Here is a 124585-nt window from a genome sequence, read left to right as displayed (position 1 = left end):
AAGTTAAAAAGTAAATAGTATAATGCTACTGTTGCTTAATAAGTGATGAGACCTGAGTGGTAGCAGGGAATTCGGTAGTCTCACAGCCTGGGAGAAGCTGTGTTGCATCTTGACAGTTCTTGTATTAATGCTATGGTACCTCGTGCCTCATGGTAGGGGATCAAAGTGATTGTAGAGTGGATGGGAGGGTTTATTCCTCTCTATTGATGCTGCCTGACCTGCTAAATTCTTCTCAATTCTTTGTGTTATTCTGTATTTCCAGCATCTCGTCATGTACAAGTCCCTTCACCGCAGTGAAGCGTTTAATAGGGTGGATCATTGCCATCTTCTCAAGGCATAAGTACGAAATGTGCAATAAATGCTGGTCTTGCTAGTGATACCTATTTGTTGTAAATGAATAAAAATAATTTCAGCACAAACCTGCAGCAGGATTTCCAATCTACACCAAGGCCCACGCTCTCTTAGTGAACTTGGTCCATTGAAAGTAAATCCATGATCAAACCTGGAGCGGATTTGCAATCTACACTGAAGCCTGTATTCGCATAGTGAACTTTGTCCTTTCAAAGTTCAAAGTAAATTTATTATCAAAGTACATATATCTCACCGTGTACAACCGAGATTAATTTTCTTGCAGACATACTCAATAAAGGCATAATAGAATAGTAACCATAATAGAATCAATGAAAGACCGCACCAACTTGCATGTATATACAGGTCCTAAAAAGTCAGCTGAATGGAAAGAACAAGATCAAAGCCATCAACACATCACATTCACCCTACCTGTCATCAGATACGCGGCCACAATAGTGTGCTGGCCAAGGAACGAACTAGAAGCTGTTGACATCAAGATCCGGACACTACTAATAATACATAGAGGATTCCATTCGAAGTCCAACGTATACCCGCTGGAATAAAGGAGGATGGGGACTTGGAAGTGTCAAAGCCACGGTTCTGGAGAAATGCAAAACATCCTTGGAGATGGCCCCCAAGGATGACCTGCTAGGAGAGTACTTCAGACAGCAGGCAGGGGACATGGAAATGGAAGTGGGTGAAGCAGAGCCAGAGGACCAGAGGCCATGGCAGGACAAGCCACTGCACGGGACGTACCATCGCCGGATATCAGAGAAAGCAGACATAAGGAAGTCCTACCGATGGCTGGAAATGGCAGGGCTGAGGGACAGCACAGAAGCACTACTCTTGGCTGCACAAGAACAGGTACTAAGTACATGAACAATAGAAGCAGAGGTCTGTCATGCCAGACAAAACCCAGGATGCAGACTGTGCAAGGAATCGCTGAAACCAATCAGCACGTAGTAGCAAGGTGCAAGATGCAGGCAGGGACAGCATACACCATCTACACCGAGTATGGATTGGACACTCCCAAGTCCAAATGGGAAACACCCAAGAAGGTAGTGGAGAATGTCAGAGCTAAGATCCTGCAGGACTTCCAAATACAGACTGATAAGCAGGTACTGGCCAACCAACCAGACATAGCAATACTGGACAAGGAACAGAAGAAAGCAATAGTAATAGATGTGGCAATCCCAAATGACAGTAACATCAGGAAGAAAGAATATGAGAAGCTGAAGAAATACCAGGGCTTGAAAGAGCAGATAGAAAGGATGTGGAAGGTTAAAGCCAGAGTAATCCTGGTGGTGATAGGAGCACTTGGAGCTGTGACACCTGGACTGGGAGAGTGGCTCCAACAAGCTGGGATCTCAGTCCAGAAGAGCGTACTACCAGGAACAGTAAGGAGACTGCAGTGAACTCTCAAGGCCTCTGGTAGAGGACTGAGATTGAAGGAAAAAGGCAGATACACACCACCCATAAGGGAAAAAATATATAAATAAGTTAAATTTAATAAGTAGTGCAAAAAAGTAGTGAGATAGTGTTCACGGGTTCAATGTTCATTCAGAAATCTGATGACAGAAAGAAAGAAGCTGTCCTTTGAGCATGCAAGAGACGATAAACTGCAAATACAAAAGTAAATAATACTAAATAGGCAATAAACATTCAGAACATTAGATGAAGAGTTCTTGAAAGTGAGTCCCTAGGTTGTGAGAACATTTAAATAATGGGGCACGTGAAGTTTGGTTCAAGAGCCTGATGGTTGAGGGGTAATAACTGTTCCTGAACCTGATGGTGTGGATCCTGAGGCTCCTATACCTTCTTTTTGATGGCATCAGCGAGAAGAGAACAAATTGACTTAGCAGAACGAATCAATGATTAATCAAAACAGAGAATTAGGTCAGATATTCAGGCTAATACAGCTGATGCATCTGAATGTGTATAAACCAGCTAACCATTGAACAAACTGTAAATACAACTCATGTTACAGGAATCAATGAGAGTAAGTGTATTGTAGACACTAAAATACATTTATAAAGATCAATGAGTCCTTGGTGAGCTGATACTAAGCTAGCTTGGGTTACTGGTAGATGTGTGAGGAGATAGTACCATAGATGAGTCTACCACTAGAGAACTAGAGGTCATTGGTTAAGGGTGAAAGGTGAAAAGTTTAATGGGAACATGAGGGGGAACTTCTTCACTCAGAGGATGGTGGAAGTGTGGAACGAGCTGCCAGCAGATGTGGTGGATGTGGGTTTGATTTCACCATTTTAGAGAAATTTAGATAGGTACATGGATGGGAGGAGTATGGAGGGCTGTGGTTAGGGTGCAGGTTGATGGGACTAGGCAGATTAATAGTTCAGCACAGATTAGGTGGGCCAAAGGGCCTGTTTTTGTGCTGTAGTGTTCTATGACTTTAAGTGATTGGAATAAGGATGTTGAGGATGGGCAAAATAATTCTAAATAAACCTATTTGGTGAATGCTTAAAAATCAGCTGGAAATAGTCATTTGCCTAACTGGGTGGAACAGTGGTGCAATTATTAAAATTAAAAGCAGGTGCCTCTCAGCAGCAGGGACTTGGGTCCAATCCTCATGTTAGATGCTATCTCTGTGGAGTTTGCATGTCCTATGACTGTGTGCATTTTCTCTGGTGGCTGTTGCTTCCTCCCACATCCCAAAGGCATGTAGGTTGGTTGGTTAATTGGTCAGCCTAGTGTGTAGGTAGGTGAATGGTAGAATGAGGGGGTGGGTGGGGTAGCGGATAGGATGTAGGGAGCAACGGGATTAATGTCTGATTGGTGGTCAGCATGCACTCAGTGAGGTGAAGGGGCTGTTTCCATGTTGTATCTCTCTCTGATCCAGTAACTGAAAACATAATACAAAATGTGATTATTCAATGGAGACATTGAAGCTAGGAGCAGTAGTCAGCCATTTGGTTGTTTGAATCTGCCCTACCATTCAATATGATCACGGCTGATGATGCAAATTCCCTACCCTGTTCTTGCTTTCTCCTCATCTCTCTTTTGATACTACTGTATTTGCCTGATGAATAATACCCAACTCATAAAATATATTTAATGATTTTTATCCCACCGGGTTCACCACCCACCAGCTGAATAAACTTTTGCTCATCTGCCCTATGTTGCTTACCTCTCAAACTGAAACTCTTCCACCAGGAGCCTGCATTTAATCAGTCCAGTCCTGTTTGCATCTCGTAGATTCTATGATGTAGCTCTCAGTATTTTAAAGGCTAATGAATGTAAGCCTAATTGATCCAATGTCTCTTCGTACGTCCATCCTGTCATCTCAGAAATCTCTCTTGTGACCTTTCCCTGTACTCCCTCTGTAGGAAATGTTCTTATTCTTTTGTTCTTATGAAATACATCTTTTTTGATAAGAGTATCAAAGTTTTAAGAACAGATTTCTGAATGGTCCGTGAATGGCCCCTGACTGGTATGGAGTGGGGTGGGAGGGTTGTTATTGCACAGGATCGATGTAAGTCGCAGAGAGTTGTAAAATTAGTCAGCTCCATCATAGCCACTAGCCTCCGTAGTATCCAGGTCATCTTCAAGGAGCAGTGCCTCAGAAAGGTGGCGTCCATCATTAAAGAACCTAAACGCCCAGGAGATGCCCTCTTCTCATAGTTACCATCAGGAAGGAGGTACAGGATCCTGAAGTCACACACTCTATAATTCAGGAACAGCTTCTTCCCCTCTGCCATCCAATTTCTGAATGGGCATTGAACCCATGAACACTGCCTCACGACTCTTTATTTTCTATTGTTCGCACCACTTATTTAATTTAACTATATATACTTTAATTTAGTTTTCTTTTTACGTGCTATTATCATGTATCGCATTATACTGCTGCCGCAAAGTTCACAAATTGCACGACATACATGATAATAAACCTGATTTTGATTCTGAAAACTACACTCAGACATCAACGTGGTCTCACCAAGGCCTTGTATAATCTATGTTTCTATGTTTGTTCAGCAAGCTATCCCTCAGCTCCGCTGCTCAAATCTGCAGAACATTCCAAAGATATACAGTATTGTGTAGCAGTCCTAGGCACATGTATAGCTAGGGTGCCTAAGACTTTTGCACAATATTGTAATAATTTTTATGTATTGCACTGTACTGCAGCAAAAAAATTCATGATCTATGTGAGTGATGATAAAGCTGATTCTGATGTTGGTATTTATTGTGGACTGAGTCAGAAGGGAGTAGGAAGCACCAGACACATTCAGTAATGATCAAAAAACCAATTGCTTACCTTGCATGGTGTCTCAGGGCTGGGTGCTTCTGCACCCGCACTATCCCTCCCCTCTGCCCCTGGCACTCCTTTACTGCCACCTGTCCCACACTTTTCCCACGGTGCTCCATCCTACCATTCTTAACATCCTTTGCTCCCACTAAATTAGAAACTCTCTCTCTGCTCCACGTTGACAAATACAGTATTGTGCAAAAGTCTTAGGCACCCTGGCTATATGTGCCTAAAGGTGGGGGTCCCTGATGATGGATGTTGCTTTTCTGCCAAAATGTTTCGTATAGATGTTCTCAGTGGTGGGGTGGACTTTACCTGTGATGGACTGGGCCATATCCACGACTTATTGTAGGGTTTTTCAAAGCCAATGCCACTCCAGTCCACAGCTGGAACAGAATCTGTGGAGATAGAGGTCTGGCTGACACTTCAGGTTGAGATGCTGTACCAGGGCTCCAACCTTTGCTCGTTATTTTACTAATTCATGAACTCGATTTTTTGAGACCTCTCAACCCAAAGGCTGATAACAGAAAAATCTGGGCTTTTGTTTAATATTAGCAAATGAACTTGGATGTTTCTCTGTCTTTCTGTCCATCCAGAGACCACTGAAGATAAAAGTTTACCATTTGGGAGTGTGATCTGTCATTAAATGTACTGTTAACACCATAAGAAATTAGAAACTGGATTCAGTCTGCCAAAACATGGTTACTTTTGACATCCAACAAGAATGGGAAATCATATCCCCAAAATGATCACTACCCACCATGATGCACCATCAATAACTCCAAAAGACTGGAAATAGAGTAAATACTGAAAGGCTTTTATTAGCAGTAAAATGTGATCTCCACCATGCTGAGTATTTGCCCCTGGACTGAGAGGAGGAGCCACAGGAGCCGTCAGCAGAGGGGCGTGTCCAGACAGGTAACCCAGTTACAACACATATGGTTTACCACATTCACCCCTCCTTTTTTTAAAAAGGGTCCCGCGGGGTGAAGTGACTAACAATATTTACAACAAGTATATTTACAGGTCAAGTCTACCAGGTTGTCGAGTCCGTCGCTGTGATCTACGTAGGCGGCGGGAGGTGGCGCCGACCAAGATGGCGACCCCCATGCCTTGCACGTGGTGGCGGCGTGCGGCCAAGATGGCGACCCCCATGCCTCGCACATGGCGCAGCTCGATCCCGCTTGCGGTTTAGACTCACAGGCCTTGGCGAAGTGGTCCTTCTTTCCACAGCTGGAGCAGGTAGCTTCTTGGGCTGGGCAGCGTTTCCGGGGGTGCTTCTCCAGTCCGCAGAAGTAGCACTTCGCGGACTCGCGACTGGCAGCGGCCATGGTTGATTCGCCGGCGGGTTGTGGGGTCTGCGGCGCCTATGAGGCCGTCGAGGGATCGCATGCCTGGGGAGCGTCAGAGTAGTGCAGAGCGGCCTCCAGTGTATCGGCCAGCTCGATCGCCAAACTTAAGGTAAGGTCAGCGTGTTTCAGCAGCTGCTGGCGCACATACACTGACCTGGTCCCCCTGACGAAGGTGTCTCTCACTAGGAGCTCTGCATGCTGTTCTGCCGTTAGCTCCTGGCAATCACAGGTCCGCACGAGTGTCTGTAGGGCCCGGACAAACTCAGAACTCGACTCCCCGGGCCGTTGCTTCTGTGTCGCTAATCGGTGCTGCGCGTAGACGGTATTTACCGGCCGCAGGTACTGTCTTTTGAGGGCGGTCATTGTGCCGTCATAGCTTGGCTGGTCTCTGATCAGCGAGTAGACCCGTGGACTGACTCTGGAGAGGAGAACTCTGCGCTTCGCTGCGGGGTCGGTCACTTTAATCTCCTCCAGGTACGATTCGAAGCAAGCCAGCCAGAGTTCGAAAGCGTTTTCGGCTTCAGCTGTTTGCGGGTCAATATCTAACTTGTCAGGTCTCAGAACGTGATCCATGCTTGAAAATTACTGCTAATAAAGTTGATGCGCCATCAATAACTCCAACGGACTGGAAGTAGCGTAAATACTGAAAGGCTTTTATTCGCAATAAAATTTAACCTCCACTATACTGAGTATCTGCCCCTGGACTGAGAGGAGGAGCCACAGGGGCAGTCAGCAGAGGGGCGTGTCCAGACAGGTAACCCAGTTACAACATATATGTATGGTTTACCACACACCAGTAACATCTGCACCTTAGCTTGAGTACTGTTGAAGGTTTTAAAGCTGAGATCTATAGATATTTGTTTGGGTAGACATTTATGACATAACTGAACTAAATCGTGTTAGCACAGAAACACCCTATCTCATCGCTACCTACTGCAATGCCTTTTGTTGTGCATTTACTATTTTAATAATGTCTGCGTAATCTTGCACATATATTGTTTGATTAGGCATTCTTGTTCGTTTAAATAATTCATTAGGGTTATAAATATAAATACGTGATTGTATACGTCATCGCACTACCACGTGATACGTGCGCACCTCGCTTAAGTTAAACTTTAGATTAGGTCCCCCTTTCGGGAGGCTGACACCTGGGGAGAGTCGACCGGGGAGGATTACGGACTGGAGTTGGCTTGATGGGAAGCTGGCTCTGTTTTGCTTGATGCGTGAATGTGGTTTGGAACCTGTTGAGGGAAGGAGAGTGGGGAAGGAACGGAAATTGCTGGGAGAGGGTCGTGTGGGTCCGGTAATGGCGGACAAGATAAGGGGGGGGGGGTTGAGGGAAAGAAAGTGGAGAAGGACAGGGATAGGGACTTGGGTTCAGAGGTAGGCAGCTGGGGAGAGGTGGATTATTGTGAAGGGAGAAATAAAGGGAATGAGGAGGTAGTGAGGGGTCAGATGAATAAAAACCAAGACAAAGGGAATAAAAGAATAAGAAATGATAGTGGAGAAAGCTCTGAAAGTGAGGAAGATGAACAAGCTCAGAGAGGAGGTGTTGTCATAATTAGGTTTAATGAGAAGGCTCAGGGACATATGAAGAAAATTAACCCGTTTGTGCTAACAACAACTCTGGCAAATAAGATGGGGGAAATAGTATTTGCAAAAGTCCTTAATGATGGCAACTTATTGGTAAGATGTGCGAATGAGGAACAACTTGAGAAAGCACTCAAGCTAAAAGAGATAGGAAAATGCAAGGTGGAATACACTGGGAGGGTGGGAGCACAAAATAGTGGTTGTAAAGGAGTGATCACGGGGGTACCAGTTAGTATAAATATAGAGGATTTAAAGAGGAATATCAAAGGAGGGAAAGTAATGAATGTTCAAAGACTGAAAACAACAAAGGAGGGAGTGAAAAAGGAAAGTGAATCAGTATTGATTGAATTTGAAGAAGAAAGAGGGCCAAGGAAGGTGTTCCTGGGTTTCATGAGTTACCCAGTAAGGGTGTATGTGCCAAAACCACTGAGGTGCTATAATTGTCAAAGGTTTGGACACGTGGCTAAAAACTGTAAAAGGCAGAGGAGATGTGCTAGATGTGGGGGTGATCATGAATATGGAAAGTGCGGAACAGGAGTTCAACCAAAATGCTGCAATTGTGGAGGAGCTCATAATGTTGCATATAGTGGGTGTGCGGTTGTGAGACGGGAGACTAAAATTCAAGAAATAAGAGTGAAAAGAAAGATCACTTATGCAGAAGCTGTAAGAATGTCAAGAGAACAGAATAATGCTCCTAATGAACAGGGAGCAATAGGGATACGAAAGATGCAACAAAGAAAAAATGACAGGATTTATGTAGACAAAAAGGCTCTAGTAACATTCATTGCAGGAGTGATTAATAGTACGGCTGAGGTAAAGTCAAAATGTGACAAAATTCAGCTGGTGGTAAAAGCAGCAGTAAACCATTTAGGGTTAGTAGGACTGAGATGGGAGGAAGTGAGGGAGAACCTCACTAATCAGTCAAGCCAGGAAGTGTCATGTGTTGGTTAATACTAATTATGGTGATTCTTTTACAATGGAATGCAAGGAGCTTACTGGCCAATAGCCAGGAATTCAAGCACTTTATTAAAGAAATGGTTGTAAAACCGGATGTAGTGTGTATTCAGGAATCTTGGTTGAAACCAACTTTAGACTTTGTGGTATATGGGTAAACAATGATAAGGAAAGATAGAAATCTAGGGGGAGGAGGGGGTTGTGCTATGTTAATCAAGCAGGGTATACCATATAGGGTACTGGAAAAAGGAGATGATCAGGAATACATAGTGATGGAAGTGTGGGAGAGAGGGGAGGGAGTGGTTATAACTAACTACTACAATCCATGTAAAAGGTTGGAATTGGACAGCCTATTAAAGATACAAGGACAAAACAGACAAAGTAGTGTGGTGTGCAGATTTCAATGCTCATAGCACAATATGGGGGGATCAGATTACAGATCCAAATGGAAAGGTAATTGAAGATTTGATGGAAGAAAGGGATTTGGTGTGTATGAATGATGGTAGAGGCACAAGGATAGACATAACAACAGGAACTGAGTCAGTGTTAGATATTACATTAGTATCTAATACCTTGGCTGGCGTTAGTAACTGGGGAGTTTGGACTGCTTCAACAGTAGGCAGTGATCACTACCCAGTTTTATGTCAGTGGGTGAAAGAGTTGAAGTAAGACCAGGTGGCGGAGCCCCAAAGTGGGTGTTTGAAAAAGCAGATTGGGGTAAGTTCCAGAAGTTGAGTGAAGAAGGGTTGACAAAGATTGATATTTCTGGAAATGTAGATGAATTAAACAGTCAGGTGACTTCAGCAATTATCATGGCAGCAGAAGAATCTATTCCCAGGAGTAAAAATAGGATGAATAGGAAACTGGTACCATGGTGGACAGAGGAATGTGGTCAGGCTGTAAAAAACAGAAATAGAGCATTCAGGCTAGTTAAAAGAACCCATAATATGCAGCATTTGGTTCAATATAAGAAAACTCAGGCAGTGGTGAGAAGAAATGTACGTTAAGTTAAAAGGGCAAGTTGGAGGAGTTTTTGCGACAAGATAGGAAGAACAGCACCTGTGGGAGAGATATGGGGAATGATTAAGAGGATGGGAGGAGATAGAAGGGAATGGGAATATCCAGTAATGATATCTGAGGAGGAAACTGCAGTCTCCAGTAGGGATAAGGCTGAGATCATGGCCAAGTCATTTGTACTGATACACAGTTCAGAAAATTTGTCTGAAGAAGGGAGAAGGAAAGGGAAAGAATAATGAGCCAACACCCAGGTGTGTTAAACAGGAGGGAAGAAACAGATGATATAATTGATGATCCATTTACATTAGCAGAAATGGTGAGAGCAATAAAGAGATCGAGACCAACCTCCCCAGGGAAAGATCTGATATGCTCTGTGATGCTAAAAAATCTAGGAGAAGGAGCGCTCTTGAAGTTGCTGCATTTTTATAACAGAGTGTGGGAGGAGGGAAGATTACCAAGTGCGTGGAAAGAAGCAGTAGTAATTCCAATAAGGAAGCCTGGCAAGGATCCGTCAAAACCCACTAGCTACAGACCAATTGCATTAACATCAAGTATATGTAAGATAATGGAAAGGATGATAACAGAAAGGTCATTGTATGAGCTTGAGAAAAGGGGAATGCTGGTAAGTTATCAGAGTGGTTTTAGAAAGGGAAGGAATTCCATGGACTCAGTGATAATGTTAGAGACTGAAATAAGGAAGGCCCAGGCAAATAGAGAGTCAGTAGTGGCAGTGTTCTTTGACATTGAAAAAGCCTATGATATAATGTGGAAGGAAGGATTATTAATTAACTGCACCAGATGGGGGTTGGTGGGAGAGTTTTTAATTGGATTAAAGATTTTTTGTTTGGTGGAAAAATTCAAGTTTGGATTGGATCAGAATTATCAAAACAGTACATAGTGGAAAATGGCACACCTCAAGGTAGTGTAATTAGCCCGTTACTTTTCATCATTATGATCAATGATGTCTTCACAAAGGTACCAGTGGATATAGGTAGGTCACTGTTTGTGGAAAAGAGGCAGGAACATGGACCATATAGTCAGGAAACTACAAGAAGCAATTGATGAAGTGGTGGAGCGGGGTTATGATTGGGGATGTAGATTTTCAGTAGATAAAACTCAGACTGTATTTTTTACCAGGAAAAGAGTTGAGGTAGGGAAGAAGTTAAGGATGTATGGGGTTGAATTAGAAAGGGTTGCATCATTTAAATTTCTGGGAGTTATATTTGATTCACGATTAACATGGGCAGACCACATCAGGAAAGTTGAGGAGAAATGTAAAAAAGTAATAAATGTAATGAGATGTTTGACTGGTAGGGAATGGGGAGCAAGTTGTTCAGCTTTGAAGAGAATGTATGTGGCTTTAGTGAGATCTGTATTGGATTATGGAAATATAGTATATGGATCAGCAGCTAGGTCTCTTATAAGGAAACTGGATGTGCTTCAGGCTCAGGCCTTGAGAGTGTGCAGTGGGGCTTTTAAAACGTCACCAGTGTCAGCCCTACAGGTAGAAATGGGAATAATGCCTTTGGAACTAAGAAGGATGCAACTGATGGCAAACTACTGGGCTAACTTGCAGGGGCACAATGATTCTCACCCTGCTAAAGGAGTGTTGCAGGATTGCTGGGAAAATGGGAGGTTTCAGAGGGATACCTTTAGTCGGGCAGGGAATGATGTCACGAAGGAATGTGGAGTGTTTGATCTGAGGATAAGTCCTTCAGTAGTTTATCCGGTTGTAGCTCCATGGAAGCTTGTATGGCCTGACATAGACTGGCATTTGTTAGATGTAAAAAGGAAAGAAAGATATAAAACAGATTTGGTAAATGCATTTAACTGTCATGTGATGGAAAAGTATAGTGATTATACTCACACTTATACGGATGGTGCGAAGGAACCTGAAACATGAGTGACAGGGTTTTGAATACCAGCAAAAGAGATTGGAATCAGCAGAAGAACATCTAATAAGTTAGGGGTGTTTACAGTGGAGATGCTGGCGGTGTTGGTTGCGTTGTAATGGGTGCAGAAAGCCAGACAAGTCAAAGCATTGATATGTTCAGATTCATCCTCAGTTCTAGCAAGTTTAAGGTCTTTTCACACAAACAGTCGGCAAGATGTACTTTATGAAGTCCTTCAGTTAGTTACAAGAATTGCAAATCAGGGAGGTCAGGTAAAATTTCTATGGGTTCCAGCACATGTAGGGGTGAAGGGGAATGAGAGGGTGGATGAGTTGGCAAAGAGGGCGTTAAAGAAAGAAGATGTGGAAATGCACATTAGTATCAGTAAAGCAGAGGTTAAGTGTGTAATCTGGGAAAAAGTCAACCGAATGTGGCAAGAAAGATGGGACAGGGAGGGGAAAGGGAGGCATTTATATCAAATACAAAAGAGTGTCGCCGGTACTAGGGTAGGTAATGGAAACAGAAGAGAGGAAATTGTGTGGACTAGGTTAAGGCTGGGGCATTGTGCATTAAACAAAACATTGAAAATGATAGGGAAACACCAGACAGGATTGCGTGAGGAATGTCAGGAAGAGGAGTCAGTAGAACATGTAGTTTTGTGTTGCAGGAAATATGGGAGACAGAGAGAGATGATGAGAATTAAATTAAGGGAGTTGGGGGTGCAGGAATTCACATTAAAAGGGTTGCTGGGCATGGGTGAGAGAGCACAAGTCCGGGTATTTCCTCCAAACTAAAGGTGTAGCTATGGGCACCCGTATGGGTCCTAGCTATGCCTGCCTTTTTGTTGGGTTGGTGGAACAATCTATGTTCCGTGCCTATTCTGGTATCTGTCCCCCACTTTTCCGTTGCTACATCGATGACTGCATTGGCGCTGCTTCCTGCACGCATGCAGAACTCGTTGACTTTATTAACTTTGCCTCCAACTTTCACCCTGCCCTCAAGTTTACCTGGTCCATTTCCGACACCTTCCTCCCCTTTCTAGATCTTTCTGTCTCTGTCTCTGGAAACAGCTTGTCCACTGATGTCTACTATAAGCCTACTGACTCTCACAGCTATCTGGACTATTCCTCTTCTCACCCTGTCTCTTGCAAAAACGCCATCCCCTTCTCGCAATTCCTCCGTCTCCGCCGCATCTGCTCTCAGGATGAGGCTTTTCATTCTAGGATGAGGGAGATGTCTTCCTTTTTTAAAGAAAGGGGCTTCCCTTCCTCCACTATCAACTCTGCCCTTAAACGCATCTCCCCCATTTCACGTACATCTGCTCTCACTCCATCCTCCCGCCACCCCACTAGGAATAGGGTTCCCCTGGTCCTCACCTACCACCCCACCAGCCTCCGGGTCCAACATATTATTCTCCGTAACTTCTGCCACCTCCAACGGGATCCCACCACTAAGCACATCTTTCCCTCCCCCCCTCTCTCTGCATTCTGCAGGATCGCTCCCTACACAACTCCCTTGTCCATTCGTCCCCCCCATCCCTCCCCACTGATCTCCCTTCTGGCACTTATCCGTGTAAGTGGAACAAGTGCTACACATGCCCTTACACTTCCTCCCTTACCACCATTCAGGGCCCCAAACAGTCCTTCCAGGTGAGGCAACACTTCACCTGTGAGTCGACTGGGGTGATATACTGCGTCCGGTGCTCCCGATGTGGCCTTTTACATATTGGCGAGACCCAACGCAGACTGGGAGGCCGCTTTGCTGAACATCTACGCTCTGTCCGCCAGAGAAAGCAGGATCTCCCAGTGGTCACACATTTTAATTCCACATCCCATTCCCATTCTGACGTGTCTATCCACGGCCTCCTCTACTGTAAAGATGAAGCCACACTCAGGTTGGAGGAACAACACCTTATATTCCATCTGGGTAGCCTCCAACCTGATGGCATGAGCATCGACTTCCCTAACTTCCGCTAGGCCCCACCTCCCCCTCGTACCCCATCTGTTACTCATTTTTATGCACACATTCTTTCTCTCACTCTCCTTTTTCTCCCTCTGTCCCCCTGAATATACCTCTTGCCTATCCTCTGGGTTCCCCCCCCCCCCACTTGTCTTTCTTCCCAGACCTCCTGTCCCATGATCCTCTCGTATCCCCTTTTGCCTATCACCTGTCCAGCTCTTGGCTCCATCCCTCCCCCTCCTGTCTTCTCCTATCATTTTGGATCTCCCCCTCCAACTTTCAAATCCCTTACTCACTCTTCCTTCAGTTAGTCCTGACGAAGGGTCTCGGCCTGAAACGTCGACTGCACCTCTTCCTAGAGATGCTGCTTGGCCTGCTGCGTTCACCAGCAACTTTGATGTGTGTTGCTTGAATTTCCAGCATCTGCAGAATTCCTGTTGTTTCCGGGTATTTTTAGCATTTTTAAGGGGTACAGGGGTTTTTTTTTATAGGATATGACGGATAAACAGGAATAGGGTACTAGGATGGTCAAAGATGGGAAGGTAAAGTGTAGGTTTGTGTGTGTGTGCGTGCGCGATTGGGTGAAGGGATTTAGAATATATGTCTAGTGCACATTCCGGAGCAGAGAGTGGCGGTAATGCACCATTAAACTGGATGCCGACCGCCGTAAAACAAGATACAGACAGACAGACAATCCCTCTTTCGGACTCCTGTGTCATATCCACCACTTTTTGTAGGGTTTTTCATAGCCGATGTCACTCCAGTCTACAGCTGGAACGGAATCTGTAGAGATAGAGGTCTGGTTGACATTTCGGGTCGAGACGCTGTACCAGGACTCCAATCTTTGCTTGTTATTTTACTAATTCACGTTGAATTAGTTTACTGTTTTGAAGTTACTAAACATGACAACCTACTACACTAATCCCATTTGCCCCCTATCCCTTAACCCTTCCTATATATTCATCTGTCTAAACACTTTTTAAATGTGGTGATTGCATCTGCTTGTAAGGATTTTACTTTATCAGAGACATCTACTCTTCCCCCAGCCCCTGCAGTTTTAAAACATAGAACGATATTATACACGCCCTTAGATCGTGCCGATCTTTTAAACTACTCCAAGATCAATCTAACCCCTCCCACGTAGCCCTCCGTTTCTTTCACCACGTTCTTATCCACGTCTTTTAAGTGTTCCTAATAAATCTGCCTCAGACACCATCCCTGGCAGCACCCACCTCTCTCCGTGTAAAAACCTATCTCTGACATTCCTCCTACATTTTCCTCCAATCACTTTAAAATTGTGCCCTCTCAATTAGCGATTGCTACATTGGGAAATTGTCTTTAGTTATCCACTTGACTGTAGCGGACAAGCCAAACCAAAACCGAAACAATTGCCGCTGCCGGCGACCCTGCGGATTCGTTATACTTGCATGACGCGTTCCTCACTCCGGTAATGATTGAAACCATAGAAACCATAGAAACTACAGCACAGAAACAGGCCTTTTGGCCCTTCTTGGCTGTGCCGAACCATTTTCTGCCTAGTCCCACTAACCTGCACACGGACCATATCCCTCCATACACCTCCCATCCATGTATCTGTCCAATTTATTCTTAAATGTTAAAAAAGAACCCGCATTTACCACCTCGTCTGGCAGCTCATTGATCCAAAAGTTGAATCTTTTATTAGCAATTAACACACATACAGTCTTGAAGTGTTCCCGTTTCCAATTCCCTTGTTTTCCTGAACCCCTGCTTTTTCCGAACCGCTGTGTTTTCCCATTTCTCTGTGTTCTGCCAGATTATCCCTTTCCCCCGATTCGCGGTGCTTTGCGAAACTCTGTTTTGCCCCATTCCCTGTGCTTTCCAAATTTCCTGTGCTCTACACGATTGCCCACGTTCTCCCAATAACATGCGCTGTCCCTGATTCTCTGTGCTTCACCCGACACACCGATGCGGAGACGCGAACTCCCTCCTCGGGGGAGGGGGGGAATAACCTAGCAACGGTTGTAGCAACGAAGCCACCAATAGCGGCAGGATTTGTTTGGGGTAGAATTCCGTTCAGGCGGCTGTTCCAGTGTCGCGAGCTGTGATTGGTTTGCAGGGCACACGTGGGGACTGGCCGTCGCTGTCTTGCGGTCTGTGATTGGCCGACAGCGCGCACGTGGGGGGCCGAGGCCGGGGGAGCGGGCTCCATGGAGTGTGAGTCGGTGTCGCTGCTCGCGCCTGTCACCGCTTTGCAGTTCGTGGGGGACTTCATCCTCTCAGGTAAATCCTCTGGCTGCGCGGTTTAACGCCGATTCTTTCAACAACGTTTGCCAATGCTGCTTGTTCTATATATTAAAAAAAACTGCCGAACAGATGCAGGCTGTGGACCCAGAGCACACAAGCAGCTGGGGAAACTCACTGGGTCGGGCAGCATCTGTGGAGGGAAGTGTTTAGGGTCGAGTCCTTTCACCATTTCTTTCCGTTGATCCTGCCTGACCTGCTGAGTTCCTCCAGTATTCTGTGTGTATTGTTCAAGATTTCTAGCATCTGCAGAATCCTATCAGGGAGGAGCCTGATGACCCACACTCAATGTTTTAGCAACAGCTTATTCCCCTCTGCCATCAGATTTCTGAACAGTCCATGCACCCTGCTGTTCCCCTTTACCACTATGTTATAGAAACTGCACTGCACTGTTTGCCAAAAAATACCAACGTATTTCATGACATATGTCTGTGATAAATAACCTGATTCTGATTCAGTGGGTAGAAGTGCCAGGTCTGGAGGACCCAAGTTACATAGAAACATAGGAAATAGGTGCAGGAGTAGGCCATTCGGCCCTTCGAGCCTGCACCGCCATTCAGTACGATCATGGCTGATCATCCAACTCAGAACCCCGCCCCAGCCTTCCCTCCATACCCCCTGATCCCCGTAGCCACAAGGGCCATATCTAACTCCCTCTTAAATATAGCCAATGAACTGGCCTCAACTGTTTCCTGTGGCAGAGAATTCCACAGATTCACCACTCTCTGTGTGAAGAAGTTTTTCCTCATCTCAGTCCTAAAAGGCTTCCCCTTTATCTTCAAACTGTGGCCCCTCGTTCTGGACTTCCTCAACATCGGGAACAATCTTCCTGCATCTAGCCTGTCCAATCCCTTTAGGATCTTATACGTTTCAATCTGATCCCCCCTCAATCTTCTAAATTTCAGCAAGTATAAGCCCAGTTCATCCAGTCTTTCTTCATATGAAAGTCCTGCCATCCCAGGAATCAATCTGGTGAACCTTCTTTGTACTCCCTCTATGGCAAGGATGTCTTTCCTCAGATTAGGGGACCAAAACTGCACACAATACTCCAGGTGTGGTCTCACCAAGGCCTTGTACAACTGCAGTAGTACCTCCCTGCTCCTGTACTCAAATCCTCTCGCTATAAATGCCAGCATACCATTCGCCTTTTTCACCGCCTGCTGTACCTGCATGCCCACTTTCAATGACTGGTGTATGATGATACCCAGGTCTCGTTGCACCTCCCCTTTTCCTAATCGGCCACCACTCAGATAATAATCTTTTTTCCTATTTTTGCCACCAAAGTGGATAACTTCACATTAATCCACATTAAATTGCATCTCTCATGAATTTGCCCACTCACCTAACCTATCCAAGTCACTCTGCATCCTCTTAGCATCCTCCTCACAGCTAACACTGCCACCCAGCTTCATGTCATCCGCAAACTTGGAGATGCTGCATTTAATTCCCTCATCCAAGTCATTAATATATATTGTAAACAACTGGGGTCTCAGCACTGAGCCTTGTGGTACCCCACTAGTCACAGCCTGCCTTTCTGAAAAGGTCCCGATTATTCCCACTCTTTGCTTCCTGTCTGCCAACCAATTCTCCACCCACACCAATACCTTACCCCCAATACCGTGTGCTTTAAGTTTGCACACTAATCTCCTGTGTGGGACCTTGTCAAAAGCCTTTTGAAAATCCAAATATACCACTTTCACTGGTTCTCCCCTATCCACTCTACTAGTTACATCCTCAAAAAATTCTATGAGATTCGTCAGACATGATTTTCCTTTCACAAATCCATGCTGACTTTGTCCGATGATTTCACTGCTTTCCAAATGTGCTGTTATCACATCTTTGATAACTGACTCTAGCATTTTCCCCACCACCGATGTTAGGCTAACCGGTCTATAATTCCCCGGTTTCTCTCTCCCTTTTTTAAAAAGTGGGGTTACATTAGCCACCCTCCAATCCTCAGGAACTAATCCAGAATCTAACGAGTTTTGAAAAATTATCACTAATGCATCCACTATTTTTTGGGCCACTTCCTTAAGCACTCTGGTATGCAGACCATCTGGCCCTGGGGATTTATCTGCTTTTAATCCCTTCAATTTACCTAACACCACTTCCCTACTAACATGTATTTCCCTCAGTTCCTCCATCTCACTGGACCCTCTGTCCCCTACTATTTCCGGAAGATTATTTATGTCCTCCTTAGTGAAGACAGAACCAAAGTAGTTATTCAATTGGTCTGCCATGTCCGTGTTCCCCATGATCAATTCACCTGTTCTGACTGTAAGGGACCTACATTTGTCTTAACCAGTCTTTGTCTTTTCACATATCTATAAAAGCTTGCATGGAAAGATTGAATAGAATAGGACTTTATCCCTTGGAAGGTAGAAGATTGAGGAGAGATTTGATAGAAGTATACAAAATTGTGAAGGGTATGGATAGGGTAAATACAAGCAGGCTTTTTTCACTGAGGGTGGGTTAAGGATGAAAGGTGAAAAATTTAAGGGAAACATGATGGGAAACTTCTTCACTCAGAAGGTCACGAGAGTGTGGAATGAGCTGCCTGTGCAGGTGGTGCATGCAAACTTGATTTCAATGTTTAAGACGAGTTTGGATAGGTACATGGATGGTAGGGGTATGGAGGGCTACAGTGTGGGAACAGGTCGATGGGCATAGGCAGTTTAAATGGTTTCGGCATGGACTAGATGGGCCGAAGAGCCTGTTTCTGTGCTGTACTTCTCTATGACACTTGGTCTCAAGTCAGAAGGTTGTGGGATCTCTGCCAGAGATCTGGACATGTAAATCCCTTTCTTATAAATTATTATTTATAATTAAAGTACTGAGAGTGTGCAGCAAAGCTAGAGGTGCTTTTTAAACTCTGGCTTTTAGACCAAGTCGTTTCTTACCATCTCATGAGGAGTAAAGAATCCCTTAGTACACTGGGATCTTCTGGCTATCCTGGATAATATTTATCTGTCATCTTTACAGGGAATCGTAGATTGTGTGTTTAACTCCATTGCTAGTGAGTGCATGCTATACTGAAATTGGACGTACAGTTCAGCCATGCTTGCATTTTGACTAATTCATTGGCTGTATTGTGCCATGGGATGTCTACAGATCGTGAAAAGCGCACAAATGGAAATCTTTCATGGCTTTCTCCTTCCCAAGCATAGAAGTCACTGTGAAGTGGTGAATGGTATGGGGAGATACAAACACCCTACCCAGAGAGCCGAAGGGGAGGGGAAAGCTGACAGGAGAACATAGAACAGTACAGCACAGTACAGACCCTTCGGCCCACAATGTTGTGCCGACCTTTAAACCCTGCCTGTCATCTAACCCCCCACCTTAAATTCCTCCATATACCTGTCTAGTAGTCTCTTGAACTTCATGAGTGTATCTGCCTCCGCCACTGACACAGGCAGTGCATTCCACGCACCAACCACTCTCTGAGTAAAAAACCTTCCTCTAATATCCCCCTTGAACTTCCCACCCCTTACCTTAAAGCCATGTCCTCTTGTTTTGAGCAGCGGCACCCTGGGGAAGAGGTGCTGGCTAGATAATTCCTCTTAATATCTTGTATACCTCTATCATATCTCCTCTCATCCTCCTTCTCTCCAAAGAGTAAAGCCCTAGCTCCCTTAATCTCTGATCATAATGCATACTCTCTAAACCAGGCAACATCCTGGTGAATCTCCTCTGTACCCTTTCCAATGCTTCCACATCCTTCCTATAGTGAGGGGACCGGAACTGGACACAGTACTCCAAGTGTGGCCTAACCAGAGATTTATAGAGCTGCATCATTACCCTGCGACTCTTAAACTCTATCCCTCGACTTATGAAAGCTAACACCCCATAAGCTTTCTTAACTATCCTATCTACCTGTGAGGCAACTTTCAGGGATCGGTGGACATGTACCCCCAGATCTCTCTGCTCCTCCACACATCCAAGTATCCTGCCATTTACTTTGTACTCTGCCTTCGAGTTGTCCTTCCAAAGTGTACCACCTCACACTTCTCTGGGTTGAACTCCATCTGCCACTTCTCAGCCCACTTCTGATTTTTATCAATGTCTCTCTGCAATCTTTGACAATCCTCTACACTATCCACAACACGACCAACCTTTGTGTTGTCTGCAAACTTGCCAACCTACCCTTCTACCCCGACATCCAGATCGTTAATAAAAATCACGAAAAGTAGAGGTCCCAGAACAGATCCTTGTGGGACACCACTAGTCACAACCCTCCAATCTGAATGTACTCCCTCCACCACCACCCTCTGCTTTCTGCAGGCAAGCCAATTCTGAATCCACCTGGCCAAACTTCCCTGGATCCCATGCCTTCTGACTTTCTGAATAAGCCTACCGTGTGGAACCTTGTCAAATGCCTTACTAAAATCCATGTAGATCACATCCACTGCACTACCCTCATCTATATGCCTGGTCACCTCATCAAAAAACTCTTATCAGGCTTGTTAGACGTGATCTGTCCTTCACAAAGTCATGCTGACTGTCCCTGATCAGACCATGATTCTCTAAATGCCTATAGATCCTATCTCTAAGAATCTTTTCCAATAGCTTTCCCACCACAGACGTAAGACTCACTGGTCTATAATTACCCAGACTATTCCTACTACGTTTTTTGAACAAGGGGACAACATTCGCCTCCCTCCAATCTTCCGGTACCATTCCCGTGGACAACGAGGACATAAAGATCCTAGCCAGAGGCTCAGCAATTTCTTCCCTTGCCTCGTGGAGCAGCCTGGGGAATATTCCATCAGGCCCCGGGGACTTATCCGTCCTAATGTATTTTATCAACTCCAACACCTCCTCATAATCTAAAAAAAAGGGGAGCCTTTTCTGGGTGGCTGCTGGTGACTAGTGGTGTTTCACGGGGGTCTATGAGGGGACCAATTCTTTTTTAAGTTATGCATCAATGATTTAGATGCTGGAATTGATGGCTTTGTTGCAAAGTTTGCAGATAAGATAGGTGGAGGGGCAGATAGTTTTGAAGAAATAGGAAGGTTACAGAAGGACTTAGACGGATGAGGAGAATGGATAAAGAAGTGGCAGATGGAATACATTGTTGGGAAGAGTGTGGTCATGCACTTTGGTATAATAAATGAAAGGGTTGATTATTTTCTGAGGGATTTGGGCATCCTTGTGCAGGATCTCCTAAAGGTTAATTTGCAGGTTGAGTTTGTGGTGTGGAAGGGGAATGTGATGTTAGCATTCAGTTCAAGAGGACTGGAATATAAAAACAAGGATGTAATGTTGAAACTTAATAAAGCACTGGTGAGGCTTCACTTGGAGTATTGTGAGCAGTTTTGGGCCCCTTATCGTGGAAGGGAACTGCTGAGACTGGAGAGTGTTCAAAGGAGGTTCATGAAAATGATTCCAAGATTAAATGCATGTCATATGAAGAGTGTTTGATGGTTCTTGGCCTCTATTCATTGGAATTTAGAAGAATGAGGTGGTGACGTAATTGAAACGTATCGAGTGGTGAAAGGTCTTGATAGGGTCGATGTGGAGAGGATGTTTCTTATGGTGGGAGAGTCTAAGACCAAATGACACAGCTTCAAAATAGAGGGGTGTCCTTTTAGAATGGAAATGAGATGGAATTTCTTTAGCCAGAGAGTGGTGAATCTGTAGAATTCATTGCCACTGGCAGCTGTGGAGGCCAAGTCTTCATGTATATTTACTGCGGAAGTTGATAGATTCTTGATTGGTCAGGGCATGAAGGGTTATGGGGGGGAGGCAGGAGACTGGGGCTGAGAACAAAATGGATCAGTCAAGATGAAATGGCAGAGTAGATTTGATGGACCAAATAGCCTAATTCTGCTCCTATATCTTAAGGTCTTGATGTTCAGAGGGGCTCAGATGTGTTTCAACATCAGTTGATAAAGATCATGCAGTCATGAGGGCAATTGGCCTTATACAAAAGGGTTTGATTACATTAGTAAGGTAGTCTTATTGAGATTGCATAAGATCATAAGAAATAGGAACAGGAATCGGCCATCTGGCCTGTTGGACCTGCTTCACCATTCAATAAGATCGTGGCTGATCTGGTTGTGGACTCAGGTCTACATACCTTCCCTTTCTCTGTAATCCTTAATACCCCTGCTATGCGAATATCTGTCTAACTGAATTAAATACAGTGAAAGAGGGAGCCTCTATTTCTTCCTTGAGCAGAGAATTCCACGGATTCACTACTCCCTGGGAAAAGCAGTTTCTCCTTATCTCCATTCTAAATCTATTCCACTGAATCTTGAGGCTATGTCCCCTAATTTTAGTCTCATTTTCCATTGGTAACTACTTTTCTGCCTCTGTCTTTTCTATCCTTTTCATAATTTTATGTTTCTATAAAATCTCATTACTACCATCAGGGAGGTGGTACAGGAGCCTGAAGGCACATACTCAATGATTCAGGAACAGCTTCTTCCCCTCTCCCATCTGATTCCTGAATGAATCCAGAGCGCTACCTCACTACAGTTTTTTGAATCTCACTTTGCACTACTTATATATTAAAAAGTTAAATTAAATATATTTGGTGAAAAATCCCCTCACGTTCTTCTGAATTCTAGTGACTCGATGTCTCTAATCTAATCTGATCTCCTCATCTCCAGAGTCACCCTGATGAACCTCCTCTGCACTGCCTCGAGAGCCAGTATGTCTTCCTCAAGTAAGGAGACAAGATTGCAGATAGTACTCTAGCTGCGGCCACACCAGTGCCCTATAGAGTTGCACTGTAGCCTCCCTGCTCTTGTCATATTGGACCTTGGTGGGACCAGATATAGACATTTTGGTCTCCAAATCTAAGATGTGCTTGGCACAGAGGGAACGTAACAAAGATGGGCTCCAGGATTGGTAGGTTCCTCGTGCAAGGAGATGTTCAGTAGATTGGAACTGAGGCCTCTGGAGCTTGAAGAATGAGAGGAAATCCTATTACTATCACAGATACGTAAGGAGAGAGTAAAAGGAAAGGCAGATGGAGCTAGGTAGAGGGTTAGAGGAAGGTGGAGAGAGAAAGAAAAACCTCTCTACATATTTCTTTCATCCTCCATCCATTGTCTCCTGACTCCTTCACTCTCTCTCCTCACATGTTTCCACCTATCTGCTGCCAACCCCTGCCTCACCTCTCTGTACTGTTATTTCCCCTCAACACTGCCAGCTTCAGATGCTGCCTCGCCCTGAGTTGCTTTCGCAGTTTGTTCTTGGCTCCCATTCCCAGCATCTGCAGTGTCTTGTGTCTGCAGAAGGATGGTTGGCAGAACGGGGTTGGGGGGTAAGCTGAGAAAGTCTACCACAGACGTTTGTGGGGTGGATTGACTGTGCTGTCAGTTCCTGGTCAGTCTGTGCAGTGGGCAACGTCTGTCCCACCATTATTAGACTCTCAGATGGTCCTCTTGGACCATAAAATGAACTCTTGGCCTCACAATCTACCTCGTTATCATCTTGCACTTTATCATTTACCTGCACTGCACTCTTTTGGTAGCTTTTACACCATATTCTGCATTATTTTTCTTATCTTATTCCTCAGTGGCTGTGTAATGATCTGATCTGTATGAACACTATGCAAGACAAGCTTTTCACTGCATCTTGATACACCTCGTTGTGCTGACCATTTAATCTACTCATAGACCAATTTAATCCTTCCATCCTATATAACCCTACATTTTTCTTTCATCCATATACCTATCTAACAGTCTCTTAAATGCCCCCTAATGTATCTGCCTCTACCACTATCTTTGATTCCACACACACCTTCCTCTCCCTGTGTAAACATTTCCCTTTATCAGTTTACCCCTCTGTTAACAGGTGAAGGAGCCTGCGTGTCGCTCCATTCCCGGAACTCTCCAAATGGCCGTGGCAGAAAACTTTGGTGCAACGTACTACGGAATTACCGCATCCATGGGATCAAGCCATGCCACGGCACTACTGGGCTCACCTTGCTGGCAGTGTTCGGAGGGAAGGGGGTGGCTGTGCTGGAGCTGCGGACGCAGGAGAACGGGGAGCCAGTGCTGCGGCCGATGGGCCCTCTGTACGAACTGCACGATTGGATCTGGGACCTCCGGTGGCTCCAAGCGTCAGACGCCTCAGCTGGCTGCTTTGCCCTGGCGCTTGGGCACAACTCTGTGGCTCTGTGTGACTACTGGGGGCGGCGCACCCTGCGTGAGGTTCACTGCAAGGAAAAGTGCATCCTGTACTCCGCCCTCCTGCTCGGCCGGAGTTGGGATGAGCTGGCGCTGGTCTCTGGGACCGTCTTCAACCAGCTCGTCCTGTGGCGGATGACAGGACCGACTGATAGGGAGGGCAGGGTGAGAGTGGACAGGCGCGTCAGCGGTCACAGCGGGGTCATCTTCAGTATCGATTACCTGCCGTGGAATAGAGTCCTCGTCTCGGCCTCGGATGACAGGAGCGTGAGGCTGTGGAAGGTGGGGAGCCTGCCTCACGCGTTGGAGGGCGGGGACGGTGGGGCTGAGTGCCTCCTGCAGCTCTACGGCCACCAGTCGCGGGTTTGGCAGGTGCGGCTGCTGCCCGACCGTGTGATCAGTGTTGGAGAAGACTCGGCGTGCCTGGTCTGGAGCTACAACGGGAAGGTCACCCACAGCTTCCGAGGGCACAGGGGGAGCGTGAGGGCGCTGGCAGTCAGTGAGGATGGAGAGTGGGCTGCCACGGGAGGGGCGGACTCGGGCATCAGGCTGTGGAGGGTCAGGGATGAGGAAGCGGAGGAGATGACCAACACTGTGCTCTTCCTGGGCGAGGCTGATGACCTGAGGAACCCGAGAGCTCTGTGCTTGGTTGACCCTACCCTGTTGTTGGTCCTGACGGGCACTGGGAGTGTCTACAGCTACCATATGGACACTGGGGAGCACGAGTGCCTTATGCAGGACCCCAAATACCAGTCCTACGGCTTGCTGGTGGCTACCAGGCTCCCGGGTGGTGCTGTCCTATGCGTCTTGGGCAACCTGGAGGGCTGCCTGAAGGCCTTCCCACTTGCCCAGCCGGAGGGGATGGCGATCGAGCGACATGAGCACCGGGGCAAAGTGCACAGTCTGACCTGGGCCAGCCAGGAGGGGCAGGGGCCAGGCCAGGGCCACCTCTTCTCGTCGGGGGCTGAGGGGAAGATGGTATGGTGGGAGGTGGGCTGGGCTGCGGGCCGACTGAGCCTGAAGGTCAGGTGCCGCTTCCTGCTGCCTCCCTGCAGGCACAGGTGGCACACCGATGTCACCTTTCTGCCCGGTTCCCCGTACTTGGTGTGCGGCGATCGCCGGGGCTCGGTGCTGCTTTACCCAATGGCGGGGTCTCTGGCGCCAGCCCACCAGCCGGTCTCAGTGCTGCCGGGCCTCCACGGGCCGTCGGGTGTCACCTCGGTGCTGTGTTATCAGGGCCTGGTCTACAGCACTGGCCGGGATGGTCGCTATAGGGAGATTCGGGTGGATGAGGAGGGCAGGCTGGTCCTGCTAATGAGTTGGCGGCCCCCGAAGGGCGTGGAGTGGTTGGAGCGGCTAGTGCCTGCACCTGGTGGAGCCCAGCTCCTGGCTCTGGGCTTCCGTGGCAGCGACTTCCTGGCCTGGAACCTAGAGACAGAGCAGCAGCTGATGAGGGTGACCTGCGGTGGGGGGCACCGCTCCTGGAGCTTCAACCCCTCGGAGAGCGGGCGGCACCTCTTCGTCTACATCAAGTCGGGCGCAGTCTATGCCTGTCGAGTGAGGCCAAGCACTGGGAGCACTGGGAAGTCCCTTCAGCAGCCCTTGCACGGTCGGGAGATCACCTGTGTCAGTCTGGTGGCCAGGCCCGAGGCCCGCACCATTGCGCTGGCTACCGGCAGTGAAGATACCACCCTCCACATCCTCACCCTCGACCTGCCCTCAGGCCGGCTCACCAGGCTCACCACTGTTGGCAACCATATCTCCAGTGTGAGGACCTTAGCCACGGCCCCGGGCAGGGGTCGTGTCTCCTCGACCCTGCTCTTCTCTGCCGGCGGGCGAGCCGAACTGCAGTGCTTCCGCCTCCTGTTTGGGCACGAGGACACTGATCTCTCCCTGAGGTGCCAGGTGGAGCATTTGGGCTCCCACAGGTTGGCCGAAGATTGGGAGCGAAGGAAGAACAGGCACAAGATGCTGAAGATGGACCCTGAGACCAGGTAACGCTCTTATATGTGTCCCTCTTGGTCTGTTGGCTTCTGAAATTGGAATGTTCTGCCCCAGAAGGCTGTGGAGGCCAAGTCCCTGGATGCTTTCAAAAAAGAGATGGCTAGAGCTCTTAAAGATAGTGGAATCAAAGGTTATGGGGATAAGGCAGGAACTGGATACTGATAGTGGATGATCAGCCATGATCACAGTGAATGGTGGTGCTGGCTCGAAGGGCCAAATGGCCTACTCCACCTATTGTCTGTTGGCTTCGACTTTGGCTTGGCTTAAAGTTCAGGTTCAATGTGCAAGAGATCAGTGAGATACAGGAGCAATGAAGAACTGGGTAGCATAGTGGTTAGTATAGCACTTCACAGCCCCAGCAATCAGGGGCTCAGTTCCCTCCACTGTTTTTCCTGTAACTGCATGGGTTTCCTCCGGGTGCTCCGGTTTCCTTCACAATACAACGGCGTACCAGTTAGGGTTAGTAAGTCGTGGGAATGCCGTGTTGCTGCCAGAAGCAAGATGACATTTCCATCCTGGCATCCATTGCATCCTGGGAGTGATTTGGTCATTGACATACGCAACGCATTTCACTAATGTTTTGCTGTTTCAATGTACCTGTGACAAACAAAACCTATCTTTCTTTAAATGGGCCTGGCTCAGGAAGACTGTTTGGTTGACGTGGATGAGTTGGGTCAAAATGCCTAGAGATGCTGCCTGACCTGCTGCATTCACCAGCAACTTTGATGTGTGTTCCCCCTTTCCCATGTCACCTTCTTAGACTGAATTGCCTGAAGTTGTGTACATCTTTCATATTTGATCTTTGAGCAGCACCGGAGGTTTAAATGTGGTCTCTGTAGTTAATTGACTGTGAGATATCTTGACTGTTCTGTGACCTGAATCTCCTCTCTTTCAGGTATATGTCCATTGCAGTGGTTGATAGTGGGGTGGATCCTGGAAAGGACCCCCATCCCTCCTGGCATTTCCTGGGAGCAGCCTGCAGTGATGGAGCTTTGAGGTGAGTATTCTCTTTAACAAAGATGCCTCATTTACATTTTAAATCCTTCCTTGCCCTGTCATAACCTGGTGAGATCTCGAGCTGGATGGAAAAGGAATTTCTCTGAAGTACAGGAAAAGACATGGCGGGACAGTCAGCGTCTGAAGAGCTTAACAATTAATATTTAAGTCATCTGAAAGTAAAACCAGTTGCTTAAAGTCTGAAAGAAAAACCGAGCTGTTTGCAGTTTTTGCTGTTTGTATTTCAAGTCTAATGTTTAAGGAGTAGATGCTTTGTCAGAGGAGGAATTTCAAAATTTTGCACTATGTCTTGTGTTGCTAAGTTATTTCATTTGGCGTTAGAACCAATGCAAATCAGAAAAAAATCCTTGCAGATGCTAGAAATCTGAAATTTAAAAAAATGTTGGAAGCATTCAGCCGGTCAGACAGCATCTATGGAAAAAGAATCAGTTAATATTTCAGGTTGAAAACCTTTTTGTCAGAAGTGGGAATACGAAAAATGAATTAGTTTTCAGTTGCAGAAAGAATGGGTGAGGAATGGGAGAACAGAGGGAATATATCCGATAGGGTAAGACCGAATGGGTTGATATGGCACTTTTGCAGTGAAAGATTCAAGTCGAGACACTTCATCTGGACGGTTGTCTGGTCCCACACTGAAATTGTCCCTAAATAAAACAGCAGTCGTGAATCACATCTGTTACAGCTCCAACATTCAGTGCAATTGCTTTGCTCTGTAGAGTCTTTGTGATCGACGAGTGTGAGAAGAGGGTCCTGCTGCTTGCTGAATCCTTCTACCACCAGCGGTGTGTGTTGAAACTGCAAACGTTCATGCACCAGCCAACCACCAGAGGGCGGTAAGTGCTTTCACTGAGGGATTGGAGACAGACCAGTGCAGAAACTGAGTTGTGAGTGGATTATTTGGGGTTGGGGCTGTGAGCACCGATCACTATTCTGTTTCAAACAGCAGCATTACCATAACTTAATCCCATCTCTGTGATTTTTTTTCCCCTCCTGCCCCAGTAACCGCTGCAGAGTCTGTGCTCTGCCAATAGGCTGAAGGTGGGGTATGTGAGCAGGTCTGCTGTCCCATCGAGGCTTTCCAAAATAAACAGAACTGTGCTTGCCAGCCTCTACTTCCATAATCACCATCTTTCTGAATAAGGCAACATTAATCTCACAAACAACATGCCCTTAATGTTGAAAGGTAGTTTCAGCATCCTAAAGTACAGGTGTTGCATGCACCTCAGCTCTGTCTTTCCATCAGCATTTCAGTCTTTGGAGTCAGAGAACGGAACATGTCCATGCCAACCAAGATGTCTACCTGAGGTAATTTCATAGGCTGGAGTGTGGCCCATATCCCTCTAAAGTAGGGAATCCCAGCCTGGGGAGCACAGGCCCAGTGGTTAATGGTAGGGGTCCATGGCATAAAAAAGGGTTGGAAATCCCTACTCTAAACCTTTGCTCTCCATGGAACTGTCTTAGGTCTCTTGTTAATGCTGCTTCCACCATTTCCTCAGGCAGCTCGATTTCCGTACCCACAGTGTGGGGGATAAACCTGCCCCAAGGGTGGCAGAGTAGCCTAGTGGTTAACACAATGCTTTATAGTACCGGCAACCCCAGTTGAAATCATGCCATTGCCTGTGAGGAATTTGTATGTTCTCCCCATGACCGCATGGGTTTCCTCCCACAGACCAAAGATGTGCCAGGTGATAGGTTAATTGGACATTGTAAGTTGTCCTGTAATTAGGCTAGGGTTAAATCAAGGGATTGCTGGGCTGTGCAGCTTGGAGGGCCGGAAGGGCCTATTCCTTGCTGTATCTCAATGAATGTATATTTCCCCTATAACCTTAAACCTACAGTCTCTAGTTTAACCCTCCTGTATCCTTGGAAACAGATGGTGACCATTTGGCTATCTATGCCCTTTATGTTTTTTAAGTAGCTCTGTTCAGTAAGTTAATTTCCCCCTTCTTCTCTATCTCCCTGCCATCTCTCCTTCCCCCTGCCTCCTGTACCACCTTCCCTAGTTCATCCCTTCCCCTCTCTCTGTGCTTCTACCATACTCCTCTTCTACACTCCTGGAGTTATAGAAAATTACAGCACAGAACCAAGACCTTTGGCCCATCCAGTCTGTGCTGGGCCATTTAAACTGTCTACTCCCATTGACCTGCACCGGGACCATAGCCCTCCATACCCCTACCATCCATGTACCAATCCAAACTTCTTTTAAATGTTGAAAACAATTTTGCACGCACCACTTGTGCTGGCAGCTCATTCCACACTCTCACCACCCTCTGTGAAGAAGTTTTCCCTCAGCTCCCATTAAACTTTTCACCTTTCACCCTTAATCTATGACCTCTAGTTGTAGTCTCACCTAACCTCAGTGGAAAAGGCCTGCTTGCATTTCCCCTATCTATACCCCTCATAATTTTGTGTACCTCTCAATCTTCTATATTCCAAGGAATAAAGTCCTAGCCTATTCAAGCTTTCCCTCTCCTCCCCCCCCTTCAATTATTATCGTAGTTAAACGTGTGACAGCCCTTCACTTTCCCTGATATGCACAGGAATTTTAATTAGTTTTATTAATTTTGCTCATGCTACGAGCAGAAGTTGGTATTCAGATATTGGAACAAGTCAGATAACGCACTGTCTCTCATTGCCCGTAGGAGGATATTTTTCTGCAGTGCTGCCACAGATGGACGGATTGCCCTTTGGGATATCTCAGGGATCACCGAGAAGGCCAAGGCTGCAGATATTCTCCCAGAGAGAACCCACCAACCTTGGGGTACGTCCTGCATAACTCGGTAAAGCTACAGACCCTTGGCTGCAAGACACACCGGCTTGTGGTCAAGATCAGAATCTGATTTCATATCACTGAGATATGTTGTGAAATTTGTTGTTTTGTGACAGCAGTGCAGAGCAATATACAGAAAAACCGTAGATTACAATAAGAAATGCTGTTAAATAAGTGGTGCAAGTAGAGAGCAAAAGTGGTGAGGTAGTTTACTAGCAACACACATCAAAGTTGCTGGTGAACGCAGCAGGCCAGGCAGCATCTCTAGGAAGAGGTACAGTCGACGTTTTTGGCTGAGACCCTTCATCAGCACTAACTGAAGGAAGAGCTAGTAAGAGATTTGAAGGGGGAAGGGGAGATCCAACATGATAGAAGACAGGAGGGGGAGGGATGGAGCCAAGAGCTGGACAGGTGATTGGCAAAAGGGATATGAGAGGATCATGGGACAGGAGGCCTAGGGAGAAAGAAAAGGGGGAGGGGGGGGAAAACCCAGAGGATGGGCAAGGGGTATAGTCAGAGGGACAGAGGGAGAAAAAGGAGAGAGAGAGAGAAAGAATGTGTGTATATAAATAAGTAATGGATGGGGTACGAGGGGGAGGTGGGGCATTAGCGGAAGTTTGAGAAGTCAATGTTCATGCTATCAGGTTGGAGGCTACTCAGACAGAATGTAAGGTGTTGTTCCTCCAACCTGAGTGTGACTATACCCCTTGCCCATCCTCTGGGTTTCGCCGCCCCCCCCCCCCCTTTCCCTTCTCCCTGAGCCTCCTGTCCCATGATCCTCTCATATCCCTTTAGCCAATCAACTGTCCAGCTCTTGGCGCCATCCCTCCCCCTCCTGTCTTCTCCTATCATTTTGGATCTCCCCTCCCCCTCCCACTTTCAAATCTCTTACTAGCTCTTCCTTTAGTTAGTCCTGACGAAGGATCTCGGCCCGAAACGTCATTGTACCTCTTCCTAGAGATGCTGCCTGGCCTGCTGCGTTCACCAGCAACTTTGATGTGTGTTGCTTGAATTTCCAGCATCTGCAGAGTTCCTCGTGTTTGAGGTAGTTTACTACATGGGTTCATTGCCAATTGAGAAATCTGATGGTGGAGGGAAATCTTCAGGTGCTGAAAATCCAACTGACACACACATAATGCTGGAGGCACTCAGCAGGCCAGGCAGCATCTTTGAAATAGTGTACAGACAACGTTTTGGGCTGAGACCCTTCATCAAGGCTGGAGATCGTAAAATGTTAAGTGTCTTTCAGTCTTTAAGTGTTTTGTTTTATTTGCTGTCCGTAACGGCGCTGGTGCTTAGGGCAGCAATGAAGGTCCTGTATTTCTGGTGGTGTGCAGGGCTTCCTCCATCATGTCAGTAGCTTCCTCTCAGTTTTCACTTCCGTCAGTCGTGCAAGTCCTAGGTAGAAACTCAGGAATACCATCCCACTCAGATGTGGAAGGATTTTTCATTGCTGTTTCTGCTTGGCATGGGTGACCCTAACCAAGAGCTAAAGCATGATTCCTTGACTCCATCCAACTTAGCTGTCTGGGTCATTGAGGCATGCAAGCCTCCAAAGCCTACAACAAGGTTGTCCTCTTGGATGTCTTTAAATTGCTCAGCTCATTGCAACCTCTGCCCATCGGTTCAGCAGCTGTCCTGTCCTGAGGTCCATAGCGCTGGGCATAGGGCAGTGATTTGGAGCCACGAGGAGGTCCGTTTACCCCTCGTCTGCTCCACCAATTGGGAAGATCATGGCTGCTCCGACTGCCCTGACCCGTGTTCCAATCTACCAGAGTCACTTCTCATTCCCTTGATATGGTAAGGGAAGTCTTCACCCAATTAACTCAATAATGTTGCAGATCTGTATCCTTGCACTTTGTGCCCATTTGCATGGTTTGCCAGTTTTCTGAACCTCCTTGTTGCATTACAACAGTGGTTTCTATTCAGAAATGTATTACATTGCTCAAAGCTTAGTCCATAGATCCCTTAAGTTAATAGAGTGATTAAGAAGGCTTATGGTATGTTGGCCTTCATTAGTCGGGGGATTGAGTTCATTTGCTGCAAGGTATGACCACAGTTGGAATATTGTGTTCAGTTCTGGTCACCTCATTATAGGAAGGATGTGGAAGCTTTAGAGAGGGTTTTGAGGATATTTACCAGAATGCTGCCGGGATCAGAAGGCATGTCTTATGAGGATAGGTTGAGCGAGCTAAGGCTTTTCCCTTTGGAGAGGAGGAGGGTGAGAGGTGACTTGACAGAGATGTACAAAATGAGAGGTGTAGATCGAGTGGACAACCAGAGATTTACCAGGGTGGAAATGTCTAATTCCGGGGGGGGGGGGGGGGCGGGCGTAAACTTTAAGGTGTTGGGAAGAAAGTGTAGGAGGGGATGTCAGAGGTAGGACTTTTACACAGAGAATGGTAGGTATGTGGAATGCGCCTCCAGGTATGGTGGTAGAGCCAGTTGCATTAGGGACATTTTAAGAGCAATGTTCCCTCTAATTTTTAGTAGTCAGTGTGTGCAAAAATCTTATGTTGTGCAAATTTTTTTCCTGTCACAGAAGTATGTGTGCACTGAGTGCACACATGGCACAGTTTATGTAGGTTTACAAAATATTTGACATAAAACTGCACAGAATAACGACAAAATAACATACATATTTAAGTCACTCAGTTATTTTTTTCTCTGTTCTGTCTTTGACATTTACCCATTCTTTGTAAACTCTTATCTAGACTAGTAGAACTTACAACCAACTGATAGCTTTTGATTCTCATTAACATATCCAAATGACATTCACCTAAACGCTTTCTCAGCTTATTTTTTGAGTTGATTTATTAGGCTAAAACATTGCTCACAGTCTGCACTAGACACAAGAAAGGTTCCCTCAATGTTCATCAGCTGTGCAAGGTTACAGAACTCAACAACAGGAATTCTGCAGATGCTGGAAATTCAAGCAACACACATGAAAGTTGCTGGTGAACGCAGCAACTTTCATGTGTGTTGCAAGGTTACAAATCTGTTCACTTTGAATTGCAAATGTCACCATTTGAGCAAAGTTTGAAATCAGTTTGCATTTAACTTTTTCTTGCATGGAAAATTTGAGATCATTGAACTGTCTAACTGTTACAGTATTTTCAGCTAGAATATCATGATATTTTAGACATAGGGCACTAACTTGTTCATCGCCAAATGTGAAGTCACAATCTGCATTGCGGAGAAATCAAAAGCTGACCATTCTTGTACCTCACCTTCAGGAAACCTTTGTTCTAAATGAAAACAAAAACTATTTATAAAAGTCAACAGCGATCTTGTATCTACTGTGACGTTTTCTTCACGTTGTTGGCTTAGCAAAACTTTAGCTTTGTCACTCCACGAAACATTGTCTCCTAGATACTGCTTTCTTATCTTGTTAATTTTGCATCGCGCAAAATGAAGTGAGTCAATCGGTGTCCGGCCACTCTTTTGCAGAATCTTGCACAGTGCAGCCAATTCATCAAAGACATCACTTAAAACCAGTAAAGCTACTTTGTATGTGAAGCTTATCAATTTCTTGTGACACTATTTAGCCACAGGGTCATTTGACTGATCTTTTCCAATAAAAACTTAGAAAGCTATCTACAGGATTTGAAATAGATCTTTGTAAACTTTACGATATGAACACTGTCCGCTATGATGCAACTGTACAAATCGGAACAGGAAAGGTGAGGTGACGTAAATTACCGACGTGCATTGTGGTATTTGAAAAACCGACTAACTGGTTAACAGACACATTTAGCTAAAATATTGTTTTCAGTAAGTATAATTACTAATGACTACATTATTTTAGGTAACTAACCTTTGCGCACATTAATTTCCTTTGTGCGTTGGTTGAAAAATGTGCACGCGCACACGCGCACAGCTTAGAGGAAACATAATTTAAGAGTCTCTTAGATAGGCACATGGATGAAATAAAAATGGAGGGTTATATGGGAGGGAAGTGTTAGATTGATCTTTGAGTAGGTTAAGGGTCAGCACAGGATCAGGGGCCTATAATATGCTCAGTGCTCCTTGTAAATTGCTTGAGATGTCCCAAAGTGGATGCGAACGGTGCCATCGGAGTGCAAGTCTGATAGACTAATCCTGGTCCACATATTGGATAGGACACGACACTATTAGAGCTAGGAGCATTACAGAGTTCAGAGTTCACTTCTGGCCCTGACTGTAAGGAGTTTGCACGCTTTCCCCATGAACCATGTGGGTTTCCTCCAGATGCTCTGGTTTCCTCCCACAGACCAAAGACGTACAGGTTGGTCAGTTAATTGGTCATTGTAAAGTATCCTGTGATTGGACCTGTGTTAGATAGGTGGGTTGCTGCACGGTGCAGCTTGTTGGGCTGGAAGAATCTGTCCGTGCTGTGTCTAACCAAAATAAAAATGTGACTCTTGGGTGGTGAAACAGGTTCAGATTTCATTGTGTGTTCAGTGTCCAGTATTCTGATCCAGTTGGTACTGGGTAGAATTTCAGTGAGTCGGTTGCTTGCAGTTCTCATTTCCCGTCCTATAGACAGAGTCAGAAGCAGTTGCCAAGAAGTTAAAATTTAACCCTGACTCCTCTGATGTTTTTTACAGATCTGGGATCTCCCTGCCTGGTGTTCAAGGCCCATCAGAATGGAGTGAATAGTCTGGACATCAGACCTCTAGGCAATGGATGTTACCTCCTGGCCAGTGGCGGAGATGACAACGCCATTCGAGTCTGGGTGATTTGTGTGGTGTCTGGTCACCATAGCGATGGTGCACCAGTTCCGAGCTCAGACAAGCAGGGGGAGATCACAGATGTGGAACTGACGGGAGGCAGGAATGGTGCAGGTCCTATAGACTTGCAGGTGGAAGACGAGGGTTGGAACCACCTGGAAGTGATTGCAGAAGGATGGGGCGCAGACCGCAAGGTCACACTGCAGGTTCTGAAGGGCCCTTTTGTTGAGAGTGCACACGCTGCCCAAGTCACTGGCTTGAGGATCCTGAGCTCGCGGCTACTGGCTTCGACCTCGATCGACCAGCGACTAACTCACTGGGCACTGAGCCGTTGCAGCCTGAGCCTGGTGCACAGCAGGTGGTGCCAGGTCGCAGATATCGCCGAGCTGGAATGCTGGGATGGAGATCCCGCGGGAACTCGCTTCTTTGCCGTCTGTGGTGACGGGCTGCAAGTCCTGAAGAGTTGTCAGAAGGGAGATTGTGGCTTGGACAATGCAGATGCTGGAAGTCTGAGATAAAATGCTCAAAACACTCAGCAGGTCAGGCAGTGCCTTCGGGTGGAGAAACGGTAATGCTTTTGAGTGCTAAGACAATAGAGACTTACCAGTGTTAAAGAATAAAATAAAATCTACAGGTGCAGGACACCTGAAATAAGAATAAGAACAGGAAATGCTGGAAATACTCAGCAGGTCTGACAGCTTCTGTTAAATAGGAACACAAGACATCCTGCAGACGCTGGAAATCCAGGGCAACACACAAAATGCTGGAGGAACTCAGCAGATCAGGCAGTGTCTATGGAATGAATATGCAGTTGACCTTTTGGGCTGAAAGCCACCTTCTGGACTGGAAAGGAAGGGGAAGAAGCCGGAATAAGAAGGTGGGGGGGGGGGTGGCGTTTGGATGTGTAATTGTTACAGGGTGAAACTGGGAGAATGGGGTTCAGAAAAATCAATCACGATTGAATGATGGAGGGGCTAAATGTCCTAACTTTGCTCCTATATCTTATAAATCCATTGCTGATTTAATGGTTTTGTGTGGAGTGTAAGCTGCTCTGTAATCAGTGAACTATCTGCTGGTTACTTTAACACTCGGTTCAGACACCTATCACAGCTTGTTCATGCTCCTTGTGAAGCTCTTCCCATCTCTCCATCTCTCACTGTGATGGAGAGGTGGGAACATACCCTACACCATACCTACATATCAGTTTAGTCCTCCTCCCCCAAGTCACTATTGAATTGCCCATTGAATACCTCTTTATTGTTCCCTCTCTATATCTCCTTAGAAAGCGGCGAGAATAAAATCGTCAGTACCAGCAGGGACTAATATATGGTTTGATTGAGCATTGTCTGAAACCACTTCCTTGATGTTACCCTGCCTGGAGCTAAGCGCTAGATTGCTAAATTCCAGACGACATTGCTGTTGGGTTCTCAGGAACTCACAGCCCTTTCCACCATGACAAGTAATGATTCTCGGAGAAGAACAGGGCAACATTGGAGACATTGGGTTAGGTCACTGGACCCTCAGGCAGGATTCCTGTCCATGATCCCCGTCACAGATGTTCGTGGCAATGAATTCCACAGAACCACCACCCTCTGGCTAAGAAATTCTTTCTTATCTCTGTTCTAAATGGATGTCACTCTAATCTGAAGCTATGCCCTCTGGTCCTAGACTCCTCCACTATAGGAAACATCCTCTTTACATCCACTCTGTCTAGGCCTTTCAATGAGATCCACCCCTCATTCTCTAAACTCCAGCGAGAACAGGGCCAGAACCAATTAAACCTCCTCATATTGTTACGTACCCCATAACTGGGTTGCCAAACCAGCAGAAATGGACCACTAGTTGGAGTCTGGTTTACTAGAAACTAATAAAGTTTTATCAAAGAAATAAGTAACACAGTACTCTAATCGTAAGGATATAAATGCAACAGATTAGCAATGATAAAACACACATGTACACAGAACTAGGGTAATAGGAATCAACCAAGCTCTATCACAGCCTAGGGGTAAAATGATCAGTCTCAAGTGATGCAGAGTTCAGTTCAGCTTAGTACAGTTCGCAGTAATTGCTGTTATGCTGTTGGAGAGAGAGGGAGAGAGAGATGCAAATTTTGATTCAAGCAGACCTTTGATGTTCTTTGCAGTTGGCTTTCGGGCGGACCCTTTTATGTCTTCTATCCCACTGTGGTCACCAACTGTGACCCCTCCGTTCTGGATACAACCGTTCTTCCGCGGTGAACTCGGCACCCAGGCAAGGGCGGACACACACTCCACGTTCCCGCCGATCGTCCCTTTTCACCCTGTGAGTCTATGGTCAGTTCCTGTGAACCGGACCTCCAAACTCCCACCAACTTGTGGGGGCACACCGGTCTTCCAGGGTCTCATTATCTTGTGATCTCGTGGTGTGTGTCGTGCCTTAGCGAACCTGTTCTTTTTATCCCCCTGCAGGGGTATCGCCTGTCCATCAAACTTCAAACAGTTCAGGTTCAAAGCAACCGGTCTGTCAATATTCTGAATTGTGTCTCTTTTTGTTATCTCTCTCTCTCCTCTCTCATTAACATTTTGAATGTTTCTCCATTGTATCCCTTATCTCTCTCTCATGAGCATCAATCTTCTGATAACTTGGTTTCTCATCACAATATATACACCCTTTCAGTCCCAGAATAATTCTCAGCCTCCTCTGGACCCTCTCGAATTCCAGCACATCTTTCCTTAGATTAAGGGGCCCAAAGCCGCTCACAATACATCGAGTTCAGTCTGATCAATGCTTTATAAAGCTTCGGCATCACATCCTTGCTCTTCCATTCTAGTCCTCTTTAGGGAATTATACCCAAGGACTTCCAATTCCCTTTGCACCTCTGATTTTTGAAATTTCTCCCCATTTAGAAAATAGTCTGCGTCTTTACTCATTCTACCAAAGTGCATGACCGTATACTTCCCTACACTATATTCCATCTGCCACTTTGTGCATTCTCCCAATCTGTTCAAATCCTTCTGCAGACTTACTTTTTCCTCAATACTACCTGCCCCACACATCTTTATATTGTCTGCAAACTTGCCTCAAAGCCGTCAATTCCGTCATCTTAATCATTGACGTATAAACAGAAAAAAGCCAACAACTTGTCACCGGCAGCCAACCAGAATAGGCACTCTTGATTCTGAATCTTTGCCTGCCAGTCAGCCAATCTCCTATCCATGCTAGTATCTTTCTGGTAATACCATGGGCTCTTATCTTGTTTAACAGCCTCCTGTAGTACCTTGTCAAAGGGCTTCTGAAAATCTAAGTGAACACATCCGCTGACTCCTCTGTTTATCCTGCTTGTTATTTCCTCAAGGAATTCCAACAGATTTGTCAGGCAAGATTTTCCCTAAGGAAACCATGCTGACTGCGGCCTATGTTATGTGTCTCTAAGTACCTTGAGTGCTCATGCTTAATAATCAACTCCAACATCTTCCCAAACACTGAGGTCAGACTAACTGGCCTATAGTTTCCTTTCTTCTACCTCTCTTCTTTCTTGAAGAGTGGAGTGACATGTGCAATTTTCCAGTCTTCCGGATCCATTCCAGTACCTAGTGATTCTTCAAAGATTATTACTAATGCCTCCATATTCTCTTCAGCCACATCTTTCAGAACTCTGGGATGTACACCATCTGCCCTGGGTGACTTATCTCCCTTCAGACCTTTCAGTTTCCCAAGAACCTGTCTAGTTATGATAACTTCACACATTTCATGACCCCTGACACCTGGAACTTCCACCATACTGCTAATGTCTTCCACGGTGAAGACTGATGTAAAATACTAATTCAGTTCATCTGCCATTTCCTTGACCCCATTACTATCTCTCCAGCATCGTGTTCCTTAAGGAAACCATGCTGACTTTGGCCTACTTTATCATGTACCTTCAAGTACAATACTCCGAAACTTCATCCTTAATAATGGACTCAAACTTCTTTCCAACCACTGATGTCAGGCTAACTGGCCTATAATTTCCTAACTTCTGCCTCCTTTTTTAAAGAGTAGACTGGCATTTGCAATTTTCCAGTCCTCTGGAAGCATTCCAGAATCTAGTGTGTCTTGAAATATCATTCCTAATGCCTCCATAATCTCTTCAGCTACCTCTTTTAGAACCCTGGGTGTAGTCCACTTGGTGCAGGTCACCTATCTGCCTTCAGACGTTACAGCTTCCCAAGCAGCTTCTCCATAGCAATGGCAACTACACTCACTTCTGCCCCTTGACACTTGTATTTCTGGCGTACTGCTAGCGTCTTCCACAGTGAAGACTGACACAAGATACTTTTTAAGTTTGTCTGCCATTTCTTTGCCCCCATTACAACCTCATCAATGTCATTTTCAAGCTGTCCAATATCCACTCTTGCCTCTCTTGCTCTTTATATACCTGGAAAAAACTTTTGGTATCCTCATTGATATTGGCTAGCTTATCTTCATATTTTATTTTTTCTCTCCTTGTTTTTTTTTAGTTGTCTTTTGTTGGTTTTTAAAACTTCCCAATCCTCAAACTTCATACTAATTTTTGCTGTATTATATGCCCTTGCATTTGCTTTTATGCTGTTGTCCACTTCCCTTGTCACTCATGGTTGTCTCATCCTCCCTTTAGAATACTTCTTTATCTTTGGGCTGTACTTGTCCTACACCTACCGAATTGTCCCCAGAAACTCCATTCATTGCTGTTGTGCCATCATCTCTGTTAGTGTCCATTTCCAATCAACTTTGGCCAGCTCCTCTCTCATGCCTCTAATTCCCTTTAATCCACTGTATTTCTGATATGTGACATTATCTTCTCCCCCTCAAACTGCAGAATGAAGTCTGTTATAGCATCATCACTCCCTCCCTTTACCTTAAGCTCCCATATCAAATCTGGGTCCTTACACAACACCCAATCCAGGATTGCCTTTCCCTTAGTCTCCTCAATCACAAGCTGCTCTAAAAACCTATATTGTAGGCATTCTAAGACTTCCCTCTATTGGGATTCAGCACCAAATTGATTTTCCACATCTACCTGCATATTGAAATTCCCCATGATTATCAAACATTGCCCTTTTTACATGCCTTTCTATTTCTGGTTGAAATTTATATTCCATGTACCGTCTACAGTTCAGGTGCTCGTATATAATGGCCATTAGGGTTTTTTTTCACCTTCGCGGTTTCTTAACTCTACCCACAAGCATTCCACATATTCCAATCCTATGTCACCTCTTTCTCAGGAATTGATTTCATTTTTTTACCGACTGAGCCAACCCAATTCCTCTACCTTCCTGCCTATCCTTTCGATATAAGGTGTAAGCTCCCAACTATGATCTTCTTTCAGCATATGTCAGTGATGCCCACAATGTCATACCTGCTAATCTAACTGCACATCAAGATCATCTACCTTATTTTGTATACTATGTGCTTTCAAACTATCTGAAGCCTGCACTCTTGGTGTGACCACCTTAGTAAAAGACTCATCTATGAAATTTTCAGCCTCCTGGATGGTCCTGAGTGCATTTGGCTCCAGCTCCATTTCCTTGACCTTGTCAGTCAAATGTAGTCATCAGGGAAACCACTAGACACCCTAAAATCCCACATCTCGCAGAAGGAGCATTCCACTGCCTGACCTACCATCCTGCCTACACTGTTACGGTTCTGACTTCTCAAATATAAGTTCTAGCCTGTGCTATTCTCGCCCAAGCCTGTTGAAGCAAAGCTTAACCACTCTAACACTGTCTGCTCACACAATGGCAAATACAAAAAAAAAGAAATAATAGTAATAAATAAAGAATAAATGTCAAGAATATGAGATGGAGTCCTTGAAAGTAAGTCCATAGTTAATGGGAAATTTTCAATGATGGGACAAATGAAGTTGAGTGAAGTTATTCCATTTGGTTCAGGAGCCTGATGGTTGAAGGGTAATGACTGATCCTGGACCTGGTGGTGTGATTCCCAAGACTCCTGTACCTTCTACTTGATAGCAGCAGCGAGAAGAGAACATGTCCTGGGTGGTGGGGGCTCCTGCAACAGCATTTTGTGTAGATATGCTCAATGGTGGGGAGGGCATTACCCATGATGGACTAGGCTTTTTGTAGATTTTCTGTTCAAGGGTATGGAAACACCAGGCTGTGATGCAGTGAGTCAGTATACTCTCCACCATACATCTTTAGAAATTTATTGAAGTTTTAGATGTTTGCGACTCTCTCAAACTCCTAAGTAGAGGTGCTGCCTTGCTTTCTTTGTAATTGCACTTGCGTGCTGGGCCCAGGACAGGTCTTCCAAAATAATAACACTGAGGAATTTAAAGTTCCTGCCCCTCTCTACCTTTGATTCGCCAATGAGCATTGACTCATGGACCTCTGGTTTCCTTCACCTGAAGTCAATCATTAGCTTCTTGTTCTTGCCGACATTCAATAAGAAGTTATTGTTATGGCACCACTAAGCCAGATTTTAAATCTCCTTCCTATATGCTGATACAGCTTTGATTTGGCTTACGACAGTGGTATCATCACAAATTGATTATGGCTTTAGAGCTGATCTTAGCGAGTAGAGCAGAGGGCTAGGCACAGCTTTGTGGTGCACTTGTGCTGATGGAGATTGTGGAGATGTTGCCATTCACAAACTGACTGGGGTCTGCAGGTGAGGAAATCAACGATTGAATTGCACAAGGAGCTATTAAGCCAAGGTCTTGGAGCTTATTGATTAGTTTTGAAGGGATAATGGTGTTGAATACTGAGCTGTAGTCGATAAAGAGCATCCTGATGCATGTATCATTGATGTCCAGTTGTTCCAGGATTGAGTGAAGAGCCAATGATAAGGCATCTGCTATGGATCTGTTACGCCAGTAGCAGATCCAGGTCGCTTCTCAGGCAAGAATTGACATGTGACCAACCTCCTAAAGTACTACATCACTGAGGATGTAAGTGCTACCAGACGATAGTCATTGAGGCAAGTTACCACATTCTTCTGACACACTTGGATAAATGAAGCCCCCTTGGAAGCACGTGGGTACCTGAGAAGTCGAAGTGAGAGGTTAAAGATCTCAGTTGTTCACCGTTTGTCAACAGAGCTAGGTTAGGAAACTCACTATGCAACTCATAATTAATGGAAGCTCGCACTTTATTGTCTCTGCAGAAACAACAACGGAGCTATGTTGTCTCCGGGCCAACCACTTAGGACATGACTTCTGCTGTTCCCTTTGTACCATTACTCAGACAACTTGTCCAATTTATAACACCGGAATAGGGGATCTCCATTAGCCAGATGATTGATCCTTTCTTCTCCCAGCCCCTGACATTGGGGTTCTTCCTTGCAATGGTGGGTCTCTTGAGAGAGTTATCACTGATAGCATGCACAAAGTGTCCACTTTTCATATTTGTTCCTTACCAATTCAGATATTTCATTCCAGTGTTGTTGGCTGTAGGTTATGAGTCTGACCTTTAACACCTTTTTTATTGGCTCTGCTCCAGGCCAGCATCCTTTTATTGCCCTCTTCCCAGCAAGTGATGATCTGTGATTTATGGATCTTTGTTCTCAATCAGCAATGAGCTTGATTCATGCAAAACAGATATTGACTCCAACAGTCAAAAACCTACATGTTATATCCAACATAAGAACATTTCAACGATAACTCCTTATTTGGAAATTATCTCTAGACCCTCAGATTACCCGAAGCATCATTGTATCTTTAAAATACTGAAAGCAAAGTAAGTTCATCTCACAAAATAGAGGATGTAAAACAGTTCCACAAAATTACAGCCTCCAGCTCCAAGCACCTGGCAGGAATAAAGACAATTGATCTGTCTGCTTCTACTGTCCTTGACCCATTTGAGTTCGATGTTTTATTTCATATTTTAAATCCACCATGACCAACTTAGTGAGTGCTCCAGCCAGTGTTAAGTATTAAGTCATTAATACTCAACCAGGTACCCCATATGGGCCAGTTGCTTTTCGTACGTTCACCCTCCTGAAGGCTGCTTGCACGTTAGTCTCAGAGACATATCACAGGATCATCGGGTCTGTGGAAGTTCATGATGGTTTCTCCATGTTCTGATGGTCAAAGTGAGCATAGTTAAGATCTGGAATATGTTGCCAGTGGGAGTGGTGGAAAGAATTCATCAGTGCTCTCAGGTTGATGGTAGAGGGTAGGGAACTTGCAGAGCTGTGCGGAACCATCTGGTGAAACTTTTGAAATGCCTGCTTTGCTGCCACTGCTACTGTGTGATCCAGAATCTCCGGGGGGGGGGGAGGCCCCGAGTCCTCGGCTTTGCTTGTTGCTCGGCGGCCGGGGTAGGGTCGAAAGCGCTCAGCAGAGGATGGTCCTCGGAGATGCTGTGTCGGAGGCTTGAAGTTTTCGGACAGACTCAGAGTCTGCTGCGGTCGGGTGCTTCCAATGGTGCTGCATCAGCAAGTTTGCGGCGCTTGGAGGTTCATGGCAGGGAGAGTTTCTCCCTTCTACCGTCTGCATGAGATGATGAGGCTATCAGGACCTGACACTTTTTTTTACCGTACCCGTGGTCTGCTCTTTATCAAATTATGGTATTGCTTTGCACTGTAGTAACTATATGTTATAATTATGTGGTTTTGTCAGTTTTAGTCTTGGTTTGTCCTGTGTTTCGGTGATATCTTTCTGGAGGAACACTGTATCATTTTTTAATGCATGCATTTCTAGATGACAATAAACGAGGACTGAGTGTCCTCATAATCTAATCTAATCTAAATGGGGCAGGTAGCAATGCTCTGAACTGGTTGAGGCAAGTACATTAACTGAGACAGCAACGTGAGCAGGACTATGGGCAAAACACAAGCAGGTGGAACAACTTTAGATGAGTATGTTGGTGTAGTTGAACGAAAGGCCCATTTCCATGCTGTATGACTCTACCAGTAGCCACCACGTTGGCTGATGATTCAGATAAATGGAGGAAAGACCCTATCAAAGATGAAATTGTCAAGCCATAGGTCAACAGTCTGAAACAGGTCCTGACCCGCACCCTGGGTTCCCATTCTGTGGGACACCCAACCAACTGTCTAGAGTTTGGCTATGGCTGCAGACTGATTCATGTTGCAGACCCTGTTTGTGACCACACATCTGGTAATGCACCACTGACCTTGTATGTGTACGAATCTGTGGATCACTAGCCTTGGTGTAGTAATGAGTTAACCTGATACTGAACCTTTGGGATTTCTGAACAATTGGATACTGGACAATTCGAGTTTTACTGATTTCACATAAACTGGCTGCCAAACTTTTAAAACCTTTGTCTGTAGAGCTCTTTATCCCTGCAATAATTTCTTTGGTGGCATTTTAAGAAACAGCAGGCATTTCCTGTTATTTATTTTTGATTTTTATTTAGAGATACATCATGTGACAGACCCTTCCAGCCCAAAGAGCCTGTGCCACCCAATTATACCCATGTGACCAATTAGCCCACAGAACCATATGTTTCTGGAATGTGGATGGAAACTGGAGCACTTGGAGGAAGCACACGTTCATGGGGAGAATGTACAAACTCCTTACAGGCAGCAGTGGAAATGAACCTGCTGGCACTGTAACAGTGTTAGGCTAACAGCAATGCTAAAGTGTCACCACTTTTAAAAACAATCAGAATCAGGTTTAATATCACGGGCGTAGATCAAGAAATTTGTTGTCTTTGCGGCAGCAGTACAATGTAATACAGAATAATAGAAAAATGAATTTACAGTAAATAAACATATTTAAATAAGTAGTACAAAAATAATGAGGTAGTGTTCAATGTCCATTCAGAAATACATATGACAGGAGCAGAATTAGGCCATTCAGCCTATCAAGTCACCTCTGCTATTTCATGGCTGATGTATCGTCCCTCTCAACCCTACTCTCCTGTCTTCTGCCCGTAGCCTTTAACACCTCTATTTTAAATATACCCAATGGACTTGGCCTCCACAGTAGTATGTGGCAATCAATCCACTCTCTCACTGAAGAAATTGCTCCTTATCTCACAGTACAATTTCTTAGAGATGCAGGCATATGTATGAATATTTTACTGTGTTTGGCAGGTGGGCTTGCAGAACGTGCATAGTTATGAATATTTAATGCCATGCCTGTCATCGGTTCTACAGCCAGCATACACCTACTGCTGGTGCTCTGAATGACAGCTGTTCACTCTACATCTGGCTGGCTCTCAACAGCTTACCATGGTGACACATACTCTCAATATTATGAACCTCCAGTGCGGTTAAGCCTCAGACACACAAGCTGTAAGCAGGATAACACTGATCCAGGTGTGGGCTGTGATGTCAATTGTGATGAAGGACTAAACTGGAGAGGTTCCATGGACAATTTCAAAGAGACTTGAAGAAAAGGATTTAACCTTCCTGATCTCAACTTTTAGGACTGGGTTGGAAGACGTCTTGTGTCCTCTTACGTGGAAATAAATGTGGATGAAAGAGAACGTCAAGCACTGGAAGCTGCTGACTGGGGGTTCTGCACGTGGCTGGCCACTCGACATATTCCAGAGGAAGGAAGGGTAAGGGTGGTAAGACCAGTAGTTTGGATGTTTGTGGGATAATGTGATGTCTTGGTTGGTGCTGATCTCCTGATCAGTTCAAGATGGATTGATCATAGTCTGAAAATGAAGGGATGGTAAATCAGCCCATGGTGGCTTGTGGTTGGTAGTTTCTCAGTGACGAGGGGGTGGTGTTGGAAGTATGGTGCTGGTTAGTGGGGAATTTAGCATCAGGTGTGAGCCTGACTGAAATCTACAAGTTCACAACAGTGTGCAATAGAACATAGACCAGTACATCACAGTACAGAACCTTCAGCCAGTGATGTTGTGCTGATCTTTTAAGCTACTCTAAGATCAATCTAACACATCCCTCCTTCGTAGCCCTCCATTTTTCCATCACCCATGTGCTATCGAGTCTCTTAAATATCTCTAATGTATCTGTCTCTACCACTGCCCCTGGCAGGGCATTCACCACTCTCTGTGTAAAAAAAAAAAAAAATCTAGCTCTGACATCCCCTGCATACTTTCCTCCAATTACCTTAAAATTATTCCTTTTGTATTAGCCATTTCCTCCTTGGGAAAATGATACTGATACTGATAACATTGATAGATATTGTTACGTAGATAGAGTTTACAGTTCCTTCATTGCCTCTGGTCATTAAAAACATACAACTCATTACCTGGCTACTCTGTGGGAGAACTTTCACTACAAGGGCTGCACTTTTTAAAATCAGGGTTCCGCAAGATAAAATATGATCAGTTTCTGCTGGTGTTCATGGACAACTGTGTAACTATGAAGCTAGGTGGATAGTTTGGACCCGGGTGAGTGCAGTCGAAGGTTGATGAATGAGGCTGGAATGAGGATGTGCTGGTTTCAGTCTCCAAGGCTTATTTCCAAGCGGTTATAATATATACCTGGTGGCCACTTTAATTAGGTAGACCTGTTCACCTCATAAATGCAAATATCTAATCAGCCAATCATGTGGCAGAAACTCAGTGCATAAAAGCATGCAGGCATGGTCAAGAGGTTCAGTTGTTTTTCAGACCAAACGTTAGAATGGGGAAGAAATGTGATCTAAATGTCTTTGACAGTGGAATGATTGTTGGTGCCAGATGGGGTGGTTTGAGAATCTCAGAAACTGCTGACCTCCTGGGATTTCCACGCACAGCTGTCTCTTGAGTTTACAGAGAAGGGTACAGAAAAGAAAAAAATGTCTGGTAAGTGGCAGTTCTCTGGATGAAAAGGCCTTGTTAATGAGAGAGTTCAGAGGGGAATGGTCAGACTGGTTCAAATTGACAGGATGGCGACAGTAACTCAAATAACCATGTGTTACAACAGTGGTGTGCAGAAAAGCATGTCTGAATGCACAACTTTTCCAACATTAAAGTGGATGGGTTTAACAGCAGCGGAAGACCACGCACATACAATCAGTGGCCACTTTATTAGGTACAGGAGGTATTTATGGTCATTTTCACTAATGCTGAGCACATGGCCAAGTGGCTAAGGTATTCGTCTAGTGATCTCAAGGTCACTAGTTCGAGCCTCAGCTGTGGCAGCATGTTTGTGCCCTTGAGCAAGGCACTTAATCACACACGGCACAGACGCAAGGAGTGGCACCCCACACAGACTTCCAATCTGCACCTTGAAAGGCATGAAAATGCCCGACGCAGGCCTCTCATGGTCTGAGTTGATGTTCCCTCCCTCCCTCCCCTTCACAAATTACTTTCCTGTCTATGCTAGTGTCATCAATATATTTATTAATCATACCTTTAGTGCATTTGTCAGTCATTTACATCAATGGTCGGCAGGAGTGTGTGGGGTGTCCAGGGAGGGGTGACGCTTCTGGTGAAGGGGCTTGTTGTGTCCATTCCAGGGCAGCTCACTCACCTTTGGTCCCCACCAGACACTCAGCTCTCACTTGTGGCTCCAAATTGTTGTCTGCACATGACAGAACCCACACCCTGGTACACCGCTTCGACAGGTTGGCTAAACCAGGTGAGGGTAGCCACCGGCGTGCCTGCCCTAGCATGAGAAGTCAGCTCCAGCAGACTGGGTGGATGAGATCTACAGTGAGATCCAAAGGCCAGGAAGGTGGTACTGCAGTGCTCTGAGGAGAGCAAAAGGCATAACAAGGCACAGACAATGTCATGGTCATCCACTGCAACCAAGGAAGACCCCAGTTTGTGATGCTCGTTCATTCCACTGGACCTGGACTTCTTGGGTTGAGCGAGTGGAACAGCCCCAATGCAAAACTTTTCCATATCAAAAAAAATCTTCCATACAGGCTTCGTGTTATCGTTGGACAACCACCGCATAAATGGTAAAAATGGAACATTACATCACATTACAGGCCCTTCATCCTACAATGTTGTGCCAACCTTTTAACAAACTTTAAGATCAATCTAACCCTTCCCTCCTGCATAGCCCGTGGTCAATTGGCTGGCATGGGCTCACTGTGCTGGAAGGGCCTGTTATGTGTGCTAACTCAAAGTCAGTGACTGAACAGCAACTAAGCCTCGTGACCATGCCTGCGTGAGTCAAATTGCTACTACGTGATTAGCTGATTAGGTATTGACAGTAATGATAAAGAGGTCACTGAGTGCAGGTTAAAGGAAGGAGCAAAGAGCTGATAAATAATGTGAGGAAACTTTAATTAACCATTTTAGCAAGGAAAATGGAAAAGGCTAAATGTTTTGCTCATAGCCAGAGATTGGACAGCTCTGGAGATACTGAGGCACCTGGGGACTCTAGTGAATAATTTATAGAAGACTAAATTGCAAATAAGAAGTAATTAATTGAGTTATTGTTCATTGTGCAGGGTCCCTAAGTAACAGACATCTATCCGTAAGTTGATATTGTTCATAAGTCAAATACACAAAAATCACTTGATATTGTAACCACGATGCCTCTGTCAGTCAGATTTGACAATGGATATTGCACCCTAGCTGTCTAGAAGTGCGAGCCAAGGCAGTGCTATATGGAGAGCAACATACATAAAATGCTGGATGGACTCAGCAAGCCAGGCAGCATCTGTGGAACAGAGTATAGTTGGCATTTTGGGCCGAGACCCTTCAGCGGGACTGGAGGGAAAAGGGATGAGGAGTCAGAGTTAGAAGTTGGGGGGGGGGGTGGGGGAGGAAGAAACAGAAGGTGATAGTTGAAACTGGGAGGGGGAGGGATGAAGTAAAGAGCTGGGAAGTTGATTGGCAAAAGTAATACAGTGCTGGAGAAGGGGAAGTCTCATAGGAGAGGACAGAAACCCATGGAAGAAAGAAAAAGGGGGAGGACCACCAGATGGAGGTTTTGGACAGGCAAGGAGATAAGGTGAGAGAGGGAAAAAGGGATGGGGAATAGAGAAGGGGGGACCATTACCAGAAGTTCAAGATTCATCGTTCATACCATCAGATTGGAGGCTGCCCAGACAGAATATAAGGTGTTGCTCCTCCAACCTGAGTATGGCCTCATCATGACAGTAGAGGAGGCCATGGATGGACATGTTGGAATGGGAATAGGAAGTGGAATTAAAATGGGTGGCCACTAGGAGATCCTGCTTTTTCTGCCGGACGGAGAGTAGTGCTCATCGAAGCAGTCTCCCAATCCACTTTGGGTCTCACTGATACACAAGAGACCACACCAGGAGCACAGGGCACAATAGATAACCCCAACAGACTCACAGGTGAAGTGTCGCCTCACCTAGAATGGAGAGCAAGCCGCTGCCCATGCAGCAGGCTCCCCCTCTCCACACATCTGATGAATCTAAAGGAACGGCAGCGATTGATACAGTTTGGCACCAGCAGTATTGCAGGAGTTGCCAATCAGCATTGAACTCAACGTAAGACTGCCTTAGGGAATCAGCTCCAGATTTTTCCCATGGGGCTTACTCCTGAAGTTTTCCCCATGAATGGGTATAGCCACAAGGCAGCAGAGGTTTGAGATCAGAGTTTTCCCTCTCCTTGATGAGCTGCCAACCACAGCTGATGAGCCCAATCTGCCTGAAGTGACTGGATTTAAGGTGCCAGTAACCTGCCTTTGCTCCAAACGCACCACCACCTTGCTGTGGCTTGGAGGCTTGAGCGCCTCAATGACCTGGAGTGCTATGTTGGCTAAAATCAAAGCATTATGCTTTGCTCTTGGTTGGGTCACCCATGCCAAACAGGTCAAAGGGTTGAGGCCAGACTAAGATTAGTCCACTGGTCCTCCAGCAGTGGGGGTTCAGCTCATGGCAACAACCCTGACTGGTAAAACAAAATGGTGATGGAAACAATAGTGAAGAATCTTTCTACATCTGAATGCAATGGTACACTGGAACTCAGTATATGTATGTGTGTTCATAACCCGGGGGATGACCTGTACTGGTGCTGGTCTACTATGTACAGGATTGCCTTACTCACTTAAGGGTGGACTTTAGAAGCAGCTTGGGTTTTACAGAGAACATATCAGTCTTCTTTGAAGACATCCCTGATGTCCTGGAAAGGAAAGCTTCATCCTGGGAACAGATGTGTTGGAGATGAAGGAACTGAGAAAAGGAAATACCATTCTTACAGGAAACAGGTGGGGACATGTATAGTCAAGAAAGTGTTCCTGCAATATTGGCTGTGCAGCTTCCGGGTTTAGACCCAGCAATTTTGAAGGCTGATGATATATTTCTCAATCAGGATAGTATGTAATTTGGAGGGGTGCCTGCAGTTGTACACATAGATGGTAAAGATCATAAGATCATAATACATCGGAGCAGAATTAGGCCATTTGGCCCATTGAATGTGCTCCACCATTCCATTATAGCAGATTTATTTTCCCTCTCAACCCTATTCTCCTGCCTTCTCCCCATAATATTTGATGCCCTGACTAATCAAGAACCTATCAACCTCTGCTTTAAATATACCCAGTAACCTGGCCTCTACAGCGGTCCATGGCAATGAATTCCACAGATTCACTACCTTCTAGCTAAAGAAATTTCTCTGTCTCTTTTCTAAATGGGAGTCCTATTCTGATGTGGTGCCCTCTGGTCTGAGACTCTCCCACTGTAGGAAATGTCCTTTTCATGTCCACTCTATGTAGGTCTTTCAATATTTGATAGGTTTCAATGAGATCATGGGTTGGGATAATAAATAGGTTGTACGCTCTGAATGACTTCATTTTCCAGTTTGCTGTCTCTTTCAGGCAGAAAATAGCCATAGCCAAACACAGGAAGAAATGGATCAATTTTACCCACAAAAACTGAAGAGAGATACATTGCCTTCCATTGGCAGAAACAAGGAGTCTGATCTTGGTAAGTGTGATTCTGCACCACATATTGTGAAGTACTTCTCTCTGAATAAGGGCGCTACTGGATCAAAAATGGGGGAAATCCTAAAACACCTTAATGTTTGCACTATCGGGTATGGGAATTGAGCAACATAGGAAAAAATGGCTGCACTCACAGGGAGAAAAGAAAATGAAACAATTCCCCCTTTTTTTTGCAAATGTCACTGAATTCCCTTTCACCACTTTCTGCACCTCTTCCGTGGTCTCTGTTGTAACACGAACAAAGTCACCGCACAGGAGAGACATTGAAGCTGTTGGTTATGGAAGTGTTTTATTCACCAAGACCACGCAACAGGTATTGAGACACTCTTGGAGGAAGAGACCTCCTGACCCAGTAGTATTACATGACATTTTTCAAAGGTAACAGCAGGACAATTCTATAGTTACAATGTATCTACAATGCTTCCTTTGAATTACATATAGTTTTCACACAGCTCCTTCTCACCTGCACTCCAGACACCCAAAATGAATGTTAATCAGCATTGTCTGGTTTCCAATCAACTCCAGTCCACAGTTCCAGGAAAACTATTGTTCAGGGCTGCATTTTAAATTCAATCTGCAATCTACGTTCATATCAGATTGATTGATATTTGCTATATACTCTAACTCCAGAGTATGCCCTAACAGTCTCTGTGACTGGATGATACTGGAAAGGGTAAGGAGAAAGTCCACTGTTATGTATGAGGTGCTCCACAATCCTCTCCCGCTGCAGAGAATACTGTCTTACTCAGCTTAAAGACATGTTGCCTAGCTTTAGCAATCTCCCATTTATTGGATGCATCTTTACCTTTAGTTTTGCAGCCTGTTAAGAATAATCTTGTGGCCCATACTTTTTCATATCAAATCCCTCTTTTTTCAGCCCTTTGCATCTTCCACCTATCACCTCACCCTCCCCACCGACCCTACCCCCGGCTTCTGTGAGAATACACTGAATGAACTAGGGCCTTTCTCTTTGGAGCAAAGGAGGATGAGAACCAACTTGATAGAGGTGTCTAAGATTTTTATAAAAAGGGCATAGGAAGAATGGACAGCCGGAGACTTTTTCTCAGGGCGAAAGTAGCTAAAATGAGAGGTCATAATTTTAAGATGATTGGAGGAAAGTATAGTGGGGATGTTAGAGGTAGGTCCAATCAACCTGTGCAGCCCAATTGCACCCATACCACCAATTAACATACCTACTGACCCGTATGTTGGATATGTCCTGTTATGGAATGTGAGAGGAACCAGACCCATGCAGTCGTGGGGAGAACGTAGAAACTCCTTCCAGACAGCGGCAGAATTGAACCCGGGTTGTTGGTGCTGTAATGACGTTACACTTGCAGCTATGCTACTGCACCAGACCATTGAATATGTTGAAATCCAAGAGAGTGAGGGACAGAATGAAATTCTTCAGTTGTGCCTAAGTTGAAGACTCTCACTATGACTCTGGCAATAACAGAGGCCAGCTCAGTCGGTGCAATACTGTCAAACCTGTGGGAGTATCTTGGGGAACACAAAGATCCAGAAGTGTCAGAATAGAGGTTTTTAGATTATGAAGACACGCAGTCCTCTTTTATTGTCATTTAGTAATGCATGCATTAAGAAATGATACAATATTTCCTCTGGTGTGATATCACAAAACACAGGACAGACCAAGACTGAAAAAACTGACAAAACCACATAATTATAACATATAGTTACAACAGTGCAACAATACCATAACTTGATGAAGAAGTCCATGAGCACAGTAAAAGTTCAAAGTCTCTCAAATGTCCCACATCTCACGCAGACGGGAGAAGGAAGAAAAAACTCTCCCAGCCATGCCGACCACGGTCCGACTCTGAGTCATCTGAAAACTTCAAGCTCTGATCAGCTCTCCAACACCGAGTACTGAGCACCATCTCTGTCCAAATGATTCGGCCTCCTTCTTGGTCGCCAAAAGCAGGCAAAGCCGGGGATTTTGAGGCCTACCCTCCGAAAGATTCCTGACCACACGGTAACGGCAGCAGCGAACGAACGTTTCAGAAATTTCTCCAGATGTTCCTCTGTGCTTTCACATCCATTCCCCATCAAATCAGAATTGTCCATGGCCCCTATTTAACAGATACGATATCATTTTTCACCAGAGGGCTGCGCACGCGCGGGCGCTCCGCCATCTTCTCCTCCCGCAGTTTCTTCCTATATTGTGACTGAAATTTATCCTTCAATCATAATCACACTCTCACACACACACTTTGTGGGATCTTGCTTTGCACTGGCTTCTGGATTTCCCTACAATGACAAGTGACTAGACCATTGAACAATACAGCACAGGAACAGAACCTCTAGCCCATGTTGTTGTTCTAAACTAATTAAACTAGTAATTAAAAGCCTAACTTGTCTTTTCTCTGGTTTAACCAATTTCACCATTAACCAATTTCCCCAATTAAACCACTCTGGTTTAACCAATTTCCCCCAGGATCAATAAAGTATGACTATGACTATGACTATCTGTGTGCATGTAGCTCATATCCCCACAGTCTGTGCATCCAAGGGACTGTTAAACATCTCTTTCATATTTGCCTCTCCTACCTACCCTGGCAACACATTCTTGGCACCCAACACACTCTGTGTTTTTGCTGGAGTGGGGTGGTGAAAACAGAGATGCTAACAACATTCACAAGATAACACACACAAAATGTTGGAGGAACTCAGCAGGTCAGGCAGCACCTAGGGAAATGAATAAACAGTCAAAGTTTCAGTGTGAGACCCTTCTTCAGGATTGGAAAGGCAGGGGAAGATGCCAGAATAAAAAGGTAGGGGGAGGGGAAGGAGGATAGCTGGAAGGTGATAGGTGCGTAGGAAAGGTAAAGGGCTGGAGGAGAAGGAATCTGAAAGGAGAGGAAAGTGGGTCAAAGGAGAAAGGGAAGGAGGAGGGGACCTGAGTGAGGTGATAGGCAGGTGATTAGAGGTAAGAGGCCAAAGCTGGGAATAGAAGTAGGGAGGAAAATTATTTTTTAACCGGAAGGAGAATGGATACTCATGCCATTGGGTTGAAGGCTACCCTTACAGAATATAAGGTGTTGGTCCTCCACCTACACTCTTCTTTTGAACGTAGCCCATTTTAAATGCATGCCTTCTAGTATTGGACATTTTGACCCTGGGAGGAAGATACTGGCTGTCTATTTATGCCCCTCATAATCTTATCAAGCTTCCCTTTAGCCTCTGCTGCTCAGAGAAAACAACCTTTCCTTATAGCACATGCCCTCTAATCCAGGCAGTATCCTGGTGAATCTCTTCTGCACCCTTTCCAAAGCCTCAACATCCTTTCTGTAACGGGGTGACCAAAAATTATTGCAGTACTCCAGATCTAATCTGATCAGAGTTTAATGAAGATGCAATGTGTCTTCTCGACTCCCGAACTCAACTCTTGCTCTTGAGTCCTGGCAGCAAGCTGGTAAACCTCCCCTGCACCCTCTCTAAAGCTTCCACATCCTTCCTCTACTGAGATGACCAGAACTGAACACGATACTTGAAGTGTGGGTCTGACCAGAGTTTTACAGAGCTGCCTTGCAGCTGGTGGACTCAGTTCCCCCGACTAATGAGGGCCAATGTAACATGTGCCTTCTTACCAACCCTATCAACTGGCAGTGCATGTTGATGAGGTTGTTTAAGAACGTGAAAGGTACCAGGATAAATGGAAGAAGCAGAGAACTTTAATCATAATGAAAAGCAGAAAGTACTGGAAATATTCAGTACACCACACTGTATTTGTGCTGCAAGGTGCTGAGCATTTGAGTTCACTTGTCTGAAGTTTATTAACTATATTAAAAACAATAATTTAATCCAGTCACAAAACAGTTTGCTGGAGCAACTCAGCAGGCTGGGCAGCATCACATTCCTGATGTAGATCCTGAAGTTAAAATGCTGATCATCCCTCTGTCTCTATAGATGCTGCCTGACCTGCTGGGTTCCTCCAGCAGATCGTTTAATGTTCCAGATTCCAGCACCAGCAGTTTCTTGTGTCTCTATTTCTTGTGAACAGGGACAGTCCCTTGGAAGAAGCCACCAGTCCATTTGGTGAAGCCACCTCCACGGTCAGCACCGTGTGTAAAGAGAGGCAAAGAGCACAGCAGTGGGGGTATCACACCATGGGTTGGGGATTCGTCCCTGGATTCCCCTCTCGGCCTCATTCCACAGTCGCGGGACCTCTTCCCCGGCCACACCGGATCGCGCTGCTGTCTGCTGTGCGACCCCTCCGAACCTCGGTCTAGCCCTTCTGCCAGCCTCAAGGAGGAGAGCAACCTCGGTGGAAGCCGGGACGGGCAGGTAGCAATGGGAGGCTCAGCACCCAACAGGGTCAAGGCATTGCTGACTCGGAGAAGCGGTAAGGAGGACTGGGGCCGCAGGAAGCTGAGGGGCAAAGTGCGGTCCGGTGGGAAGCTGCCCCCAGTGCAGAGTATCTCCAACCTCAGCTTCAGCCGCAACTTCACCTTCTCCTTCTTCCAGCTCGCTCTGCACCAGTCTCAGCGCTATCAAGCGTAGAGCACACGCGGGGTTTACTTCCCCATGAAGTAGCTTCACTACTGATCCGGCATGCGAGTCACAGCACCCAGCACACGTGGGATTTACTTCCATATGAAGCAGGTTCATTACTGACCCTCTGGACCTGAATCGGTGTAATCGAGTACCGAGAACCCACAGGGTTTACCTGATGAAGGGTTTCGGCTCAAAATGTCAACTGTTCATTCCTTTCCCTGGATGCTGCCCAACCTGCTGAGCTCCTCCAGCATTTTGTGCGTGCTACTCACTACTGATCCTGTGTGCTTTGCTGAAGTGAAGGAATTCCGCAGCACAGAGGTCACGATGATCGTGGAACATCATAAACACAACAGATTTTGCAGATCAACACATTCCTGATTGAGAAGTTGCAGAACTTGGGCCTCTATATCTCCCTCTGCAATTGGATCCTCGACTTCCTAACCAGAAGACCACAATCTGTGCGGATTGGTGATAACATATCCTCCTCGCTGACGATCAACACTGGCGCACCTCAGGGGTGTGTGCTTAGCCCACTGCTCTACCCTCTATATACACATGACTGTGTGGCTAGGCATAGCTCTAATACCATCTATAAATTTGCTGATGATACAACCATTGTTGGTAGAATCTCAGGTGGTGACAAGAGGGCATACAGGAGTGAGATATGCCAACTAGTGGAGTGGTGCCACAGCAACAACCTGGCACTCAATGTCAGTAAGACAAAAGAGTTGATTGTGGACTTCAGGAAGGGTAAGACAAAGGAGCACATACCAATCCTCATAGCGGGATCAGAAGTGGAGAGAGTGAGCAGCTTCAAGTTCCTGGGTGTCAAGATCTCTGAGGATCTAACCTGGTCCCTACATATCAATGTAGTTACAAAGAAAGCAAGACAGCAGGTATACCTTATTGTCATGTCAACAAATACACTCAAAAACTTCTATAGTTGTACCATGGAGAGCATTCTGACAGGCTGCATCACTGTCTGGTATGGAGATGCGACTGCACAGGACCGAAAGCAGCTGCAGAGGGTTGTAAATCGAGTCAGCTCCATCTTGGGTACTAGCCTACAAAGTACCCAGGACATCTTCAGTGAGCGGTGTCTCAGAAAGGCAGCGTCCATTATTAAAGACCTCCAGCACCCAGGTCATGCCCTTTTCGCAGTCTTACCATCAGGTAGGAGATACAGAAGCCTGAAGGCACACACTCAGTGATTCAGGAACAGCTTCTTCCCTCTGCCATCTGATTCCTAAATGGACATTGAAGCTTTGGACACTACCTCACTTTTTTAATATACAGTTTTTGCACGTTTTTTAAAATCTATTCAATATACATATACCATAATTGATTTACTTGTTTATGTATTATTATTTTTATTTTATTTCTTCTTATCATTTTTTTCTCTGCTAGATAATGTATTGCATTGAACTGCTGCTGCTGCTAAGTTAACAAACTTCACATCACATGCTGGTGATAGTAAATCTGATTGTGATCTGATTCTGACAAAATGCTGGAGGAACTCAGCAGGTCAGGTAGCATATATGGAAATTAATAAGCAGTGGACGCTTCAGACCCTTCTTCAGGTCTGAGGAGGAAGGAGGAAGATGCAGAATGAACAGGTGCGGGTGGGGAGGGGAAGAGGCTGGATGGAAGGTGATAGGTGGGAAAGGTAAAGGGCAGGAGAAGACGACCCAGGGGGAGGTATTAGGCAGGTGAGAAGAAGTAAAAGGTCAGTGTGGGGAATGGGTGGGGGAGGGGGTGGATTATTTTTTACTGGAATGAGATCGAAATTCATGCCCTCGGGTTGGAGGCTACCCAGACGCTATACCAGGTGTTGCTCCTCCACTCTGAGGGTGGCCTCCTCGAGGCACAAGAGGAGGCCATGGACCGTCATTTCATAATAGGAATGGGAATTAAAGTGTTTGGCTACCGGGAAGTCGCGCTTGTGGCAGATGGTGCGGGGGTGCTCGACAAAGCCGCCCCCCAACTTACGAAGGGTCTTGCCAATGTGGAGGAGGCCGCATCGGGAGCACTGGATACAATAGACAACCCCAGAGATTCGCAGGTCAAACGTTGCCTCATCTGGAAGGACTGTGTGGGGACCTTAATGGAGGTGAGGGAGGAAGGATACGTGCAGGTACAGCACTTAGGGTGTCTGGAGGGAGATTAGTGGGGAAGGTCGAATGGACAAGGGAATCGCAGAGGGAGCAACCCCTGCGGGAAGTTCTAGACCGAGGAATCACGATCAACTGATATCCAGGACAGACTCAGGTGATTTCATGAGTCGGAATTGGGAGGTTCCCCCACCAACAGTGACAATCAAGTGGAGACTACATATCGAGAGCCCTGAAATATTTATAACTTACTGCATAGAATTTTGAGTGATTTATTTGTGCTTTCTGTTTTATGATAATAAATTAGGCTTAAGTTACTTTGTCGTGCCTGTATGCTTATCACCACATCTGCTGGACACTCAAATTGTTTGGGTCTGATCAACCCAGCCCAGCCTGCGGGATTTGCATTTGCTGGAAATCTTAAGCAACATACACAAAATGCTGGAGGAACTCTGGAGAGCAGGTATGGAGAGGAATAAGCAGTCAATAATTTGGGCCGGAAAGGGTCTCTGCTCAAAACGTCGACTATTTATTCCCCTCCTTAGATGCAGCTTGACTTCCTGAGTTCCTCCAGCATTTTGTGTGTGTTGCTCACGGAATAACCTGGCCTCGAGTGAACAGGCTAAGGGGAAACCAGTTGAGTGGGGCTGAAGGATGTTCCTATCCCACGTTTTCCCATGGCTTACTTGATTACGCACTCCATCCACCGTGCTAAACCTTACTTTATCAGCTACTCATTTCTTCTGTAATGTCTACAAAATATGCTGTAGTCCTCATCCAGGCACCCAGACCAGTGACTTTTACCAGCAAGGATGGCAGATGAATGGGAAATGCCACTGACAGGTTCCTCTCCATGGTGTGTGCCACCTTGATTTGGATGTACATATCGGATGCTGGAGGAACTCAGGAATTAAGACAGAGACAGAGGAGATTGCAGATACTGGAATCTGGAGAACACACAAGACTCTTCTTCTCATTTGCCACCTTCTCACCTCTTCTGCCAGTCTCCTTCCTTTGGTTCACCTTCTCCTTGATCCACTGTCCTCTCCTGTTAGATTCCTTCTTCAGCACTTTACCTCTTCCACCTATCACCTCCTGGATTCTAACCATCCCCACTTCCCCGGTCATCCACCTTGCCTCTCAGCTGGTCTCCCCTATCATCTGTACTCCTTTCTCTCCCCCCACCATGTTCTTATTCTGTCTTCTGCCCCCTTCCTTTCCAGTCCTGATGAAGCGGCTTGGCCAAAAATGTTGACTGTTTATTCCCCTCCATAGATGCTGCCTGATCTTCTGAGTTCCTCCAACGTCATAATTGTGTTGTTCAAGATTTCTGGCATCTGCAGAATCCCGTGTTTGATTTGTTGTTCCTCCACAGACACTGCCTAACCTGCTGATTTCCTCTGGCATTTTGTGTGCCGCTCTAGATTCCAATATCTCTAGTCTCATGTCTCTATCTTGATTAGCAAATACATCCTTGTTCCTTCACTCATCATCACCATCAGTATGTAGCATGTCATATGACATGGGTGATCCTGGTCTCATGACCATGATTGTTCTTGGCAAATATTTCTACAGAAATAGTTTGCCATTGCCTTCTAGGCAGTGTCTTTACAAGACGGCTGACTCCAACCATTATCAATACTCTACAGAGATTGTCTGTAACCAGGACCTGTGGTGTGCACTGGCTGCTCGTACGACCATCCACCACCTGCTCCCATGGCTTCACCTGACCTCAATCAGGAGGCTAAGTAGGTGCTACACCTTGCCCAAAGGTGCCCTGCAGGCTAGCAGAGGGAAGGAGTGCCTTAAGGCTGATTTATACTTGTGCATCAAATGTACACCGTAGGTACCGCGTACCCTACGCCGTAGGGTGACGTGCACCTCCCCAAAAATGTAACTCACGCGTCACAGCAACGCAGACCGCAACAACTGTGATTGGTCCGCTTGGTAGCATCGCATTTCCGGTTGCTTTTCTCCGCCACGTCTGTACACTGATGCAAAATAAATGGTTGGAGACGATGAACCAAATCGTCAAATCTACCTGCCCACATCCAAAAATATTTGAAATGCATTTCCTCATCCATGTCTTTCACAAAGAAACTCAACACAGTGGCATAGAAACCCCACCGCCAACTAGCGTTTTGGCAGTGAATTGCAGTGTGACGCAGACACAACTACGCATGCTCGCAACGGTGTAGGGCTACGCAAAAGTATAAATCAGGCCTACGGCGCAGCCCGTACGCACAAGTATAAATCAGCCTTAACACCTCCTTGGGTAAGGAGTTAGATCTGCCCTGCCACCCAAGATCACTGCTGGATCTAAGTCCTGAAACCCCCTACCAAAAGGGTATCGGATGCACCTTCAGTGAAGGGACAACGGAGGTTGAAGAAGTTGATTCACACCAGCTTCTTAAGGATAGTGGAGGATGGGCAATAAACACTGTCTTACCATATTCTGTCCTGTGAATGAAATGATCCCAGTCTTTGCCAGCTTGCAGCCATGTCTCTGAGTGAACCAAGTGTCAGGATAGTTTATTTAGAAATACAGCACGTATACACCATGCTGCCCAAATACACCCAAGTCACCAACTAACCCATTAACCCGTACACCTTTGGAATGTGGGAGGAAATCGGAGCGCCCGGAGGAAACCCACGCAGTAATGGGGAGAATGCACAAGACAGCAGTGGAATTGAATCTGGGCCACCGACACTGTAATAGTGATAGGTTACCATGCTGTGCCCAAAGACACGCGCTGTAGGTGAGGCTCGAACACACAGCCTAAATGAGGCACAAACCAGGGATCCAGTGAGCTTAAAGGGAGTGCAAGAACCAGAGTCCTGGTGTCTGAGAGGGAATGGGCAGCCGGTAAGGCAGGTACCAAACCAATTGGAATTGGAACACAGGTTCCCAGATTTTTTTGTATTATTTTCTTCTTCTTTATTTTAGAGATATGACACAGTAACAGGATCATCTGGCCCAATTAACCTCTTAACTCGTACGTCTTTGTAGTGTGGGAGGAAACTGGAGCACCCAGAGGAAACTCATGCAATCACGGGGAGAACCTACAGAGTCCTTACAGGCAGCGGTGGGATTTGAACCCCTATCACTGGCATTGTATAGCGTCACACTAACCACTATGCTATGGTGCTGCCTGTATTTATAGAATGATAAATCACAAAGCAGAGCATTCTGCGTTGTCCTTGTAGAAAATCTGAATCCTGGACATTTACTGCACATTTTTTCCTATAGTGTTCATGAACCTATGAACACCACCTCACTATTCCTCTTCTACACTAATTTTTATTGTAAATTAATCTTTTGTGTCTCGCTGCCACAAAACAACACATTTCACAGCAAAGGGTCTCAATGGAAGATCTGGATGAAGGGTCTCGGCCTGAAATGTCAACTGTTTATACTTGCCTGTCCTGCTGAGTTCCTCCAGCATTTGTGTGCATTGCCCTGGACTCTATAGCCTTTATGCAGTCTGCATGTCAAGTGACTCTGAATTTGGAGCATTATGGTTGCAACCTAGTTCAAATTTCAAAGTACATTTATTATCAAAGCGAGTACACATTATATAACCTTGAGATTTTTCTTACAGGCAGGCATGAAACAAAGAAACCCCAAAGAACCTATTTAAAAATAGACTGTCAAACACCCTAGCCCATGTTTATCCATGATTCATTATTTCTACACATCGTTTGCCTGTTGTAATGCTGTTCGTGGAAGCTTCTTGTGTATGAACTGCGACTCTCTTTCCGAACATTGTTCTGGGACATCCTGGAGCGGTGAAGTTTGCCTTGGTAGCACTATGCAAATCTTTTTGTACTTGTATGAGACTGGTTCTTAAGTGTCAAGGGCATTAAATATAACATTAGAACATTGCCACTGAATGACTTGTCTTTCTCAAACACTAATCAGGCAGCATCAATTATACTTTGTTAAATGCAACCAAGTTTAACTTGCATTATACTCTTGTCAATGTCTGAATAGTTTCTGACTGTGAACGACAAAAATAAATGTGTAAGTACTTAGCTAATGAAAATGAGTGTTAGAGCAAGACACTAGAGAGGAGGGGCAGATTTACTTACTGCTCATTACACCACTGTTCCTTAGGGTGACAACGAAGGTCCTCCATCTCTGTCCGTCCTTGCACCATGGGTGTCGCTCAGGGTCCGTATTTCTGCCTCTAAGTCGCCAAGATGTCTATACCTGCATTATTGTGATGTTTGGGGGCAACAAATATCTTGTTCTGGATGCTGTTGAGGGGGATGACCTGACAGGGGACGCCCACGGTGACCGGGTCTCTGGCACTGAGCCTGGCGCTGTTGTGCAGGAGAGAAGGAGGGAGAAGAGAAATGCGGTAGTCGTGGGGGATTCCATAGTCAGGGGAACAGACAGGAGATTCTGTGAGCCTGACAGAGATACCCGCATGGTGTGTTGCCCCCCAGGTGCCAGGGTACGGGATGTCTCGGATCGGGTCCTGAATATTCTAAAGGGGGAGGGTGAGCAGCCAGTTGTCTTGGTACATGTTGGTACCAATGACATAGATAGGACAAAGGAGGAGGTCCTGAAGAGAGATTTCCAGGAGTTAGGAAGGAAGCTGAGAAGCAGGGCCTCCAGGGTAGTAATCTCGGGATTGCTACCTGTGCCACGTGCTAGCCAGGACAAGAGAAGTCGGATCAGACAGATGAATGCCTGGCTGAGAGACTGGTGTCGGGGGCAGGGCTTCAGATTCTTGGATAATTGGGATCTCTTCTGGGGAAAGTATGACCTGTTCAAAAAGGACAGGTTACACCTGAACCCGAAGGGGACCAATATCCTGGCGGGAAAGTTTAATAGAGCTGTTAGGGAGGGTTTAAACTAATTTGGCAGGGGGATGGGAACCGGAATGATAGAGCGGAGGAAGGGGAAAACAGAAATAAATCTAAGATAGTGAGCAGTAAAGATGTCAGGAAAGACAGGCAGGTGATGGGGCAAATGTGTAGCCATTGGGATGAGTTGCAGTGCAATAAAGTTGCAGTGAAATCAAAGCAAATGTATCAAATACTGGTCTTAAGGTGTTGTACTTAAATGCACGCAGCATAAGGAATAAGGTGGATGATCTTGTTGTACAGCTACAGATTGGCAGGTATGATATTGTGGCCATCACTGAGACGTGGCTAAAGGATGCATGCCTCTGGGAGCTGAACGTCCAAGGATACACGGTGTATCGGAAGGATAGGAAGGTAGGCAGAGGGGGAGGCATGGCTTTATTGGTAAGAAATGATATTAAATCATTAGAAAGAGGTGATATAGGATCGGAAGGTGCAGAATCTTTATGGGTTGAGCTAAGGAATAGCAGGGGTAAAAGGACCCTGATGGCAGTTATTTATAAGCCTCCAAACAGCTGCAGGGATGTGGACTACAAATTACAACTGGAAATAGAAAAGGCTTGTCAGAAGGGCAGTGTTATGATAATTGTGGGGGATTTTAACATGCGAGTAGATTGAAAAAATCAGGTCGGCACTGGATCTCAAGAGAGAGAATTTGTAGAATGTCTGCAAGATGGCTTTTTAGAACAGCTTGTTGTTGAGCCCACTAGGGGATCGGCTGTACTGGATTGGGTATTGTGTAATGAACCGGAGGTGATTGGAGAGATTGAGGTGAAGGAACCCTTAGGAGACAGTGATCATAACATGATTGAGTTCACTGTGAAATTAGAAAAAGAGAAGCCGAAATCTGATGTGTCGGTGTTTCAGTGGAGTAAAGGAAATTACAGTGGCATGAGAGAGGAACTGGCTAAAGTTGACTGGAAAGAGACACTGGTGGGAAAGACGGCAGAGCAGCAGTGGCTGGAGTTTACGTGAGAAGTGAGGAAGGTGCAAGACAGGTATATCCCAAAAAAGAAGAAATTTTCGAGTGGAAAAAGGATGCAACCGTGGTTGACGAGAGAAGTAAAAGCCAAAGTTAAAGCAAAGGTGAGGGCATAGAAGGAAGCAAAAATTAGTGGGAAGACAGACGATTGGGAAGTTTTTAAAACCTTACAAAAGGAAACCAAGAAGGTCATTAAGAGAGAAAAGATTAACTATGAAAGGAAACTAGCAAATAATATCAAAGAGGATACTAAAAGCTTTTTCAAGTATATAAAGAGTAAACGACAGGTGAGAGTAGATATAGGACCAATAGAAAATGATACTGGAGAAATTGTAATGGGAGATGAGGAGATGGCAGAGGAACTGAACAAGTATTTTGCATCAGTCTTCACTGAGGAAGACAGCAGGATACCGGACACTCAAGGGTGGCAGGGAAGAGAAGTGTGTGCAGTCACAATTACAACAGAGAAAGTACTCAGGAAGCTGAATAGGCTAAAGGTCGATAAATCTCCTGGACCCAGATGGAATGCACCCTCGTATTCTGAAGGAAGTAGCTGTGGAGATTGCGGAGGCAATAGCGATGATCTTTCAAAATTCGATAGATTCTGGCATGGTTCCGGAAGACTGGAAGATTGCAAATGTCACTCCGCTATTTAAGAAGGGGGCAAGGAAGCAAAAAGGAAATTATAGACCTGTTAGCTTGACATCGGTGGTTGGGAAGTTGTTGGAGTCGATTGTCAAGGATGAGGTTACAGAGTACCTGGAGTCATATGACAAGACAGGCAGAACTCAGCATAGATTCCTTAAAGGAAAATCCTGCCTGACAAACCTATTACAATTTTTTGAGGAAATTACCAGTAGGCTAGACAAGGGAGATGCAGTGGATGTTGTATATTTGGATTTTCAGAAGGCCTTTGACAAGGTGCCACACATGAGACTACTTAACAAGATAAGAGCCCATGGAATTACAGGAAAGTTACATACGTGGATAGAGCGTTGGCTGATTGGCAGGAAACAGAGAGTGGGAATAAAGAGATCCTATTCTGGTTGGCTGCCAGTTACCAGTGGTGTTCCACAGGGGTCAGTGTTGGGGCCGCTTCTTTTTACATTGTACATCAACGATTTGGATTATGGAATAGATGGCTTTGTGGGTAAGTTTGCTGATGATATGAAGATAGGTGGAGGGGCTGGTAGTGCTGAGGAAACGGAGAGTCTGCAGAGAGACTTGGATAGGCTGGAAGAATGGGCAGAGAAGTGGCAAATGAAGTACAATGTTGGAAAGTGTATGGTTATGCACTTTGGCAGAAAAAATAAATGGGCAGACTATTATTTAAATGTGGAAAGAATTCAAAGTTCTGAGATGCAACGGGACTTGGGAGTCCTCGTACAGGATTCCCTTAAAGTTAACCTCCAGGTTGAGTCAGTAGTGAAGAAGGCGAATGCAATGTTGGCATTCATTTCTAGAGGAATAGAGTATAGGAGCAGGGATGTAATGTTGAGGCTCTATAAGGCGCTGGTGAGACCTCACTTGGAGTACTGTGGGCAGTTTTGGTCTTCTTATTTAAGAAAGGATGTGCTGACGTTGGAGAGGGTACAGAGAAGATTTACTAGAATGATTCCGGGAATGAGAGCGTTAACATATGAGGAGCGTTTGTCCGCTCTTGGACTGTATTCCTTGGAGTTTAGAAGAATGAGGGGAGACCTCATAGAAACATTTCGAATGTTAAAAGGCATGGACAGAGTGGATGTGGCAAAGTTGTTTCCCATGATGGGGGAGTCTAGTACGAGAGGGCATGACTTCAGGATTGAAGGGCGCCCTTTCAGAACAGAAATGCGAAGAAATTTTTTTAGTCGGAGGGTGGTGAATCTATGAAATTTGTTGCCACGGGCAGCAGTGGAGGCCAAGTCATTGGGTGTATTTAAGGCAGAGATTGATAGGTATCTGAGTAGCCAGGGCATCAAAAGTTATGGTGAGAAGGCGGGGCAAAATGGATCAGCTCATGATAAAATGGCGGAGCAGACTCCATGGGCCGAATGGCCTACTTCTGCTCCTTTGTCTTATGGTCTTTATCAGCCCCAGTTGCAATGATGACCCTTTTTTGCTTTTAACTCCAGAGATATTTTTTACTTGTAATAGGCCATTCAGCCCATGGGATTCATGCTGGCTCTCAGCAGAGAAACCGCATCACTTTTATTCTCTTTAGTTTCCCTGCAAAATATTCTCTAAGTCTAAAGGTGCCTTTCCCCCTTCCTTCTCTGTCCTGAAAAAGGTCTCAGCCTGAAACACCGACTGTTAATTCTTTTCCATAGCTGCTGCCTGACCTGCTGAGTTCCTCCAGCATTCTGAGTGTGTTTCTCTGGATTCCCAGCGTTTGCAGAATCTCTTGTGTTTATAATGTACAGAAGCTTGTTAAGCTGCCAGGTGTGGGATCAAACCAGTCACTGTGAACATGCAAACTCCACGCAGACAGCACTCAAGCCATGATTGAATCCAGCTAAGTTAGGATACTTCCATTTGCTGCTGCTCCTGTTGCAGAAATAGCTTATTCCCCCTCTACCATCAGATTTCTGAATGGACATTGAACTCATGAACACTACCTCACTACTTTAAAAAAAAATCAGTATCAGATTCTTTCTTCTCCAGGTCTTGAGCTTTCCCACCCACCTGGCTTCACCTATTACCTTCCAGCTAGCCTCCTTCCCCTCCCTCACCTTTTTATTCTGTCGTCTTCCCCCTCCCTTTTCAGTCCTGAAGGGTCTCAGCCCAAAACTTCGACAGTTTACTCTTTTCCATAGATGCTGCCTGACCGGCTGAATTCCTCCAGTACCTTGTGTGTGTGTGTTGCTTTTTTTTCCCTCTTTCTGCACTACTTATTTAACTAAAAAAAAATGTGGGTGTGTGTGTGTATACGCGCGGCCAAGTGGTTAAGGCGTTGGGCTAGCTACCTGAAGGTCGTGAGTTCGAGCCCCAGCTGAAGGAATGTGTTGTGTCCTTGAGCAAGGCACTTAATCACACATTGCTCTGCGACGACACCGGTGCCAAGCTGTATGGGTCCTAATGCCCTTCGCTTGGACAACATTGGTGTCGTGGAGAGGGGAGACTTGCAGCATGGGCAACTGCTGGTCTTCCATACAACCTTGCCCAGGCCTGCACCCTGGAGAGTGTAACCCTCAGTCTTGGCCAGTGTTTGTCTAGGGGAAAACAACTGGCCCCGCCAAACTGAGAAATCTCGTTTGTGAGGATGCTACGTGATGTGTTGCCCCGTTACAAATCCACACTGCAAAATATCCGACAGTACACATATGCAATTAAATGATTGAACTTTATAAATCTTAATCTGAATATAGGGTTAGTAAAGAAAATAAAAAGTAAAAGGGCCCATTTTATGGAAAAAGTCAAAAGTGCACGTTGGAGCCCTTGTTAAAGGTATGTGTATAAAATTATGAGGAGTATAGATAGGGTTGAGTGATGGGATGACGATACACCTTTACCGAAGGTATAAGGCACTCCTTCCCTCCGCTAGCCTGCAGGTCACCCTTGGACGAGGTGTAGCACCTGCTTAGCCCCCTGATCAGGGTCACGTGAAGCCATGGCAGAAGCTGGTGCATATCACAAATCCTGGTTATGCGACCACTGACATCAGGCAGACAATCTCTGAAGAGTATTGATAACGGCTGGGGGGTCACCCATCTTGCAAAGACACTGCCCAGAAGGCAATGGCAAACCACTTCTGTAGAAAAGATTGCCAAGACCATGATCACCTATGCCATATGACAAGGCATGTAATGATGATGATAGGGTAAACGCAAGCAAGCATTTTCCACTGAGGTTGGGGGAGTCTAGAACTAGAGGTGATAGGTTGAGGGTGAAAAGTGAAATATTTAAGGGGAACCTGCTCAATCAGGGGCTGGTGTGAGTGTGGAACGAGCTGGCAGCAGAAGTAATCAATGTGAGCTTGATTGCAACACTTAAAAGAAGTTTGGATATGTATGTGGATGGGAGTGGTCCAGGTGGAGGTTGATGGGAGTATGTAGAATAACGGTTTGGCATGGACTAGATGGGCTAAAGGGCCTGTTTTTGTGCTATAGTGCTCGATAATTTAAGTCTCAAAGGAAACACTGCAGAATGGCCAAAGTAGATTCCAATAATGATTGACAACAAAGTCCCAGGACCAGAGAACAGGAAGTTAGGGAAAATATAAGGATAGATTATGTGATGGTGAGAGAAGATGTGGTCAAAACAGTAATTTTTCAACACGTTTTACTTCATGGTGAAAGCAAAACTTAATGAACCAAAAACAGAGGCAGAGGACTTGAATGGGAATGGAAGGGCCAGGCACAGCCAAGACTCATTTGGATCCAATAACACCTTTCATTTGCAGAGACAAATGGTACTGAGTCTTTCTATATCAAAGTGCTGGTACATGGACTGGATATTGATAATGAAAAGGAGAAGGTCAGGGCCTGGAAGTTATGGACATAGTGCAGCGTGTCTGAATGTAGCTGGGCAAAAGATTTGGATGAGGGAAGAAAAATGCTTTATCAGGAACAAATGAGCTCCACAGATAAAATCAAGTAGAAATATTGGGGTCAAGAATTGTAGGCGGTGTTGTGGACTGAGAGACCCTTAATGGTCAGCAGTAATATTTCATATTAGCTGAAAATTTCCTCATCAGTGTATAGATTCACAGATCCTTGTTTCTTCACTACTGATAATTCAACAGTGATACATGCCATTGCTTACCTTACTTAAAGATGTTCTACTACTACTACGTCGCCTCAGGCCTAGGGGACCGGCGTCGGACATGGTGATGGACTCTCCACTTCTCCCTCTCCTTCATCAGTGTGTTCAGTTCATCTACATTAGTCATGCCGCTGTCTTCTAGGAGCGTGTTGAACCATAGTCTTGGGAGGGCGCCCAGGGTTCATCCTCCTATGCTTGGACTCCCATATGATGACTAGGTTGGCAGGTAGCTCGGGGTGGCGTAGACAGTGCCCCGCTAGTTGCAGTCTTCTCACCTCGATTTTAGTGGTGAGCATCGGTAGGTCATCATAGAGCTCGACGTTCATCATGTGCTGTTGCCAACTCACGTCAAGAGCCATCCGGAGCATTCGTGTATAGCAACCATCTAGAGATGCTCTGACTTATGGAAAAGAATATTATTATTTAGAGATGCAATGCAGAACAGGCCCTTGTGGTCCAGCAAGCTGCACTGTCCCCCAAACTAATCACAGGGCAATTTACCGACTGACTTACCAATTAGCCTACTGACTGGTGGGAGGAAACCCAACAGCTCACAGTAAGGTCTTACAGAGGATCTTGGAATTGAACTCCCAATGCCCTGAGCTGCAGTAGTGTAGTGCTATTTCATACTTCTCCATGAATGGTCAGGGTAAAGGCCAAGAATATCATGTGCTGCTCTAAATTCACTCCATAGCTGAACACTTGGTTGATGCCGCCTGGAACCAGTCTCCAAGTAAGCGCACTGACAATTACTCATACCGCATCTGCCATGAGATGCTGTAAGGTATACAACCAAGCAGTCATTTGTGTGTAAGTGCTTGTGCAGTTATTTTTATTTAAGAAACGGTTGAAATAAATAGGTACAAATAGAATCTGGTCAAGGATGGTCACAGAGGACAGAACAATGTTCACAAATGATGAAAAATGGATCTCTCTCCCTCTGTTACTGAACCCAGAAAGACAACCTTCATACAGTACCACCCAATTTTCAATACTTGCTTCTGCTAAGTTTTGATACTCATGATGTCATGGACAGAAAGTGATAGCTAACAGCAACAGTGGACGAAACAGATCTATAATCAGACTACCACCTTTCAAAATCCCATTTGGTAAGGTCACCTATTTATATAGAGGTATTACAGGCAGAGACATGGCACTGACAAACAAATGTCAAAGTTTCTCCGCTTCAGTCCACAGATCAGCAGATGATGAAGGCAGAAGGCCACCTGATTCTTTGTTCCTTTCCTTCAACCCGATGGTGTGGAATGGAGCTCTGGGTGTACCGGATCCTCAGAGCTGGCTGGGTGGTGGGATGTGGAGTGTTCCCAGCGCTGTATGAAAAACCTCTCTCAGTCCTTTCATCAGCTGCAGGCGTGTGAACATCTGGTTGAATAAATGTTCCAGTGGTTCCTGTGGAGTCAAACATCTTCTTTAATAACGAGTAGTACTAAAACAGTAAACCGTACAGTATGAGTGACATCCTCTCTGCAAGACAAACCCTTTTATCTGTATAACACCTATCACATGCCAGCAGTCTGTCTCCTCAGCAAGTCCAATCCCTTTTGCTGGGAGTCACTCTTATAAACCACTTTCCCCAATTCTGTGGCCTGCACAAGACAGAGTAATGGCATTGTTAACAATATATTCATACCATTGTTCTCAACTAAAATCTTGCCTCTCATAGTCATAGAGTTGTAAGCACGGATGCAGACCCTTTGGCTCAACTTATCCATACCAACCAAGGTGTCTACTTCACCGAGTCCCATTCACGGGCATTTGGCTCACATTCTTCCAAACTAGGCATTTCCAACTTACCATTAACTGCGAGGTCTGCGGTTTGGAACCCCTGCTCTAAACCTTTCATATTTATGTAGCTGTCCAAGGGATTGTACCTGCCTCTACTAATTCCTCTGGCAGCTTGCTCCATACACCCACCTCCATCTGTGGAAAACGTTGCCCCTTGAGTTCCTTTTAAATCTATTCCCTCTCTATTTTAGATGCCAACCCTGAGAAAAAGATTGTGATCATTCACCTTATCTGCCAATCCATCTCTTCAGTGCATCAGGCTATTCCTGCGTTCTATTTTAATGCAGTGTTTGAAAAACTGAGGCAGGCATGATAAACACTGGGACGTTTTATGAAGGGACATTTTACTTCTTGTGCAGTAGCTGATCCTCAGATACTGCAATTTTTTTTTCAGTTTCTTATTTCAAACACATACTGATCTTCTCAGCAAAACTAAAGAGGCATTTTATTCTGTCTTCTGTGAATTTCTTGGGCCAGGGATGGTGATGCCAAGACCGTAGTAAAGCTGGACTCAGCTATAAAATTCAGTGGGTCACATCTCTAGTGGCACAGTTGGTTAGCATGTAGCACTTATTTGAAAGTACCTGGTGCAGAAATGCAGAGGCAATGTATCGGAGCATGTGTGGTTTTGAACATAGCAGTGGTTAGCATAATACTATTACTGTAACCCAAGTTCAATTCCACCGCTGACTGATGTGACTGCATGGGTTTCCTCCAGATGCTCCAGTTTCCTCTCACATTCCAAAGGCGTACGGGTTAGTAGGTTAATTGGTCACATGGTGTAACTGGGCAGCACGAGCTCATTGGGCCGGAAGAACTTGTACCGAGCTGCATCTCTAAAAACGAATACCTGCTTCAGAACTATTCCCCCTGTTGTCGATTTATCTGTTCCTCTGCCTGCTAACCTCAAATATCAATGCCATGTTTGTTTTTAGTTTTCTGGCATTCAAATTTTATTTGGCTGTTAGTTGTAACCTGTCAGCACATTCAGGTTGTATGAATATACTTGACAGATGGTGAACTGATCGGCTAGTCACTGTTTTTACCTTGATGTCAATGAAACTTTACTCTCACCTCTAGTGAAGAGTGTAAAGAGATCCTGTTAATGAAGGTTATCTTTTCAACAAGAATATTTAAAGGCATGTGGCAGGTTTAGGCAGCTTTAAGACAATCAGGAATTTAGGAGGACATTTAAAAGAAAATGGAAGGGCAAAGAGAGGACATGTGATATCTCTGACAGACAAGGTGAGAAAGAATCCTAAATAAATAAAGATTAGCTTTATCTGTCACAAGTACATTTAAGCATATGTTGTTTATGTCAACGACCAATGTCATCTGAGTATGTGCTGGGGGCAGCCTGGCATGATATAGGAAGAATGTGATTAAACAAGAGGTGCAGGAAAGGTTAATGGGAATGTTGTCTTGACTGGACGACTCGATTTAAGAGAGAATGGAAAAGCTGGGGCTGTTTTCCCTGGAGTGAAGGAGGCTGAGAGGTGACCTGACAGAGGTTTATAAAATTACAAGGGGCATAGCTGGAGTAGACAGTCACAGTTTTCCACAGGGTAGGGGAGTCTAATTCAAAAGGGTATAGCTTTAATGTGAGAGCCAGATGTGAGGTTATCAATGCATTGATTAAGATATATTAAGAAATATTAAGATTAAGAAATATTGTATTTTCCAGCTTGGGTTAGAATGTGGGAGGTGGCAGAGTGGAGGAGTACACATTCACAAGATTCTTGCTCCTGATTGCCGTTGCTACTTTTCCAACATGAAACTGTCCACTTGGATGAGATATTTGAGGGTTTCTGCCTCTCTATGTCACACTGCAAAAGAGGCAGTCCGAAGAGATTCAGGAGTCTAATTTCCAGAATGAGAAAACTGTCCTATTATGAGCAACTTCAGATGTTGGGTTCCTATTCTTTGGCAGTTAGAAGAATGAGAGGTGATCCGACTGAAATACAAGATCCAAATGACACAGTAGATGCTGAAATGTTTCTAACTGCAGGAAAATCTCAACCAAGGGGGCGGAATTAGTAAGGGTCTGGTCATTCAAAACTGATGTATGTAGAAATTTCTTTTCACAGAAGGTAGAGATTCTTTTCCAGAGCTTATATCATTAAAGGATGTGGATACATTTCCAGCAAGATCAGAGATTTGAAAACTATGGAAATTGGTACAGAAGAGTTTGGGCCAGGGGCAGATCAGCCACAGTCAAGGTGTATAAGATGATAAAAAGGCAATCCATAGACTTTGTGTATTGTGTTCAGTTCTGGTCGCCTCATTATAAGAAGGATGTAAGAGCTTTAGAGAGGGTGCAGAGAAGATTTATCAGGATGTTGCCTAAGAAAGGATATCTTATGAGGAGGCTGAGCATTCTAGGGCTTTTCTCTTTGGAGCAAAGGAAGATGAGAGGCAACTTGATAAAAGAGTGCAGCATGATAAGAGACATCGATCAAGTGGATGGCCAGAGTCTTTTTGCCAGGGCAGAAATAGCTAATGCAATTGGCATAATTTTAAGGTGATTGGAGGAAGGTATATGGAGAGGATGTCAGAGGTAAGCTTTTCACAAAGTGTGGTGGGTATGTGGAACGTCCAGCCAGGGTTGGTGGTAGAGGCAAATATATTTCTATCTTACATTGAGTGTATTTCTGATGTTACATTGACTGTTCTATTTATTATAAATTACTATGATTGCACATTGCGACAGAGATGCAACGTAAAGATTTTTACTCTTCATGTATGTGAAGGATGTAAGAAATAAAGTCAATTCAATTCAATTAAAGATATTTAAGAAACTCTTAGATGGACATTTAGATGATACAAAATTGAACACTATCAGAATCAGGTTTATTATCATTGGCCTGTTACGTGAAATTTGTTAACTTAGCAGCAGCAGTTCAATGCAATACATAATCTAGCAGAGAGAAAAATAAACAAATAAAATAAACAAGTAAATCAATTATGTATATGGAATAGATTTTAAAAAGTGTAAAAACAGAAATACTGTATATTCAGAAAACAAGTGAGGTAGTGTCCAAAGATTCAATGTCCATTTAGGAATCGGATGGCAGAGGGGACGAAGCTGTTCCTGAATCGCTGAGTTTGTGCCTTCAGGCTTCTGTATCTCCTACCTGATGGTAACAGTGAGAAAAGGGCATGTCCTGGGTGCTGGAGGTCCTTAATAATGGACACTGCCTTTCTGAGACACCGCTCCCTGAAGATGTCCTGGGTACTTTGTAGGCTAGTATGCAAGATGGCGCTGACTAGATTTACAACCTTCTGCAGCTTCTTTCAGTCCTGTGCAGTAGCCCCTCCATACCAGACAGTGATGCAGCCTGTCAGAATGCTCTCCACGGCACATCTATAGAAGTTTTTGAGTGTATTTGTTGACATGTCAAATCTCTTCAAACTACCAATAAAGTATAGCCGCTGTCTTGCCTTCTTTATAACTACATCGATATGTTGGGACCAGGTTAGATCCTCAGAGATCTTGACACCCAGGAACTTGAAGCTGCTCACTCTCTCCACTTCTGATCCCTCTATGAGGATTGGTATGTGTTCCTTCGCCTTACCCTTCTTGAAGTCCACAATCAGCTCTTTTGTCTTAATCATGTTGAGTGCCAGGTTGTTGCTGCGGCACTATTTCACCAGTTGGCATATCTCACTCCTGTATGCCCTCTCGTCACCACCTGAGATTCTACTAACAATGGTTGTATCGTCAGCAAATTTATAAATGGTGTTAGAGCTATGCCTAACCACACTGTCATGTGTATACAGAGAGTAGAGCAGTGGGCTAAGCACACACCCTTGAGGTGCGCCAGTGTTGATCGTCAGCGAGAAGGGTATGTTATCACCAATCCGCACAGACTGTGGTCTTCTGGTTAGGAAGTCAAGGATCCAATTGCAGAGGGAGGTACAGAGGCCCAGGTTTTGCAACTTCTCAATCAGGATTGTGGGAATGATGGTATTAAATGCTGAATAATTTTCGATGAACAGCATCCTGACGTAGGTGTTTGTGTTGTCCAGGTGGTCTAAAGCTGTGTGGAGAGCCATTGAGATTGTGTCTGCCGTTCACCTATTGTGGCGATAGGCAAATTGCAATGGGTCCAGGTCCTTGCTGAGACAGGAGTTTAATCTAGTCATAACCAATCTCTCAAAGCATTCCATCACTGTCGATGTGAGTGCTACCGGCTGATAGTCATTAAGGGAGCCCACATTATTCTTCTTAGGCACTGGTATAATTGTTGCCTTTTTGAAGCAAGTGGGAACTTCCACCCGTAGCAGTGAGAGGTTGAACATGTAGGAGTGAATGTAGGAGGGAAGGGTTAGATTGATCTTAGAGTAGGTTAAAAAGTCAACACAACATCATGGGCCGAGCTGTATGTGCTGTAATGTTCTATATTCAGGCAGAAAAGGTTTGACGGTACAGATGACTGATTCGTACTCATATTTTCTTGTGCATGAAGCAACGGAGTTAGCACCTTCAGTAAGTGGGAACAACTGAGAGGAAGGCAGGAGAAGGAAAGTGCAAAATGTAACTTACTAGAAAGAGAATGAAAGAAAAAGTAAATAAAAAGTGATCACAGACACGAGAGAATCTGCAGATACTGGAAATCCATCAAAGCAACTTCGCACAAAATGCTGGAGGAACTCAGCAGGTCAGGCAGCATCTACGGAAATGAATAAACAGTCGATGTTTCGGGCCAAGACCCTTCATCAGGACCAGAAAGGAAGGGAGAAAGAGCCAGACTAAGATGATGGGGAGAGGGCAGGAAGGTGGTGGGTGATAAGTGGAAATGGAAAAGGGGGAAGGAGTGAAGTAAACAACCGGAAAGTTGATAGGTGAAGGAGATAAAGGGCTGGAAGAGGAGCACCTGAAAGGGGTGATGGGCAGGCAAGGAGATAAGGTGAGAGTGGGAAACAGGAATGGGAAATGGTGAAGGGAGGGACCAATACTGGAAGTTTGAGAAATTTATGTTCATACCATTGAGTTGGAGGCTACCCAGACAGAATATAAGGTGTTGCTCCTCTAACCTGAGTATGACCTCATCGTGGCAATGGGGGAGGGTAGAGTGATATTAAAGTTGGGTAAGGAAGAAATGGATAATCCAGAAAGTCAAAAAAGGTTAAAAATGGGCAAGGTTTCAGAAAAAACCAGATCAATATTGAGATTGCAACAGTGAAAATGAGTAAGGTGAGACTGGTATTGTTAAATTTGTACTTACACAATGATACTTACTCCCAAGATGTGCACACGGTTATAATAGGAGCTGAAATCCATGCTGAGGTTTACAAGAAACTTGCACACCTATGAAACAGATTATAATAGGAAGAGGGTGTTCAGTTAGTGAGATATCACAACCTCAAATGTCCCAAAGCACTTCACGGGCAATGAAATACGTTTGAAGTAACACAGAGTCACCAATTAAAAACAAGGCAGTGAACAGGAAGGTGTCAGAAAGAACAACGTGATGCATCATTTGTTTAGGAGCTGGTTGATAAACAGCTACGAGTGAGGACACTGAAAGAAATGAATTACTCTTCAGACAATGCTGTTGAAGAAGGGCAGAATCAAGCCACTCGGCCCATCGATATATACATGCATCCAAAATACGGTCTTGGTTCGACATCTCATTTGAAAGGTGGCATCTTCAAGGATTGGAAAGGGGATGAGAAATGGTCTAATTCTGCTCCTGTCTTATGGGTCAAGCTTGAGCACAAGTTCATTCCCTGGAACAGGACATGCGTTGCCAGTGGTACCCATGGTGAAAGTGCAGCCATGGGCAAAAGAAAGGCTAAATTTTCTTTAGTCCAGCTGATAGAGACCACAGAGGAGATGGGAAATTTGGGGGGGGGACAGGCATAATGATTAGAGGGGTTTTTAAGAAGCTTTACAATGGAAGACAAAAAAAGACAGAAAAGCTTTCAAATGAAATAATCGGAAAATGAGTGTTACAGAAATGATGGTGTGTAATTTTAGATACTGTGATTCATGCACAGAATTTCTTCCCTTCATTCAATGCATCAGTGTATTGACCAACAGCACTTCAATCCACTGAGACCCTGAACTAATCTGGGTACTAATTGCCCCTACAGGGAATTGTGAATACTACCTTACTATTTTGCTCTGTTTTTACATTATTAATTTATATTTTACATATACAGTGGATTCCATTTAATTGAGTTATTGGTTAATCGGGGCAGCTGCCTATTTAAGACGGTATGCCACTTAGTTGGGACAGGAGACTGTCGCTGACCAGTTTCTAACCAGTGTCAGTCACATACATTTGTGTGGTCTTTAAACACTACACTGTGGTTAGAAAGAACAGTTTTTAACATAGTGTCAGTACTGTTTGTTCAAAAAGCAGTGATATTTGGCACTAATAATTGGCGAGAAATAAGCAGTAAGACAATTCAGAACAGTTTTGCTCACAATGGTTTCAAGCATTCAGGCTTGGAGATTCAAGAGATGCCTGGGAGTGAAAATGAAACGATTTCACTACTTCAGTAATTTAGGAACTACAGCACGTTTGAAGGTATCGACTATCATCTTGAATATTACAATGAAAATTAAAATTTGGAGGGTGCAAAGTTTCTAACCAGCTTTAGCTGCATGCACTTGTGTGGCTGTTAGATACTACACCATACTTAGCGCAAACAGTTTTTAAATATCATCAGTTGCACGCGCTTCTGTTATGTTATTAATTTAGGCTGACCAATGTTGAATCAAAAAGCAACGATATTTTTACACTGCTTCATGTGGTCAGATCTATCTGTACTACAGTGGAGCAAAGGGAATTACAGAGGTGTGAAAGAGGAGTTAGCCAGAACTGGTTGGAAAAGTACACTAGCAGGGATGACAGCAGAGCAGCAATGGCTGGAATTTCTGGAAGCAATTTGGAAGGTACATGATATATGCCAAAGAGGAAGAAGTACTCTAAAGGAAAGATGGCACAACTGTGGCAGGCAAGAGAAGTCAGAGCCAACATAAAAGCCAAAGAGAGGGCATATAATAGATCAAAAATTCGTGGGCAGTTAGAGAATTGGCTAACTTTTATAAACCAACAGAAGACAACTAAAAAGTAATCAAGAAGGTAAAGATGGAACATGAAAGTAAGCTAGCCAATAATATTAAAGAGGATACCAAAAGTTTCTTCAGATACGTAAATTGTAAAAGAGAGGTGAGAGTGGATAACACATCACTGGAAAACAATGCTGGAGAGGTAGTAATGGGGGACAAGGTAATGATGGACGAACTGAGTAAGTATTTTGCATCAGTCTTCACTGTGGAAGACACTAGCAGTATGGTGAAGTGTGTGAAGTTACCTTAACTAGAGAGAAGGTTCTTGGGAAACAGAGTTCTGAAGGAAGATAAGTTACCTAGATCAGATGGTCTACACCCCAGGGTTCTGAAGGAGGTGGCTGAAGAGATTGTGGAGGCATTAATAATTATCCTTCAAGAATCACAAGGTTCTGGAATGGTTCCGGGAGACAGGAAAATTGCAAATGTCACTCCATTTTTCAAGAAGGGAATGACGCAGAAGAATGGAAGCTATAGGCCAGTTAGTCTGATTTCAGTGGTGGGAAGATGTTGGAGTTGATTATTAAGGATGATGTCTCAGGGTACTTGGAGGCACATGATAAAATAGGCCATAGTCAGCATGGTTTCCTCATGGTAAAATCTTGCCTGACAAATCTGTTGGAATTTCTTGAAGAAATAACAAGCAGGAAAGACAAAGGAGAATTGGTTGATGTTTTGTACTTGGATTTTCAGAAGGCTTTTGACAAGGTGCCACACATGAAGCTGCTTAACAAGCTACGAGCCCATGGTATTACAGGATAGATTCTAGCATGAATAAAGCAGAGGCTGATTGGCAGGAAGCAAAGAGTGGAAATAAAGGGAACCTCTTCTGGTTAGCTGCTGATGACTAGTGTTGGGACCAATTCTTTTTACTTTATATGTCAGTGACTTGGATGATGGAAGTGATGGCTTTGTTGCAAAGTTTGCAGACGATATGAAGATAGGTGGAGGAACAGGTAGTTTTGAGGAAGTAGAGAGGCCACAGAAGGACAGACAGATTAGGAGAATGGGCGAAGAAATGGCAGGTGGAATACAGTGTCGGGAGGTGTATGGTCATGCACCTTGGTAGAAGAAATGAAAGGGTTGACTTTCTTCTAAATGAAGCGAAAAAATACAAAAATCTGACATGCAAAATGACTTGGGAGTCCTTATGCATGATTCCCTAAAGGTTAATATTCAGGTTGAGTATGTGGTGAGGAAGGCAACTGCAATATCGAGACTTTATAAGGTACTGCTGAGGCCTCACTTGGAGTATTGTGAGCAGTTTTGGGTCTTAGAAAGGATGTGCTGAAACTGGAGAAGGTTCAAAGGAGGTTCACAAAAATGATTCCAGGATTGAATGGCTTGTCACAGGAAGAGTGATTGATGGCTCCTGGCCTGTATTCACTAGAATTCAGAAGAATGAGGGGTGACCTTATTGAGGCCTATTGAATGATGAAAGGCCTTGATAGAGTGAATGTTTCCTATGGTGGGAGAATCTAAGACCAGAGGACAGAGCCTCAGAATATAGGGGCGTCCTTTTAGAATGGAGATGAGGAGAAATTTCTCTAGCCAGGGAGTGGTGAGTCTGTGGAATTCTTTGCCACAGGCAGTTGTGGAGGCCAAGTCTTTATGTACTGTATATTTAAGGCACAGGTTGATAGAGTCTTGATTGGTCAGGGCATTAAGGGATACAGGGAGAAGGCAGGAGATTGGGGCTGAGGTGAAAATTAGATCAGGCATGATGAAATGGTGGCACAGACTCGATGGGCCAAATGGCCTAATTCTGTTCCTATATCTTATGGTTTTCATGCAGGAACGTAATGAAAGTAATTTATTATCTGCACTAGGAGTCTGCTTTGATGTCATTCATTTACAGTTAATCAAAACACAGCAGCATACACTGTATAAATTCCTCTACTGATAACAATTGAGAACTAATACAGGTTGAGTACCCCTTATGTGAAATTCCAAAAGCTGAAAACCTCCGATATCCAAATTTGTTTTGAGAGCTAACATGGAAAATTCCACAAGGAAGATTCCCAGGTGATGCTCAGGTCTCTGCACATCACAGGCAGTTCTGAGAAGTGACCTCACATATGTAATGAACAGTAGTTAATGAAAAATAGAAATACACTGTATAGAATGAAAAATGAAGATCTCGATCATGTATCATCAGGGTCAGAGTGAACATACGCTGCTTAATAGCATGCTAATCATGAAATAAGATGCATCCCGACAAACTGAAAATTGAAGGTAATTGTGAATATTCAGCAGGCTGGTTGCAGAAATTTAAGAAGCAGCACGGCATTAAATTTTTAATGCGTCTGCTGATCACAAAAATTTAGCAGTAGAACAAGCCTACCATGCTAATTGTTTTTATACTTTACATTAAAAACTTAAAAAAAGTAAAATACAAATACAGTGTACTATAACCTTTTAATCAAAACATGGAACTGTAGGTGGAGACTGAAAGCCTACCATTGTTTATTACTGTTCAACAGCTGATTCAGGTTTTCGCCCGATGCTGCTGTGCTGCTTTTGTTACCTTGCACACATTATATTAATAGTAGGTAGTATTTTTTATTGTTAAGTACATATGTGTGATGAACAAGTGTAACAAGTGCTTACTGATAGCACAGAAATTCAGAGTTGGAAATGATGGCGATCCAAAGCCATGTCATTACATATACCGTATATATTCCAAAATCTGAAAAAAAATCCAAAATCCAAAAACACCTCCATCCCAACGTTCCAAGGGGTACTCAACCTGTACATGGTGTTATAGTACTGTAGTAATATTAGTAGTGTTCTGTATTTCATTTAAAGACATGATTTGTTACTCAATTAAATGGTAGTTGGTCTTTTAAAAACTTATTTCCATAAAACTTCAGCTAATTGGGGCAGCCACTTAATTGGGTCAAAGTGTACTGGTCCCGATAAGTCCCAATAAACCGGAATCCACTGAATTGTTATTGTAACTTATACTGATCTTTTATGTATTGCACTGTATGCTGCTGGAAAACAACAAATTTTACGCCTTATGTCAGTGATTGTAAATCTGATTCTGAAAACATTTTAAGATAAAGGTTTTCTCTTATTGGTTCTGCTTACTGTTTCTGTGTTCATGCTCAGATGGATCCCTTTAGCTGAGCTCAGGGAATCAGTAATCTGGACCAGAGCTTCTCGGAAAGGAATAATGTAATTATACAGCAACAGCCACTCGCCCTGCAAGTGAACAAAACCAGTTAGTCTTCCAAACAAAACACTAACACCAACGCTAAACAAACATGGGCTTTAAATTAATGAGCTCGGCTTCAGTTTGCCTAACTACCTCTCTCCTTAAACTTTTAACCTTCTCACTTTCCGTTTCAATATTGAAACATCAATTGAAGAAAATTTAATGATAGTTGGTGCATATGAAATTGTTGCAGCTGCCTAGCCCCATGAACCTGCTTCACAACTCAGTAAAATCATAGCTGATCAGATTTTAATCTTAGCTTCATTTCTCACCTAATCCCTACATTTCTCCTGTAGGCCAAACTTAACCTCAGCTCCTGATGTACTTTATGATACCATTTTCAATGAAACACATGCAGAAAGGCTTGCACACTTTAATACAGGATGGCAAGGTAGCATTAATTCCTGTAAGGAGTTTGTAGAGACTGTGTGAGTTTCTTTCGAGTGCTCTAGTTTCCCCTCGCATCCTAAAGATGTACAGGTAGGGTCAGTAAGTTGTGGGCATGCTATGCTGGTGCCGGAAACATGGCAACACTGGCAGCTCCCCCCAGCACATCCTCGGACTGTGTCGGTCATTGACAGACGACATATTTCACTGTAAGTTTCTATGTGCATGTGACAAATTAAAAAGATAATCTATCTCATCCAGCAACACCTAAGCTTACCAGAATATCACTGTTTAGTTGGATGTCTATTGTGGTACATGTACGTGTGGTTTGACAATTTCTCCATGTTGCCTGTGTGCATGGTGGGCACAATTAGATTCCAGAATTGTATAGGTGGCCTCATCTCTGAACATGTCTCACGCTTGAACCACCTGAGGTTGGTGCTGTGGCAGCCATCGTTCTCCAAGTTACATGGCAAGTGATCACACTTTGAAATGCAGCCACTAGTAATTACTTGGGGCAGCAATCAATGTGTGGACTAGAGTTCTATCTAGCATTGAGATCCAGGAGGATGATGGAACAAAGAACTGGGATGGTTCTGGCAGAGAGAGATTAAATCTTCCACAAGGAATAATAAATATTACACTATGTAATCCAGTCAATGTTCCTTGATTTTATAGTCTATTGTCTGAGATTTTTTATCTTGAACTTTATGCCTCCCCAATTGATATTTTAGCTGTTTCTTAGATATGTGCGGAGTGGAGAATGGAGATTGGTGGTGGAGCACGCCCGGTCAGGGTGTTTATACAATCCTCGTTAGTTTCTAGAATGATCCCTCGTTAGTTTCTAGAATGATCCACGTTGACTGCTGGAATGAGAAGACTGCCCTACGAGGCCAGACTGAGTGGGATTTATTTACAGTCTCTGCAGTTCAGTAGAATGAGAGAGGATCTCATTAAATAGTGACAGAATAGATGCTGAGAAGCCATTTCTCCCCTAGACGCACAGGTAAGAGCTTTATTTTCTTTTCCAGTTAACTTTAAGACATTAAGGAGCATTTGATTAAATATATTTAAGGCAAACTTTATATAGAGATACAGCGCGGTGCAGGCCCTCCCAGCCCAACGAGCTGCACCGCCCAGCAAATCCTATTGAACCCCAGCCTAACCATAGGACAATTAACAATGACCAATTAACCTACAAACCAGTACGTGTTTGGAATATGGGGGGAAACTGGAGCACCCGGAGAATACCCATGCACTCATGGGAAAAAAACATACCAACTTTCTTACAGAGAACACGGAATTGAACTTTGGTGCCTCGAGCTGTGACAGCGTTACGCTGTTACGCTCCCTTGGTGTTCCCTTATCATCAAAATCAAGTCCTTTAGCATAAATGATAGCATATTGTCATAACCTATCCTGAGATTCATTTCTTGGAGGTGTTCACAGTAGAACAAAGAAATACAATAGAACCAATAACAGCTACACACAAAGACCGACAAACAACCAATGTGCAAAAGAACACATACAATAAATAAATAAATAAAACTGAGAATGTGAGTTGTAGAGTCCTTGAATAGGAGTCAATCAGTTCAGTGTTGAGGTGAGTGAAGTTATCCACTCTGGTTCAAGAGCTTGATGGTTATTTTCTTGTTCAATTATTTATTTGAAGGTTTATAATCATTTGAACAGTTTTTCTGGTTAGAATTAAGAAAAAGGTTCTGAGGCTATGATAGCAGTTGGCTCCAAGGACCGGGCCATCAGAGACCTAGACCTCAGCTTGTTCTGCCTTCTGGGCAGAGCGTATCCAGATCAGGCAGGTGGGGACAAAGCAGGTAAGAGGCTTGGGCAGTGATCTGAATCCATGACAATCATTCATTTTCAAATAAAATTTCAATTGTAGGTGGAATATTTAATTGCACAAGCGAAAACAGATTACAAGCTTCAAAGCCATTTGGTGATCTTGTCAATTGATAATCTTCAGCCATCAGGCTCCTGAACCAGTGTGAATAACTTCACCCAACACTAAAATGATTCCACAATCCATGCACTCACTTTCAGAGACTGTACAACCCATGTTTTCTGTATGTATGTGCGTTTGATTTCTTTTGCACAGGTGAAGTTTTTCATGAAGTATTGCATTCTTTTGTTTTACTGTGAATGCCTGATTTTATAATAGTTATTATTCTATTGTGGATTTATTGAGTATACTCATAAGAAAATGAATCTCAGGGTTACATATGGTGACATAATGCACTTCGATAATAAATTTATCTTTGAACTTTGAACGCCTGTAAAAAAAATGAATCTCAGGGTAGTATATAGTGACATATATGGACTTCGACAATAAATTTGTCGTTGACCATTGAGGTTATGACACTGTTTGAAGACCTTTGTTAATCACAACAATTCTGTCAGTCCTTGAGAAGCTAATAGAAGCTCAGTGACCTTGTGTCCAACATTCCTTCACTCCCACCCCACCATCAGTTAATATGCACTGAAAGACCTCCCTTTCCGAATCTTTTTTTTTTAACTTAAATTATATGAATAGAGGAGTGGAGTTGACGACATTACTGAACATGTCAGATTCAAGATATTGGTCTAGCCCTGTTTTGTTCTGTTTTTTTGGGTTTTTTTTCTTTTTCTTTTGGGGATTTTTCTTAGTTTATATATTTTTCTCTTTTTTTAAGACTAATTTCATTATGAGTTTGGAAGTCTATTATACCTACGTTACTTAAAATCCTTTTTGTATATGCTGATTAAGATTATTCCAATCTCTTTGTACCAACTTTGTTATCGAGTTTATAATTTTGAAAATTAATAAAAAGATTTAAAAAGAGAGAAAGAAAAGAAAGACCTCACTGGGGCAAATGAACTGGATGAAGAAATAACTTGCGGTACACAAGTGTGACTATTTTTGCATCAATTTTTGCTCCTAACTGCAGTGCCACATTTTAATTCTCACCAGAACAGAATGAATCATGTCAGTTATAAAGAAATATTGTACCTCTTCCTGGAGTGCAGAATAGTTCAACTGGGATGTTTCTGGGAAACGTGGGTACAATCCTGAAAAAGAGAAGAAAATGTGTTTCAGTGTTGAAAGGAAAACTTTTCAGTTACCCCTGGGTGACCGTCAGATTTCTGAATGGTCAGGAGTCCCTAAACGCTGCCTTGGTATTCCTCTTTTGCACTACTTATTGTAACTTACAGTAATTTTTATGGCTGGCACTGTACTGCTGCCACATAACAGCTAACTTCAGAGCTTATGTCAGTGATAAAAACCCTGATTCTGATTCTGCAGTCAGTAGCTACTTTATCAGGTACCTGTACGTTCATGGTCTTCTGCTGCTGTAGTACAGCCACTTCAAGATTTGACATGTGCATTCAGAGATGCTCTTCTGCAGGCTACTGTTGTAACACGTGGTTATTTGAGTTACTGTCGCCTTCCTATCAGCTTGAATCATTCTCTGACCTCTCCCATTAAAAAGACATGCTGCTCACTGGATGTTTTTTTATTGCACCATTCTCTGTAAACTCTACACTGTTGTGTATGAAAATCCCAGGAGATCAGTAGTTTCCTGGGTCACTCAAATCACCCCATCTGGACCAACCATGGTCAAAGTCACTTAGATCACATTTATTCCCCCATTCTGTTGTTTGGTCCGAACAACAACTGAACCTCTTGACCATGTCTGCATGCTTTTATGCACTGAGTTGTTGCCACGTGATTGGCTGATTAGATATTTGTATTAATGCGCAGATGTATCTAATAAAGTGGCCACTGAGTATATGTTCAGTTCTTGTTGAATCTGTGTGTTAAGATCAAAAGGGATGGGTTGTTCTACAGGTAAATTTTATAATAAACATATTTACAAAGCGAATCAGAACTGCTTTTTAATTTGGCACCCACCTATCCTAACCGATATCCCAAATATCTTCACCTGATCCTAACTTCTCCAGCTGCTGAGGCGATGAGCTGGAGGGGAGAGGGTGGGATTTGAAAACTGGTCTGGGTTAATTTGACTCCAGTGCCCTGAGCTGTAAAAGTGTCAAGCTAACCACTATTCTAACGTGAACCTGCCTAATGCCTGTTGTCAACCATAGGAATCATACGACTGAACACTTCATTAACAGCACTTTAACTGTGGTAAACTATCATCAAAATAAAGAGGTGAGCAAAGGCGAGGCTGACTTGAGGGTCGAGCTGTGTAGGACCGATGCAAAGTCAGAGCGCTTTTGAAAGTTGAAACGTTGGCCCAAATAGACTGAAAAGGCAGGGTTTGGCTGATTCTCCTTGCTCTTCCGCGATGTTTACTCCTCTTTTTGCAGCACTGGGGCTATGAGAGTACTCCGGCTGCTCCAGGCTCCGTATCTGTGAGCTTCATGGCGATTTGCCCCACTGTGTGATGAACTGAGGCTGAGGCTATGGGACTGCACCAGGTTTATGGACTCGGTTTGGTTCTGAATGCTGTTGCTTGATTTGTGTTTTTTCCTCTCTCTGCATATTGGGTGTTGGTCTTTTTAAAAAAATTTGGTTCTTTCAGCTTTCTTACTTCACGGCTGCCTGTAAGCAGACAAATCTCAAGGTTGTATAATTTATACATACCTTGACAATAATTGTACTTTGAACTTTAAACTAATTTCAGTTACACATGTGTATAATACTCCAGCGTATTAAAGGTAACTGGACAGATGGTCTGGTTTACTTACAGAATTGAGCTTCTACACCCCAGTAAACCAAGGAATGGTGTGTGTTCAGAGGAATGGTCTGTGAAGTGCAAAGGGACTTGGAAATTCTGGTGCAGGGTTCCCCAAAGGTCAACTTGCAGGTTGAAGTAGCAGTAAGGAAGGCAAACACAATGTTTGAATTTATTTCGAGAGGACTAGAATATAAAAGCAAGAATATAAAGCTGAAGCTTTATAAGGCATTGCTCAGACTGCACTTGAAGTATTGCGAGCAGTTTTGAGGCCAATATCCAAGAAAGAATGTGTCGACATTGAAGAGGGTCTAAAGGAGGTTTATGAGAAAGATCCAGGGAATGAAAGGGTTAAGGTATGTGCAGCATTTGATGAATGGGCCTGAACTCACTGGAGGTTAGAAGCAAGAGGACTGATGAAGGGTCTCTTTGGACTGTTAACAGGTGCTACCTGAACTGCTGAGTTCCTCCAGCATTTTGTATGTGTTACTCAGTACATTACGCCCAGTTCCACTCCAAGCCCCAGTGCTTTACCTCCGTGATCAGACAATGGCTGTGATGAACTGTCAGCTGAATCTCCGTTTTTTTTAAAAACACAAGTTTCCTGATTTTGACAAAGGTACACTTACAATTCTGGGGTAGACGAAATGGGAACATGTTCAGAGATGTATAAAAAAAACGAGCAGCTGTTACCTTTCTCCACAGAACTGTTGAAATGATCGAACAAGGTTGCAAGCCTGGCACAGTTGTACATGACAAATGCTCCACTCCTCGTCCCTTTGGTCGAAATACTGACTCCTTGTGTCAGGTCTAAATTCAGCTAAAGTTCATCAGCAAGTGGGTTGAGAGTTTGAGGAAAGAGAGATGAAGTGAATTTCTGTTACAAATCATCTTTTACTTTACCAATTTGATACTTGGTCTCTACAGATTTGAAATCAAACAGTTCAGAATCAGAATCAGGTTTATTATCACCAGCGTGTGATATGAAATTTGTTAACTTAGCCACAGCAGTTCAATGCAATACATAATCTAGAAAAGAGTGAAAAAAAATAAACAAGTAAATCAATTATGTATATTGAATAGATTTAAAAAATGTGCAAAAACAGAAATACTATATATTAAAAAAAGAACTGAGGTAGTGTCCAAGGGTTCAATGTCCATGTAGGAATCAGATGGCACAGGGGACAAAGCTGTTCCTGAATCGCTGAGTGTGTGCCTTCAGGCTTCTGTACCTCCTACCTGATGGTAACAGTGAGAAAAGGGCATGCCCTGGGTGCTGGAGGTCCCTAACAATGGACGCTGCCTTTCTGAGACACCGCTCCCTGAAGTAGTTTATTCAGTAGTTTATTTTGCTATTAAAGGAAAATCAAATGGTTGACATTCTGCTAAAGCAAAAGAAGCCCAAATCTCCCAAGAATAACAAAGGGAAATATAGTCACTGGCTATTGAAAAGGGCATAGCATTAAACAGAAGAATTGAGAAGTGGAAAATGGATATCAAGCCCACTCACCACATAAAACCAATTTCTCAAGTTGTATCTTAAAATAGGTTCAGGACGGTGGCCCCAGATTCAGCCCAATCTCTTTGCCATTCTCTTTTGTCTTGGTCATTCTCCTGCAGTCTATCTTCACACAGACTTGCTCTTTATTTCTTCCTTCTTTAGCCTTCAAAACATTTAACTTTTTTTCAATTTGTTAACCAGAAATGTTAATTCAGCTCCTCTTCCTACATACTGTATGCCTCCTGACCTCCTCAGTACTTGGTTTATTTAATCCATTTGTATTGGATTACTTGTGTAGAGACAATTCGTGATATTAGTGCTGTATTTTTACTGTTTTTTTTTACATTTAAGGTGTTGAATTGAACTCCTTTCAATGATGAACACTGTGATGTTAGATCTCCCCTCCTCTGTACCCTCACCTGTGTTTGTGACGGGACCCTTGATGTTTTACCACTGAAGGTTCTGCTAAATAACAGCACAAGGCCTGGGACTTCCCTATGAGAGCTGGTATCAGGTGGCCATCTTAGCTGTGCCATTCTCCAATTGTTTTAAATATAAAGACCCAGAACAATAGTGGCACAAGTGGTGAGGAAGGCAAATGAGATGTTAGCATTCGTTTTAAGGGGACTAGAATATGAAAGCAAAGATGTAACACCGAAGCTTTATAAAGCACTGGGGAGGCCTCACTTGAGTAATGTGAGCAGTTTTGGGCCTCTTATCTAATCTAAGAATGGATATGCTGACATTAGACAGGATTCAAAGGAGGTTTACGAAAATGATTCTGGAATTGAAAGCAACACACATAAAAGTTGCTGGTGAACGCAGCAGGCCAGGCAGCATCCCTAGGAAGAGGTGCAGTCGACGTTTCAGGCCGAGACCCTTCGTTAGGACTGGCTAAATGTGTGTTGCTCGAATTTCCAGCATCTGCAGAATTCCTGTTGTTTGTGCTGGAATTGAAAGGCTCGTCATACGAGGCGTGTCTGATGGCTTTGGATCTGTACTTAGTGGAATTCAGAAGAATGAGGGGTGACCTCATTGAAACTTATCGAATGTTGAAAGGTCTCAACAGAGTGACTGTGGAGAGGATGTTTCCTATGGTGGGGGAGTCTAAGACCAGAGGACACAGCCTCAGAATAGAGGAGCATCCTTTTAGAACAGAGGTGAGGAGGAATTTCTGTGGAATCTGTTGCCACAGGCAGATGTGGAAGCCAAGTCATTGGGTATATTTAAGACAGAGGTTGGCAGATTCTTGATTAGTCAAGACATAAAGAGATACCGGGAGAAGATAGGAGATTGGGACTGAGAAGAAAAATGGATCAGGCATGATGAAATGATGGAGTAGACCTGATGGGCAAATGGCCTAATTCTGCTCCTGTATCTTATGGTCATAAGTCTTGCCAAAGAAGCAAGGAATGAGAATACAGATGGGAATAAAGGATGTTTTTTTGCCATTTTCTATACTACTTTCATTGCCTTTCCACCACCATCTCCCAGGACACGCCCTCTTCTCATTACTGCCATCATGGTGGAGGTACAGGACACACTCAACATTTAGCAATAACTTCTCCCCTTCCGCCATCAGATTTCTGAACGTCCATAACACCAACTCATAGTCATACTTTATTGATCCTGAGGGAAATTGGTTTTCCTTACAGTTGCACCATAAATAATTAAATAGTAATAAAACCATAAATAATTAAATAGTAATATGTAAATTATGCCAGGAAATAAGTCCAGGACCAGCCTATTGGCTCAGGGTGTCTGACCCTCCAAGGGAGGAATTGTAAAGTTTGATGGCCACAGGCAGGAATGACTTCCTATGACGCTCAGTGCTGCATCTCGGTGGAACTCACTATTTTTGCTCTTTTTTGCACTATTTATTTTTTATATACACTACTTATTGTAATTTATATTTTACATATTGCACTGTACTGCTGCTGCAAAACAAACAAAAAACATCACAACATATTTCAGTGATGGTAAACCTGATTCTTTGGAATATGCCAATTACTTACTGGACTGCGGTGTGTGACTGCCAGCAGTTCAAACCTGATGACAGCGGAAGTCATGCTATTGATGATTTCAGTCCATGAACCACCTAGCAAAAGACATGAAAAACCTTGTAAGAACTGGTCAAATGCAGTACAATGTTTTCCTTTTCACAGTGAATATTTCAGTATTGAAATATTAAAGAAGGACCTAGGTATTTCCCTGAAAATGAGGACAAAGTATATTATAGTATATTTTACATTTTGCACTGTACTACTGTTACAGGATGGTGAAGAAAGTTTTTGGCACATTTGCCTCCATCAGTCAGGGCACTGAGTACGAGGAGCATTGAGTACATTTCTGGGTATCTGGGTATTGGAAGGATGTCGTTATACTGGAAAAGGTACAGAAAAGTAATATAGGAATGTTGCCAGGGCTGGAGTTAAACGGCAAGATTGAACAGCAACACACATAAAAATTGCTGGTGAACACAGCAGGTCAGGCAGCATCTATAGGAAGAGGTACAGTTGACTTTTCGGGCCAAGACCCTTCGTCAGGACTAACTGAAAGAAGAGATAGTAAGATTGAACAGGCTGGGGATTTCTTTCCTGGAGCATAGGAGGCTAAGGGGTGGGTGACCTGAGAGCAGGGGTTCCCAACCTGTGGTCCACAGACCCCTTGCTTAATGGTATTGGTCCATGGCATAAAAATAGGTTGGGAACCCCTGCCTTAGTTGTATAAAATCACGACACGCATAAAGTGATGAGTGGTCATGATCTTTTTCAGGCTAGGGAAATTTTTAGAGGGCACAAGTTTGAGGTGAGGCGAGAGAGGAAAGGAATCTGAGAGGTAACCTTTTCCACCCAGAGTGAGCAGAGTATACAGAATGAGCTGCCAGAGGAAGCAGTAGAGGTGTAGAGAGAATTACTACATTTAAACGACATTTAGACAGGTAAATGGAGAGGAAAGGTTAAATATACTTCAAAAAGGCTGTAAACAAGAAAAACTGATACTGTGAAAATTGCTGTGAATTCCACAGATTCACCATCCTCTGGCAAAATAAATTCCTCCTCATCTCTGTTCTAAAGGGATATCTTTATATTCTGAAGCTGTGCCCTCTAGTCCTAGACTTCCCCCACTATAGGAAACATCCTTGTCACGGCCACTCTATCGAGGCCTTTCAATATTCAATAGGTTTCAATGAGATTCCCTCCTGCACCTCATTTTTCTAAATTCCAGCGAGTACAGACATGCTACCTACAGCCGTAACCAGCTGAAGACTTTTAAATTATGCTGCATAATTTTAATCAATCCCCACAAACAAACTTAATCTTTGTTCCCAGCAGTAGTCCAGTAAGAATAACATTGAGACATCTTGTTGCCAAAGCCTCTGATGATGTGAACAAAAGTTACCGGATAACATACTTGACTACTGGATCCATACCTTGCACCGCGTCTCCATACTTCATCACAGATGCTTCTTCCATTTGAGACCTTCGAAATCTAGACAAAAAGTTTACAATTGTAAGGGTAGATCTATAAAGAAAATCATTGAATTTTACAATTTAATTTTCCTTCAAATTATTAATGGATTTATGATTGAAATAATTACATTTTACTGCAAACAAGGAATTTATACAGGGCTAGAACTTTATTATGTGAGGTAAACCAAGATTAATGAAAATGAAAAGAAGAAGTGCTTTAATGGTGATGAGATAACCACTGATCATATTTGCTGATATTTGTTGCTTATCTTTTATTATTTCTTTCTTTTTGTATTTACAATTTGTTGTCACTCTGGTTGAATGCACAAGTTGAGTGGATTTTCTTTAATTCTGTTATGGTTATTATTCTATAGATTTATTGAGTATGCCCATGAGAAAACATATCTCAGGAATGTATAAGGTGACATATATGTACTTTGATAATAAATTTACTTTGAACTTTTAATGTGTCTCACACAGAGGTTGTTTATCTCAGATGCATTGTGAACTAGGTCAAACTTTATTTTATTGTGGAAAATATCTGTATTAAAAGACTTTTGATAACAAATTAGAAAGTATGACAGAAGACAGATTAAAGAATGACATTCATTTGCAGAGGCGACTTACTTAAAATACTGAACAGCACTGATATGTGAATGTTCCCCAGTTGTTCTCACTGGGCCACACACAAGGTGTCGCTGTGGAAAAATGAAAACTACACTATAAATATTTTAGCTGCATGTGGTAAATCCATTAATTACAGATTAAATACATATTTCAAACTGCTTTTGCACACACCAGGTTAGAACAGCAGAGTGCCTTACACTTTTACGATCATTTCACAATGCTCATTGTTAAGGACCCCCGTCACCCAGGAGTGAACTGACCTGAGTTACTTGATTGATCTCAGGATTCAGAATCCGCCAGAGCACATCGATCTTTTGCTGCTGAAACTCTTCCTCACAGCCCACCACATGAATCACCATACATTGGTCCAGATCCTCCTGAGATTTCAAACACATATTAGTTACTTTAAAAAAAGATCGTAAATTTGATTTTATTTTAATCATAGCACGATACAACATCACTTGGTGTGTGGTCCATCTTTGAAAAAGTTATCTCAAATCCCCAATCTCTGACACACGGTGCGAGAAATTTATCCCCTTCCAATCCTCTATATTACTGCCAAAGCTATCTCCACTACCCCATGTTTGCAGCTTTATAAAACTCTCGTTAGGTTGTGTCTGGAGTATTGCATACAGCTCTGGTGCCCCTTAAGACAGAGGTTGACAGGTTCTTGATTAATTAGGGCCTGACGGGATACAGGGAGAAAGCAAGAGATTGGGGCTATGAGGGAAACAGCGGAGCAGACTCTATGGGCCAAATAGTCTAATTCCGCTCCTATTATCTTCATCTGTCGATGGAGAGGGTGCGGAAGGGGTTTACCAGGATACCGCCTAGATAACAGGGCTTGTGCTCTACTGAGAGGTTGGATAAACGTGATGTTTTCTCTGGAGCAGCGGAGGCTGAGGTTTGTTCTGATAGAGGTTTATAAGATTATGAGAGGCATAGACAGACAGTATCTTTTTCCAAGGGTTGAAATGTCTAATGCCAAAGGGCATGCATTTAAGGTGAGAGGGGACAAGTTCAAAAAAGAAGTCTTCCCACCCCACCCCACAGAGAACGGTGGGTGCCTGGAATGGACTGCCTGCGAGGTGTAGGAGGCAGATACGTTAGGGATTTTTAAGAGACATTATTATCAGCACAATAACCTTAATGTCTGATGGTGAGGGAAATGGAAGATTGGCAAAAAGGATTAGTTTAGTTGGCCATTTGATTACTAATTGGTTTGGCACAACATTACGGGATGAAGGGTCAGTCCCTGTGCTGTACTATATTCCAAAATCCCAACAATTCATTATATTTATATTGATTAAAAGTCTAATTTCCCCCATGGCTCTTCCCCAGTGTTCATCACTGATCATTAAAATCCAAAAATAATGTTTTACTCTACCATATCTATTCTGCAGGTCTGGAGTGCAAGGTATCCTATCAGTTGACAGATCTGTCATCACCAATGTCACCTCTGGTGGCACTCTCTTCCTATGGAGATCTTCCACCCTACTGTGTATCAGGCTGAGATCTAAAATGGTTTGAGTATTGTTGCTCTGCCCAGTTTAATACAAGCTGCTAAATTGTTGCTCCTTTTCATGCTTTGTGGCACACCGGGCAGCATTTGACTGTTTTTTCGACACACAATCCAGCACAGATGGAAAGCATGCAAGGAAACGGCTGGATTTGAACCCGTGACCATTTGCCTCGGAGTCTGGTGCTGATGCCACTATGCCACCAGCCCGGGTGGCTATGGTGTTAAATCTGGTAGTATTAATGCTTAGGTAGATCTGCTAAGGTTTTGAAGATAGCATTGTCGAATTCACCAAGTTTAATTTACAAAATAACACTAACCGCATTTTAGTACTGATGGGCTGGGACACTCAGGTATGCAGAGGGATTTGGTGCAGCATAAAGAGATGACACAGTGATGCAGTTACTGTCATAACTGTCCCACTGCCTTCCTTCAGGCATGAATTTCTAGATTTTAATCAAGTATCAAAGGGGAGCATGTCATTTTGAAACATGTTGCTTTTTATTTAGAAAGTAAGCTTTGCTTACACTGACCTGTGAGACTGTGTGCTGAAGCTCTGCTATCTGTCTCAGGGTTTCCTCTTTCACTGTATAAAGCAGAAGCAATTATTCTGGTTTAACATCTGATAATGCCAAACAGCAAATACCTACCCTCATTCCTAGAAACAATATTTTCCCTCAGCTTGCTACTTTGAAAGAATCCACCTTAAATCATTAGGAACAACACACACAAGATGCTGGAGGCACTCAACAGGTCAGGCAGCATCTGTGGAAATGAATAAACAGTTGAAGTTTCAGGCTGACACCCTTCTTTCAGGACTGTGTTTATGACCTTTATCATTATTCCAACTTAAATCCAGATTTGATGTGCAACTACTCTGGATGATAAAATTCAACTTTTATTCTTGTTGTAGTTGCAATGGGAAGGTTAAGATAAATGTTGCATTACAAATGCACACTACCTGTCTTTATGAAGGTCTTGAAAATCAAAAATTGACAGATGGTGGGAAAATATTGGAAATACTCAGGCAGCATTTGCAGAGAGAGAGAGGTTAGTATTTTATTTAGAGATACACCATGGGTACACGTTCTTCTAGTTCAACAAGCTCGTGCCGCCTAATTACCCCCATGTGACCAATATACCTACTAGCCTGTATGTCTTTGGAATGTGGGAGGAAAATGGAGGAGCTGGCAGAAACCCATGTGATTACAGACAGTGGTGGAGTTAAACCTGAGTCCCTATAGCGAGGGTGCTTAGGACTTTTTACATAGTACTATATTTGTCAATGTGGAGCGGAGACCCAGTTTCTAATTCTGGCGGGAGCAAAGGATATTGAGAATGGCAAGAGCTGAGTTGAGGGAAGAGTACAGGACAGGTGGCAGAGAAGAAGTGCTGGGGTGGGGTATAGAGTGGGTGCAGATACACTCAGCCCTAAGACACCACGCAAGATCATTTGATTCCAAGCAATTGGTTTATTGATCATCTCAGAATGTTTCCCAGGTGCTTCCCGCTCCCTCCTCTCTCCTCTCTCCCTTCTCCTTTTCCCAACCATGATTCTCCTGTTCCTGGCACCCTTCCCACTCTCAATCCACAATATCAGAATCACTGAAATGTCATGAAACTTGTTGCTTTTTGTCGCAGCAGCACAGTGCAATACATAAAATTGCTACAGTTCTGTGCAAAAGTCTTAAGCACCCTTGCTATATATATGTGCCTAAGACTTTTGCATAGTATTCTAAAATGAAACAGAGTGAAATGCATCATTTGTGTCCACGACCAAAATAGGGGATTTACTGGAGAAAGCCCACAAGTGTCACCATGCTTCCGGCACCAACATAGCATGCCCACAACTCAATAATCCTAACCGCACATCTTTGGAACGTGATTGGAGCCACAGCACCTGGCTTCACACTGTCACAGGGAGAATGTGCAGACCCTTACATTCAGCAGCAGAACTGAACCCGGCTTGCTGACGACGTAGTAATTTTACGCTAACCGCTATGCACTGTAGCGCCCCTAAAGTTTTATGCCTAAGATCCCAAAGAAGGGGTTCCTAACCTAGGGAACATGAACCCCTTGCTTAATGGTATTGGTCCACAGCATTAAAAAGGTCGGTTAAAAAAATAACCTGCCCTGAAGGGTTTTTCCTTCCACATCTACTACTACTACTACGTCGACTCAGGCCTAGGGAGCCGGCGTCGGGCACGATGACAGACTCTCCACTTCTCCCTCTCCCTCATCAGTGTGTTCAGTTCATCTGATGAACTGATGTAGATGTGGATGAATGATTCCACATCTGCTGAGTGCGAAAGACTTGTTTTCTGATAATCTCTCAACTCCAGCATCTTCCTACTGCAGCCAACTACTTTTCTTTGGTTCTTGGAACCTTTTATTTCCCATAGATAATCCCAAAAATGTGCTGAAGACAAAAGAGACCACCAATGCTGAAATTTGGAGCAAGAGAAAAAGACTGCTGGAAGAACTCTGCAGATTAAGCAGCATCTGTGGTGTCAAAGAGATAAATGACATTTTGGGGTGCGATCCTGCATCAGGAATGTCCTGACGGAAGGTCACAGTTTGAAATATCAGACATTCCTTTGCCCCTACAGATGCTGCTTGGTCCACTGAGTTCCACCAGCTGCTTATTGCTCTCAAACTCAACGACACTCTTCACATCAAAACTTTTCATGCTTTTTCCCAGGACCTAAAATTCTGAAACCGCTTGCCCTCGTCTTAATAGCTCTGGACCACACCTACACATTAATGTGTAACACACATTAAAGTCAATTTTCTTTTCAACCTCGGTGGTGCTTTGCATCAGGATTTAAGTCCTGTCGTCTGCAATTCTTAAAGTTTATATCTGAGCCAAATTAAAAAAATTACTTCAGTCTGATGCAAACAAAATTCATTTTTAACAGATACAGTAATATCAATGAGATTTAAGATAGCCATTCCATAATATGAGGTAATATTAATATTCCATGGAGTGTGAATCTATCAAATCTTACCAATCGAATATTGAAAGGCCTAGATAGAGTGGACATGGACAGGATGTTTCCTATTGTGGGGGTGTCTAGGACTAGAAGGCAAGGCCTCAGAACAGAAGGGCATCCCTTTAAGACAGAAGTGAGGAGGAATTTATTTCGAGAGGGTGGTGCACCTGTGGAATTCATTGCCACAGATGGATTTGGAGACCAGTCAATGGGTATATTTAAAGCAGAGGTCAATAGGTTATTGATTAGGGTGTCAAAGGTTACGGGGAGAAGGCAGGAGAATGGGGTTGAGGAGGATAAAAAATCAGCCCTGATAGAATGGCAGAATAGATATGATGGGCCAAATGGCCTAATTTGCTCCTACATCTTATGGAGAAAAATAGGAACTTTAGTTACAAGGTATCTTTCACAAGATCTCCAATTATTTTGGTGAATCCAAACTGTGGCTCACTGTTGCAAAGAATGGAAACAGTTTGGGAACATCAAGAAAGTAACTGATCAGATACTTTGTTTCAGTGACATTGGCATGGGATAAATGCTGTCCCGGAAAAGGCTTCTGTTCTTCCTCTAAATGTCATGACATAACTAACTGATACATACAACAGCCGGAAATAAGCAGGAAAGACAAATAAGAGCAATACTTATGGCTGAATCAATTTACTAAACAGCATCGTGTGCAATCCTCTGCTCATTTATTCTACCACATCTCATCGAGTTAATTCCCCTTTATTTTACTTTTTTGACTTTATTTTAATGGATTGCACTAGGGAAAAAAACCTGTCCATTTAAATAAATTATGTCAGATTTCTTCCTTTAAGTCCCACTAACAGCTCGTCTGTGTTACATACTCTTGTGTATTTAAAGTAGTGCCACGAGAGCCCGGCTCACTGGGGTTGGACGTCTGTGCGAATCTGGAAGTCGAGGCCCAAAGGTCAAACCTGTGATCAGCAAGTCCCAGGGTTTACCTTTGAAGGTGAAACTTGTGATCCAAGTTCAAAGTTCAAAGTAAATTTATTCTCTAAGTACATATATGTCACCATATACAACTCTGACATTCATTTTCTAGCGGACATACTCAATAAATCTATAGATTAATAATAGTGCTGGCGCATGGCCAAGTGGTTACAGTGTTCGTCTAGTGATCTGAAGGTCGCTAGTTCGAGCCTTGGCTGAGGCAACGTGTGTGTCCTTGAACATGGCACTTAATCACACATTGCTCTGCGACGACACTGGTGCCAAGCTGTATGGGTCCTAATGTCCTTCCCTTGGACGACATCAGTGGCGTGGAGTGGGGAGACTTGCAGCATGGGCAACTGCTGGTCTTCCATACAACCTTGCCCAGGCCTGCGCCCTGGCAACCTTCCAAGGCGCAAATCCATGGTCTCATGAGACTAACGGATGCCTATAGAATAATCAGCATAATGGAATCAATGATCGGCAAGTCTGAGAATCCAGGCCCAAGGATGAGAGGCCGAGAAGTGACCTGCCCTGGGGTTGGAAGTCTGTCAGTGTGTGAGTGGGTGGAGGGATGAGAAAGGGACTTCTTTTCACAAACACAAAAAAATCTGCAGATGCTGGAAACCCAAAGCCACACACACAAAATGCGGGAGGAACTCAGCAAGTCAGGCACTGTCTACAGAAAAGAGTCGATGTTTTGGGCCAAGATCCTTTATCAGAACCGGAAAGGAAGAGAAGTTGGAGTAAGAAAGCAGTGAGTGGGGAGGAAGAGGTACAAGATGGCAGGTGATAGGTGAAACCAGGAGAGGGGGAGGGGTGAAGTAAAGAGCCAGGAAGTTGATTGCTTAGAGAGATAAGGGGCTGGAGAGGCGTAATCTGACAGGAGAGGACAGAAGGCCATGGAAGATGGGGAAGGGGGATGAGCACCAAGAGGAGTTGATGGGCAGGTGAGGCGATAAGGTGAGAGAGGGGAATAGGGAATGGTGATGGGGAGGGGGCAATAACCAGAAGTTTCAGAAATCATGACTGTGTCACAGGATTTAGCTCAAACCATTATTATTGTTTGTGGATGATACAAGTGGTTGGCCTCATCAACAACGATGACGAGATGGAGTAGAGAGAGGAAGTGGAGTGGCTGATGGATTGGAAGTCATTGTGGACCTCGGGAAGATGGAGATGAACCATCCCCCCGCAAATATATGGGGGGGGGGAGAGAAGAGAGAGAGAGAGAGAAAGAGAGAAAGAGAAGAGAAAGAGAGAGAGAGAGAGAGAGAGTGTGTGTGTGTGTGTGTGTGAGTGTGAGTGAGTGAGAGAGTGAGTTAAGTGCACCAAGTTCCTGGCAGTTCACACCTCGGATGACCTCACCAGGTCCCTGAACAAGGCGGCACAGCTGCGCCTCCACTTCCTAAGTAGATTGCACCAAGCAAAGCTCTCCCCCTCCCCATCTTAATTGCTTTTTACAGGAGCACCACTGACAGCATCCTGATAAGTACCTCCATTTGGTATGGAAGCAGCTGAGCACCAGATCGGAATTCCCTGCGAAGGACTGTGAGGACAGCCGAGAGGATCATAGGCGTCTCGCTATCATCCATCGGGGACATTTGCTGGGAGCGCTACATACGTAGAGTCTTCAGTATTATTAAGGATCCCACCCATCCATCCAGCATCCTCTTTGACTTTCTACCATCAGACAGGAGACTCCGATGCATAAAAACAAGAATGGTCAGGATGGGAAACAGTTTGGCTTCTGAACTGCTGGCTGCATCGTATTCAAAGTGTCACTGGTTACTCTGTTCCGTTCCTTACAATATTTAATTTACGGACTTTAGTTTGATATTTATGTGAGATCCATCTATAGGTTTTATCCTTACCTTCATAAGTTACTGTGTGTTATGTGTACTACTGTGCTTTACACCCTGGTTCGGAGAAACGTTGTCTCAATTCTATATACATTATATGGTTATATATGTTATATACATCTATATAGTTAAGTGACAATATTTTCTATGTATTGCACTGTACTGTTGCTGCAAAACAACAAATTTCATGATATATGTCAGTGAAAATAAACCTGATTCCAATCTCTTAAGCATCTTTGTTTGAAAGTAAAAATAATATTCCAATATACCTTCCCAGTACTTCCATGCCTTGAAATAGGAAAATATTTCTGCCTTAGACACCACCTGAACAACTTAACACAAAAGTAAAAGAAAGCACAGATGCCTGGCTTCGTAATGCAGACCTACCCAGAGCCACATCCAAATTTGCATCATAACCTTCTAGCGCCTTCTCCTTTACGAACTGACTTAGGTGCACCTTGCAGTGCACACCTTTTGGCAGCACGTTACGTGTCTGATCTGGAGCGGCCTCCAACTGCCCATGCTGCGTGTAAGTTGACTCTGAAAGAATCTTCTCCAAGTCAGAAACTCTTCCATTGTCCAAAGCAGTTTGTTGGGATGAAGTCCAGTTGACACCTAGCGATTTCAGGAAGTTGCAGGCTGCAGCATTTTGCCGAAGATTTGGCACTGTGTGCACGACATAACTGAAGCCAAAAAGTAAAACTCAAACCAGTAAAGTGTACAGTGAATGCAAGGGCATTGACTCCAATTCATAGAATTGATTTTCTTAAAGGAAAATACTCATATAGTTAGCTCAAGTAAAACTTACCCTTGTTGCCTTAACACTTCAGCTGAATGGTCTGCCAGGAGGATAGCTCGCAAGTGATTAATTGTCAGCGATTCAGGGCCCCTACTGCCCTGCAAAGGTGCACAGTTCAGAATCACACATTTCTTCTTTGGCAGTACGTTCTTCAGAGGCTTTGTGTAGAGCGGAAGATTGTTCAGAACCTGCTTAAAAAGGGCAGGATGGTCCAAGTGAATTATAGCCCCAGCTCCCGTCTGTGCACAGCTGTGTATGTACAGGCGACGACCATACTCAGACAGCAGTCTTTCTATGACATCTTCAGGAACCTAAAAGAATTTAAAAACATCGGTTGCTTACAATTTTATTTTGTACGTGTAAGGGATTATTTATTTATTTTTTATTCTGCGATACAGCAGGGTAACAGGCCCTTTGGGCTCAATGAGGCCACGCCACCCAATTAACCTACCAACCTGTACATAGTTGGAATGTAGGAGGAAACTCTAGCACCCAGAGGAAACCCATGTGGTCACGGAGAGAATGTACAAACTCCTTAAAGATAGTGACAAAATTGAACTGTGGTCACTGGCTGCCTGTCGTATCCAGCAGGAGACCTTTACGGGAGAGCTTTTAAAGTGGAAAAGCTGTTGCACTGTGGCAGTTCCACTCTCTTGGCCTCGGAAATCCGGGTCTGGTGGTACAATGGTCATCATGAACTGGGGTTCTCTTCGGTTGTAGCAGATGACCATGATTTGCTTCATCACTGTCTGGTATGGGGGGGTGGGGGGCTACTGCACAGGACCGAAAGGAGCTGCAGAGGGCTGTAAATTTACTTGGCTCCATCTTGGGTACTAGCCTACAAAGTACCCAGGACATCTTTAGGGAGCAGTGTCTCAGAAAGGCAGCATCCATTATTAAGGACCTCCAGCACCCAGGGCATGCCCTTTTCTCACTGTTACCATCAGGTAGGAGGTACAGAAGCCTGAAGGCACACACTCAGCGATTCAGGAACAGCTTCTTCCCCTCTGCCACCTGATTCCTAAATGGACATTGAACCTTGGGACACTACCTCACTTTTTAAATACATATTATTTTATGTTTTTTGCATGATTTTTAATCCATTCAATATATGTACACTCTAACTGATTTATTTATTTTATTCTTTTTTTTCTTCCATATTATGTATTGCATTGAACTGCTGCTGTAAATTAACAAATTTCACGACTCATGCTGGTGATAATAAACCTGATTTTGATTCCTTCTGCGCCTCAGCATGTCCCTTGACCTCCACAAAGCCAAGTGGTATACCAACAAGGTATGACCGCTGTCACATGCAAACATCTACCTGGAGCCATAGGTGAGAGCTGAGTGTCCTGTGAGGGCCAAAGGTGAGTGAGCTACCCCTCCCTGGATTCCCCACACACCCCTGCCGCAATAGCGTTACACTAACCGCTATACTACCACGCCACCTCAGAATGCACACCCATGCTGCCGAAACCCAAGACTGAATTAGATTTCAGTCTAATGTCCCAGCCAATGGAGCTATTTCAGCTGATTATTAATTTTTAAAACAAAACTTTAATGGTTATTCACACCAAAAAAAGAAAGCTAATTTCACAAGGACCATTCAGAACAGCCATTGTACCAAACGGAATATGTTTTTACACCTGAACCCAAACGTATGCACCACTTCTCATTTACTTTTCCTACCCCTCCACTTGTTTGGGAGCAGGTAATGTGCTTCAAACTAACCCTAAAACGTGCTTGAGATTGCTATCAAATAATAAGGCTAATTTCAAAGGAGCAAATGTTTCAAAATAATCAGAAACCTCAAATACCAATGAGGTTGGAGTACAGGAAGGAGATAGAGAGGGTCCTGACGAAGGGTCTCGGCCTGAAACGTCGACTGCACCTCTTCCTACAGATGCTGCCTGGCCTGCTGCGTTCACCAGCAACTTTGATGTGTGTAGCTTAGTGACATGGTGTCTCCTCAACTAAAGAGCTTGTCTTTGACTTCAGAAAGGGGGATGGTGCACATGCTTCCGTTTACATCAATGGTGTTGAGGTTGAGAGGTTCAAGGTCCTTGGTGTGAACATCACCAATAGCTTGGCTGAGTCCAACTACTTCACTATGAAGAAAGATCACCAAAACTTCTATTTCCTCAGAAGATGAAAGAAATTCAGCATGTCCCCATTGACTCGTCCCAATTTTTAATCAATTCACCACATTAAGCATTCTGTCTGGATAAATAATAGCCTGGTATGGCAACTGTTATGCACGTTGACTGCTAGAAGCTGCAGAGTTTTGGACACAGCTCAGCACATCACAGGAACCAACCTCCTTTCTTTTGACTCTGTCTATACTTCTTGCTGCCTCAGTAAAGCAGCCAGCATAATCAAAGTCTCCACTCAGCCTCGACATTCTCTCTTCTCCCCCTCACATCTGGCAGAAAATACGAAAACCTGAAAGACCATAAGACAAAGGAGCAGGAGTCGGCCATTCGGCCCATCGGGTATGCTCTGCCACTTTATCATGAGCTGATCCATTCTCCCATTTAGTCCCACTCCCCCGCCTTCTCACCATAACCTCTGATGCCCTGGCTACTCAGATACCTATCAATCTCTGCCTTAAATACACCCAATGACTTGGCCTCCACTGCCGCCTGTGGCAATAAATTCCATAGATTCACCACCCTCTGGCCAAAAAAATTTCTTTGCATCTGTTCTGAATGGGCGCCCTTCAATCCTGAAGTCATGCCCTCTCGTACTAGACTCCCCCATCATGGGAAACAACTTTGCCACATCCACTCTGTCTATACCTTTCAACACTCGAAATGTTTCTATGAGGTTCCCCCTCATTCTTCTAAACTCCCAGGAATACAGTCCAAGAGCGGACAAACGTTCCTCATATGTTAACGTTCTCATTCCCAGAATCATTCTAGTGTATCTTCTCTGTACCCTCTCCAACGTCCGCACATCCTTTCTTAAATAAGGAGCCCAAAACTGCCCACAGTACTCCAAGTGAGGTCTTACCAGTGCCTTATAGAGCCTCAACATCACATCCCTGCTCCTATACTCTATTCCTCCAGAAATGAATGCCAACATTGCATTCGCCTTCTTCACTACCGACTCAACCTGGAGGTTAACTTTAAGGGAATCCTGCACGAGGACTCCCAAGTCCCGTTGCATCTCAGAACTTTGAATTCTCTCCCCATTTAAATAATAGTCTGCCCGTTTATTTCTTCTGCCAAAGTGCATAACCATACACTTTCCAACATTGTGTTTCATTTGCCACTTCTTTGCCCTTTCTTCCAATCTATCCAAATCTCTCTGCAGACTCTCTGTTTCCTCAGCACTACCGGCCCCTCCACCTATCTTTGTACTACCAGGCTCAAGGACAGCTTCCATCCCACTTATCAGACTCTTGAACGATAAGATGGACTCTGCCTCTCAAATTATGATCTTGCACTTTATCGTGCACTACATTTTTTTCAGCAGCTTTTACACTTCATTCTGCATCGTTATTGTTTTACCTTAGTCTAGATCGATGCACTGTATAATGGCTTATTCTGTATGAACATCATGCACGACAAACTTTTCACCGTATCTTGGTCCGCATGACAATAATAAACCAGAGCTTCACCGTTTGGCGGATTTGGTAAGTCTGCTTCACAGCATACATCAAATCGGTTTGACGGGGAGCCAGCAAATGAAACAGAGTCACCTAGTTTGAAGTAACCAGGAAAGGTTTTCTCTGCATGGGCAGGGATTATGCAGGAAGATACCCCACCCCAAGTCACCATGTATCCCCAAAACCCCAACGGAATCTCTGTTCCCCTCGCGACCCATACCTTATTCTCATATGGGACCCCCACCACCGCCGCCGCCTGCCCCGGCCCCGGCCCCGGCCCCGGCCTCGCCTGTCCCCCGATCTAATCGCCCACCTGACCCTGCGGATAGAGTTTGCGTAGGGCCCCTCGGGGGGCGATCCAGTCGCGGGACCTCAGGTTGCGCCCCTTGCTCTCCTTGAACCAGATGCAGCCGGCCTCTCCGCCCCCCAGTGCCACTTCCAGCGCCGCCGCGCATCCAGCCAGGTTGAACTCCGGGTCGGCATCAACACGGCGAAGATCGCCGCCGCCGCCACCGGCCTGCGCCATGGCGACCAGAGCAGATCGTTTCCGGGTCACAGGGCCATGGATTACCATGGCAACATGAACGCTCGCTGAATGGAGGGATGGTGTGGAAAACCGGCTCCCGTGAGTATCCTGAAGGCTGTTCTAAAACATCTCCGTCCCAAACACAATATATAATGGGTCTCGCTCATGAATCCAGCCCCGCGCCTCCTTTCTCACTGGGATCCGTGGAATCTTTCCAAACAGGATTTGGAAACGTGGCTACTGATTGTCATTGATAATTGTTTTTTAATTGTCAGATGTGCCGAGGTACAGTGGAATGCTGTTGTCTGCGTGCCTCCAGACAGATCTTTGTACAGTCAGGTGTACTGTTGAAAGTGTCCATCGTGGTCTGGTAGGGCAATTCGAAAGAAGAGAGCAGTGGACTCAGCCCAAGACATTGCAGGCATATCCCTCCCCACCATCAGTAGCATCTGCAGGAGGTGCTGCCTCAAGAACATCCATCATCAAGGATCCCCAGCATCTGGACCATGCCATCTCCTCGCAGCAACCATGGGATAGGAGGAGCAGAAACCTGGTCTATATCACCAGGTTCAGGAACAGGCACTTCCCGTCAACCATTTGGTTCTGGACCCGACCAGCACAACCCTAATCACTACAGTTTAGTAACAACTATAACCACTTTACACTAAAATGGACGTACCTGCTTTGTGTTCGTTCTTCTATATTATGTTAAATTTATGTTTTTCTTGTCTCTGATGCTATGTGTCTGTGATACTGCTGCAAGAGTTTGCTGATTACATCTGTGTACGTGACAATAAACTTAACTTTGAGTCTGAACATAAGTACATCATGCAAAATGAAAAAAGAAACACAGAATATGTTATAGTACCGAGAACGTGCCATGCAGGTTGACAACTAAGGTTCAAGGGTCATGATTGGGAGATTTAAGAGTTCACTGTTATTGTAGAAGAGGTTCTTTCAGTCTTCTTATATCAACAGGATAGAAGCTGTCCTTAAGCCAGGTGATAAATGTTTTCAAACTTTTGTATCTTCTGCCCACATCATCATTATCATCATCCTCATCATGTGCCATGTTGTATGACATGGGCGATCATGGTCTTTCTACCATTGCCTTCTTCTGGGCAGTGTCTTTATAAGATGGGTGACCCCAGCCATTACCAGTATTCTTCAGAGATTGTCTGCCTGGCGTCAGTGGTCACATAACCAGGACCTGTGATATGCATTGGCCACTTCCATGGCTTCAAGTGACCCTGATTGGGGTGTGTGGGGGGGGGGGAGGCAGGGGGCGAAGGGCTAATCAGGTGCTACACCTTGCCCAAGGCTGACCTACAGCCTAGTGAAGGGAAGGAATGCCTTACACCTCCTTTGGTAGAGTCGTATCTCCACCCGGCACAAGCTTAAAGAAAGAGCAGCATGCTAATGATCAGATAATATGTTTTAATGACATTGACAGAAGGGTGAAATGGGCAAGAAACCCAAAGGGGAATTCCCCTGTTGTTTTTTGATGCAGGGTCAAGGGACGTTTTATCTCCTCTCGAGTCAGGGTTCAGGTTGTTGGGGGATATAGATGCTGTGCTATTTCAGGGAGTATTGAAGACCAGACAGATCTTGGTGTACAAGTTCAAGGGTACCTGAAGATGGCAGCATAACAGAGGTATGCGAGTGAAGAAGGCAGGAGGGATATTTAAACACACGAGATTCTGCTGATGCGGGCAAGCTCGAGCAACACACACAAAATGCTGGAGGAACTCAGCAAAGTAGACAGCATCCATGGAAGGGGATAAATGGTTGACATTTTGGGCCAAGCACAGTTGAGGCCCTATCGTATTAGCCATTTCCATACTGGGGAAAGGTACTGGCTGACCACTCCATCTGAATTGAATTGAATTGACTTTATTTCTTACATCCTTCATATACAAGAGGAGTAAAAAATCTCTACGTTATGTCTCCGTCTAAATGTGCAATTTATAGTAATTTATAATAAATAGTATGTACAACAGGATAGTCAATCTAACATAGAAATACAATTGTATCAGCATGGATTAATCGGTCTGATGGCCTGGTGGAAGAAGCTGTCCCGGAGCCTGTTGGTCCTGGCTTTTATGCGGATGGTAGCAGCTGGAACGGTTTGTGGTTGGGGTGACTCGGGTCCCCAATGATCCTCCTTTTACACACCTGTCTTTGTAAATGTTCTGAATAGTGGGAAGTTCACACCTACAGATGCGCTGGGCTGTTTGCACCACTCTCTGCAGGGTCCTGTGATTGAGGGGAATACAGTTCCCATACCAGGCAGTGATGCAGCCTGTCAGGATGCTCTCAATTGTGCCCCTGTAAAGAGTTCTTAGGATCTGGGGGCCCATACCAAACTTCTTCAACTGTCTGAAAGGGGCACTGTTGTGCCTTTTTCACCACACAGCCAATACGTACAGACCACGTAGGATGTGTATGCCAAGGAACTTAAAGCTTTTATCATCTATGCCTCTTATCATCTTATATACCTCTATCAAGTCACCTCTCATCCTCCTTCACTCCAAAGAGAAACTCCATCATTGTGGACAGAGTCCATTTATTTCTGTCCTTCTGTCCTCACCTCCTTTCCTGCTGATCAGAGCAAAAGAGGGCTTCCCTGACTTTCCACACATCTAACCTTTTCGTTCAGTGGATCATTTTTCACAATTTTTGATAGCTCCAACAAGATTTCACTACCAGGTACACATTTCCTTCCCTTCTCTATTCAGCTTTTCAGTTGCTTTCTTTACAAAACCCGGTCTGCACTTATGTCCTCAGCTATTACCCACACCACCAAGTTATCAAATTTCACGACACATGCTGGTGATAATAAACCTGATTTTGACCTAGCAATTTTCCATGAAATGCTTTCCTTCCTACCACTAAGGGACACAAACAATCCTTCCAAGTAAGACAGTGGTTCACTTGCCTCTCTTCCTATCCAGTGTACGAAGTGTAGTGGTTAGCGAAACGCTTTATAGTGCCAAATGTAAGATTAGGGTTCAATTCCTGTCACTGTCTGTAAGCAGTTTGTATGTTCTCCCCATGAGCGTGGAATTCCTCAGGTTGCTCCAGTTTCCTTCTACATTTGAAAGACATACGGTTAAGGTTCGTGAGTTGCGAGCACGCTATTTTGATGCCGTGATGGTGACACTTGTGGGCTGCCTAGGACAGTTCTCGCTGATTTGATTTGATGCAAACAACTCATTTCGCTCTGTTTCAATGTTTCGATGTACATGTGAGACATAAAGCTAATCTAAATCAATCTGTATTCACAATGTGATCTCCTTTATGTCAGAGAAACCTAACGGAGATTGGGTGATAGCTCAGGAGTGACCTTAAGCTTTGGGTTGCTTGCCATTTTAATTCACTATCCTATATCCAATCTGAATTTTCTGACTGTGTGTGACCTCTTGCATTGTTACAATGAGGCCTAATGCAAACTCAAGGAAGAGTGCCTCATCTTTCAACTGGGCACGCTGTAGCCTACAGCCCTCAATATTGAATATCCTCCGACTTCAGATCATTCACCTTTCTGTTTGTATCAGGACTGGCCATTTTTCCTGTCACCCGTCCCTTTTTCTTTCATTTGTATATTGTGCCCCTCCACTTGTTTGGGTGTCAACAATTTTTATGAAGTTTGTCACTATCCGCAATCAGCGGTGGGAAGGGTGAGCAGTTTCAAGCTCCTGAGTGCCAACATCTCTGAGGATCTATCCTGGGCCCAACATATTGACGCAGTTACAAAGAAGGCACACCAGCGGCTATATTTCATTAGGAGTTTGAGTATACTTCATACGTCACCGAAGACACTCGCAAATTTCTAAAGGTGTCCTGTGGAGAGCATTCTAGCTGGTTGCATCGCCATCTTGTATGGTCGGGCCACGGCAGGGGACTGGAAAAAGCTGCAGTGGGCTGTAAGCGCTGTCTGCTCCATCATGGGCACTGCCCTCCCACCTCCCTCCCTCCCAACAAGTGACGTGTCAGGAAGCTGGCATCCATCACTTAGGGTCCCCATCACCTGGGACGTGCCCTCTTCTCATTGTTACCATCAGGGAGGAGGTACAGTAGCCTGAAGACACACACTCAAAGTTTCAGGAACAATTCTTCCCCTCTGCCATCAGATTTCTGAATGGACATTGTGCCCATGAGCACTACCTCTTGTTTTTTTTTGCTCTCTGTTTGCACTAAAGTTCAAAGTAAATTTACAATCAAAGTACATATATATCACCATATGTAATTTTCTTGTGGGCATACGCAATAAATCTATAGAATAATAACCATAATAGAATCAATGAAAGACTGCACCAACTTGAGTGATCACCCAGTGTGCAAAAGTGTGTAACTACTTACTTAATTTAAGTTTTATACATATATTCCTTATTGTAATTTACCACTTTTTATTATTATGTATTGCACTGTACTGCTGCTGCAAAACAACAAATTTCATGCCATAGGCCAGTCACATGCACTGAGGTACACTGGCTTATCACTGCCAAAAGCCAGTGATACTTCATCTGATTCTGACCAGCTCTGATAAAGCAGCCCACTTGATTGGCCCCATCAACTATCCTAAATATTTTTTTCTTAACTGTGGATGCACAGTTTTTCAAGCCATGCCAGCAGTATCTCCCAAACAAGGGACCTGGAATGCCATCATGGAGTTTTGCACTCAGGCCTCTAGAGCAGAGGTTTCCAACCTTGGGTCCACAGACCCCTTGTTTAATGGTAGTGGAACATGGCATAAAAGGGGTTGGGAACCCCTGCTCTAGAGAGAAATGCTGGAATCAGTGTGTTTCTAATTCAATATCGGAATTGGAATTGTTTTATTATTTGTCACATGCACTGAGGTAGAGTGAAAAGCTTGTTTTGCATACAGCTCAAATCATAAACACAAGAGGTTCTGCAGACGCTGGAAATCCAGGGTAACGCACACGGAATGCTGGAGCAACTCAGCAGGTCAGACACATTTTGGAGAGGAATAACCAGTTGACCTTTCAGGCCGAGACCCTTCATCAGGACTGGAAAGGAAAGGAGAAGAAGCCAGAATAAGGTTGGAGGAGAGGTAGGAGTACAAGCTGGCAGGTGATAGGTGGAAAAGGTAAAGGGCTGAACAAGAAGGAATCTGGTAGGAAAATAGAGGCGACCTAATAGGGTCTGATCTCACACAGTGCACGGAGGTAGTACAAAGTAGAACAGGTAAAGAGAAAACTGTAGTGCAGGTAAACAGTAAAGTCCAAGACGATAGTGAGTAGATAGAGGTTCCCTAGTCTGTCTACTAGGGAACCATTCAATACTCTTATAACAGCAGTGTAGAAGCTGTATTTGAGCCTAGTGGCATGTGGTTTCAGGTTTAAAGTATGTTTATGATATACAACATTGAGATTCTTCTTCGTGCAGCCAGCCACAAAACAAAGAAGCCCAATAAAAACCAAGCCAAGGCTGTCAAATATCCAATGTCGGAAAAAAAAGAACAAATCATACAAACAGTAAAAAAGGAAACGTACAATACATCGAGTATGAACTGCAGGGTCCCTGAAACCAAGTCTGCAGCCATGGAAGCTGATCAGTGCTGAGGTTCGTGAAGCTTCACCAAGTAGTGAGCTCAACACTGGTTCGTCCTTTGCCCTCGGACTTGATGCCTAATTTTTTAAAACTGGCTCAGTGCTTGAATTGCTAAACATCGGTTTGTTTTTTTTTACTCTCAGGCCATGGACCTGCCGCTTCATTTTAGTCCAAAGTTTCAATACAACCCCAAGTCTGCTCCAGCAATGGCTCTACCTGCATTCTTGAGAATCCAGTTTGACAAATCCTTCACAATACCACAAAAACACCAGATCGTACGGACAGTTCAAGAGCACAGTTCTCAAAGGGAAATTGCAGGCTGCTGATTTCATTGATTATAGTCCAGAAAAGGTATATTTAGTAGAATAGTTAGTAGTTTTGTTAGCTGCCCGCAAAGCATTGCCATATCTCACCAGCTCCATCTTGCTATCTTCTGCCTGATTGAAAGGGAGGAAAGACTGATCAGGGTGGATGATGGATTTGATTATGCTGGCTGCTTCAAGCTCAATTTTAACCACCAAACCATTGCTGGCACTTTTCTACTGATATCCAGTTGTGAATTCATAACACAACACTACTCAACAACGCTGAACTAGGAAATTCAGCTGGAAATCCTAGCCCTGCATCCCTTGGATAAATCAACTCAAGTGAGCTTAGAATGAGGGTACAAAACAAGCATCTTTGGAATGGACAGCTCTTGTTCCTGTGTAACTAGGTTTTCCGGCTTTCTATTAAAATCATATGCTTTTACTATTTGGAAAACTAGTCTGACTATGCAGTGACTTTGTGACAGAATGCTCTGTAATCACCCATTGTCTGTTTTTGCCTGAAATTTTTAACCTAGATTAAAATGCACTATTATGAGCGCAGATTCAGTAGTAACTTTCAAAGGACAATTGGACACGCACTAGAAAGCTCAATATATATCTGGCTTTTCAGAAAGGACAGTAGGCAAGAATTAAATGAGCTCTTTCAAAAGAGTTGACATGTGCAGAAGAACTAAATGAATTTTGGTACGGATCTCAGAGAAATGACTCATGGGGAGCAAATATCCAGGATGAAGTTAATCAAGATTAAGATTAGCTATATTTGTCACATATACAAGAGGGTGTGTGCAAGAGGGAAGAAAAGAAAAATAAAAAAAAAATGATGAGACCTGGGTCACAAAGGGGAAGAATTTGAAGAGAGCTCCATTGCACCCGTGTTCCCAGACAGACAGAGCTAAGAGTAAACTAGAACCAAGAATGAACAAGTATGGTGCTTGACCCATGGGTGGGGATATTTGACAATTTAGAATGAATGCGTTCAAGGCTAAGAGACCAAAATTAGGGTGGTAAGTAGTTTAAGTTCTGATTGTTATCGGTGACTTGTCAGGTTGATTCTTCCTGTTTAACCTGTACAATTGTGTAACTTTGCATTGTGCAATCCACTTGACCTAACTGATTATACTATCCCTGAAACAAGGCTGACAGGAAGACTTTATTTTGAGAACCACTTCTTAGATTCAGTACATTCTAGGGTACCTTTGTATGCTAATCTTGTTTTAAATGACATTCCATTTCTGATGTCTTTCAAAACTGGTTAAGCTGGTCCTTGCCAGTGTTATTTGTAATTTTCTGCTTATTTTACTGGTGTCTACATCCAATATCTGTTAGTAGTCATGGATTAAAATATTTGCATCTGAGGTATTTGAATGTTCTTTGAACGCCTTACTAAAAACTATGAAAATCCAAATAAAATCCATACAACCTCCACCACTCTATATTGATTGACTATTTTCATCACCTCCTCCTAAAACTCATTGAAGTTAGTAAGACATGACTGCCCTAGACAAAGCCATGCTGACTGTCCTGAATTAGGCCATGATTTTCTAAATGCTCATACATTCTAACCCTTCTTTATTTTATGATCTGAGCATTTAGTGAATTAACTCAAAGCTCTACATAAAGTGTATTTTTTAGATTGACGGAGTTCTTCTCAAAGCGATCTTCCTTGTATGGTCGTATTTTCATTCCCACTCTTCCTAGCCTTTTCTAAAAGGAAGTTTAATTCCTTGAGGCATTCTCTAGATAGTAGATTTTCTCTGACAATTGAACAATTGCTTTGATATTTTTGGATCGAATGCTAGGTCTAGGGCAGGGTGTAGCACCTTCTTAGATTCCCCCCCACCCCCACCCGGTCAGGGTCACGTGAAGCCATGGGATCAGGTGGTGGATGGTGCAGCTGGTGCATATCACAAGTCCTGGTTATGTGGCCACTAACACCAAGCAGACAATCTCTGAAGAGTATTGATAATGTCTGGGGTCACCCGTCTTGTAAAGACACTCCCCAGAAGATGGCAATGGCAAGCCACTTCTGTAGAAAATCTGCCAAGGTCAATCATGGTCATGGAAAGACCATAATTGCCTACATCATATGACACGGCACATAACGAACGAATCTTCCTTTTCAGGTGGGTGCAAAATAAAAGCAGAGGAATTCTTTATTTATCTACAAGTCAGCATTAGAAAAAAATTATCATAATGCTGCTCATGGGAGCTTTCTGTGCAATATAACAGTGAGTGGACTTCAAAAAATATTTCATTGCCTGTAGCGTAGCTTGAGTCATTCTGATGTGGTGCAAGTTGCTGTAGAAAGACTTTTATTTTCCTCAGTTACAACGTGTTTTCTGGCTCATTAGATCTTTTAAATTTAATTTGCTTTCTCTACAGATTTAACCAGCACCTTTCAAGTTCTGTTACTTCAACATGCAGGAGTGTAAAAAGTATGGCACTCAGTGAGTTTGACATTACTAGTGCTGGCGTCTTTGGAAATTGTCAAGACAGAATACTGGAAGGCAGTCATCACCTTCCAAGAATGTCTTAGTGTAGCAAAAAGCAAAAGGGTTAATTGTCAAATGACATTGACGTTGTTGACCTAACAGTTCAGAGCAAACTACTCATGTGTAATTCAAGATGTAACCAATTTATATCCTGGAGGAACCAAGTTCCTCTTGGAACTTATCCCAGAAGTGCAACACCTGTCCATTCACCTCCTCCCTCACCTCCATTCAGGGCCCTAAACAGTCCTTCCAGGTGATGCAACACTTCACTTGCGAATTTGTTGGAGTTGTCTTCTGTATCTGGTGCTCCTGATGTGGCGTCCTTTATAATCATGAGACCTGACGTAGATTGGGGAACCACTAGGTTGATCACCTTTGCTCCATCCACAAAACACAGGATTTCCTGATGACCAACCATTTCAGTTCCAATCCCCATTCCCATTCTGGCATGGTGAGGCCACTCACAGATTGGAGGACCAACACCTTATATTCTGTCTAGGTAGCCTCCAATGTGATGGCACAAACTTTGATTTCTCTAACTTACAGCCCCCCCCCCACTGCTTCATTTATCCACTCTGACCACCCCCCCCCAACTCATTTCTTCACCTGCATATCACCTCCCCTGGTTCCCCTTCATTTTCCCTTTCTTCCATGGTCCATTCTCCTCTATCAGATTCCTTCCTCTCTAGCACTTTACCTTTTCCACCTATCACCTCCCAGCTTCTTACTTCATTCCCCCTCCTCCACCCACCTGGCTTCACCTATCTCCTTCCAGCTCGTCCCCTTTCCCCCTCCCCTCCCCTGCTTATTCTGACATCTAATCCCTTCCTTTCCAGTCCCAAAAAAGGGTCTCTGCCTGAAATGTTGGCTGTTTATTTATTTCCATAGATGCTGCCTAACCTGCTGAGTTCCTCCAGCAATTTGTGTGAGTTGCTCTGGATCTCCAGCATCTGCAGAATCCCTTGTGTTTAAAATAAAAATTAGCTTTAGTTGTCACATGTACATTGAAACATATAGTGAAATGCACCGTTTTCGTCGAATCAAACCAGCCAGGATGTGCATGGAGCACCCCACATAGCCTGCCCAGACTTATTACCCCATGCCCCAATGGTGCATCTTTGAAATGTGAGAGGAAACCCGCGTGGGAGAAGGTGCTTTACAGAAAACGAGGGAATCGAACCCCAACTGGTGATTGCTGGCGTTATAAAGTGATTGTGCTAAATGCTATGCTACAGAAGATGTTTAGAAGAACAGCCTGGGTAGTCTACAAATTATTGAATTGAACGTTGAATTCTCCAATTTCCAGTAACACACTCCCCTTCTGTCCCTGTCACTGTCCTTCCTCCCACTAGGTCCCTCACCCAATTGTTAACATCCGCCCACCTCACCTCACATATCCGGTTCCGTTTCACCCACCCTTCTTATCAGATTCCATAATCTGTAGCCTTTTGTTGTCTCCAACTCCTACCCTTCGTCCTTTCCTCCCTTCGCCTGACTCATTCTGCCAATCAGCCTCTCCTCACCTGCATCCATTTATCACTTATCATCTCTTGCTCCACCCTTCCTGTTCACCTTTCAATACTGGCTATCTCCCCTCTGTTCTTCCAGTCCAGGTGAAGGGTCTTGACCCAAAATGTTTCCATCTACAGATATTTCCCGACCAGCTGAATTCCTCTCATAGCTCGGTTATTTTGCTCCAGATTCCAGCATCTGTCTCTTATGTCTGTTTCTCTTAAAATGATGGTACTGTAATTCATCCATGAATAAAGCAATAATGACCTAGGCAGATGCGTCAATGAGAAACTGACAGCCAATGATTGAGAACCTTGTTTGGTACTGGGTAAACTTGTTCCTTTGGCAAGATTTCAGCCTATGTCAGAAAGTCAGGTATGCACGAGCCACAGCAATGAGAGGTGAAACTTGTTGCAATAAGTGCGCTAAGCAGCATTCAGAGGTTAACTTAAGAGATAATGGTTCTTTCTGGATGGAACCAGATCAGGTTGTTTATCACTGTCTAATATGACGTGAGTTAGGGGTGTCCAGAGAGTGAAGGGCTTGTCATGTCCATTCTGGGGTAGCTCACTCATCCTTTGGTCCCACCAGGCACTCAGCTCTCACCTGTGGCTCCAAGTAGCTGTCTGCATGCGACAGGGGCCACACCCTGGTACACCGCTTCGACAGGTGGGCTAAACCAGGTGAGGGTAGGCGGCGGGTTTCACACACAGGTGAGATTATGGACGTGCTTGTCCTATCATGTGAAGTCAGCTCCGGCGGACTGGGTGGATAAGGTGGATAGGGTGACATGCAACGGACAAGAAGATGGTTCTGCAATGCTCTATGGAGAGGAAAGGTCATGACCAGGCACAGAAGTCATGCTCGTCCATTGAAATCAAGGAAGACCTCAGATGTGACGACTACTTGTACTGGTGTGCCTGGACTTCTGAGGTCGAAAGAGTGGAATCGTCCTGGCGCAATGGCTTTTCCACTTAAAAAACCCTCCCACACAGGATTCCCGTCGTTGTCGGATACGACGGACAGGCACCAATATGACATGAAATTTCTTGGTTTGCAATAGCACTACTGTGCAAAGACATAAAATTATTATAAATGACAAATAAATAATTTTAAAACAAAGGGCATAATGAAGTAACACACATCAAATTTGCTGGCAAACGCAGCAGGCCAGGCAGCATCTATAGGAAGAGGTACAGTCGACGTTTCGGACCGAGACCCTTCGTCAGGACTAACTGAAGGAAGAGCTAAGGTGATGCCTACACTGAAGAAGTCTAAATCTTCTCTTCTAGCTCTTCCTTCAGTTAGTCCTGACGAAGGGTCTCGGCCCGAAACGTCGACTGTACCTCTTCCTGGAGATGCTGCCTGGCCTGCTGCGTTCGCCAGCAAATTTGATGTGTGTTGCTTGAATTTCCAGCATCTGCAGAATTCCTCGTGTTTACAGCATAATGAAGTATTGTTCAAGGGTGCATGGACCTTTCTGAAATCTGATGGTGTCAGGCTCCTGCATGCTACCATGATGATGGTAGCAAGAAGAGGGCATGAAACAGAAGGTGAAGATCTTTAGTGATGGATGTCGACTTCTTGAGCCACTCTGTCTTGAAGATGTTCTGTTTGGTAGGGAGCCATCTGAGTCTACTGCTGTCTCTTGTTATCCTGTGCACTGGAGCTTCCGTACCAAACAAGGATGCAACCAGTCAGAATGCTCTTCACTGTACGTCTATTGAAATTTGACATAACAAATCTCCTCAAACTCCTAACAAAGTAGAACTGGAGACAGGCATTCCTTGTGGTTGCATCAATATGTTGGGCCCAGGATAGATGTTAACATCCATGAATTTGAAGCTGCACGCCTTTCCCCTGCTGACCTCTTGATGAGGTCTGGTGTATGCTCCCACACCTTCCCCTTCTCGAAGACCACGCCAGTTCCTTGGTCTGGCTGCCATTCAGTGCAAAGCTGTTTTTGCAAACCCACTCAACTATCCTATTTATCTAACTCCTGTACACCTCCTCGGTGACATCTGAGATTTTGGTGGTGTCATCTGCAAATTTCTAAATGCCGCTTGAGCTGTGCTTAGCCACACAATCATGTAGAGCAGTGGGGAAAGCATGCATCTTTGAGCTGTGCCTGTGTTGATTGTCAGCGAGGAGGAGATGTTATCACCGATTTGTACTGACTGTGGTCTCCTGATAAGGAAGTCCAGTTTCAGCTGCAGATGGAGATACCGAAGAGTAGGTTTAGAAGCTTGGTGATTAATACTGATAGTATTGAATGCTGAATTATAATTGGTTTTCAGTACTGGCCAGGTACACTGGGGCCTGATGCTTTTCAACTTTCATCTTCTTGAGGGATACATGTGTGCTGAGCAGCTGCAGTGGTTAAAACATTGCCATCACTTTTTTTGGTATGTATGTTAATACAATGATGCCGAATTTGCAAATACATTCATAAAATTCAACCGTTCCTAAGTGCATTTGATTACCCAGTTTGTAATGCAGTGGATTGTGGTTAATTGGGTCACATTTGGACCAGTACATTTTGACCCAATTAAATGGCTGCCTCACTTAGCCGAAGTTTCGTGGAAATAGTTAAAAAGGTACAAAAACAACAAACTACCTTTTAACTGAGTAATAAGTTATGTATTTAAATGAAATACAGAACAAATTAGAACACTATCAATACTACAATTATAATATCATACTGTGTATTAGCTCCCAATACAGTTTGAGTACCCCTTATCCGAAATGTTTGGAGCCAAAAGTGTTTTGGATTTTGGATTTCTTTGGATTTTGGAATATATTAATGAGATAGCTTGGGTTCACGATCATTTCTGACTCTGAATTTAAATGCCACCAGTAAGTAATCTTTGTCTTACACTTGTTCATCACACGTATGTACTGAACAGTAAAAGTTATTACATATCACTAATATGATCAAAATATAATGTGTGAAAGGTAACAAAAGCAACACAGCAGCATCAGGAGAATTCCTGAATCAGCTGTTGAACAATACAAACAATGGCAGGCTTTCAGTCTTCACCTATAATGCCACATTTTGATTAAAAGGTTACAGTACTCTGTATTTGTATTTTACTTTTTTTTTGGTTTTACGTGAGGTATAAAAACAGTTAGCCTTGTAGACTCGTCTGGTGTTAGGTTTTCATCAGCGGTGATCATCTCAAACTCATCAATGAAATTCTTTGCTGCCTCGTGATCAGAAGATGATTTTAAGATTTAATGCTGTGCCTCTTCTTAAACTTCTGCAACCAGTCTGCTGAATATTCACTATTACCTTCAATTTTCAATTTGCCGTGATAGACCTGTGCTTGTTTCGTGATCAGCATACTATTAAACAGTGTATGTTTACTCCGACGCTGACAAATACACTCTTCCAATACATGATCGAGATTTTCGTTTTTTGCTTTATGCAGATTTTTAAATTTTTCATTAACCTCTGTTCATCACAAATGTGAGGTTTCCTCTCGTACATCGCACATCGCCTGGGAATCTTCCCCGCCCCTTGCGAAATTTTCCATTTGTGATGTTGTGTCAGTGCTTAAAAAATTTTTGCATTTCAGAGGTTTTTGGATTTTGTATTTTCAGATAAGGGGTACTCAATCTGTAGTTATCGACAGAGGAATTCATCCAATCTACGGTGGCGTGTTCTTTTGATTGACTGTAAATGAAGAAAATCAGTGCAGGCACCTCACGTAGATTATGGACTTCCTTCATACAATGCTAGTGATGATTGCTTCCTCCAAATCTTCATTTTCATTGTAACATTCAAGATGATTGTTGATGCTTTCAAATTCAAAGTTCAACTTTAATTGTCGCTCAAACAAACATGAGTACCCATAAATACAGCCAATGAAACAATGTTGCTCTGGGGCTAAGGTGCAAAACGTAGTACCAACAGTCACACACAGCACGGACACATGTAGCACATATAAGATAGCAAGCACATATACGATATCAGTGAAATACAGTCAGACAAAAAAATATAGTCCAGGACCCCGAGTCTATGAATGTTGCAGAAATCTACGGTCGAACACAATACTTTCGTATGAAGAAAGACTGGATCGACTAGCCTTACACTTGCTGGAATTTAGAAGACTGAGGGAGGATCTTATTGAAACGTATAAAATTCTAAAGGGGTTAGACAGGCTAGATGCAGGAAGATTGTTCCCGATGTTGGGGAAGTCCAGAATGAGGGGTCACAGTTTGAGGATAAAGGGGAAGCCTTTTAGGACTGAGATGAGGAAAAACTTCACAGAGAGTGGTAAATCTATGGATTTTCTGCCACAGGAAACAGTTGAGGCCAGTTCATTGGCTATATTTAAGAGAGAGTTAGATATGGCCCTTATGGTTAAAGGGATCAGGGGGTGTGGAGAGAAGGCAGGTACAGGGTTCTGAGTTGGATGATCAACCATGATCATACCGAATGGCGGTGCAGGCTCGAAGGGCCAAATGGTCAACTCCTGTACCTATTTTCTATGTTTCTATGATGCATCTTCAGGAGAGTAAACAGTACAGGGCAGCACCTTCTCACTGTGTCCCACCGCCTCTGGTGTAAATAGGTGACACCACAGCTTGAGGTCTAATCCTTGCTTTGATTGAGGCCACACAGCTCCTCTGCTGTCTGCCAATAAATCAGTGAATCAGATTTGCAGCATTCCACATTAACAATACCCAACAGGGTCTTGCGACTAAGATGATCACTCACTATTAGACTGCATGCCTCCTTCGTGCATCAGCTCCCCCGATCCATCCAACGCAGGCTGCAGCATGATCTGTAACAAGCCCAGCTCCTTCAGTTCCTCTGCCAATGAAAAACTTGCTGATGGGGCAGATCTGCAGTACTTCTAAGTTCTCAATGTTCTCAATGTCTTGTGATTGTAAAAATTACTTTTAAAAAGGATAATGCCACCTTTGGCTGACCCCACAGAAGCCACTATGATCAAATGTGTGCCAGCTTACTGGAAATACTTCATAGTTCCTAACTTCTTGGAAGCAGTGAAATTATTTTATTTGTACTCCTGGCCATTTCTGGCATCTCCAAGCCTCAGTGCTTGAAACCACAGAAAGCAAAACAATTCTGAATTGTCTTACTGCTTATTTCTTGCCAGCTGTCAGAGATGAAAATGACTGCTGTTTGAACACAAGCACATGAAGCTGACGCTATTTCAAAATTATTCACTCTTAAGTGCAATGTCTAATGGCCGCACAAGGGCATGCATCTGATGATAGTTAGGAACTGTTCAGCAGCAGCCTCCTGCCCCAGTTAAGCACCACAGCGTACCAAATAAACAATGGGAGTCTTGAAGTTTCATTTATTAGCAAAGTATACAACTCTGAAATTTTTCTTCTCCAGATAGCCACGAAGCCAAGGAAAAAAAAACGGCAGCATGATCAGCAATCTCCAAGTCTTTCCTCCCCATACCAAAAAATGAACAAAAATGGAACAGGGACATCAACCCCCAAATCCCCCTCCCCTGCACACAAAACAAATGAGAAAGAGTGGGTGAAAAACACAGAATACAAGAAAACTGTATGACTGAAAAAAGAAGTTCACAGTCCAAGTCCAAAATGCAAAGAACCTGGGCAGCATTCTCCCTCTCTATAGTAGAGCAATATCACCAGCAATGAAAAGGCAGTCTCCCCTCTCTGTAGCAGGGCAATCTCATCAGTGATAAAGTGCTTTTGGCAGAGCAATCCCCCAGTGATAATAAAGCAGGCAGCCAGCATTTCAATCTCCCTCGTCGCTATAATCGATGAACAATGGAAGCTTTAATCGGCAAAATGGAGTCTAAAGTTGGCTCATAGCCTTCTTGCCATGAGGTTCCCGCACACTGCCTCTGCCTCCTGGAATCCCCTCGGAGACTACAGAACGCTGAAACACCCGAATGATCTCCAAATGGCAAATCACAGGCTCCAACAGTTCCAGAATCACATTCAAGATGAAAAGCAAACGTAAAAAACATAAAAGAAGTGAAATATATGGTTTCATGATCTATCCAGAAGATGTCGATAGAAGGAGCATTGTATGCAGGTGCTATCTTGATTGGAAGAGCTCTCTTCCTGGCTACGAGTTAGTTTTTGTTCTTTAAGAGTTGTCCCAAATAAGCACTTCCCTAATTACCCGAAGGCCCAATTAACTGGAATGCACTGTATTTACCTAAAGCCATGAACTCAGGCACAGGGTGGAGATATGCCTCTACCAAAGGTTGTGTAAGGCACCCCTTCCCTCCACAGATCACCCTTGGGCAAGGTGTTGCACCTGCTTAGGGCCCCGATCAGGATCATGTGAAGTCATAGGACTAGTTGTATGAGTCGCTGGTTCATATCACAAGTCCTGGTTATGTGACCACTGATGTCAGGCAGACAATCTCTGAAGAGCATTGATAATGGCTGGGGTCACCCATCTTATAAAGACACTGTCGAGGAGAAGGCAATGGCAAACCACTTCTGTAGAAAAATTTGCCAAGAACAGTCATGATTGTGGGAAGATCATGTTTGCCCACATCACACGACACAGGACATAACGAATGAATGAACATGAACTTAAATTAGCAAATACCAACTTTGGGGTTAACTGCTTTTTTGACCAATCTGTTTGCCTAATTCTTACATACCTTGTAGGCAAATTAGTTCAGTCCATGAGCTTGATTGATTTAGGCTGCTCTTAATAGTGTCAAAGCAGGGAATTGATCATCAAATGAACTCAGTATTCACTCCAAAGTTTCCAGCCTATTTGCAGGAATGACTGACCTTTCTCTCACAGTAACCCTTGCACCTGTCATTGATCAGTTAATTAAAGATAATCCTTTTTAGTGAACTCATTCAATTTTTTCATCTTATTATGACTGTAAGTCCCTGATTTCAACTTCGAATGGTATCTATTTCTCATACTGAATGTTAACAATCATTTAAGGCGAAGTTCCTTAAGGGAGCTGTAAATAAATGTGACAAAACTGAATTTTAAATCTGAAGCCAAATTAGACGTTGGAGCAAACTTAAACTGTTTCTACATGAACTCTTTCCTTTGTGCAACTGGTTTACAATCTCTACAATCTTTGTTTATTCTTATAGAAGTATTCATAAGTTGTGTAAAAATGGATCTAAAAGCTCAGAGTTTTGACTCATACACTGCCAAGATGTATGTATGTGTATATAACAAGTTTCGATTTTCAAAAGCACTTTCATCATATCACTTACTAGCAGAAATATCTCATTATAGAACTGCTGATTATGATATTTCTCCCTGCTATATTTTGACTGAACTTGCAGTGCAATTCGATCAGATTTGAAACAATGTGAGACAGCCATTCTTTCTACTTGGTTATAAGACTAACTTTTTATATACAATACCACCTACCACCCACTAGCTTCCGTGTCCAGCACATAATTCTCCATAATTTCCGCCAACTCCAACGGGATCCCACCACCAAGTACATCTTTCCCTTCCTTCCTTTATCTGCAGGGATCGCTCCCTCCGCATTTCCCTCGTCCACTTGTCCCTCCTCACTGATCTCCCTCCTGTCACTTAGCCTTGCATCCCTACACCTCCTCTCACACTACCGCTCAGGGCCATAAACAGTCCTTCCAGGTGAGGTGACACTTCACCTGTGAGTGTGTTGGGGTCACCTACTGTATCTAGTGCTCCCGTAATGGCCTCCTGTATATCGGTGAGACCTGACTTAGATTGGGAGATAGTTTCGCCGAGCACCTACGCCAAAAAAAAAAACAAGATCTCTTGCTAACCACCCATTTCAATTCCTTTTCCCATTCTCATTCCGACATGTCAGTCCATGACCTCTTCTGCCACTCTCTTGTTGGAGGAGCAACATCTTATATCTTGTCTGGGTAGTCTCCAACCTGATGGCATGAATATCGATTTCTCAAATTTTCAGTAATACCCCTCCCCTTTACCGTTCCCCATTCCTGTTTCCCTCTCTGTTCTATCTCCTTACCTGCCCATCACCTCCTTCTGGTGCTCCTCCTCCTTCCCTTTCTTCCATGGCCTTCTACCCTCTCCTATTAGGTTCCCCCTCCTCCAGCCCTTTATCTCTTTCACCAATCACCTTCACTCCTCCCCCCTCTCCCTCTCCCAGTTTCACCTATCACCTGCCACCTTATGCTTCTTCCTCCCCTCCCTCTACCTTCTTGCTCTGAATTCTCATCTTTTTATCCAATCCTGAAGAAGGGTCTCAGCCCGAAATGTCGACTGTTTATTAATTTCCATAGATGCTGCCTGAACTGCTGAGTTCCTCCAGCATTTTGTGTGTTTCAGCTTGGATTTCCGGCATCTGCAGATTTTCTCATTTTTATATACAGTCTTCAATTTGCTCTGATCTCTCTTGAAATGCGATTAGAATTGAAAATTACTTCCTAATGTGCTTATTTATTTCTAAAAAGATACAGTCTCATTTAGATGCCTGTGGGGCAGGTTCGTGTAGTTATAGAAGAGGACATTTTGTGCAGAATTAGGGTGCAAAATTAGCAGGCTGTAATGTGCTCTGGTGCAAAGGATCTCCTGAGAGTGAGCTGGATATGAGAAGATAGGTTGGTGGAGCATCAAGAATATCAGTTTGGAAAAGTGATCAACTTTGAGCTTCAAACATTTCAACATTCCTGCAATTAATCTGGAATTTGGCATCAGTGGCTGCATTTGAATGAGTCCTGAAGAAAGGTCTCGGCCTGAAATGTTGGGGACTATTTATTCATTTCCATAGATGCTGCCTGACCTGCTGAGTTCCTCCAGCATTTTGTGTGTGTTGTATTTGAATATTTTCAGTTGCTGTATTGGGATAGCAAAAGGCTATAAAAGAATATGACCATGCAAAAAAATTGTGCATATAAGTCATGCAATCTCATCATTCATCTACATCTTCAGAGTTATCCCATTTAGTGAATAATCTTAATATTAATCCTCATGTGATAACTACACATTTTTCTGCATTTAACTCCTTTGCTGTGTTACTCTCCATTTCACCATCCTGTCTGGCATCCTGAAGTCAACATGTGGAACCCCACTTATCCGGTTATATATCATCTTCCACCTTGGACTCACTTTACGCCGCACGCTGTCAGAGCAGTGCTGCCAGGATAATCAAGGACACGACCCACCCAGCCAACACACTTTTCATCCCTCTTCCCTCCGGGAGAAGGCTCAGGAGCTTGAAGACTCGTACGGTCAGATTTGGGAACAGCTTCTTTCCAACTGTGATAAGACTGCTGAACGGATCCTGACCCGGATCTGGGCCGTACCCTCCAAATATCCGGACCTGCCTCTCGGTTTTTTTGAACTACCTTACTTTCCCTTTTCTATTTATGATTTATAATTTAAATTTTTAATATTTACTATCGATACTCCAGGGAGCACGAAGAGCAGAATCAAATATCGCTGTGATGATTGTACGCTCTAGTATCAATTGTTTGGCAACAATGAAGTATAAAGTATCTGCAAACCACCTGCCATTTAAGCCCAAGACTAAACGAAACCAAACTTCACCTATGCAGAACACCAGTGCAAATAATGCCCCAATCTGTAACAAATATTCATTCACCACCATCTTTGGCTTCCTGTATCTACTCAATTCCCTATCCATACTGCTGTTTTTCCATTGATTCTTTCAGTTTTCGGTTAACTAAAACAGATTCCTGTTAATAAGGAGAAATTTGATTATGAGAGAAAAATGTAAAATATCTTCAAAACAAATAGCAATGAATCTATAAAATAGAAGAGGATAGTCAGGGTAAGTTTGTGATCTTACAGACTGAGGAGTTAATAACAAGAAACAAGAAGAGAGCAGGTGCCTTAGATCAATACTTTGCACTGGTCTTCATGGTAGAGGTCATTGCAAAGTTCCCAACAGTACTTGATGGGCCAGCTTCCAAACTGTATGGAAAAATATGCAGCAATCACAAAGGACAAGGTATTGGTAAAACTAATGGGACTAAAGGCAGGTAAGTTGCCAGGCTCTGATGGCCTGCAGCTGAGGGTTTTAAAGGAAGCAGCAGCACAGATAGTGGAGCATTCAGTTGAAATTTACAATCTTACCGATGATGCCAGCAGACTGGAAAACTGCAAATTGTTCACTAATGGAGGAATATAAAAAGAGGTTAACTATAGGCCTATTAGCTTATCACCTCTGGAGACAAATTTTCTGTTACTTTTAATAATGGGTGAAATAGCTAGTCATTAGAGAATCTTAATGTGATCAAACTGTCATTATGTTGTAATGAAAGGTAAATTATGTTTGAGAAATTTGCTAGAATTCCTGAAGGAATTCCTCTTTTCGCATTACTTATTTATTTTTAATATTTTATTGTATTTTTTAAGTATTGCACTATACCGCTGTTACAAAACAACAAATTTCACATCATACGTCAGTGTTAATAAACCCAGTTCTGATTCTACTCCAATGCCATGTCTAAAAAAATGTATCTGAGTCCTGCCTGAAGGGAAAGCATCTGCTATGATCGAAACTGAATGGATCAGCAAGTGGATAAATGCCACATGGCAATCCATGGTAAAAGAGTTTTCATTGTTCAATCCTGTTTGGTTGTATACCACACAGGATGTTTCCACTGGCAGGCAGAGCTCATGTTACACAGTCGATATTTGCGGGCTGATTATCAAAGATTATATAATTGGCAGCGAGCCCAATAGAAGTTCACCACTGACATAACTCAATGCCAATCCTTGGTGATAGTATGAACTTGCAAATCCAGCCCTTTGTCCAAGCCACAATGTGCATTAAAAATAGAAGGGTATCAATTTGGATACAATTTGGTCTAGAGGCATAGTTTGGTCCACAGTACAGTTAATGATTCTTCCAAGGCATTTAATTGATGTCCCACCCAAAAGGTTGGTTAGCAGGATCTGGAATTAAAGGCTCAATACAAGTGGATAAAAGGAAGATAGGTTAAAGATAGAGAGCCAAGAGTACTAGTGAACGGAGTAACACATAAAACATACTGGAGGAACTCAGCAGGTCAGACAGTATCTGTGATGAGGAATAAAGAACTGAAGTTTCAGGCTGAGACCTTTCATAAGGACTCCTGCTTACTGATGAAGGGTCTCAGCCCAAAACTTTGCTCCTTATTGATGCTGCCTCACCTGCTGAGTTCCTCCAGCATTTTGTGTGTGCTACTCTCATTTTCCAGCATCTGCAGTTTCTCTTAAGTAGTAGCAAATAGCTATTGTTCAGACTGATGGCTTGTATGCAGTAGTAGTGCAGAAAACATTTACTTAACTTGTTCTAGAGAAAATTAGAGTACCCTGCTTGGAGCAGAGCCCAAGAGAAGATTTGATTGAAGTATGATGACTGGTTTAGAGAGGGAAACTTTTCTCCCAAACAAGATAAAAGGCAAAGATCTAAAAATTAGGGCAAACAAAATGTTGAGAGTAGTTACAGTCTGAAATTCACTACCTGTAAGGATGGTGGAGTGAATCCTTCACTGTTTCAACAAGAGAGTTGGATAAGCACGTGAGAGAAAGTAACTCGCAGAACTGTGGGGAAACAGGGAATGAGATCTATGGAGTTGGTCTACCAGGAGTTGACATAAACTCAGTGGGCTGACTGATGTCCTTCTACGGCATATCAAAATAACCAATTCAGTTTTGTTTAAACAACAGTAATTGAAGACTGAGTTGTTGTTACTGTTGCAATGATTCTTATATATGCGAGGACGGAGGAGGGAATTGGCCACTGTGGAATCAGAAATCAGTTAACCAAGGAGGAAGTTAAACAAGGGCAGGATTACACAGTAAATGACAGGGTCTTGGAGAGTGTTGAAGACAAATTAGACTAGCACAGGAAAATGGTACTAACTCAGGTAGGTACATTGGTCGGCATGGCGCTGGGCCTGCATATATTGTTGTATAACTCTATATTCCACATGAGTTTGGGTGAAGGAGCAGAGGGTACTCTGCTTTGACCAGCTCCATATTCAGATCAGTGTCAAGTTTTCTTCATGCCCTTCTTTCATTCACTCTATCTTTTAGGGCATAGGTCAGATGAATGTACACAGCCCCAACCTGAAATGTCGACTGTTCGTTTCCCTCCATAGATGCTGCCTGACCTGCCGAGTTTCTCCAGTACTTCGTGTGTTGTGATATGATGAAAAACAATTTTAAACAGTAAATGATTTAAGATTTTAATATAATGTTAGGGGTAGAAAATTGTGGAAACAGATGAAACTTTTCAGAAGGGAGTTGGATATGTTTAGTCATGGTTATACAACACAGGCTGGTCCACACCGACCAAGATACCCACCTAAGCTGGTCCCATTTGCCTGTGTTTGACCCATATCCTTCT

General features: G+C 44.0%; 2 protein-coding genes across 7 annotated transcripts; one reads left to right on the top strand and one right to left on the bottom strand.

The window, feature by feature from the left end:
- Positions 1-15547: 15547 nt before the first annotated feature.
- On the top strand, positions 15548-97553 carry wdr6 (WD repeat domain 6). Of its 5 annotated transcripts, none has more exons than XR_011889345.1 (9): positions 15548-15641; positions 23469-25797; positions 26703-26804; positions 27541-27657; positions 29467-29585; positions 34184-35183; positions 44665-44799; positions 49940-50048; positions 97022-97553. XR_011889345.1 is itself a non-coding variant. In XM_072280277.1 (6 exons), the coding sequence occupies exons 1-6, from the start codon at positions 15569-15571 to the stop codon at positions 34822-34824; spliced, it is 3381 nt and encodes a 1126-aa protein (XP_072136378.1). In that variant the 5' UTR covers positions 15548-15568; the 3' UTR covers positions 34825-36404. The 5 variants fall into 5 exon arrangements, 1 of the variants encoding a protein (XP_072136378.1); XR_011889346.1 differs by lacking the exon at positions 97022-97553 and adding an exon at positions 80537-80779; XR_011889347.1 differs by lacking the exon at positions 97022-97553 and adding an exon at positions 80526-80779.
- Positions 68098-102374, bottom strand: dalrd3 (DALR anticodon binding domain containing 3). Of its 2 annotated transcripts, none has more exons than XM_072280278.1 (13): positions 102143-102374; positions 98226-98527; positions 97805-98100; positions 92142-92194; positions 90350-90466; positions 90090-90160; positions 89423-89481; positions 88005-88087; positions 85182-85308; positions 82799-82857; positions 79278-79391; positions 74343-74411; positions 68098-68704 (listed from the first exon to the last, which is right to left on the bottom strand). In XM_072280278.1, exons 1-13 carry the CDS (start codon positions 102353-102355, stop codon positions 68585-68587), a joined length of 1683 nt encoding a protein of 560 aa, XP_072136379.1. In that variant the 5' UTR covers positions 102356-102374; the 3' UTR covers positions 68098-68584. The 2 variants fall into 2 exon arrangements, with proteins under 2 accessions (XP_072136379.1, XP_072136380.1); XM_072280279.1 differs by having other exon boundaries at positions 68567-68704; positions 74329-74411.
- Positions 102375-124585: the final 22211 nt, after the last annotated feature.

This window comes from Mobula birostris, chromosome 16 (genome assembly GCF_030028105.1).
Source record: "Mobula birostris isolate sMobBir1 chromosome 16, sMobBir1.hap1, whole genome shotgun sequence".
Classification (NCBI taxonomy): Eukaryota; Metazoa; Chordata; class Chondrichthyes; order Myliobatiformes; family Myliobatidae; genus Mobula; species Mobula birostris.
This window is presented reverse-complemented; position numbering and strand designations above follow the sequence as displayed.

Bases quoted from the DNA above. Each gene is read 5' to 3' on its own strand.
- wdr6 (XM_072280277.1), top strand. From the start codon at position 15,569: ATGGAGTGTGAGTCGGTGTCGCTGCTCGCGCCTGTCACCGCTTTGCAG. The intron at 15,642-23,468 runs GTAAATCCTCTG...CTCTGTTAACAG, and splicing joins GGGGGACTTCATCCTCTCAG to GTGAAGGAGCCTGCGTGTCG. The intron at 26,805-27,540 runs GTGAGTATTCTC...TTTGCTCTGTAG, and splicing joins TGCAGTGATGGAGCTTTGAG to AGTCTTTGTGATCGACGAGT.
- dalrd3 (XM_072280278.1), bottom strand. From the start codon at position 102,355: ATGGCGCAGGCCGGTGGCGGCGGCGGCGATCTTCGCCGTGTTGATGCC. The intron at 82,858-85,181 runs GTAACAGCTGCT...TCTCTTTTTCAG, and splicing joins CAACAGTTCTGTGGAGAAAG to GATTGTACCCACGTTTCCCA. The intron at 68,705-74,342 runs GTAAGTATCATT...TTGACTCCACAG, and splicing joins ACCGTGTGCACATCTTGGGA to GAACCACTGGAACATTTATT.